The sequence below is a fragment of the Taudactylus pleione genome, unplaced genomic scaffold, assembly GCF_031769625.1.
Source record: "Taudactylus pleione unplaced genomic scaffold, aTauple2 ptg000004l, whole genome shotgun sequence".
NCBI lineage: Eukaryota > Metazoa > Chordata > Amphibia > Anura > Myobatrachidae > Taudactylus > Taudactylus pleione.
Window position 1 is genome coordinate 3,994,828 of NW_028284407.1, and position 138,117 is coordinate 4,132,944.

General features: G+C 45.8%; 1 protein-coding gene across 2 annotated transcripts; it reads left to right on the forward strand.

Annotated features, from left to right (window-relative positions):
* The first annotated feature begins 6,119 nt into the window (after window positions 1-6,119).
* On the forward strand, window positions 6,120-115,468 carry ITGA6 (integrin subunit alpha 6). Of its 2 annotated transcripts, XM_088471094.1 has the most exons (26): window positions 6,120-6,615; window positions 61,022-61,146; window positions 63,384-63,463; window positions 66,332-66,587; window positions 68,637-68,768; window positions 72,365-72,578; window positions 76,204-76,400; window positions 79,113-79,204; window positions 80,072-80,199; window positions 80,301-80,396; window positions 80,510-80,571; window positions 83,590-83,738; window positions 85,263-85,409; window positions 91,842-91,954; window positions 94,046-94,235; window positions 94,347-94,427; window positions 94,906-94,985; window positions 97,378-97,455; window positions 97,959-98,061; window positions 100,716-100,889; window positions 101,008-101,109; window positions 106,663-106,773; window positions 106,863-106,961; window positions 108,062-108,187; window positions 109,813-109,944; window positions 113,081-113,166. In XM_088471094.1, exons 1-25 carry the CDS (start codon window positions 6,437-6,439, stop codon window positions 109,918-109,920), a joined length of 3,222 nt encoding a protein of 1,073 aa, XP_088327220.1. In that variant the 5' UTR covers window positions 6,120-6,436; the 3' UTR covers window positions 109,921-109,944; window positions 113,081-113,166. The 2 variants fall into 2 exon arrangements, with proteins under 2 accessions (XP_088327220.1, XP_088327280.1); XM_088471154.1 differs by lacking the exon at window positions 109,813-109,944 and having other exon boundaries at window positions 113,081-115,468.
* Window positions 115,469-138,117: the final 22,649 nt, after the last annotated feature.

Below are 138,117 nucleotides of genomic sequence, written 5' to 3' on the forward strand. Positions count from 1 at the left end.
GCATTACTCAGGGGGCACTCCTACTGGGGGCATTACACAGAGGGCATTACTACTGGGGGCATTACTACTGGGGGCATTCCACAGGTCGCACTACTACTGGTGGAATTACTTAGGGGCCATTACTACTGGGGGCATTACATAGGGGTAGGGGGCATTACTACTGGGGGCATTACACAGGGGGCACTCCTACTGTGGGCATTACTACTGGGGGAATTACACAAGGGGCATTACTACTAGGGGCATTACACAGGGGGTATTACTACTGGGGGAAATACACAGGAGGCATTACTACTGGGGGCATTAGACAGGGGGTATTACTACTGGGATCATTACACAGGGGTCATTACTACTGGAGACACTACTACTGGGGGCATTGCACAGAGGGCATTACTACTGGGGGTATTACACAGGGGGCATTACACAGGGGGCATTACTGGAGGCATTACACAGGGGGCATTACTACTGGGGGCAATACACAGGAGGCATTACTACTGGGGGCACTCCTACTGGGGACATTACTACTGGGGGCACTCCTACTGGGGGCATTACACAGGGCACATTACTACAGGGGGCATTACACAGGGGGTATTTCTACTGGGGGCATTACACGGGGAGCACTCCTACTGGGGGCATTACACAGGGGGCACTACTACTGGGGGGCATTACTACAAGGGCCATTAATACTGGGGGCATTACACAGGGGGTATTACTACTGGGGGGCATTACATAGGGGGCACTCCTACTGGGGGCATTACACAGAGGGCATTACGACTGGGGGCATTACTACTGGGGGCATTCCACAGGTCGCACTACTACTGGTGGAATTACTTAGGGGCCATTACTACTGGGGGCATTACATAGGGGTAGGGGGCATTACTACTGGGGGCACTCCTACTGTGGGCATTACTACTGGGGGCATTACTACTGGGGAAATTACACAAGGGGCATTACTACTGGGGGCATTACACAGGGGGTATTACTACTGGGGGAAATACACAGGAGGCATTACTACTGGGGGCATTAGACAGGGGGTATTACTACTGGGATCATTACACAGGGGTCATTACTACTGGAGACACTACTACTGGGGGCATTGCACAGAGGGCATTACTACTGGGGGTATTACACAGGGGGCATTACACAGGGGGCATTACTGGAGGCATTACACAGGGGGCATTACTACTGGGGGCAATACACAGGAGGCATTACTACTGGGGGCACTCCTACTGGGGACATTACTACTGGGGGCATTACACAGGGGGCACTCCTACTGGGGGCATTACACAGGGCACATTACTACAGGGGGCATTACTACTGGGGGCATTACACAGGGGGTATTTCTACTGGGGGCATTACACGGGGAGCACTCCTACTGGGGGCATTTCTACTGGGGGCATTACACAGGGGGCATTACTACTGGGGGCATTACACAGGAGGTGCTACTACTAAGGGCATTGCTACTGGGGGCATTACTACTGGGGGCATTACACAGGGGCATTACTATTGGGGACACTACTACTGGAGGCACTACTAGTACTGGGGGCATTACACAGGGGGCACTACTACTAAGGGCATTACACAGGGGGCACTACTACAGGGGGCACTACTACTGGGGGGCATTACTACAGGGGGGCACTACTACAGGGGGCATTACTACAGGGGGCATTAATACTGGGGCAAAACACAGGGGGCACTACTACTACTGGGGGCATTACTACAGGGGGCCTTACTATGGGGGCATTACTACAAGGGGTACCACTCCCAGGGGCACTGAATAAAGGGCACTACCACTACTGTGGGCTCTGCATAAAGGGCACCACTACTGGAGGCACTTAATAAGGGGTACTGCATAAGGGCCACCACTACTAGGAGCACTGCATAAGAGGCACCACTACTGGGGGCACTGCATAAGGAGCACCACTATTGGGGGCACTGAATAAGGGGCATTATCACTGTGGGCACTGTATAAGGGTCACTACCACTACTGGGGGCACTGCATAAGGGGCACTACCAGGGGCAGAACTATGGAAGGCAATGGAGGCGCCTGCAGCCGGGCTCCAGCTCTGAAGGGGCACCTCCTCCATTGTCCACAACATATTCACCCCACTTAGGACTGTAATTATATACCCAGAGTATACCGTCATAGCCGCCCAATACATGGCACCCCATCTCGGCACCTGAGAAGCCACCATACACTAGTAGAGAGCTCCATGTTAGACCATTAGCTGCCGCCTTCCTCTATCTATAGCCTGTCTGCAAGCGAATTGTCAGCAGCGGTGACGGGGGTGCACATAAAATTATAACTTGCCTCCAGGCATCTGGGATGAACTTACGCCACTGGGCACTACCACTGACGGCACTGCATAAGGGGAACTACCACTACTGGGGCTACTGCAAAAGGGGCACTACCACTACTGGGAGCACTGCATAAGGGACACCACTACTGTGGGCACTGCATAATGGGCACCACTACTGGGGGCACTGCATCAGGAGCACTACTACAATGGGCATTGCATTTGCATAAGGGGCACTACTACTGTGGGCATTGTGTATAAGGGGCACAAATGTGGGCATTGTGGAAAAGGGGCACTGCTGTGTGTCATACATGAATAAGGGACACTACTATGTGGTGTAATGTGAATCGTGAGAATCAAGATTGTGCTACTGTGTGGTGTAATTTGAATTGGGAATACTATTGTGTGACCACGCCCCTTTATTTTAAGACCACGCCCCCTTTTTCCTACGTCGCGCACTGTCATTTTTTTAGAAGGTGGAGGGTGAGTTCCCCCACTTCTCTAGGACCACTTTAAGCACTGGTCATATCCAAGAAATGTATGAGAACATTGGTACCATCGGGCGACATTGAACCAGCACGCAGTGCTTTGAGGTAAACAATAGCCTACCGCAAGCACTGCGACTGCTGCTGTCTTTATTTCGCTCGTATGACGTGTATTCTGACGCTTCGTCTTAGTTATGCACGCCCTTATAATGGTGTAAAAATGCACTGACACTCCTACATTCGCACATCCACACCCCCGTTTCCTTTGTCCTTCCCTGTCACCACCCACAAACGGCCTGTTCTGTCACTCAAACTAGCGGGCTGGCTGTATGCTGAGAGCGATCGTCTCCCGATCGCTGTGACTGGTTTGCGCACTGTGTCTTTTACGCATGCGCAGTTTGCAACAATCGGCCGGCTATGAGTGAACGCAGCCCAGCGAGCGGCTCTGAATCGCCCCTACAGTACTTGGTCTCCCAGTCAGGCTAAAATCTATGGAGCTAGTACCTATTCCTCCCCCACTAAAGAACCTAATACACACAGCAGCCCCCTTCCCAGTAATGCTGAAGTCTGTAGTGCTAGAAACTGCTGCTGAATCCAGTTAATTAGTATTCACTCTTTCAGAAGCTACCCCATTGTATCTGTGGGGTTAGAATGTGCTACAGGTTTGCATACTGATATTTCTGTAGTGATAAATCAGGGACAAACACAAGAATTGCTCCTATAGGGTTTTTTGTTGGCAATGATCTGATTCTAATTTGCATCCCCTGAAAAGGGCTTGTTCCCTTTTTCTGTTGTCCATGATGATCTTTTGTGTTCGGTTTAAAACTGTTTAAGCATCTGTAAGCACCCAAATGTCCTCCCATGTCCACCTTCTAGGAGAAACAGGTTAAAGTTGCATTATGTAAGGGGATGATCCAAACCTGATAGTAAAAAGAAACATCTATGTTTTCGTGGGCATGTGCATTAACATCTAAAGCTACAACCCAGCGAATGATCATACAGAACATAAGCAGTTGGGCCCATATATATTTACTAATGTGCGGGTTTTTAGAAGTGGAGTTGTTGACCATAGCAACCAATCAGATTCTACCTTTCATTTATCTAGCACCTTCTAGAAGATATCTAGAATCTGATTGGTTGCTATGGGCAACACCTCCTTTCTATAAACCCGCACTTCAGTAAATATACCCCTTAGTGAGCTCCTTGTTATCAATTGTGGATTATAATAGTACTGGGCCCTCTGAGGACACAAAGGGGTCTATTTACTAAGCCTTGGATGGAGATAAAGTGAATTGAGATAAAGAACCAGCCAATCAGCTCCTAACTGCCATGTCAAAAGGCTGTGTTTGAAAAATGACAGTTAGGATCTGGTTGGCTGGTACTTTATCTCTGTCCACTTTGTCTCAACCAAGGCTTAGTAAATAGAACCCTGGCACCTAGCTACCTGCCTTATGTTTGGGTATATAGTTTTTCTGTATCTTTTTTACTATACTAGGATACTGCATGATTATTTTTCCCCCTGTGCTCTAAATCTGCTTTAAATCTAGTGTGTCTAAATGTGGTAAGGGAATATAGATTTTCTGATGTATGATATGTAAGGGGGAGAAGTGCATGCATCAGGACCAAGATGGTGCATGGCATTCTGTTTTCTTGACATGGACATGGAACACATGTGGCTCGCTTAAAGCCAGGTGACCCTGACTGTCTTAATCCGTCACTGCTTGTTATGCATTTGTTGATGAAACAGGCGCAATTGCACATAAGTGAAGGTGCTGCATGCCCGCATATTCTGCAGTTAGTGAATAACCATTAAAGTACTCTAAACTGCAGACTATATCCCAGGGGTACCAAGAGACAGTACCTTATAAATACATAGAGCCTGATGCTAAATACTATGCCAGTTGGCATAGCGTTACTTGCATGGCATCCCTGAGCACATACCCAGAAAAGAGGCTGCATTATTTGTGGGTGGTCGGTTAATTGCTTATCGTGGATGATGGTGGTACTCAGCACTTGTGAATTGCTTGCGAATGGCTGTTTGCCAATTCTCACTTGATGCTGACTGGTGATATTGTCATAATAAAGCATCCATGCCTGGTCTGTTTGTCTCTTTACAACACAGAGAAGAAGTGGAGATATTGAGAAGTTTCCAACATAGAGAATAAGATAGATTTGCTTGGGAGAGTCCTTGTATAAATATCTACTATTATTATCATTTATTTATATGGCGCCACAAGTGTTCCGCAGCGCCTTACATAGTACATAAACAAATAGGTGACCAGTGACTTACAGTACAATACAATACAATACAGGATGAGGACAAGGATAATATACATTGCTACATTAGCGACCATTACACCCAGATAAGCAGCCGAGCATAAGCAACCAAGTGTTAGGTGACCTAATGGGGAGTAAGAAGTAGATAAAAGTAGAGCGCAAGAGGGTAGAGGGCCCTGCTCATAAGAGCTTACATTCTAAAGGGGAGGGGCAAACAAACAGGTGTGACACAGATGGTGTAGAACAGGAGGAAGGAGTATGTAGCAGCAAGTTAAGATTACATTCTATACCAGTGGTTCTCACTTGGGGTGCTAGCGTACCCACAGGGGTAATTGCTCTGACATTCAGCTGTACTTACATTCTTTTTTGTAATGGTGGGATGGGGTGAAAATTGGACACACATAGAAATCAGGGTCCTAGGGATCTCTAGCCGGCACAGCAGGAGATGGGTGAGTGGCGCAGTATACTGGGTGTGGCGGGGACTTGATGCGGCATTGGGCGCGGAGCAGGGAAGTGACCGTATGTTTGCGTCATCGTGGCCCCGCTACACAATGCCGAGATTACCGGGCGGCCGGAAGGCCACACGATTTTTGGGTGCCTCCCAGCCTTTCCGGGACAGTAGGCATGTATTTTTATATAAAGGCACCATAACATTTTATCTAATAACAATTACATTTATTGCAAATCGCTGCCAGTCGGTATCCAGGTTAAGATTAAGAACCACAGCTATAAACTATAAAAGACAAATATATTCACTTTTATAAGTAGCAATACAAACATTCATGTACTGAGCTGATTCCCTAGATGTCCCTGGCTCCTAGTGCTGCTCCTGAGACAGGGAAGACACCAGAACACCTCTCTAGCTGATTCAGCAGAGCTGTGGGCACACAAGCACACCCTGGATTTGTGCTACCTGAGGCACACGGACATGACTAAGGTAACACAGCTGGATCCCTGCCCAGCTCTGCTGCTGCTGCCTGTGCATTGTGTGTGAGCCCCTCCCTAGCAATGTACAGTATAATAAAGTACTATCAGTGAGTGCTCCCACAGCCAAGCACCTGCTGCTGCACAGCCCGGAAGCCGAGGAGAGTCTCTGAGAGCAGTGGGCAGGGTAGGGAAGCCCTTCAGGAGAGAGAAGAAGACCTGCTGCTGAGCCCCCAGGCTCCAGACAAGACTTGGGCAGCCAGGCGTGGTCTGCCTGCTGCTGCTGCGCTCCATATAAAAGCCCGATCTCTACTGAGAACAAGGGTGGCATTGAGGAACTGCGGCACAGCAGTGGGACGGGTGCAAGGGAAAGGGCACAGGGAGGGGGGCAGCAAGATCAGGGGCAGCGGTGCAGAGACATCAGGGAATAAGGGCAGATCACACCAGAGGACCTGTATGCACACGGGAAGGATGTCCTGGCTGTACTTCTTCTGCTCTGGGCTGCTCTCCGGCACTTTGGTCGCTGCTTTTAACCTGGATACTAACAATGTGATCAAGAAGGGAGGAGAAGCCGGGAGTTTGTTCGGCTTCTCACTGGCCATGCACCGGCAGCTGCACCCGAACGATAAGCGCCTGTAAGTTTGTAGCAATTCCCCCTCTTGACAACTTTCATTCTTGTCTGTGATGTGAATTGTTTGTGCAGAGTTCCTGCAGATGTCCCCGGGGTCTGGTGGTTTCCCTTACCTGAGCTAGACCATTGCACTAGGAGACGACTGATAATAATACTATTAATAGCATGGGGTGATGCCATCCAGAATCACTGATCAGTGATGATTGACAGCTTTGTTTAGCATGTGGTTCTACAGCATCCCACAGGTTAATTACAGTGCATCAGAGAGGTGCAACCCCTTCATCAGTGGTGCATGGTATCATGTCTTCTCCATGTTGTTAAGGTGCATACACACTAGACGATCCAGTGCCCTACCGCCAATATGTCCGCCCCTGCTGCATCCCGCTGCATGGGGTCATCAGCCGCAAGTCGTCAAGTTGGCCCTACATGCAGGCCAACCTGACGATGCGCCTGACGGACCCCACGGGAGCGCGCACCGGACAACATAGAGCATACACACTAGACAATTTTGAACGATATGTCATTACGATGCCTTAGAATCGGGCATATCGTTCCAAAAATCGCCTAGTGTGTGCGCACCTTAAGCTGGGTACACACTAAATGATGTGTGTACCCTGCGATATTGTCAGTGGCGGGGGGTGCCAGATTCGGTAAGCGCATACACACTTGCTGATGCCGGCAACAACGAACGGTTGGGGGAAGAGGAGCGGGGCAATGCTGCATTTGACAGCATGGCATCGCTAACGATATCCCTAGATCGTACTGCAAGTACAGATGACTATTGATATCGTTAACGACCCGCAGGAGCGCGCATTGCTAACGATTTACTGCGTACACACTAGAGGGTCTATGCAGTGTTAGGAGACAAAGTGAAAAGTGATAAGGTGCCAGCCTATCAGCTCCTAACTGCCATCTCACAGGCTGTGTTTGAAAAATGACAGTTGGGAGCTGATTGGCTGGCACCTTATCACTTTTCACTTTGTCTCCTAACACTGCTTAGTAAATAGACCCCTAGACAAAATTTAACAAAATTGTCGTAACGTTGTGTAATTATCTGCAATATCGTTTAAAAAATCGTCTAGTGTATACACACCTCTACTGTTGGTGTAACAGGTTCCATGCATTTACATAGGTGGCAGCGTTACCTGTTGAGTGAGTGCAGTGATTATACTCCATGTGCTGGATAGTCTTGCCTGTATAGTGTATTGTCATTATTGTCTTTGTACATTTGTCTTAGATCAGAGTGGACTTTGTGACTGTAGAGTAAATGATTAATCTACTGAATAATACATTGCAATTCTGCCCTATTTCCTTCTGGGCTCATTTCATGTTGGTAGGAAGACTGGCACATTCTGTGTGAGTGTGGGGTACTATAGAGTCCTAGGTGCACACTATGCATTGAACAGGCAAGTTGGTCTATTGTATAAAAATTGAGCAATATTATTATTGAGCAGAGGCAGTCAGGAAGGTGTCCCCCAGCTGTTCAGAAACTTCCAAGTCGGTATGATTCCTGTGACTTGTAGTTCCACAACAGCTGGGGTGCTACAGGTACCCATAGCAATTACTGAGGATCAGAGTGGATGGGGCAGGAAAACTACTTATTGTGAGAACTGCTGCATTAGTTCCAGGTTTTATAGTAGTATTCTGTTAGACAAGTGTTTTTATATGGTGATTAATTATGATCACTCTAGATTGGTTAATTACTCTCCATAACCCCTGCCCCCACATCAGTTTGTCCCTGTGGGAATTCGTTAGAGAGTGCCTCTCCCCCATCTACTAATGTTTGCATTGTTCCCTGCTAGCATTTCTCTTTCACACCCCAGTGACTTCTGTGTGCTGACTGTCCGCTCCCTAATAAAACTTCACTGGAGCACTGGAATAAAGAGGGGTGTGAGCTGTCCGGAAGCCACAGAAACTATTTTGTGCACATGTAACGCAGACATCGCTGATACATGTTGTATTTACACTTTTTTGTTTGTTGTTAGATTTTTAAGTTGTTTTTTTTTTTTTTTTGTAACAGGGACTGTTTACCTAACGTACATTTTTGAATGCACTGTATCATTAATTTGAATGTGTCAAGAACTGTTGTACAGTAATGGTTATACATATTCATGACCAGATCCTGAAAGTAGTGAGTGTGTGTTTAGTGTTAATACTGAGAGCTACTGTATATAGCCTCTTATTTAAAAAAAAAAAGGTGAATTGCTCACTTGTCTGTCTTTAGTTCTGTGGACATAATATAAATACGGTTTACCTTTGGTTACATAAATAAAATGTTATTTGTAGCTGCCAGGCTGTCCATAATGTACAACTGTAATTCACCTATATTAGTGACTAAAGAGATCATGTTATACTGAGCATTGCACTCAAGCCTGAATTACAATTACTCCAGAAGGTAGGTAACCATTTCTTGCTGGCAGAGCATGCTGTTGCTTGTAGTTCCACAGCATTAGGAAAGCCACAGGTTGCTAAGTACAGTACTCTGAGATGAAAAAATGCTTAGGATTATCAGGAAAATGTGTCCAATTTCCATCATAAAAACGCTTTAGAGAACAAAAAAATCTAGTGGTAGCTTGGGGGGCGGTTTAGCAAAGGACGGAATGTACTGTTACATTTAAAAATGTGATTGTTTTTGTCGGCTTTAAACGGCTTTTTAGTGGGTAAAAAAGGGGGCTACAGACTGATATGTTACTCTTATAATTTGGAATCTGTTTCGCTATGAAAGTTGATTATCACTCAGCTGACACAGAGATAAAATAATGTTAAATATATACACTTTAGTCGGATTTCACTACTTCAAAGACTTTCAGCTCTCATTTTAACCTGCTGCTTACATGCTTCTTCCTCACTGTTTACCCTCTCTGTGTCACCCCTATCTGTATGCCCCTCCCCTTTTAGAATGTAAGCTCTCACGAGCAGGGCCCTCTTCTCTCATGTGTTTTCCTTCCCTCACTCATACGATCATATACTCCAAACTCCCTACAAGGGCACCAAATACTTGGTAGCTGACGCCCTGCTGCTTATTCTGGGTGTTATGATCGCTATTGCAGCAATGTATATAATCTATGTTCTTATCCTGTATTGTTTTGTACTGTAAGTTGCTGTTTTCGTGTTTGCTCATTTGTTTATGTACTTTGTAAGGCGATGCGGAACCCTTGTGGCGCCATAATAATATTTCTATTGTGGCCATAAGTATTCAAAAGTTTAAATTAAAATATTTAAGGAGCTGAAAGTATATGAAACATGCAGAACCGACAATGTATTTTAAAAGTTTAAACTTGTGAGGCCGCGAATAGTAAAAGCTGCCCTGACAATCTACTGTACAGGGTAACCCTGCACAATTGATGTTACTTCATACATTTATTCTAAATTTCTAAAGCTGGCCACACACTAGACCAACTTACATTCAACCAGCCAACTTGTTGTTTGGTTGGAATGAAAATCTGGTAACATATGGGAGTAACTGATGATCAGCAATTTGCTCCTAAATGCCAGAAAACAGATGAAAATGGTCGTTCAGACAAGTTTGAACAAATTGTTTAGATCAAATATTTAACAAACAATAATTTTTGGTCATTTTACGGCATTTGGGAGCAAATTGCTGATTGTCATTTGCTTTCATACCTTACCAGATTTTCATTCCAACCAATCAACTAGTTGGATGGTTGGACAGATAATCTTTAGATGTGTGGCCTGCTTAAGCCTAGAGCAGTGATTCCCAACTTTGGTCCTCAAGGCACTCTAAAGCTGGCCACACATCTAAAGATTATCTGTCCAACCAGTTGCTTGGTTGGAATGAAAATCTAGTAATGTATGGGAGTAAATGATGATCAGCAATTTGCTCCTAAATGCCAGAAAACAGATTAAAATGGACGTTCAGACAAGTTTGTTAAATGTTTGATCTAAACAATTTGTTCAAACAATAGTTTTTGACCATTTTCCGACGTTTGGGAGCAAATTGCTGATTGTCATTTACTCCCATACCTTACCAGATTTTCATTCCAACCAATCAACTAGTTGGCTAGATAATCTTTAGGTGTGTGGCCATCTTTAGTCCTGGTTTTAGTGATATCCATGATTGTGCACAGATGGTGAAATCAATATAACTGAGGTACTAATTAAGTCAATTGTGCTCAAGTATGGCTATCCCTAAAACCTGGACTGTAAAGCTGGATACACACTGGCCAATATATTGGCCCATCAATAGATCGGCCAATATATCATGCCCCCGTTGGCCAGTGTGTACAGACGATATGTCTGTGAACAGCGTCGTTCACAGACATATCGTGTTGGCTGTGCTGCTCTGCAGTCATATCTGTCCATAGGCAAGTGTGTAAGGGCGATCAGCCGATCGCCCGTACACAGGGGTGCAGATAGGGGGACAGGAGCCACGAGGGGGTATTCTTACCTGGGTCTGGCACAGCTCCCCATCCACAGCAGCCCAGCACACGCTGCTGTGTGCTGGGCTGCAGTGGGAGACTGTCCAAGGCTGCTAAAGCAGCAGCCCGAGCAGTCTCTTATGCCATGTGCACCGGGCTGAGGGGCACACAGCGCCCCCCTCCCCAGCACCGCAAATGGGTTTTTTTTTTTCCCGAAGGGGACGTGGCCACCACGGGAACAATTAGTCCACGCCCCCTACCAGCCCCCCGGCTGCCGGGAACCGCTGCAGCATGCAGATGATGGTCATTCAGTGTGTATGAACGACCATCATCTGCAGATATATCGCTATAGTGTGTATCCACTCTTAGTGTGCCTTGAGGACCGTGGTTGGGAACCCCTTGCCTAGAGGTAAATGTGTCAGTTTGAATCTTGAAGGTAATGGGGCAAGCTCACACATTCCTTCGGTATTATAAGTGGTGCTCAAACCTAGGGCTTGTTAATCATATGTCTTTATGTAGCTAATAAGGTTGTACTGTCTGAAGTGCTTTTATCTTGTGTGTTTGGTTTTCTTATCATGTAAGATATAAAAAGTGAGAGGCTGCAGAAGTTGATATACTAATACACTAGACAACAGAGACATGCCTGCTTCCCATCTAGCACTGGCTGTGTTCTGCAATCCTGTAGGTGCACTGTCAGATGAGCAGTTTAGAATGCTGAGAGTTTCTGTCCTGGTGTCTTTGACAGCAGAGTCAATGGTGTAACAGAGGGGAACAGCGATTCCCATTCACTTGAATGTTACACAGAGGTAGCGTGCACCTGGGTGTGAAATTGCAGCATTCCTAAATTTCCAGGTTAACCTGCCCTTAAGCTGGGATCAATTATACCCCTCTTACACCCTAGCTAAAACCTGGGTTATTACAGGGTTAACCTGGGTTGCTGCTGGGTGAAATATAGGCCAGGGTTGGATTCCCAGGTCAAGTGACCCGGCAATCCAACCCGGGTAGCTTGCAGGGTTTAACACAAGAACGACCTGTGCAACCCTGTATTGTAAACTGGTAACCTGGGTTGTGCGATGCAGGACTTTCGGGTTTCTCGGCGCTTGGAGATGATGTAATCTCCAAGAGCCGGTAGAAGTGTTCCACTGCACCCATGTGGAAAAGGGGTTGTCCCGCGTCTGACCCGTTTTGGAAATGTATTCCAAATCTTGGGTCAAACCCAGGACTTTGCTAGTAAAGTGGTATTAGTGAACTTCTATGAAGTAACTCTATGTCCAGTCATTAACTGAGCCCATGTTTGTTCAAAATTTGGTTGTAGACAGATATTTTTGGGATGCAATGAGTCAGTTGACAACAATTAGATGAATGTAGCATGTTAAACTCCAGAGTACCGTTATTTTGTTTGCGCTGCTCTCTATAAGAAAACTATCCTCATCCCCACATTCACTTCAGTTTCCATGTGTTAATAGGCCCTCAGAAGCAGTGTAATGAGCACTTCCCAGAGTATTAATCCCTGTGACTTGTTCTGTGCTGTCAGGGACAGTCATGCCTGCTTACGTGTACAAAGGACCTCCTCCATTGGGTAGCAGGGAATTCCAGGACAACAAAAGATTAGCGATATGAATGACTTGGCCTAGGATTTTAGCCGGCAGCTTTTTGTTATTCAAAGGGCTTAAATTGGAGAAGAAATGCAGCCTATTGGGCTGAAATAGTTATTCCCTCACCCCCCCTCCTCTCTCCATGCCAGCCAATAACATAATAGGACTGAATCGTTCTAAAAAGGTTGCAACCCCTCTTTTACTAGGAAACATATACAACAATTTTATAATCATAATGACATCATTTCTTTCATTAAGCTATGATGGGCTTACAAGGATTTGTATGTAATGGTTTTTTATTTGAGTTTATAATAATTTAAAGGATACGGAAACTGCCAGCTGAATCACAGTAGTTATCACGATGGGCTAGGAGGCTTGGCAGCAGGGGCATAACTAGTGGACGAGAAAGTGCCAGGATTCATGTGGGCGTCACGTGAGTGGCTCCTAGGAAAATCATGGGATGCACTTTTCCGTCAGGTGCATGTGACCCTTTTCACCGGTTACGAATTGCTGTAATTCAGCCCTTACAACTTAATTAACTGTTGCACCTTACCTGGTTTGAATGACTTAATTGCTATTTTCAACAAATCATTGAATGAATGTACTTCTGCTACTGCGATGGAGACAAAGCAGGATGGACCATGCGACCACCAAGTTTATATTTGGACCCTTTCTTTCTGTAGCTCGGTCAGATAGGGCCATACAGTCTGGACGCTGTGCACCTTTTGCTAATATTTTCCTGTATTTCATATGTTTTTCACTTTATTACCTAAGTTGTACAGCAATACTGTCCTTTCTAATACCTAAAGAGGGGTGATTATATATTCACTTTGAAATAATAAACAATCAATCACAATGCAAATTTTACAAGTATAGATCGTTTCTATTAATAGACGTAGAATAAATTGTGTTATTGAGTGTGCGATTAATCTTTCAGGATACACTGACACGGACACACTCCCTACTCAGCACCAACCTGCTGTAAATTCTCCTGCTTTGCAATCTCACATTCCATCTGACAGAGCTGGATGACATATATAGGCTTTAAGGCAGTGATTGGTGGGGAAGTAATTCTGCATTCCTCATTGCTTAGTGATTTATTATCTAATGTACAATACTATCTTTATTGCTTATCTACTACTTTATAGATCTAATGTTCCCAGTGGCCACTATTGTGACCTGGTCATGTTGAGAAATTAAGTGCGGAATTAGGTTTGATAGGAAAAGTGGCTTTGGTCACATATGAAGTATATTTTAAGATCTGTTGTGTCTCTATGAAAACAAAAATAATCTTGGGACAGGAAACCTGTCGTTTTGATAGTAGGGCCGGTGTAATCAGTGGATTGTTTATGTTTGAGTGCATGGTGGGTAGGAAGATATTTTAAATATTGGATGTAGGAGCTCAATTGGTTGATGTTGCCAGGGAATGGTGGGCTCTGTTAAACATTACACGTAATTGTATCAATACCCCAGACATGATGCAATTAACACTTGATCCTGATAAGAGCAGAGATCTTTTGGCCAATGTATCTTCCAGATGATGTATTACCTTTGTGGGAGAAAGGCCTACAAATGGTTTTCCTATGGGGGATTTGGTAATTGTACATTGGGACGTTTGATACCCACCACATTCTTTACAGATGGGAATCAAGTTATACCAAGCAGATTCCACATCATTTGTTAACCAAGAGAACAGTGCGGCCTTTAAAACAGTATTATGAGGAAAGGTGATTACGGTGGTTCAACCCTGTTCAGAAATAGGGGGTTGGTTCACTGGTTTACTGCATATGCTTATTTATGGAATTATGATCATAATATGTATGTATCTTGGGATCAAGGTATTATTTCTTTGTGTAGGGAAATGTTGTAACACACTGGATTCTGCTGAATTGATGCTGATTAGCAGGAAAGATTCCTATGAGAACATGATATACATGTCTTCCACACCATAAGCCCAAGGGTGGATTGTATTGGGATAGCAAAATGGCTACTGACAGCCATTTCTATTCATGGTTCTTATGTGTGTATCAGACATGAAGTGGTATCAGGCATGAAATGGTACAGGAATGTGGAAGCAGACAAGCCATAAATCCACAAGGCGCTGTCTACTGCGATGTACGCTTGCGTTAAGTTTTAGAAGTCCTTATCAGTAGTTAACCAATAAAGTAGTTTGAAGTAGGGTTATGCCCATATTAGTAAGAGTTAGATGGGTATGACAAGTAGGATACTATATAAACGAAGAACAAAGGAGATTCCGGTGGCCTGCCCTATGCCTGGACCAGAGACTGCAGCTGGTGGCTAGGATATTGTTCGTTCCAGCTCTATTCTGAGAGGAGGCTCCTGGATCGTGTAACCATCTTATATTCCGAAGCTAAGTAACTATTATTCTTCCATATCTTGTCATTTGTTGTAATAAATTATATCTTTTTTCAAGATACTGGTTTGTGTGGCTTAATTAACCTTCTGTATCCAAGAACCTTATCTCGTTCCACCAGGAACAGCCGGGTACACATTAGAATGACGGCCAATCGTGCAGATGGTTGGGGCGATTTCTCTTTGCTCCAGACCATCACAGATTGGCCGTACATACTACATGATTTAATGAACGTCAGAACGATACTTTGTTCCGTCCTTCTTTAAAATGCACAACCTGATACATGATATCGTCTGATTGGCCGCACAGCATGGTCAAACAAATGATCTGGTATGTCGTCCGTTGAGAGCACTCATTTGTGTATACACATTAGACGATATGCATGATTTGTCGTTCCGATATGGCAAAGTTGTAATGTGTGCCCGGCCTAGTTTTACAGATTAAAGATGTTGACCACAGATGGCTAACTTATTGTCTAGTACAGGCCCTTGTGAGACTTTAACTAAATGCTCTCTTCTGCCTGTCTGTGTCCTCTTGTGTGCATTTTTGTTTTGTTTTAATTACAACTATATTTATTATTTATTTATTAACAGTTTCTTAAATAGCGCAGAATATTCCGTTGCGCTTTACAATTGCATTTGTCTCTAATGCAGAGAGAATAGAATCCAATATCCACTTGACTAAAAAACAAAATTATTCTACCTAACACAGGGCGTAAGTGTACAGAGTGCAGTGAAAATGATAAAGCAATGTATTTAGTCAAAGTTGATAGGTGGCTTGCACAAACCATTGAGATGTCTGGGGCAATACAGATGGTGTAATGGTTAGCATTACTGCCTCACAGCACTGAGGTCGTGGGTTCAATTCCCACTGTGGCCCTAACTGTGTGGAGTTTGTATATTCTCCCTGTGCTTGCGCGGGTTTCCTCTAGGTGCTCTGGTTTCCTCCCACATTCCAAAAATATACTGATATATTTTAATTATTGGCTTACTCTGTTTTACTCGGATATGTTCAGATCTCAAAAATGGCATTATATTGGCTATCGGCTATCACATGTTTTGTATAGCCAATAAAATAAATCCAAACCAATCTGAACTTGTGATAATTTTGGCGAAAAGAACCGAGTAAATCCGAGTAAAACCGAACTAGTCTAGAGATGTGCGGGTTCGGTTTTACTCAGTTCTTTTTGCCAAAATTATCACAAGTTTGGATTTATTTTATTGGCTATCCAGAACATGTGATAGCCGATAGCCAATAAAATGCAGTTTTTGAGATCCGAACATAACCGAGTAAAACCGAACCCGCACGTCTCTACTCTAGTCTTAGCTGTGTGTAAAATGACACAAGGATTTGCTTACCATAAAATTTGGGCTTGGGCCGTCCCTGGTAGAGTGTGAGCTCCACTGGAGGAATGGGTATGAAGTCCCGGCGGCTAAATAGCTGCTGGGATCAAATCCCGATGCCGGCAGCCCGAAGGGAGAAGATCCCGACAGGGCAGGTAAGTACTCTATCCCTACCCCTCTCCCTCCCTTATCCCTAACCATCCCTTAGTGGTGCCTAACCCTAACCCCCCCCCCTAGTGCCTAACCCTAAACTCTCCCCGGGGGTATCTAATCCTAACCCTCCCTTACCGCTCCCTAAACCTAACCATTCCAAGGGGGTGCCTAACCCTAACCCTCTCCCCTAGGGGTGCCTAACCCTCACCTATCCCCCCCCAAACCTAACCCTAACTCTGCTACGCTCCCTAAACCTATCCCCCCACAGCGGCTTACGCTAATGGCGCCCTGGACTTACCTCTTTCAGGCTGGTGTCCTTCAGTGTTACGGCATCGGGATTAAGATAGGTGTCAGTATTTTTACGCCTATCTTAACTCCCTTGTCGGGATTTCTTCCGGCCGACGGTCTCATAACTACATCCCCCACTGGGGCAGGAACTGATGTGAATGGCCAAATACTGTATTCTCTGTAAAGTGCTGCTATCCCACACGTGGACTGGCAACAGACTGGCATTGGGGCTGGTAGCAGACTGTCATTGAGTGAAAGTCTGCTGCTGTTTGTGGGTGGGGAGGGAGCGGTGATGTCCACTGTTTCCCGAAGCGGAGGCGCGTTGCCGCCATTGGGGGGGAGGGAGAGGGTAGGATTTCTGTCGGGTGCCGGATATTTTCTGTCTTCTTCCTTTCATCTGCTACGGCCGGCTACGTGACCTTAGCCGGCTGATGTCCCGCAGATAATCCGATGCTGCGTTGGACAATGCAGCTTGGATAAGTAATACCGCAGGAGGCGTGGTGCCTCCTGCTGCATTACCATATCCGCACAGACGGAATAGCTAAGCTGCATGCGAGCAGCTTTGCAATTCCGTACGAAGCTGAATAAGGCCCTATGTGCGGTCTATAAATAACTGGTAATAACTACATTTATCTGAGGATGGGAAACTCCTTAAAAGGCAATACATTTGTATCCGTGTAGTTTGCATTTTTTTCCTAATTTATTTCATAACTGAGGAGAAGTTGTTTATTTTGTACAGTTCTGAGATTGAATCTAATTGGATGCTCCATAAAACCATTATCGTGTATCTCTGTCATTACGCCACTAGAGAGTTGCCATGGTAACAGGCACACTGACGCTGATAAGGGGCCTTTTTATCAGCAAGGTCTGCTTAAATAAATAGGAAAGATTAATACTGTCTCTTAGCACATGCATTTGATGTGTCTAGTCTTGTCTGCACATGTTTAACAAACATTCCAGATGAGTAGATGTAAAGAAAATAATTGGCTTTTACTTTTTTTTTTACACCCAAATATGAAACATTCACTTTTATGGAAGAAGAAGAATTTTTTTTAGCTATGGCCTCCATACTGTTTAACGTGCTCTGACTGGGCAGGGACACCCAGTACAGGGAGACCTGCGGCAGGAAGCTGGGGCCTGGCACGCGCCTCACCTGTGCAGCCTTGTTCCCTTGGCAGTGGTAATGGTGGCACAGCCCTCACTATGACCCTGGCATAAAGTCTGCTCCAATGACTCTTTAACATGAGAACGATGACCATTTTATAAAAAGCAGAGGTGCAGAGGTTTTCCTTATCTTACACCCATTGGCCGGGATGTACTAAGGTTGCGGTGACAATTCCGCCAGTCACCACTACCTTACTAATCACATATGTACTAGTATCACAAAGGACAGCTCTTGCATACCTCTCCAGGAGGGACACAATGCTCTGGTCCTGGACTTCCCTGGTAATTTATGATTGGTGACGGCTCCAGGGGAGGGGCTGCATTACAGTCCAAAATTCACATAGGGGAGTTACACCAACTGAGTCCCAGCCAGTGATGTTTGGCAGCGTGTGAAATTACAGTTGGTGTGGCTCCCCTATTTGACTTTTGGACTGCGCTGCAGCCCCACCTCTTACCAGGGAAGTCCAGGACCAGAGCATTGTGTCCCTCCTGGAGAGGGTCATGTTGGGAGGTATGCACTTGCGATAAGACCTGCCCTTTGCAAAGCAGCCGAAGCCGGGTGAGGGGATCTCCATGGGACACCGCCCCCTCCAAGCCCCGGGAGTCTTCTGCTGGTGATTGGGGTTTTCGATCCCGAATGTAGCCACATTACAACGCTTGATTTTGTGCTGAAACACAAAATCAATATTTGGTAAAATGAAGTGTACTGGAGGGCTCTGGACTATTATAGATTTGTACATTTACTAGTACTTAGGTGTGTATCTGAAATGAGTGTGACCTTTGAAAACTGTTATTTGGGGTCTTTGAGAAGAATCCACCCTCAGGCATCATCCTGTGAGTTCAATTTTACAATCAACGGTTCTAATTATTTTGATCTGCCTGAGTCCCGTTCTGATTTCCCTGCATTAGATGATTGGGAGATGCGATAAGACAGTAGCACTTGGGAATCATTAAGCCTTATGAGGGAGCAGAGAAGTGTACACAGTACACACGGAGCATAGACAATAAGTAGTCTTACTTTTCTCCATTATGTTTCTCATTCTTTTTTCATTGATTCCTATGCGCTTCTGCTCCATGTTCCCTCTTCATTAAGTGCCTCAAAACCAGTTAGAAACGTGGATGGATCAAAAACACCACATGTGCACATTACCCCATACAGACAAAGGTTTCCTCTCATCCAGTTTATGGAGGGAACACAATGGGTCTGGCTGGTATAGAGTTAGTAATCCGGTGCAATCATGGCTCGTCTCTACCTTGTGTTGCTGTGCAGGAATTTCATTGCATGCAGCAAAAATAAAATGACATTAGCGAGAATTGGGGCCTGACTGAGTGGCGTTTGCCAGCCCAGATGCAGCTGTGACTTTGTACGTAGCGGTACTGAGAAATTATGCTAATTCCTCACCCGCTGTAACATGTACGGGGACGTTGCTTCTTTAATCCACCGCTTGTGTACAAAGACGCACCATCGGGCGCACATCCAACCCTATGGCTGCTCAGAATGTCCGTCGGAAGTAACTGGGGCCAGTGAAGTTGCATATAAAGACGCAGTCGCTGGCTGCGACATGCCCACAAAACACTCGTGACATGTCTGCGTTTGACTAGCCACCACCCCAAACCACACACTGACTGTTAATCACTTTGTGTCCAAATACTCACTACTGCCACCATTGGTGAACCATTGTGACTCAGTGCAGCTCAGATGCATGAGCACAACAAAAACACTGGCCAGCTGCGCAAGTTTCTGCATCGGAATAAGGCCCTTTGGGGCCCATTTATCAAAGTGCATTTGAGGTAAATTCCCCGAAAACACCTGTTTTCGGAGGTTTACCTCAAATACTTAGTATCCCCCGGATGTATGAAGGAGGGACCTGCTGCGGATCGCATTGCTGCATTGCCATTGCATTGCCGCTGGCAGCCGCCTCCCCCATAGGTTTCTATGGGCTCCCCCATAGGTTTCTATGGGGGATGCGATGCTGCCAAATGTATCAATATCGGGAATGCTTCGCATTCCTGATATTGACCCCAGCAGCTAACGCCATCTGAAGATAGCGTTAGCCGCTGTAGCCTATGGGCACTTACCCGCATTTCAGCCGGCGGAGGGATCTCCCAGATCCCTCCGCCGGCAATGGGCGGCGCTCATGTGCAGTCCGCGAGACTGCGCATGCGCAGCAGCACGGAATGCGCTCCGGCCACATCGCAGGGACGGGCTCTTTTCGGAGCCCGTCTCCCTGCATGTGCAGGGTCATACATTCGGCCGCTATGATCGCATTTTGTAATGCGATCATGGGCGGTACTGCATGCCCTGATCGCATTGCAAAATGCGATCCTTAATAAATGGGCCCCTTGGTCACAGAGCGCTTTGTACATGTGCCGATCTGCGCCATTCAGCTGAGTTTGCTCCAGATTGTAAATGAGACACAGTGTGAGAACAACTCTGCACAACCTGCAGGTAAAGTGATCATTGGTCTAGGTGTCTGCAGCCATCTGCACAGGATTACAAATAACGGGCCAGGTTCTAAGCCGGAGGTAAGTGGAGATGCCGATGTATGTCTGGGATTTTGCTGCACATGCACCAAAGAAAGAAACCGTCAACGGCGAATGTGTGGGAGCAGATATACCCACATGGAAGGGGATCACTAGTGCGTATGGAATGACATGTCCGCTGATGGATCACATGTTCCGTGATATTGGCTTTTTGGGGGGTAACCGTGAGAACGCACTGCACTGTGCCGTCTCATGGAAGTGTCATGGGAGTGCTGGGTGTGTAAGCCGACGCCCTTGTTCGCAGTGTGCGGATAGAGATGGGACGCCCGTTTCTGGATGGATGCAAGACTATGGCCCTCATTTATCAATGATCACTTTTGCAATGCGATCAGAGCATGCCAGTACCGCCCATGATCGCATTGCAAAATGCAATCATAGCGGCCACATGTATCATCCGGGACATGCAGGGACACGGGCACCGAAAGGAGCCCGTCCCTGCGATGTCTCCGGAGAGCTGCCGGCCAGTGCAGGGGCTGCTAACTATGCGTGGTGTAGCCCATAGGCTACAGCGGCTAATGTCATCTACAGATGGCGTTAGCTGCGCGGGCCAATATCAGGAATGCATCGCATTCCGGATATTGGTAAATTTGGCAGCATCGCATCACCTATAGAAACCTATGGGGGATGCGGCTGCCTGCGGTAATGGAGGGATCACAGCAGTATCGGAGGTACCTGCTGCGGATCCTCCTTAATACATCCGGGGGATACTTAATATTTGAGGTAAACCCCCGAAAACGGGAGTTTTCAGGGATTATACCTCAAATACACTTTGATAAATGGGCCCCCTAATATTAATGATGTTAGTTGTGGACAGAAATACAGCCGGCGGGATAGGCTGCCACGCACAGGCGCACAGGTTTTCTGCATTCACCGGTGGATTCTTGCATTAGTATAAGGAAGGACGGACTTAGCCTGTAAATAGCCTGTCACAGCCATACGGAAAATCATCCGCAGATACATCCAATTCAGAATTGAGCCCATCGTCTGGTTATTATTCTAATGTCCAGACATCTAATAATAATTAAATCCCACAGTAGCTGTTAATAAATAAATTCTCAATGTCTCTTATCTTAATCTATTTAGCTGTTCAAAGCATACAATGGATTATATTACATTTTTGAGGAGATGTGTCATTGGTTTGCATTAAGCAGTATTGATCAGTTTGTCACCCATTCTGCTATATTTAATGAAGGTTGTAAACTTGGAAGTCCCCGGAGGCGGCTGTGCTTAGATTCAGGTACGTCAGCCTAGACCAGACACATATGTAACTTTAATATGATTAGTATGCAGATAATGCATTCTGGTGACACCAGTGACTTCACGCAGCCACTCTGCAATTTGTAATGATATTTTTGGCACATTGTGGTACTGCACAATTTCAGTTCATCATTATTTGTTATATCATGGATGAGACATAAATATGTTGGTAATCAAATTAACATATACATATAACCAATGCACTGTTTAACTTATGCTTGTGTCATACCTCCCAACTTGCCGCTTCAGGTGGAACAGTTCGGATTACAGAGACTTTTGTTATGCTTGCAGTATTTTTGGGAGATGCCTTCCGCTATCAGGAGCTGCATGTAACTAATGCAGGTTCCCGTGCCATTGACACAGTCTTTTAGGGATCATTCAGAAGTGCTGGACTCCTGGGGCGACGATGATGGCACAAAGGGGTCTGTACCACGCTATGATGGGGGTGTGACTACACACCTACTTCTAAAGTGCTTGGCTGCTCCTTACCTCCCCTCCCTTTTCCCAAAATACCTATTAAATGCCTTCTGAGCGTCTCTTCACGCCACACTGAATGACAAGTGCCCCCCAACCTTCCGACCCACGGGGCAAAAGTCTCTGCATGTGGGATGGTGGAATACAAATCAAACCGGTTTGTTCTACCTATGGGACAGATGTACTAAGCCTTGAGATACTTTGGAGAGAGATAAAGTGCCTCCTAACTGTCAGTTTTCAAACAGCCTGTAAAGTGAAAGTTAGGAGCTGATTGGTTGGTACTTTATCTCCATCCACTACATCTCCCCCCATAACAGATGTGAAACAAATCAACATTATTGATATTAGAATATTGTTAGAATTGAAAACATCTCATAACAAAGAGAATATAATTTATTTCTGATATTCATTATTTGTTTGGCTCTATGTTGATTGTTTATTGATTATTTAATAAATTAGTTTATATGCATAACTGATAGAGTTGCCGGTGTACTCTGTGCTTCTGGCAGCTGGCTACATTGCTATAGATATAACTGGCCACAAATTGCAGCTCGTCTGGGCCGAATATGACAGCCAGTCCCATCATATATCACAGCACTAATGATGTCCAGTAAGATCAGCCCTATGTGTGTGGCCATATTGTACAGATCCTCTTGGTGCCTGGGCTGAGAGAAGTGACGGTAAGAAATGTGGGCGCCTTGGTGTTCTGTGATATGACGCGTTGCAGATGTTCTGAAGTGGTTCTTTATAGTAATGATTTATTTCGTAGTTATTTATATAGAGCACACATATCACATAGTCCTAGATAGAGAATACAGTATGTAGTCATTGGCATCAGGCCCTGCCCCTGTGGCCCTTACATACATACACACTAAGGTTTGTTTTTCATCTGAAGTCATAATGAATTAATTTGCCTTTGTTGTCCCCTGTCTGAAGAATAAGATACTAATATATAAGGAAATGGAAACAGCGATTTATCTGACCAGGGCCGTAACTAGGGGTGTGCGCAGGGCTCTGACCAGGGCCGTAACTAGGGGTGTGCGCAGGGCTCTGACCAGGGCTGTAACTAGGGGTGTGCGCAGGGCTCTGACCAGGGCCGTAACTAAGGGTGTGCGCAGGGCTCTGACCAGGGTCGTAACTAGGGGTGTGCGCAGGGCTCTGAGCAGGGCCGTAACTAGGGGTGTGCGCAGGGCTCTGACCAGGGCCGTAACTAGGGGTGTGCGCAGGGCTCTGACCAGGGCCGTAACTAAGGGTGTGCGCAGGGCTCTGACCAGGGTCGTAACTAGGGGTGTGCGCAGGGCTCTGACCAGGGCCGTAACTAAGGGTGTGCGCAGGGCTCTGACCAGGGTCGTAACTAGGGGTGTGCGCAGGGCTCTGACCAGGGCCGTAACTAGGGGTGTGCGCAGGGCTCTGACCAGGGCCGTAACTAGGGGTGTGCGCAGGGCTCTGACCAGGGCCGTAACTAAGGGTGTGCGCAGGGCTCTGACCAGGGTCGTAACTAGGGGTGTGCGCAGGGCTCTGAGCAGGGCCGTAACTAGGGGTGTGCGCAGGGCTCTGACCAGGGCCGTAACTAGGGATGTGCGCAGGGCTCTGACCAGGGCCGTAACTAAGGGTGTGCGCAGGGCTCTGACCAGGGTCGTAACTAGGGGTGTGCGCAGGGCTCTGACCAGGGCCGTAACTAAGGGTGTGCGCAGGGCTCTGACCAGGGTCGTAACTAGGGGTGTGCGCAGGGCTCTGACCAGGGCCGTAACTAAGGTTGTGCGCAGGGCTCTGACCAGGGCCGTAACTAGGGGTGTGCGCAGGGCTCTGACCAGGGTCGTAACTAGGGGTGTGCGCAGGGCTCTGACCAGGGCTGTAACTATGGGTGTGCGCAGGCTCTGAGTTGGGCCGTAACTAGGGGTGTGCGCAGGGCTCTGACCAGGGCCGTAACTAGGGGTGTGCGCAGGGCTCAGATCAGGGCCGTAACTAGGGGTGTGCGCAGGGCTCTGAGCAGGGCCGTAACTAAGGTTGTGCGCAGGGCTCTGACCAGGGCCGTAACTAGGAGTGTGTGCAGGGCTCTGACCAGGGCTGTAACTAGGGGTGTGTGCAGGGCTCTGAGCAGGGCCGTAATTAGGGGTGTGCGCAGGGCTCTGACCAGGGCCGTAACTAGGGGTGTGCGCAGGGCTCTGAGCACGGCCGTAACTAAGGTTGTGCGCAGGGCTCTGACCAGGGCCGTAACTAGGGGTGTGCGCAGGGCTCTGAGCAGGGCCGTAACTAGGGGTGTGCGCAGGGCTCTGAGCAGGGCCGTAATTAGGGGTGTGCGCAGGGCTCTGACCAGGGCCGTAACTAGGGGTGTGCGCAGGGCTCTGAGCAGGGCCGTAACTAGGGGTGTGTGCAGGGCTCTGAGCAGGGCCGTAACTAGGGGTGTGTGCAGGGCTCTGAGCAGGGCCGTAACTAGGGGTGTGTGCAGGGCTCTGAGCAGGGCCGTAACTAGGGGTGTGTGCAGGGCTCTGACCAGGGATGTAACTAGGGGTGTGCGCAGGGCTCTGAGCAGGGCCGTAATTAGGGGTGTGCGCAGGGCTCTGACCAGGGCCGTAACTAGGGGTGTGCGCAGGGCTCTGAGCAGGGCCGTAACTAGGGGTGTGTGCAGGGCTCTGAGCAGGGCCGTAACTAGGGGTGTGGGCAGGGCTCTGACCAGGGCCGTAACTAGGGGTGTGCGCAGGGCTCAGATCAGGGCTGTAACTAGGGGTGTGCGCAGGGCTCTGAGCAGGGCCGTAACTAAGGTTGTGCGCAGGGCTCTGACCAAGGCCGTAACTAGGAGTGTGTGCAGGGCTCTGACCAGGGCTGTAACTAGGGGTGTGCGCAGGGCTCTGAGCAGGGCCGTAATTAGGGGGTGTGCGCAGGGCTCTGACCAGGGCCGTAACTAGGGGTGTGCGCAGGGTTCTGAGCACGGCCGTAACTAAGGTTGTGCGCAGGGCTCTGACCAGGGCCGTAACTAGGGGTGTGTGCAGGGCTCTGACCAGGGCTGTAACTAGGGGTGTGCGCAGGGCTCTGAGCAGGGCCGTAATTAGGGGTGTGCGCAGGGCTCTGACCAGGGCCGTAACTAGGGGTGTGTGCAGGGCTCTGAGCAGGGCCGTAACTAGGGGTGTGTGCAGGGCTCTGAGCAGGGCCGTAACTAGGGGTGTGCGCAGGGCACTGTGGGCAGCACTGATGCTGCCCCAAGGTCACTTCATCTGGCTAGCAGGGTGCCTGGAACCAGGGCCATAACTAGGGTAGTGCGGCCGGTGCCATGGCAGTCATCGATGCCACGACATCGTAATCGTACCGTCGTTCCCCATCCCCTGCAGTGCCTACACTGTCGTTCAGTGTAGGCACCCTCCATTATCCCCGAACATGGTCAATCTGTTGTTATCGGCACATCGACCGACATGTTCGGGGGATGATTGATGTCGGAAACGACCAGCGGGAGTGCACATCACTGGTCGTTTCCGACATTTGCATGCCCGATTTGTGCAAGATTAACAAGCGATTGAACGAAAACGATGTTGTTATCATTCAATCGCTCTGTGTAATTGGGTAGTGCATTTTTGGTGTGCTGGAGAGGAAGTAGAAAAAGATGGAGCACATCATTTTGTCACTCTAGATGTTGGCCCTGCAAGTCTGGCTGGGATACATGCATTATGTTGGCGGTCAGAATATCGACATACAGTTGATTTGTAACATGCCGTCTGTACGATGTTGACTTGAAGTACGTCGACATTACCATATATCAACATGTCTACAATGTCGACATCTAGCTCTAATGCTAACCCTAAACCTAACCCTAATGGTAATGTCGACAAGTTTCACTATCGACATACCAAATATTGACATTTAGTCGATGTTGACATGTTAGCTATTGACATTTTTACCCGTGTCGACAACGTAAGATTCGACATAGTGAATGTTTACTTACTGAATGCATACAGATGTATCAACATACATCTAGCCTCAATACGCCACACAGTGCTACTTACCTGTGAGTGAGCCGTCGTCTTTTTTTTGTAAGGGGCAATGCGATGCGACTAGGACGTACAAGCTAACTGCTGATTAATTTGATACTTGACACTTGTATATCTATGTGCGACTCAATCTGTATATGAACCATACTTGTCTACACTCTCGGAAGTTGCGTGAGGCTCCTGATTTTTCTGGTAGCCCCCCACACCTCAGAAAGTGTAGGCAGATCTCCCGTGTCACCCTTACTTCCTAGTGAAGTGGGCAGGATAGGGAGACTTTGCTAGAAATTCACAGGTCCGTCGGGAGGGGAGGGGCTAAAATGATGTGAATTTAGCCCCGCCCCCTCCTCTCGGACCTGTGTATCGCTGTCTTTTCCTGTGGTGGGGAGGGGCCTAACTAGAATCTCCTCTCTGGGCTGCTCCCGAGGAGGAGTTCTGCAAAGACGGCAAGTATGATATGAACCACAACGGAACGTGGGATGAAAAAAGCTTTGTATACAGATTCAGTGACTCATTCACACACAGATATACAAGTGTCACATATCAAATTAATCAGCACAGTCTGCTGGTGCGTCCTAGCCGCATCACACTGAGACTCATTTTCACCCAAAGAATGACACAAAAAAAGACGCCCGCCGTTAACAGAGTCTTATGGGGATTTTTGGCACGACTGCAGCAACGTAAGGACACGTGTACCCTCGGGCCACCACTCTGCACTCTCACAATTAGACTTGCTGAACTAATGCCAAATGAGGCCCAATATGTGGAACTGTCCAGATTTCCCATGGTGCATTGCAGTCCCCATCATGATATGTTTTCTGAACTTGCATTTTAAATTCTCACTTCCAATAAATATTAAGGTACAGTACACAGCGTATAAAATAAGAATAGTCAGAATTATATTCAATATAAAGATTAAGAATGAATGCATACTTTTAATCAATGTTTAAATATAGGGACAATGCAGTGATAAATCTTGGAAACTGCTAATACAAATTAGGGATGGTTGGAAACTATTTAGGTTTATTATAGGTTAAAGCAAAGAGGAATCGGTTGTATGGCTGTGTTTTATGTTAAAATGGAAAAAGAAACAGAAGCTTACATACATTCCTTCAAGACCACATTTCATACTGTACATGGCCATAGAATACACCAAAGGATACGTACCTTCTCCTAAGGGAGATCTTGAAGGTGATCTCCAGGCCGGTGGGGTTGGGGGTGGGGTGATATGCACCATCATGGCCAGTCAGGGCCGTAACTAGGGTGGTGCGACCAGTGCCATGGCACAGGGCACCGCAGGGCAGGGGGCGCTGTTCAGGCCTGTCAGTGTTCTCTTTATTATCATTCTCTCTTGTAGCTTCCTCTTCTTTTATCCCCAGCATCTCCTGGCCTCCTCTATCTCTTCCCTGACCCTTCCCCATGAGGCCATGGCCCTTTTTCAGGTGCATGCAATGTAAGAGGTGGGAGGGGGGGTCACCCTGAACTGTGTGTGTGAAACCTCGGCTGCGGTGCCGGTGGACTCGGACACTTACCTCCTGACTCCCAGACTCTCACCTTCAGGCCACCGAGGGCGCTCCCGTCGACGGTCCTGGAACGCAGGTCGGACGCGGACAGTCGCGAACTGGGTTTCCACTCCTGGCCCTGGAAAAGAACAAGGTGCTGAGGCGGGGTGACCTCCACTGGGACACACAACACAAACAGCACACAAAACAATTACGCTCACCGAAAATAATCTTGTCCCTTTGCTGGATGAGTCCTGATCTCAGCACCTGTAGATGAACACAACAGCAAGAGCCCGCACAGGACCCAATACAATAACAGATGCCTTACCACTGCCTACCTTTAATGGGGGCCTGACTGTGGGGGATACAGCGACTTACCAACAGCCTACCTTTAATGGGGGCCTGACTGAGGGGGATAATGTCCTGGTCCCAGCCCGGTCTACCTTTGATGGGGGCCTGACCGTCTGGCCAATATCCGAACAATGCCTCTGGGGCCTTATCACCCTTGCCTACCTGCGGCCTAGCCTGACTGTTCCTTGTCCAAGGCCTAGCGCCGCATTTCAATGATCACGGCCTATCGCCGACAGCAACAACTCCTTCGGCCTAGTGCCAAATTAACATGACCCATGGCCTAGCGCCGAATTACAATGAGACACGGCCTAGCGCCGAATTACTGTGAGACACGGCCTAGCCCGAATTACAGTACCCATGGCCTAGCGCCAAATTACAATGAGACACGGCCTAGCGCCGAATTACAGTACCCACGGCCTAGCGCCGAATTACAATGAGACACGGCCTAGCGCCGAATTACTATGACCCACGGCCTAGCGCCGAATTACAATGAGACACGGCCTAGCACCGAATTACTATGAGACACGGCCTAGCGCCGAATTACAGTACCCACGGCATAGCGCCGAATTACAATGAGACACGGCCTAGCGCCGAACCCTGGTGGTCTATGGAGGTGTGAGGGACTTACCAGTCCCGGGGCCTTTGGCGGAGCCGAGCCTGGCCCAGCCTCCGCGTGGTCTTCACCGGAGGTGGAACAACGTCCGCCACCTCCGGGCTTCCTGCAGTCTTCACCTGGGCAGCAGTGGCGGGGGCTAGCTCTTTTGCGTCGCACACTGCTGCCCCAGGGCCTTGTCCGTCTTCACTCCTGGTGGGCGCCGGTCTGCAGCTCTTGGCCCGGCGGGCGGCGGCCTGGGTGAGCTCTTTTTCGATGGCCGCCGCCCTGCGAGACTTCCGTCGTCTTCGTTCTCCTATCTTCGGGAGCTCTTCACCGCTCCGTCCCAGCCGTCGCACTTCCCGTCCTCTCCTCGCGCCAGCTAATTCAAGCCGATGCCAGGAGGCAGGGTGATGACGCGGCGAGCTACGATTGGCTCGCCGTGGCCATCCCCTGCTGGCTGCCGATCTGTGAGCCCTGATTGGTTCACAGTCGGCGCCACATTCAAAGGGGCACGTGCTGATTGGCTGAGTCTGAATCCACCAGGATTCAGACTTGCCATCATGCACGTGGAGTAGCGGCGGCAATCCGCCGCTACCTCCACGCCCGCTGCGCCGGATGGGGGGGTGGGATCACGACCGATCCTGAGCCGCCGGCCAGCTTGCGGATGGGCCCCGCCACACGCTCGAACGGGGCTGGGATCTCTCCGGATCCCACCCCACTCTGATGCCTGGGGCTCCCGCTGCCCCAAGGCACCCCCACCATCCAGGCGTGGAGGGTGAGGATGCCTAGTAGCAGGGTGAGTGACCGCACTGGTACACTCAGCCCTGCTACACATGCTTATGTCTCTACTTAAAAAATGGAGGAGTGGGCACCAAGGCTCTCTCTGGCACAGGTCTAGTTACGGCTAGTTACGGCTCTGTGGCCAGTCCTCAACTACAAAATGGCACAGTTTGCAGCATCACAAAGGTGGGGGTCAGAATCATGACGCCGGCATCCCGATTGGGTCACAATGTCAACAGATGAAGATAAGTATATTACCCTTACCTACCTTTAACCCTCCCTCCCTCCCAGCAGCCTATACCTAACCCTCCCTAGTGCCTAACCCTAACCCTCCCTCCATAGTGCCTAACCCTAACCCTCCCCCCTAGTGCCTAACCCTAACCCTCCCTAGTGCCTAACCCTAACCCTCCCTCCCTAGTGCCTAACCCTCCCTCCCTAGTGCCTAACCCTTCCTCCATAGTGCCTAACCCTCGCCCCCAGTGCATAACCCTAACCTTCCCTCCCTAGTGCCTAACCATAACCCACCCTCCCTAGTGCCTAACCTTAACCCTCCCTCCATAGTGCCTAACCCTAACCCCCCTAACCCTAACCCCCCCTCCCTAGTGCCTAACCCTAACCCTCCCTAGTGCCTCACCCTCCCTCCCTAGTGCCTAACCCTAACCCTTTCCCTAGTGCCTAACCCTAACCTTCCCTCCCTAGTGCCTAAGTACCTTTAACCCTCCCTCCCAGCAGCCTATACCTAACCCTCCTTAGTGCCTAACCCTAACCCTCCCTCCATAGTGCCTAACCCTAACCCTCCCCCCTAGTGCCTAACCCTAACCCTCCCTAGTGCCTAACCCTCCCTCCCTAGTGCCTAACCCTAACCCTCCCCCCTAGTGCCTAACCCTCCTTCCCTAGTGCCTAACCCTAACCTTCCCTCCCTAGTGCCTAACCCTCCCTCCCTAGTGCCTAACCCTTTCTTCATAGTGCCTAACCCTCGCCCCCAGTGCATAACCCTAACCTTCCCTCCCTAGTGCCTAACCATAACCCACCCTCCCTAGTGCCTAACCTTAACCCTCCCTCCATAGTGCCTAACCCTAACCCTAACCCCCCCTCCCAAGTGCCTAACCCTCCCCCCTAGTGCCTAACCCTAACCCTCCCTCCCTAGTGCCTAACTCTCCCTCCCTAGTGCCTAACCCTAACCCTTCCCCTAGTGCCTAACCCTAACCTTCCCTCCCTAGTGCCTAACCCTCCCTCCCTGGTGCCTTACCCTAACCCCCCCTCCCTAGTGCCTGACCCTAACCCTTCCCCTAGTGCCTAACTCTAACCTTCCCTCCCTAGTGCCTAACCCTAACCCTCCCTCCCTGGTGCCTAACCCTCCCTCCATAGTGCCTAACCCTAACCCCCCCTGCCTAGTGCCTAACCCTCCCTCCCTAGTGCCTTACCCTAACCCCACCTCCATAGTGCCTAACCCTCCCCCCTAGTGCCTAACCCTCCCTCCATAGTGCCTAACCCCCCCTCCCTAGTGCCTAACCCTAACCCTCCCTCCCTAGTGCCTTACCCTAACCCTCCCTCCATAGTGCCTAACCCTCCCTCCATAGTGCCTAACCCTAACCCCCCCCTCCCTAGTGCCTAACCCTTCCTCCATAGTGACTAACCTTAACCCTCCCCCCAGTGCATAACCCTATCCCTACCCTCTCATAGTGCCTAACCCTCCCCACCAGTGCCTAACCCTCCGCCAAAGTGCATAACCCTAACCCACTCCCCTAGTGCCTAACTCTACCCCCTCATAGTGCCTAACCATAACCCTCCCTCCATAGTGCCTAACGCTTCCCCCTCATAGTGCCTAACCCTCCCCCCTAGTGCCTAACCCTTCCCCCCAGTGCATAACCCTAACCCTCCCCCCCTAGTGCCTAACCCTCCCCCCTCATAGTGCCTAACCCTAACCCCCCCATAGTGCCTAACCCTCCCCCCCAGTGCCTAACCCTCCCCCCTAGTGCCTATCCCTAACTCTCCCTCCATAGTGCCTAACCCTAACCCTCCCCTCTCATAGTGCCTAACTCTCCCCCCCCAGTGCCTAACCCTCCCCCCCAGTGCATAACACTAACCCCCTCCCCTAGTGCCTAACTCTACCCCCTCGTAGTGCCTAACCATAACCCTCCCTCCATAGTGCCTAACCCTAACCCTCCCCAGTGCCTAACCCTAACCCTCCCCCCCTAGTGCCTAAACCTACCCCCTCATAGTGCCTAACCCTCCCTCCATAGTGCCTAACCCTCCCCTCTAGTGCATAACCCTAACCCTCCCCCCCAGTACCTAACCCTAACCCCTCATAGTGCCTAACCCTACCCCCCCATAGTGCCTAACACTCCCCCCCAGTGCCTAACCCTCCCCCTAGTGCCTATCCCTAACTCTCCCTCCATAGTGCCTGACCCTCCCCCCTAGTGCCTAACCCTCCCTCCATAGTGCCTAATCCTAACCTTCCCCCCCTAGTGCCTAACCCTCCCGCCTCATAGTGCCTAACCCTCCCCCCTCATAGTGCCTAACCCTCCCCCCCTCATAGTGCCTAACCCTCCCCCTCAGTGCCTAACCCTCCCTCCCTAGTACACAACCCTAACCCTCACTCCATAGTGCCTAATCTTAACACACACCCCTCCCCCCATGCCTATCCATCCCCCTAGTGCCTAACCCTCCCCCTAACCCCAATACTTACTGTCGGGATGCCGGTGCCGAGATTCTGACTGGTGTCTGCGCCGGCATCAGAACAGCCTGGATAATGACCACATCCCCACATAATAAAGGTGGTATATAACAAACAAGTATTGCAAAGGGCATGCGAGAGGCATGATACAAAGACGCACAGGTGGTTGGGGTGATAGTACAACCAATAATTGTAGCACTGTAGTGAGGGTTGCCTGAGCAATGTGTGACCTAATTATGTCCTGGCAAACTGTACTAAGAGTGGCTGCTGGAAAACACATGAACACATGAGTCTGTGTGATGGAAAACAATGGCAACAAGTCAGTTATGCAGGAGGAAACGTGTGTTAATCTGTTAGCAGACAGGGCCTGGAATGTTTCTACAAGAGATACAACCACATATACTATTTTCTACCTGTTATATTCGCTCTCCTTTGAGTCGCTAGAACGCTGTTTGTGGAGCAGTGGGATGAAGTCTCTGCAAGTGGACTGACAATTTCTTGTTTTGCATAGTTGTAATTCTTGCTAGTAAAATGCCACCATTTATGGAATACTATGGAGAATAGTAATTAACAGCTCGTGTAACATTCCCATTGTTTAACTGTAGCTATAAATGTTTCATATACTTTTCCTCCATACAAAAAAAAAAAAAGTTTCAAGTCTTGGTGCTAAACTACACAGTGCAATGCCAGAAATGAGGAATGCCTAACATTGTGTATAACAGAGCATGGAGTATGCCCCCATTCACACTGGTGATCCCCCTGTGCTGTCCCAGTATCTGTGTACGCTATTCTGGCTACAGTTGTTAATTTGTACGCAGCTCCTGTGCAAAAATATGCAAATGTCGCAGTCGCTGGGATTTGTATTGAGACGCTCACTGGCAGCTTCGCAAATCCAAGCGACTGCGTACAAAGACGATTATCGGACTTCTTAGTAACCTTATGGTCTTGCAAAATATCCGCCACCACTGAGACGCCAGAGCCATTTTCACTGCGCACGGGATCGCAGTCGCAGGCAGAGACAGGCCCCGAAAACGGTTGTGATACGCCTGCATTTGAGTCGCCACCTCCCCATTGCCGCCCACAAACGGTCCCCGCGTGTCAATCAATGAAACTCAGACGCATGAGCAGACCACCGTCCAACTGCGCAAATATCTGCATTGCGTCCATCCTTGAAACGGGCCCATTGTTTCTAAGGTGCATTCTCTCTCTCTCAATCCTAATGAGAACATAATGCACCCTACAATAGTAGAGCAACATCATCCTATAGATTGTAAGCTTGCGAGCAGGGCCCTCTTACCTTTATATCTGTCTCTTACATCCCAGCTTTGTTCTATTAATGTTGTTTAAAATTGTAAAGCACAACGGAACATGCTGTGCTATATAAGAAACTGTTAATAAATAAATAATAATCAATGCTGTTCACTCTCTATAGGGATCGATGATCCCTATTTCAGGAACTGTTGAAACACCCGCCCAGAGAAGCCTAGGGGGTAAATTTACTAAGATTCGTGTTGGGCCCGATCTGCATTTTCGGGTGATGATATCACTTTTTTTCAAATCGTGAATTTACTATCATTAAAGTCGGTGATTTGTTCATTTTTTCAGGTTGAAATCGAGTGGTTTAATGCCGCAAATTCGGCCATTTTGAACAATAGAAATGATCTCACCATCGGCTCAATTCGGAAGTACTTTTCACTTATTTCTGCTTAAATCGGGAATTTACCATTATTCGTTTTGCTAAAGTCGGTCGTTTTACGTTTCAAATCGGGGACTTAATAGAAGTTTTAAATGCACCACCTCCTGAGCTGCGAGTTGTCATTCAACATACACAAATCCGAGTGATTTTTGTATGTTTATTAATGGAAAGTGTGTTGTAAGCTTTAATTTAAAAACAAAATTGACCTGGGGTCCCCCACCCCAAAAGCATAACCAGCCTCGGACTTTTCATAGCCAGTCCTGGTTGTCTAAGTACAGGGGAAAAAATGCGTAGGGTTCCACTGTACTTAGTACAACCAGCACTGGGCTCTGGGAACCAGTTCTGGTTCTGGAATTACAGGGAAAATAAATTGAATTCCCAGAACCAGCACCGGACCCTTTCTAGCGCGGGGCTGATGCCACAGTCAGGGGAACCCTATCACTGGGCCCCCCAGCCGCAGCATCAGCCCTGACTGCTAGTCAGCCCAGGCCAGGGATCCCTGGGGAGTTGGGGACCCCCCAATAAAGGGATTCCTCTCTCCAGGGCAACCCGCCACCCCTGGGCAGTGGGTGGCGGGTTGATAGTGTATGTGTTGTGTAACAACAGAGAAGTATCAACATTGGCCCTCATTCAGAGCCGGACGCTCTGAGCAGAGCGCTCGCTCTGAATGAGGGCCGTCCTCCATAAAAATGGAGCGTCCTCCTGGACGCTCGTATAGCTGTGGGTCACCACCCACAGCTCATACGAGCGTGCAGGGTGATGGTCGCGATGGTCTTGACCATCGCGACCATCGCCAGTGCAACCAGAGCCAAAATCACTCCCAATGACATCACTAGTGATGTCAGTGGGCCGGCTTCTGACGGTAGGCGTTCCCTTGGGAACGCCCCCGTCTGGGAGGCACGCCCCCGGCACGCCCACCAAAGGGGGCGTGCTGTCAATCAACATCGACAGCACGCCCCCTTTGATCAGACACAACGAGCGAAGGAAAGTCCTTCGCTCGTCGCGTCTCGCGCATGCGCACGACGGAGCATGCGCAGTGCACACCATCGACCCACTTGCGAGCGGACAGCCGCTCGCGAGTGGGTCTGAATCAGGCCCTTAGTTCTTAGTGGTGCTGATCCTACTCCATCACCAGTCCTTACCAGTCTGCACAGTTAGTTCTTAGTGGTGCTGATCCTACTCCAACACCAGTCATTACCGGTCTGCACAGTTAGGCCCTGATTCAGAGCCGGACGCTCTGACCAGAGCGCTCGCTCTGAATCAGGGCCCACCTCCATTAAAATGGAGCGTCCTCCTGGACGCTCGTATAGCTGTGGGTCACCACCCACAGCATATACGAGCGTCCAACAAGATGGACAGCCGCTCACGAGTGGGTCTGAATCAGGCCCATTGTCTTTACAGTAGAACTGCAGGTCTCAGCAAGCCTCCCCCCCACATGCTGGTACTTGGAGAACCACAAGTACCAGCATGCGGGACATTAAGGGCCCGCTGGTACATGTTCACCTGTAAAGAAGTGTCTAAAAAAAACACAAGACACACACACCGTGAAAGTAAAGTTTTACTACATACATACATACACACACACACACATACTCACCTACATTACCCAGAGCCCAGTGCTGGTTGTACTAAGTACAGTGGAACCCTACGCATTTTTTTCTCTGTACTTAGACAACCAGAACTGGCTATGAAAAGTCCGGGGCTGGTTCTGTTTTAGGGGGGCACCCCATGACATTTTTTTGCAAAAATTAACCCTGAAAATATAAAAAAATAAACAAGCAGACTGCACATATTTCACTGATATGTGCAGGCTGCTTGTTCGGGAGAGAAATTCGGGCGGTGAAATCGGGACTTCAGGATCGACTAAATACATCATCAATTAAAGCGATCCTGTCAAAACCGGGAGCTTGGTAAATTCCTGATTTTTTAAGTGAAAAAAAAAACGCCCGTTTTTGATCGATCCCATCCGAGTTGAAAAACTGGACAAATCGGGACTAAATCGAATCTTAGTAAATTTACCCCCTAGTCTCCTATTTTCAAGAAGTTTCCAGGGAAAGATACGTACAGTGTTTGGTGACATAAGTATAGTACTTCTGTCTGTTGGTAAAACTCATTAGACCATGGGAGGTATTGTTACAATTAGGAAATCCATTTGAAATCACCGGGAGCCATGACAATAGTTTGCTGTGAAGAGGATGTATGGCTGTTACATGACTCGCCATCTGTTTTCTGCTCGGCAGATAGTGACTTGTGCTACCAACAGCTGTTCCAGAGGTTAATGAAAGAAACTTTATCTCCAGCATGTGTCTATTCATATATTCAACATATTATCATTTATTCTCAATAACACAAAAAATAGTAGTATTTAGCAGGTTTAAAGGGACCCCCCCACTAAAATTGTATAACATTTGCAGAAATGTTTCACATAACTTTACGTAGGTTACAGTTATCTGTTATATTCATTTGTTTTCCTTTTAACAAAAAAACAACGTAATTTGTGGGGCTGCTATTATCACTATACTTCTTCCCGGGGTCCGGTTGGAAGGTCGACAGTAAAAAGGTCGACAGTGTATAGGTCGACACCAAGTGGTCGACAGTCAATTGATCGCCATGTACAAAAGGTCGAAACACAAGGTCACCATGGGTTTAGGCCAGGGGCGGGGAACCTTTTATCTGCCGAGGGCCATTTTGATATATATAACATTATTTGCGGGTCCGGTGCAGGCCATAGCCCCCTCTGTGTGATGTCACACGGGGACGGGCCACAATCGCCAGTGAGTACTGTAATGCCTGGAGCATCCTGAGGATGCTCCGGGGAGCTGTAAGGGCAGCAATGTGACGTCTGAAGCATCCTAAGGATGCTCCAGTGCTTCTGGCTGCAGGGTTCCATTATAGGCACCCTGCTAGCAAGGGCTTTTCTAGAGAGGAGGGGGCTCGTGGCCGCCATTTTCCATCCATTTTTACAGGCGCAGACACCGGAGCCGACGTGGACTCCGGAAAGGTAAGTTTTATGGGTGTGTGGTGCGGGCACCCCCTTGAACCAAGGGTCCGTGTGCACCACACGCCCTGCTCCCATTATAAATGCGCCCCTGCCTGCTAGTCTGATGAGGCTAGCAGAAAAAAGCGCCGAGGGCCAGACCAAATGATTCCGGGGACCTTGTATGGCCCCCGGGCCTGAGATTCCCCATCCCTGGTTTAGGCCGTCAGGTACAAAAGGTCGACATGGGGATGGTCGACACCAAAAAAATGTTCTGCACATGTTGTTTATTGCTCTTTAGGGTTTCTTAGTGTATCAGGGGCCTATTCATCAGCAAAGGCCGTATGGCCTCCGATGATGAAGTTTAGAACTCGCTGCGAGGGATTCTTTAGTATCCAACTCGCAGCAGGGGAAGCCTGACACAGGAGCAATTCATCATTGCTCCGGTGAGGGGCAACTGCTCCGAAAAGCAGTTGTCCGCTTGGAAAGTATCGCAGCTACAGATGTAGCTGTGTTACTTACCTGCTTCCCGTCGTCCCGGCAACGCATGAGTGACCTCGGGTTACGCATGTGCAAAGCCGCCGGGAGGCAGTGAGGAGGCGGCGGAGGGATCCGCTCGGATCCCCCTTCTCATCCCCGGAACTCCTTCCCATAGGAAGGAGTGGGTATCCGAGAACAAGCGCAGTCTGAAGATGACGCTTGTTCTCGGCCGTCTGAAGATGACGCTTGTTCTCGGCAGCAATCTCTGAAAACTTTCAGTGTTCGGAGTTTGCTGAATACCGGGGGCCTAAAGATGAATGGCCTGGTAACTTAAAAATGTGGAAACTAGCGTTTCCATTAGCAAAGTTTTAATAGGGCTGTATATGTAGCGTTCACTGTCTGTGAATAATTGAAGATATGTAGAGGACATTGAGGGTCATTTATAAAAATCCCAGTAGCGGCATGTCGGGCAGCTGTTACTAAAAATAGAGGTAAATATTTGGAACAAAATTATTAAAATAGGTCCAATTAGTTTTTAGTTCACATCGAGCATGTCTAAGGTGTTGCTAATGTAGTGAAGTATTTATTTAGAAAGTTTAAAATTTCCTTTCTAAAACCACTGGGGTGACAGGCAGAGGATAGTGTATTACTGATAGCGTCGTTTGGTTTGCAAAGTGTTTGTGTCTTGTTCAAAGGAGAATGTAAAAATATTAATGGCAAGTTGCATGACAATTTCCTACATTACTTGCAATTTTCACTGGTTCAGTGCAATAGTTTATATCCACTCTTTACTGCCATAAATTTACATTTATTTTATAACAGGATGGCACAGTAAGAGAGTAGGCAGCATTGCCGGACTTTGAGCTTGTTTAGGAATATATGCCTAGAGGTTATGGGGCTGCTGCGAAACCACTCAAGATACGCTCTGCAAATGTAATAGCATTCAACGCTGCACCAGTCCTATATATTCTCCTTATGTTTTGGCAGGGCTGTAACTTGGATAGCGCGGCCTGTGCCATGGCACAGGGCACTGCAGAGCAGGGGGCACTGTTCGGGCCTGTCAATTTTCTGTTTATTATCAATCTCACCTGTAGCTTCCTCTATCCCCAGCATCTCCTGGCCTCCCCATCTCTTCCCTGGCCCTTCCCCATGAGGCCATGGCCCTTTTTAGAGTGTGTTATCTTTCTATTTAAAAAATAGGGGGGGGCGCCAATGCTCATCCTGGCACAGGGCACAAAAGAAGTCCTATGTGCTCAGAGTGTGATTGGATTCCTGCACATGCACGGCCTACAGACATTGCTGAGAGGGGTTCCGGAGAAACCCTCTGCCAGTAATATTTGCGTTGTGTAGCCTGTAGGCTACAGCAGCACAACGCCATCTTCAGATGGCGTAAGCTGCGTGGTCCAAAACTTCCGGAGCTTGATAAATCTGACAGCATCGCATCCCCCATAGTTGTGGCTGCTGCATACTTGCCGACTTTCTGGCTGTTCCTTCCGGGAGGGATCAGCCAGATTGGCAGGACGGGGGCGTGGCCGGGACAAGGGGGAGTGGCCAGATGGGTGATGGGCATTTGTGTGTGTGGTGGGGGCGGGCCTCACAATCGCGTCATTTTGTCCCCGTCCCCGCTACACAATGCTGATAATATGGGCATTGTGGAGCAGGGGGCGGGGCCAAAATGACGTGATTCAGTGTGAATCGCATCACCGGCCCCCTCCGCTGCGGGGGTTTAACTATTAATCGCTGGGGGGGGGGTCGGAGGGATCGGCGGCTGCCGGGAGGCTTGCCTGCCTTTCCGGGGGGCCGGGAATTGCACCCGATTTTCGGGAGGGTCCCGGCAAAATCGGGAGGGTAGGCAAGCCTGGGCTGCTGTCAGAAATGGAGGGACTGCTTTCTGCTGTGTTCCCTCCTTAGTACATCGGGGGGATACTAAATATTTGTGCGTGTCCCCCCCGAAAATAGATGTGTTTGGGAAATATGCCACAAATATTTAATGATAAATAGGCCCCTAATTCATGTACTGCTATGCAATCCGTGCATTCACTTTTTTTAACAGTTGACTATAACAGTGTGAACCATAGTCGGTTCATGGTGTCAGAGATGTGGCTGTTTGCATCACAATAGGCCAGACAATGTATTGTGTGTATTTTGGTGCTTTCGTGCTTGAAAAAAATATAAAAAACCGTCACTATAGTTTTACTATGTAACAGCTTTAAAGCTAAAATAATATAGGGAGGATGTGGTATTTTAAAGGAAGTCTGGGTATAGAGACATTGCTAAGGTTTAAAAATATAGTCATGTATGAAATATTTTTTGGTGTTAAAACTAGAATTTAGGCCATAGGGGGATGTAGTTAGCAGACCAGTGGACGGGATACCGTCAGTCTGAATCTCGACGCTGGAAGTCCGACACGGGACTTGAGATAGATGTCGAAACACCGACGACTATCCTAATCCCGACGCTGAAACACAGACAGACGCCAGCCCAAAACCAGGTAAGTCCAGGGCATCTTATCTGTTAGCCATGGGGGTGCTAGGGTTAGGTTTAGGTAGCATAGCGGGGTAGCAATAGGTTTTGGGGGGGTGGTTAGGGTTAGGCACCCCTAGGGGGGGAGGTTAGGGTTAGACACTGAGGGGGAAGGTTAGGTTTAGGCATGAAGGAGGGAGACTTAGGTTTAGGCACTGACAGGGAGGGTTAGGGGTGCGGGGTGGGGAGGGTTAGGGTTAGACTACAAGAAGGGAGGGTTAGGGGGAGGGGATGCAATCGGGAAACTGGCTGTCTTAATCCCGACAGCCGGCTTCCCGACTGCTTTATCCCGGCGAGGGCGAAATGCCCGGCGTTTAGATGTAGACGCCGCTCATTTCCCCGACGCCGGGAGACCGGCGCCCGCATTCCCGATCGAAGGGATGCCGGGCGCCACAAGCGGACAGTCGCGGAGGGGGGAGGATTAGGTTTACGGCACCCGGGGGGGACTTAGGGTTAGGCACCCCCCTGGGAGGGTTAGGGTTAGGCTAGGGGGAGGGGAGGATTAGGGTTAGGCACCCCCGGGGGGGACTTAGGTTTAGGCACCCCCCCCGGGGGACTTAGGTTTAGGCAGCGGGGAAGGGCGGGGTTAGGGTTAGGCACTTAGAGAGGGGATTAGGGTTAGGCACTTGGGGGGAAGTTAGAGTTAGGCACCCCTAAGGAGGGTTAGGGTTAGGGGGTTAGGCTAGGTTAGTTTTTACTTACCTTAGGGACGATCAGGATTTTCAGCGCTGTCTAGCTTCCGCTGCTGGGATCTCTGCTTCTGTCGGCCTGCCGCTGCCGGGAATCGAACTGCCGGCCAGAGGGACGGCGGTATTTCATACTGATTCCAGGGGGATGGTAAGTATACTTACTCGTTGGTATTTTGACAAGAGGCATCCCGACAGCCGGCATATCATACCGATTCCGGCCATAGGTATTATTTCTTCCTGCCACAACTGCACATTCTGATAGCAACAAGGTCAAAGAGGAACGGCCAAAATGCGGTTATGTACTCCCAGATGTTGCATGACTGCATACTGGGTGTAAGCAGCAAGTGTACCGTATGGACCGTTTCATGGGTTCCGTACAATGAGTACATTTTATTTTATTTATTTTTTGTTTTTAATAACATAATGTATCTCCTTATCATTTCCGTGTGCCTAAGCAGCAGAGCTGGATCCTTAAAATGTGCGTTCTGGAAATGGAATGACTCGCTGAAGAGTCTTACAGGAAACAATTACCTTATTGATAATTTACATCTTAAGTAAATTTGAAGGACACATTCTTGCAGATCGCGTTTTATGGCGAAAGAAGTAACTTTTCACTGGGGAGCAAACAGTAGTAAACAGAAACGTCCTTGCTGCATCTGAGATCACCATCGCAACGGATGGTCACAATAGTTGCTCCTTTGGCCAGGCTGCAGAAGCTGAAGCCCCTGGTCTTGTCCCTCCCAGAAAATGGGATCAACACCCCCCCGTTTCCGGGAAAAATGGCCAGCCACGCCCCCGCTCCGTCCCCCCAAACGCTGTGGCATGTCAATCATCGGGTTAGCATACTTGTCTGAATCAGACCCTGTATTTATAAAATCACATTATACTGGTTACATAGTCTACAGATAGAGCTAGAACTACAACAATTAACTAATTGTGCTATGTGGAGGGTGTGGAGTAGGATCAGCACCACTAAGAACTAAGGGGGTCATTCAGACCCACTCGCGAGCGGCAGTCCGCTCGCAAGTGGGTCGATGTTCCCCACTGCGCATGCGCACGACGGAGGGAGCTCCGTCGTGCGCATGCGCGAGACCCGGCGAGCGAAGGACTTTCCATTGCTCCGGGGTCTCGCACCAAAGGGGGCGTGCTGTCGATGTTGATTGACAGCACGCCCCCTTTGGTGGGCATTCCGGGGGCGTGCCTGCCAGACGGAGGCGTTCCTATGGGAACGCCTACCGTCTGAAGCCGGCCCCACTGACATCACTAGTGATGTCAGTGGGAGTGATTTGGGCTCTGATAGAGCCAAAATCACTCCTGGCCTTGCGGTTGAGAAACCCGACCACAGGGTTTCTCTCGCAAGTCCGATGGTCTTGACCATCGCGACCATCTTGTTGGACGCTCGTATATGCTGTGGGTGGTGACCCACAGCTATACGAGCGTCCAGGAGGACGCTCCATTTTAATGGAGGTGGGCCCTGATTCAGAGCGAGCGCTCTGGTCAGAGTGTCCGGCTCTGAATCAGGGCCTAACTGTGCAGACCGGTAATGACTGGTGTTGGAGTAGGATCAGCACCACTAAGAACTAACTGTGCAGACTGGTAAGGACTGGTGATGGAGTAGGATCAGCACCACTAAGAACTAAGGGGCCTGATTCAGACCCACTCGCGAGCGGCTGTCCGCTCGCAAGTGGGTCGATGGTGTGCACTGCGCATGCTCCGTCGTGCGCATGCGCGAGACGCGACGAGCGAAGGACTTTCCTTCGCTCGTTGTGTCTGATCAAAGGGGGCGTGCTGTCGATGTTGATTGACAGCACGCCCCCTTTGGTGGGCGGTGCCGGGGGCGTGCCTGCCAGACCGAGGCGTTCCCAAGGGAACGTCTACCGTCAGAAGCCGGCCCCACTGACATCACTAGTGATGTCAGTGGGAGTGATTTTGGCTCTGATAGAGCCAAAATCACTCCGGGCCTTGCGGTTGAGAAACTCAACCGCAGGCTTCGGCTCGCAGTGGCGATGGTCGAGATGGTCAAGACCATCGCGACCATCAACCTGCACGCTCGTATAGGCTGTGGGTGGTGACCCACAGCTATACGAGCGTCCAGGAGGACGCTCCATAATTATGGAGGGTGGGTCCTGATTCAGAGCGAGCGCTCTGAATCAGGGCCTAACTGTGCAGACTGGTAAGGACTGGTGTTGGAGTAGGATCAGCACCACTAAGAATTAACTGTGCAGACTGGTAAGGACTGGTGTTGGAGTAGGATCAGCACCACTAAGAACTAACTGTGCAAACTGGTAAGGACTGGTGTCAGAGTAGGATCAGCCCCACTAAGAACTAACTGTGCAGACTGGTAAGGACTGGTGTTGGAGTAGGATTAGCACCACTAAGAACTAACCGTGCAGACTGGTAAGGACTGGTGTTGGGGTAGGATCAGCACCACTAAGAACTAACCGTGCAGACTGGTAAGGACTGGTGTTGGGGTAGGATCAGCACCACTAAGAACTAACCGTGCAGACTGGTAAGGACTGGTGTTGGAGTAGGATTAGCACCACTAAGAACTAACCGTGCAGACTGGTAAGGACTGGTGTTGGGGTAGGATCAGCCCCACTAAGAACTAACCGTGCAGACTGGTAAGGACTGGTGTTGGGGTAGGATCAGCCCCACTAAGAACTAACTGTGCAGACTGGTAAGGACTGGTGTTGGGGTAGGATCAGCCCCACTAAGAACTAACTGTGCAGACTGGTAAGGACTGGTGTTGGGGTAGGATCAGCCCCACTAAGAACTAACTGTGCAGACTGGTAAGGACTGGTGTTGGGGTAGGATCAGCCCCACTAAGAACTAAATGTGCAGACTGGTAAGGACTGGTGTTGGGGTAGGATCAGCACCACTAAGAACTAACCGTGCAGACTGGTAAGGACTGGTGTTGGGGTAGGATCAGCCCCACTAAGAACTAACTGTGCAGACTGGTAAGGACTGGTGTTGGGGTAGAATCAGCCCCACTAAGAACTAACTGTGCAGACTGGTAAGGACTGGTGTTGGGGTAGGATCAGCCCCACTAAGAACTAACTGTGCAGACTGGTAAGGACTGGTGTTGGGGTAGGATCAGCCCCACTAAGAACTAACTGTGCAGACTGGTAAGGACTGGTGTTGGGGTAGGATCAGCCCCACTAAGAACTAACTGTGCAGACTGGTAAGGACTGGTGTTGGGGTAGGATCAGCCCCACTAAGAACTAACTGTGCAGACTGGTAAGGACTGGTGTTGGGGTAGGATCAGCCCCACTAAGAACTAACTGTGCAGACTGGTAAGGACTGGTGTTGGGGTAGGATCAGCCCCACTAAGAACTAACTGTGCAGACTGGTAAGGACTGGTGTTGGGGTAGGATCAGCACCACTAAGAACTAACCGTGCAGACTGGTAAGGACTGGTGTTGGGGTAGGATCAGCCCCACTAAGAACTAACTGTGCAGACTGGTAAGGACTGGTGTTGGGGTAGGATCAGCCCCACTAAGAACTAACTGTGCAGACTGGTAAGGACTGGTGTTGGGGTAGGATCAGCCCCACTAAGAACTAACTGTGCAGACTGGTAAGGACTGGTGTTGGGGTAGGATCAGCCCCACTAAGAACTAACTGTGCAGACTGGTAAGGACTGGTGTTGGGGTAGGATCAGCCCCACTAAGAACTAACTGTGCAGACTGGTAAGGACTGGTGTTGGGGTAGGATCAGCCCCACTAAGAACTAACTGTGCAGACTGGTAAGGACTGCACAAGTTTGTGGCTAAATGACAAATCAATATTTTGCCTAAATATTTATTAAATTTGGACTAAACAGATTATATGAAACATGCTTTCCAGTGGTGACAACCAATAATACATACGTTTCCAAATTCAGTTGATTTTAATGTCATCATGATATGCAGTCGGGATGCTGGCGGACCTAATCCCGACAGCTGGCTTCCCGACTGCTTAATCCCGGCGAGGGTTAAATGACAGGCGTCTAAATCTAGACGCCTGTCATTTTACCGGCGCCGGTAGACCGGTGCCCGGCATCCCGATCGAAGAGTTGCCGGGCATCGAGCGCGGATAGCCGCGGGGGGGGGGGGGTTAGGTTTAGGGTTCCCGGAGGGGACTCAGGGTTTGGCACCCCCTGGGAGGTTAGGGTTAGCTAGGGGAAGGGGTGGTTAGGGTTAGGCACCCTCCGGGGGGACTTAGGGTTAGGCATCTCTTCGGTGGACTTAGGTTTAGGCGGCGGGGAAGGTAAGGTTAGGTTTAGGCACTTAGAGGGGGGATTAGGGTTAGGCACTGGGGGGAAGGTTAGGGTTAGGCACCCCTAAGGGAGGGTTAGGGTTAGGGGAGGGAATTAGGTTAGTAAATACTTACCTTAGGGACGATCAGGGTTTTCACCCATGTCGGGCAGCCGCGATTCCGTCATCATTACCCTGACCCCAATGTTTAACACAAAATACGTGGCTTTGTGCAACAGCCAGTGTGGCCATGGTGCAGCGATTCACTTCAGGTCATGTCACCATAAGCCCCCAGTCTGCCTACATCACTAGGGAAGAGGTCGGGCTCCGGGAGGCTGGTCTGCTTCTGCGGGAATGTGGGAGTACTCTTCAAAATTCGTGAGTTTTCTGGACATTCTAGGATATTAGGGAAGTGTGGTTGGATGCAGTGAGCAGTGAAGAATGATTAAGTGCAGAATCTGGGCAATATTGTGAAAATAAAGAAACTAATTTGTTTAGTCTTACTATGATATCCCTGGCACACTCCGCTTGTTTCAGTGAGAGAAGCACCTCGCTCCAAGGGCCTAGTTCAGAGCCGCTCGCAAGCGCACAGCGCTGGCAAGTGGCTCGATGATTGGGCACTGCGCATGCGCCGCGTCCGGCGTGCGTGAGGCCCGACAAGCGACTGAGCTTCAGTCGCTGCGGGGATCACTACAAGACGGGGCGGCTGTCGATGGTGAGTGACAGCTTGCCCTGTTTTGTAGGTTGGTAGGGGGGGGTGACTGCACAAACGCAGGCGTTCCCTGTGGGAGGACCTACTGACATCACTAGTGACTTCCTACTCTATTAGAGCAGGGAGTCCACTCAGGCTTGCGGCAGCCGAGACCCTACCCCAGGGTCAAGTCGCAAGCCCCATGGTCGCGATAATCATGACGGTCTCCAGCCCGCTTGCACAAGTTGTGGGTGGACACCCACAGCTTTGCGAGCGGCCTGGAAAAAAAAAACGCCCACAGACCCTGCGTGCTGCCTACGGCAGCGAGCGGGTCTGAATCAGGGCCCAAGACCAGATTAACAATGGAGCAGATGGGACTGCAGCTTTAGGCCTCCACATAAAAATAGACCCATCACCATGACAGCATGATGATGACCAGCCGACAAGCTGGTCACAAGGTCATTCATAAATCATCACTCTGAGGGCATGCCCAGTGCTCCTGGATATGCCAGGCTGCCCCCAGAGACTCTCTCTGCACTGCTGGCTCCTCAGTGACTGGGAGCTGGGCCCTGCACTGTGATGTTAGTGTGCAGCGTCCGGCAGGGCTGTAACTAGGGTAGTGCAACCAGTGTCTGGGCACAGGGCACCACAGGGCAGGGGGCCTGTCAATTTCCCTGTTTACTATAATTCTCACTTGTAGCTTCCTCTTCTTTTATCCCCAGCATCTCCTGGCCTGGCGCTTTTTCAGGTGCACTATCTTATGTCCCTATTTAAAAATGGGGGGCGCCAACGCTCTCTCTGGCACAGGGCACCAAAAAGTCTAGTTATGGCTCTGGCGTTCAGCTCCCTGTCACTGAGGAGGAGTCAATTTTGCGGGTGACACCCAATGTGATCCGCACCCCCCTAGTGAAGCTACTGATTTGCACCGGTCAATATGACACTTTTTTTTTACATAATTGCATATCTGGCTCTACTTGTTTATATAATATATACTAATTACAGAGTACTGTACCCACCAGTAAGTAACACATTTATATTTGCCACACTAATCCATAAAGACTGTGTTTTCATCTCATTAGTCAGTGCCTTGCCCAGCCCCAATCTTCTTGACAGATGGAACTAAATGACTGTTTGAGTCCAAATTCTTTTCTACTTTTGGCAAGTCTGAACTTTCCATCACTTATCTCTTACTTTCCCTGAGTGAATAAATCACTTCAAGCATTGAGCGCAGAGTCAATACCTTGTTTTGATGTAATCCAACACCTGCACGCCGAGACGCCAACTGTGATCTGTGCACTTTGCAGTGTTTGTTTTCCAGAAGTATGAAATCTTCTCTGTCCACTGGTGAGAGAAAATATAGCACTGTATCAGTATGTTTTACAGGTATGTCTATGTTTCATGCAACATGTTAATAAGAGTCTAATAAACCTTACATAAAAGTACAAAACAGGGTTGTTGTGTTTTGCAATATAACAGGTGCAGTGTTTTGTATGGTCCTTATTAGTTGTTAGCTATAAGCAGTCTTGAAGTGGGAGATGTACTAAGCCTTGAAGAGTGATAAAGTGAAGGGTGATAAAGTACCAACCAATCAGCCCCTAACTATCACGTTACAGGCTGTGTTTGAAAAATGACATTTAGGAGCTGATTGGTTGGTACTTTATCACTCTCCGACATCCAGTTCTTGCATGAAGCAGCTGGATCACTTCTGGCTGGGGCCTGCCGGCGTGGTTGGAATCTCTCCATCTTTCAACCACATTTACAGGCTTGCCAAATAATTATACCATTTTGTCAGTCATCATGTTCGTTTTTGAGCCACGCACATTGTATTAAGCTGCGTACACACAGGACGACTTTTGTCAACGATATGAACAATAACGATATCGTTTATCGTTAGATTGTTCATATCGTTGACTTTTTTGCACTGAACGACCAACGATGGACATGGCCGTATGGACGATAACGATATCTGAGGTCAACCGTACAGTCTGGCGAACTTGCTCGATATCTATGAATCATTCATCGTTCATAAAATCGTTCATGATCAATGATGAAATCGTTCAACTAAATCGTTCAAGTTTAAAATAGGAAAAATTGTTCAACGATATCAATGATCGAGCAAGTCGTCCCGTGTGTACGCAGCATTAGAAGGATAACTGACCATTATTGTCACTGACTAGTGATTTACACTAAACTATGGAAATCTGCTCGGTACACAACTAGTTAAATCATATTTAGTCCCGTCGTTTGGGCTGTTGAGTTCTGCTGGGACGTGTGTGAGGTCATCACTCAATCATTAAGTGATGGAGAGCACAAATTATTTCCTATGCAATTAGACAAGATTTCTTTGCGCAATATAACTTTGATCTTTGCAAGTTGGACTCAGCAAATAGTGCACAGATTTCAAAGGTTTGCAGTTATCCATTCAGATGGGGTGGTAACAAATGCAGCCAGCATTAAGGCGCCTAAATACTGCAATTTTGACAGCCAATAAGTTAACTTTAAACCTAATTGGACGTGAATATGCATTGTCCCAAAATACTCTAAGGGCCTGATTCAGAGGCGCTCTCTATTTGCGAGCGCTTGCTCTGAATCAGAGTGGATTTTTTGTTTTAAAAATCCGCCTCCAGGCCGCTTGCATAGCTGTGGGTGACCACTCACAGCTTTTGCGAACGGCCTGGCGATGGTCGCGATTATCGCGACCATCGGACTTGCGAGGAGACCCTTATGGTAGGGTCTCTGTTCCCGTAAGCCAGAGTGAACTTCCTGCTCTAATAGAGCAGGAAGTTCACTACTGACATCACGAATGATGTCAGTAGGGCCGCCCACAAACGGCAGGTGTTCCTTCGGGAACGCCTCTGTTTTCCTAGCCACCCCCCCTCCCCGCCTACAAAACGGGGCGAGCTGCTCGATCAACATCGACAGCCACCCTGTTTTGTAGCGAGCCCCGGAGCGAGTGATTTATCACTCGCTACAGGGCTTGCTACAAAACAGGGCGGCTGTCGATGCACTGGCCGACCATCGACCCGCTTGCGAGCGCTATGCGCTCACGAGCGGGTCTGAATCAGGCCCTATATTCGAGTCAATATCTGATTTGGAGCCATCAAATGGTGGTTGGGATGACCTCATCTTACAGTGTATACTGTTATCATGTGCTAATGGTACCTTACATATCAAACTATGGGCCTGATTCAGAGCCGCTCGTAAGCGGCCGCTCGTTCGCTCCGAGCGATGTTTGCCCAACTACGCATGCGTACGGATCATTATACGCATGCGCGAACCAGTCAGTGCGGTCGAAATTCATGTGCTCGCAAAATAGCGAATGCCTGATAACTTGAGTGACAGGAGTAGGCGTATGTGGGTGGTAACGGGGGAAGGTGCTTGAAAACGGGGAGTGGAGATCCGAACGCAGGCGTGCTTAAAGGTCAAAACGGGCGTTTTATGGGTGTGCATAATTAAAACAGCAGCGTCATTGACCACGTCACTGGGTTATTTTATAGCCAGAACTGCTCGCAAAATTGTGGTAGCAAAAACCAACCCCAAGAATAGCGAGCAGTTCATACCCTGGTCGATGTACTCGATTAATCTAATAAATAGCAGACATGACGTAGGATGCGAGCGGCCAGGGGGCGTATTTTTTAAAAAAATGACCGCAAGTTTTGTTCGCTCGTTCAGACCTAGAGATGTGAACAGACCGCAAAGAGCGAACGGTTGATTTGAATAGCCACCCCTATTTTCTGGACGAGCGAGCGCTAATTGCGTCCGGCTCTGAATCAGGCCCTATATGCATGGCCAAATCTTACAGAGATCCAGCTGCTCGTTATACTGTATGACCAGCTTTCTCAGAGCAGAAGATGCATGGCATTTATCTTTGCTGAATGCAACAACTCACTTAGGGGTGTATGAACTAAGGCCCTCATTCAGAGCCGTACGCTCTGAGCAGAGCGCACGCTCTGAATGAGGGCCGCCCTCCATGAAAATGGAGCGTCCTCCTGGACGCTCGTATAGCTGTGGGTCACCACCCACAGCCTATACGAGCGTGCATTTTGATGGCCGCGATGGTCGTGACCATCGCGACCATCGAAACTGCGAGCCGGAGCCTGCGGTTGAGGTTTTCAACCGCAAGCTCCGGAGTGATTTTGGCTCTATCAGAGCCAAAATCACTCCCACTGACATCACTAGTGATGTCAGTGGGCCGGCTTCTGACGGGAGGCGTTCCCGTGGGAATGCCACCGTCAGGGAGGCACGCCCCCGGCACGCCCACCAAAGGGGGCGTGCTGTCAATCAACATCGACAGCAAGCCCCCTTTGATCAGACACAACGAGCGAAGGACTTTCCTTCGCTCGTCGCGTCTGGCGCATGCGCACGACGGAGCTCCCTCCGTCGTGCGCATGCTCAGTGCATAACATCGACCCACTTGCGAGCGGACAGCCGCTCGCGAGTGGGTCTGAATCAGGCCCTAAGGCCCTGATTCAGAGCCGGACGCTCTGACCAGAGCGCTCGCTCTGAATCAGGGCCCACCTCCATTAATATGGAGCGTCCTCCTGGACGCTCGTATAGCTGTGGGTCACCACCCACAGCATATATGAGCGTGCAGGATGATGGTCGCGATGGTCTTGACCATCGCAACCATCGAAACTGCGAGCAAAAGCCTGCGGTTGAGTTTTTCAACCGCAAGGCCAGGAGTGATTTTGGCTCTATCAGAGCCAAAATCACTCCCACTGACATCACTAGTGATGTCAGTGGGGCCGGCTTCAGACGGTAGGCGTTCCTTTGGGAACGCCTCCGTCTGGCAGGCACGCCCCCGGCACGCCCACCAAAGGGGGCGTGCTGTCAGTCACCATCGACAGCACCCCCCCTTTGATGAGACACTCCGAGCGAAGGAAAGTCCTTCGCTCGTCGGGCCTCGCGCATGCTCACGACGGAGTTCCCTCCGTCGTGCGCATGCGCAGTGGGGACCATCGACCCACTTGCGAGCGGACAGCTGCTCGCGAGTGGGTCTGAATGAGGGCCTAAGCCTAAAGTGGACGTAGATAAAGTACTAACCAATCGGCTCCTAACGGTCATTTTTCAAACACAGCCTGGAAAGTGACAGTTAGGAGCTAATTGGTTGGTACATTATCTCTGCCAAAGCTTAGAACATAGATGCCTTTAGCCTACATGGTACCAAATTACAGAAGACAAAAGCTTACACTTAAATAGCTTACAATGGGCCTGATTCACTACTGATCGCAAGTGGGTCGATGGTCCCACCTTGAGTAAGGTCAGACCTTGTGCAAGTGTGCGTGAGGCTGCGATGGTACTCGATGTTACCGATGGTTTCGCAGTATTGCTAAGTATTACGGATGTGTGTAAGGTAAGGGGGTTCCTTATGTTAGGCTGGGACGGCATTGCGATTACATTCATTAGCATATCTTCGCAGTGAGACTGCGAGCGTAATCGCTATTGAGATCGCAATATCGATCATTACTGAATCATGCCCAATATCACATATAGTTTCATCCTTTATATAATGAATTAATGATCCAGAGCAGAAATGGAATATATATTTGACCTTCTCCTAGCAAGAGATCATATCTATTGGGGAATATATAAAAGAAGTAGCTGTGTGATATTTGGGAACAACACATGGACAGACAGAAAAGCTTTTTATAATTTTTGCAATCTAAGTATATTATGTAAGTTTGTTGCACAATAATAACACAAAGCAGCTGCTTCATAATTTGCCATCTGTGCCAACATGAAATGTGTATCACCGCTGCAGTTAAGCAAATGTAACTTGTTGATTTGGTAAAATGTGATTACATTTATAACATGTCTTAAAGGAGCAGTCCCCTATTTCTATAACAATCTCCCTGGGTTCCCAAAAAAAAAAAATTGCTTAGAGTTGGATGCGAATTGTGGGCCTGATTCAGAGCCGGACGCTCTGACCAGAGCAATCGCTCTGAATCAGGGCCCTCCTACCTCAACTTGGAGCGGCCTCTTGGACGCTTGCATAGCTGTGGGTTATCACCCACAGCTATAGCGAGCGTCCATGATGATGGTCGCGATGGTCAAGACCATCGCGACCATCGGGCTTGCGACGATACCCTGCGGTAGGGTCTCGCTGCCACAAGCCCTGGAGTGATTTTGGCACTATCAGAGCCAAAATCACTCTCACTGACATCACTAGTGATGTCAGTGGGGCCGGATCCAGACGGTAGGCGTTCTCATGGGAACACCTCCGTCTGGCAGCCCCCCCCCTGTCACTCACCATCGAAAGCACGCCCCCTTTGGTGCGAGACCCCGAGCGACGGCTACTCGCCGGGTCTCACGCATGCGCACGACGGAGCTCCCTCCGTTGTGCGCATGCGCATTTGGGTACCATCGACCCGCTTGCGAGCATCCTGCGCTCGCGAGCGGGTCTGAATGAGACCCAGTGCCCCTAACATAAGCAAGAAAGGACGCAAGTGTGCAGTACATCATTATCATATGCAACACATTCACCATATAAAATATAATTCAATATAAACACATATACAAATGAAACTCAATTTAATTAAACACAAACAGCCATTATCCCTTATTATTATTATCCTTTATTTATATGGTGCCACAAGGATTCCGCTGCGCCTTCCAAAGTACATGAACAAATGAGCAAACAAGAAAACAGCGACACACTATGAGACAATGCAGGACAAGAACATGGTTTATAAACATTGCTGCATAGCGATCATAACCCTCAGCAAGCAGCAGGGAGTCAGCTACCAGGTGTCAGGTGCAGGGGCGTTTCTACAGAGGAGGGGGCCTGTGTGCAGTCTCCGACACGGGCCCCCTCCTCTCCAGCCAGCAGCGCACTGAGCTGTGCGCGGCCAGCGCCGGAGCTATAGACTCTGGGCACTAGAGTGTGCCCAGAGTCTATAGTGTATGCACAGGTCACCGGGAAAATGGCCGCCGCGGCCATTTTCCAGTAATTTTACAGCGCCGGACGCCAGCGCCGACGTGGGACTCCGGAGAGGTAAGTATTATTATGGGTGCAGGGTGTGTGGTACGGGACCCCCCTGGACCCATGGGCCCGTGTTCCCCACATACCCTGCACCCATTATAGATACGCCCCTGGTCAGGTGCCCTTTTGGGGAGTTAGGAGTAGATTATAGTATGTGTAAATAAGGGAAGTAGAAGCACGTGAGGGATGAGGGCCCTGCATGTGAGAGCTTACATTCTAAAGGGGAAGGGGCAGATAGACAGGGGTGACACAGATGGGGAGACAGTGAGGAAGGAGTAAATAGTCGCTCTATAGCTGTTAGTGTATTACACCGTGACCTTATCCTTGTTTGTCTGTGTATAGTCACATAATAAGATGTAAGTATAGTGCAATATAGTCACATAATAAGATGTAAGTATAGTGCAATATAGTCACATAATAAGATGTAAGTATAGTGCAATATAGTCACATAATAAGCTGCAATTGCAAGTGGAAACTACCACAGATACTGAAAGGGAACCTACGAAAGTAAAACCTGTGCTAAGACTTCCATATAACTGATATCACAATACATTTATAAATATCAGCTTTAAGAAAGACATTAGTAATTATCTGTTGGAGACAATAAAGGATGGAAATACAGGTGGACAATTGATTTTATTCTATTTTTATTTCACATCTTCTAATCTAATATCACTACTGTATTTTATATTTCACTGCTAACTACTATGGAATTAAAATGATATTTTAAGGATTATAACAAATAGAAGTTGTTTTAAATTATCCAATGAACACTCACGGCCTTATACTCTTGTTGCATGTAAAAGAGGAGAACGTGCACTAAAGAAACCACTCCTGGCCCATGGCAGGATTGGAATCATAATAACAGGAATTGGACACAAATATATGAATTTTTTCAAATGCTCCTAAATGTCACCTAATGAATTTAATTTAAAGTGACTAGTTTCAGTGCGGGAACTCGCCCCTTTTGTCTCTAGGAGACTCTTCCTGCCTGTTGTAGGTATTATCAGCTGGAGGGGCCAGACCCAACTGGGCAAACAGAAGCGTCCAGCTAGTTCTGCTGATCATCATTATACCTCTCATAGGGGCCTATTCATCATACCTAAACTTTCTCTGGAGGTAATTAGGTTTAGAACTCGCATGGAGTTCTACCTAATTACCGGAGGAATTGATCATTCCTCCTCTCCATAACTATCTATTTCGAAATGCTGTCATTTTTGGATGACAGCTTTTCATTAAATAGATAGTTATCACTCACTACTCTAACTTACCGCAGGTGGAATCCGTGCTGCGCATGCGCTGTTACATTCGTAAAGCCAGCGCATGTGCAGCACTGCCTACAGCGGCGGTAGTTTTGTATGTCCTCCCCCCCCTCCCCCCTATGCTCACCTGCCCCCCCCTCCCCCCTCCGCTCACCTCCCCCCCGTCCCCGACTTACCTGCCTCAGGCTCCGTCTGCTATGCTGTCATGTGGTCTCCCAGCAGAGCACAGTACTGTTTAGAAGGGAAAAAAAACTTTTTTTTTTTTCTAAACTTTATTGTGCTCTACTGGGGAGAACACATGACAGCATAGCAGACGGAGCCTGAGGAGAGTCCAGAGCGACGGAGGAAGATGCCGGGGGACCTGCCCAGCTGAAAGCAGGTAAGTGTTACCTACTATACGCCACCTCACAGTGGCGAATAGTAACACCATCAAATTCCGAAAATACATAATTTTCGGAATTTGATGAATACCATAATTTCCATATCCCCATACTAATGTATGGGGAGTGTGGAAATTAACGCAGGGGGACTTAGCAAGGAGATATCAGTGATATCTCCTGTGTTAAGTCTCTACATGAATACTAAAATAACGTTATTTAAGGAAAATGTCCTTAAAAACGTTATTTTAGTGTTGATGAATAGGCCCCATGCTCTTGTTACATCACTCGCCAGCACCTGCTGGAGTCCTGACATATGTATGAGTCTGTGCTCAGGTCTACTTCAGTCACAATTAAGTGAACCCTTCGCTTTCCCAGCGTATGCCAGGGACGAACTAAGAGAGGAAGGGGCCTGTGTGAAGTCTCAGTGTGGGCCCCCTCCTCTAGTTTCTCTCAGTTGAGTAGACTCCAGCTGATTGTTTTATTCACTTTTCATTTAAGTTGTGACATAAGCTACTATTAATGATTCACAGTTTGATTACTGGAATGCGATTATCGCAGAGTGCAAATTGCTTATTTGCAAATGAACAAATGAATTACAGGAGACATTCCTGACCGGCTGCTTTTTGTTACGAAGTTATAAAACTTTTGGTTTCAAAAGAAATAAGGATCCCATTGATGATGATGATGATGACTGGTGTATCTTGATGCAGCTGCTTTCATGTATCATATTTTCAGGTGCACAGATCTCTGGTTACACAAGAATAGCACCATAGTGCATACTACGTAATGAGGCCCATATAGTGTATTAGTAAACCAAGAACAAACTTCTTTTGTGTTACAGATGTCACTATTGTTTGTTGGAAAGGTTTTTAATACATAGATAAAAGTGTGGCTAGAAATGTTCTTACCCACAAATGAGCAAACTGCATTCCCTTTAAATGATATCTGTTCTCGGTCAGATCCTGAAAAATAGTCCTTTTGTGCAGGCAAAAGCTTTTGCAATCTACTGCACACCATAGAATGACATTGTAAATGTTCTCTTTAAATCCGTTGCAATTCAGTTGTTTTTTTTAAAATGGCTAAACCCGTCTAAAGTCCTGGTTAGGGCACCCAAACAACAGTTTGGGCACACAAATCCAGGTTTTATTGCAGATTTCTTCTCGCTACGTCAGGAGGCTGCGAGCAGAACTGTCGGCGCTGGCGGGTATTGCGCCCAAATGGAGGAACAGTTGAATTGCTCTATCGGGCGCACATTAGTTAGAGCCATCGGTGTGAACAATTGACTTTCCCCCAGTCAAATCCTGCCGTCTATCCAATAATTCACTAAGAAATAGTGCCTCATACCTCAGTGATGTGGCTTGTTCATAGTGAATTCAATTGCTGAATATTAGTCTACCTTCTAATACTATGTATTGCGACATGTACCTTCGAAATCGGGATGTAGTCAATATACCTCTGATCGGGAAGCTGGCGGTCGAAATCCTGGCGCCGGAATCCTGACCCGCAGGCAAAACACCAGCGCCGGAATCCCGACATCAGTTGAGATGCTGACGCCGGAATCCCAACAGCCAGCATCCCGATAGTAAGTATAGCGGGCCAGATTGGCTGTTAGCTGCAGGGGGGGGAGGGTTAGGTTTAGGCACCACGGGGGGGGGGGGTTACGCTGCTGGAGGGGGGAGGTTATGGTTAGGCTACGAACAGGGGGGGTTATGGATAGGCACCACCGGGGGCAGAGGTAGGGTAGGGTTAGGCACTTAGGGGGGAGAGTTAAGTTTAAGCACTAAAGGGGGAGGATTAGGTTTAGGCACTAACCGGGAGGATTAGGATGCAGGAAGGGAGGGTTAGGTGGTGAAGGGGGAGGGATTAGGATACTTAACTAGCCCCTGTCGGGATTGCACATGTGCGAACTAGTCCATGCGATCGCGAAGCGTTAACACCCTGTACATAGACGCCTCACTAGAATGAGTGACAGAACAAGCCATTTGTGGGTGGTCGATGGAAACAGAGGTGTGGTGGTGCGAACGCAGGCGTGTCTGTGCGTCTGAACGCCGTTTCACAGGCGTGCATAATTAAGACGCATCGTCAGCATACACGTCACATGGCTGAATTACACACTGCAGCAGTCGCAGTACTTGCGGTGGGGTATGGTCAGCTACAAGTGCTGCGTATGGGTCCGATGTTACTGATTGTTTAATACACTTCCTGGAGATGACTTGTGTTACTAAGGGAGAGTGGGCGTCTTGTGTCAGGCTGCTGGGCATCTAAATGCATAACGCAATCGCACGGCAAGACATAGTGGGCCTGCTAATGTCTTGCTGTGCGATCGCAGGATTTGCTTACTTTGGCAGCTGACTGCTGTGTGCGAATGCATCCTAGCGAGCGGGTCTGAATCAGGCCCAAAGCACAAACTGTATTTAATGATGTAGTAACTGATAATCTGTCTGTATTGTGTGACAGGTGGGAGATATGACAGATTGAATGACTGAATTAGAGCCAATTAAGCCATAAAAAGAACTATGCATGTAGTCAGTATCATTAAATATTTATTGATATTTACAGAATATCTTCCTTGATATGTTTCATAAATACAGACACTGGTTATTATTATGTACAGCCTGCAATCAATTTACTAATATGAGGAGAATGAACCTTCAAGTTGGCATTTTGGCTGTAGTAAAAATGTAATAACCCGGTCCTGCCCCCAGCACTGCCCATCTGCGTCTCCTCTCCAGGCCTCTCCCGGAGGACATGTCAGAAGTAGGTAAGTATGCCTGGACACACTGGTTGATGTACTTGTGGCCAAGTCATTTTGTGGCCCTCAGCGGGTTGCTGGGCATTTGGAAAAAGAGGCTTTGCAAATAGTTCATAAATATTGTCCTTCACTTTGACACAGCAATGCTATTATCTTTCTAAAGCTGGCCATACACGTTGCAATTATCGGGGCGATCCGCCTGATATCCGCGGATCGCCCCGATAATTGTAGCGTGTGGGGGGGCGACCGAGGGTTAAATATTGCTCAGTCGGGCATGCCAGATTGTCCAGCATGATGCGATATTTATGGGGAAAACTGTCGGCCGCATCAGGCAGTGTATGCCCGGCCGCGGCCGATAGACAGACATTTCCCATGGAAGGAACAGGGAAATGTCTCCTCCCCCGGAGCACAGATGTCGGGCTAATACACTATGAGATATCTCACAGTGTATGACGCGGACATCTGCAGCTGGCAGGGTGCCAGATAAAATGTCTTGTCGGTCTGACAGACATTTTATCTGGCCGTGTATGCCCAGCTTAAGCCAAGTTCATATGTTCAGCTTCTGATTGTTTGTAAATAGGTATTATAGTTATGTTATGGCGATCTCGCAACGTGCCAATTATCTTGGGCAGAAAATTCCAATGACCAGTTATTTAATTCTGCCTCTGGCGGAATTTCTGCACTTTTTCGGGTCCTTTCATCTCCTTGTGTTAATTAATTCCTTGTAGTTAATCACATTTGCAGGGACAAAAGCAACTATGTGTGAAGGGCAAATTATTAACCTGTCCTTGAGATTCAAATATATTTATAAATCGTTATGCTGGGTACACTGGCCGATATATTGGCCGATCAATTGATAGTGCCCCCATCGGCCAGTGTGTACAGACGATATGTCTGTCAACAACGTCGTTCACAGACATATCGCACAGCCAATGAACAGATATGTCTGCAGACATATCTGTCCATCGGCAAGTGTGTACAGGCGATCAGCCGATCGCCTGTACACAGGGGCGCCGAGAGAGGGGGTGGACCCGCGAGCCGGTACTAATTACCCGGGTCCAGCACCGCTCCCCATCCCTCTTAGGTCACAGCAGCCCAGCACACGCTGGGCTGCACTGGGAGACTGTCTGAGGCTGCTAAAGCAGCAGCCAGAGAGTCTCCTAAGCCAAAGGGGGGAGCGATCACGCTGATCGCTTCCCCATTGGCTGTGCACTGGGCTGAGGGGCACACAGCGCACCCCTCCCGAGCGCGCAGCGCCGCGACCCGAATGTTTTTGTTTCTGGTTTTATTCTCTCAAGGAGGTGTGGCCACGAGTTCCGCTATTAGGCCACGCCCCTACCCGCCCCCAGGCCGGCCCGATCCGCAGATGTATCTGTCAGGTGTGTACCCACCTTAAGAAGAGTGAGCTCTAGTTATCAGTCTAGAGGCGAAAACTTTATGCAATTCATCCAACATGACAACTAGGGTAATGGTGGGTACACACTATACAGATATATCTGCAGATGATGGTTGTTCGTACACACTAAACAACCATCATCTGTGTCTGCCCGCAGATGTCGGCAGCCAGGGGGCATGTCGGGGGCGTGTCCTGCCCCCCTCCCCCAGCTGCCGCTGTGTGTGTGTACGGGCGATCTGCATACCGCCCGTACACACTTGCCGATGGACAGATATGTATGCAGACTTATCTGTCCATCGGCTGTGCAGCACAGCCAATGCGATATTTCGCCGACATTCACCGACATATCGCGGCTACACACTGGCCGACGGCCAGCAGATATATTGGCAGATCAATTGATCGGCCAATGTATCTGTCAGTGTGTACCCAGCTTAAGATGTACTAAGCCTTGGAGAGAGATAAAGGGGAGAGAGATAAAGTACCAACCAGTCAGCTCCTATCACTTTACAGGCTAAGTTTGAAAAATTACAGGAGCTGATTGGTTGGTACTTTATCTCTCTCCAAGGCTTAGTACATCTCCCCCATATGCCAAGTTGGAGCACTATGGAGCTCATCCTGAGTCGGAGGCAGTTGCAGCCGTCCTTGCAGCTTTTGCCGCAATCGCAGCTGTGACTTTATGCTGCAGGAGGCTCGCGATTTTTGGGGTTATTCCCCGTACCCCAGTAAGAGTAGGCACTTCTCCCGCATCCTGCCCACTTCCTAGTGAGGAGAATCTTCCCGGTGGGATCGGTGGTCAGAGAATAGGAGGCGGAGCCTAATGACGTAATTCTATGTGTCATAAAACTGACATATCCAAATGTAACCAAGACCCAGAGCAGTTAGTAAGATCTATTTGTTGATGAAAACACACTAATACTCTTCAGGGCTTGCTCATGTATTGTGTTTTACAAGGGGTTCCACATAAATGGCCAAGGGAAACCCTATATGAAAATGCATGTAGCCATAGGGATCATTGGGGATGATTCAGCAGCTTTAGGGTTTATACAGATGTACAAGTTGTTTTCAGCATACCATTGTTGTACTTAGTCTGCATAATGTTAAATCTTACACCAGTCAACCTGATAGCTAATCAGCCAGATCCAATTTGCTCACACACGTCATGACCTGTACATTTGCCATTAACTGTGCCAGATGTACGTACACTTTAGCAAGACTCACTTGACACACTTGAAGGTGGATCCAATTTCAGTAACTATACCACTCTTGAGCCTTGGATGTTATTTATATGCCTATTGCTTGTGTTTTTAATGCTACGCTACCTTAATGCATGTGAATGAATTTGACACTGAAGTTATTGTTCGAACGGAGTCCATACACATTGGTAGTTATTTTTTTACGTGTTCCATTTTATCGAGTTTGCCGTGTTTCAGTGCATTTAAAACTAAGCAGTTAACTCTAAATTTTTGAGGTATTTTTTCTACAATGTTTTAATACCATTTAAAAAAAAAAAAAAATCTCGTGCCCCAACAAGTATATGGCCTAAGTTGTGTACTGTCTGTATAATTATTTCCATTCATTCACTTTCAGAAATACCAAGTGAAATTTTAATTCACTGTCATTTTCTGTAATGATTCCAACATTGTTATGTTTCACCACTTAGCTCTATTACTTTCAGTCGTCAGTGCTGTCCTATAGCTGTGATCAGACCTTCACGTCAAAACACACATCGTAGATGTCATTTGCATTACTGGGAGGTTTCTTGTACCACGCTCAGCTTCAATTACTCTATAGTTGCTACCTTGTCCATTAATCATCAGGGTCCAGAGCCATAACTAGACTTTCTGGTGCCCATTGCCAGAGAGAGCTTTGGAGCCCCCCCCCCCCCCCCCCATTTTTTAAATAGGGACACAAGATAGCGCACCTGAAAAAGAGCCATGGCCTCATGGGGAAGGGCCAGGGAAGAGATAGGGGAGGTCAGGAGTTGCTGGGGATAAAAGAAGAGGAAGCTACTAGTGAGAATGATAATAAACAGAAAATGTACAGGCCCAAACAGCGCCCCCTGCCCTGCGGTGCCCTGTTACAGCCCTGTCAGTAGCTAATATAGAATGAAGATTAATATCAGTATGTTGTAGTGACAATGTTCTTGTTTTAATCTAGTTTTAAAAAGGATGTAATACAACTGTGTGCATGTTATGTGTTTGCGGTATTAGCGTGGTCTGTGTGTATTACAGGGCTATTCAACTTAAACTCCAAATTTGATTTTAAAGGAATTTGAAAGAAAATAATAATAATAATGTTGTGACAATGCAAAAAACATATACGCAACAGTTGTTATAACCTGATATTTAATATAATTGTTAGAACATTTTTGTCTGTCTTATTGTAGGTTATTCTCTGTTATCAGTCATATTTGGGTCAGATAATCTGATACCGATGGTCTTAAAATGCCTGGTTATTTTCACAATAAATTTGTGTTAGGATTAAAGCCGGACAGACGTAACATGGACATCCCTGAGTGCCAGCACCAATTCATATGTTGCCAGTGCAAAAAGGCCGATCCTGGGGCCGAATTGCCAGTGACGTTTACTGGGGCCTTATTGCGCAATCTGAAGATGACCGCACCCACAGGCAGATAGTGATCATCTTTTGAACGCATGCTCTAACAAGCTCGATAATACAGAACCACAATTTCACATCATGATTGGGCATTCTAGTGTTTGGGGGCTGCATACACTGCGAAACCTCTTATGATGAAAATCTCACCTTAAATATCTACTGGTAAACTCCAAATCGTCATGCACTTGTGAATGTTTCTAGTAACTCTTTGATATAAAGCAACTTGTAGTGTGAACTATATAGAATGTTCAAAATAAAATTTGGATTGTCTTTCTTTTTATAGATTGTTGGTTGGTGCACCTAGAACAAAAGCTCTTTCCGCTCAGAAAGCCAACGTAACAGGTGGTTTATTTTCCTGTGATATTACATCCACTGCTGCGTGCACACAGGTGGTGTTCGATAATACAGGTGAGCTTATAACTTATGCTTCCATTCATATAATAATCTATACCAATTATAACACTATTGTCTTTTGTGCAGATGGTTTAGAAGTATAGGGGGGTTTCCAATTAGCAGCTCTAAAGTAGCGCTGCTAATTGATCGCGGCGGGGCTATACTATTAGCCCAGAAGTGCCACCCGACGCCGGCACTTATCGTGTATATTTTTCAGGACCTGATGTGTCCAGAAAAATAATCCACGATAAGTGCCGTTCTTCCACCCCAAAAAAGGCAAAAACACTTATCGCAGAACCTATTTTTTTCGTGAGATATATCCTATTATTTTGTTCAAAATTATAGGATAGAGTGAAAAAAAAAAACATCGGTGAAAAACGGGGATAATCTGCAAAAAATCTCAGTTTTTTGGCAATTTCAGGGACCCATTAGCGCCCGAACAATGTCCGGGGCTAATTGGATACCGCCCTTAGTATACCTGAAACTATTATAAAATTTATAAATATTGTATTGCTAGCTAAAATGTACCCCTGACAGTAAATTAAAAGATTCGTTGAAAGCTAGGATTTATTTAATCTTATTAAAGTAACAGACCAAGTCAAAGATTCCATCATTATTGACCTGTGATATCCTTACTATCTACAGTCAGAATATGTTATTGCTGTAATAAAAGCAAATTTGCTAACTCACTCAGAGGGGAAGTCCAGGTGGGATGTTTACTGCACAGCAGGATCCAAATGGGATGCCCACTGCACAGTAGGGGCGGTGCCACAATGACTCAATTTGTGTCATCAAACCCATGTGCCACTCACTTAACTCTAATAGTCATCTACTCTCCCAGTAGTCTGAGAGAACTTTGTGGAGTTCTTAGAATCGCTATGTGATTATAAGAAATTACATTATTACTATAAAATTACAAGTACAATATGTGCTGCAAATTATAACAGTATTAACATTTCATGTGTTTGTTTCTGTATAGAAGATACTCCTAAATTGATTATAGAGCTGTTTTTGGATCCACCAGAATATGCGTTTAGTGGATAGACCGAAACTTCACTTTACAGCTCATCCTAGTAATACTTTAAGGCCACTTACTTTATTTAATATCTTCAGTTCGTCTCCTAAAATACTGTTCTGAGTACAGCTTCAGTTAATCATGGTAGTGTGTTGGGCCATTGAGACTGTTTTTATTAAAAGTGTCACTTTTGTACTTTTTTATGTTTTTATTATGTGGGTTAACAGCATCCAGCTACTAAAAGTCATGGGACGAGATCCAATCTGTTGTGTTTTATAGGTAGTAAAATAAAGTTATTTTGCGGGTGAAAAAAAGTTGTGCACCCTTCAGTAAAATAGGGCTCACTGTCCGTAATCTGCACCTTCCGCCCCTTTATCTACCCTAACCAATCCTGCAGAAAATATTTTTTTTTATGTGGGTGCAAAATTTTTGTTGCAAAGTGTTTGGTACAATGGCTCCTAATCTGCACTCAAGACCACCCCCGATCTTCCTAACTCCTCCTTTCAGGCGGTGGTAACTTTTAACCCCCTATTGGCCAGCAAATCCATGTGCTTCACTGTATAACACAAGGAGGATCAGGTACATTCTGTTGCAATGTACCTTTATGTCTTATATAAGACACCTTGACGTCATACCGTATATATATGTCTCGTGCAATTATTCCTCAAATTTTCACATCCAAAATAGATCTTAGTGGGAATCCCCTTTAATTAATTAATGAAACCTTGTGGTTATTGAAGTATGGGTGGTCATCGATCATAGATGGTTAGCAGCCATTGATGGTCTGATGGTGATTGTGAATGTTTTCACAATCGATGGGATCGGTGATCCATGATGGTGAGCGCCGGCCCCGCTATACGCATGCATGGGCCTGTCTGTGCATGTGCATAGCCTAACAATTGATGGCCATTCACCATAGATGGTTAGTTACCGATGGTGAAAAACCATTGATCATCAAGAGCAGAGCCGGCGATGGTCATCACTATATTGATGTACAACAATTGTACGTATAGGATAAACCATACCTCCCAACAGTCTCTATTATGGCAGGAGTGCCCAGGTTCGTGGAACCAGAAAAGTGTAGGGTTTAGACTGAATTGGGCAGGGTTTGGGTGGCACTGGATGTGGTGTGGACAGAATTGGTGGCATTGTTCATTTGTGTCTCGATTGTGCTTTTTAATCTGTTGGGACTTATGGATAAGAATATATCTAACAAAGATACTACCCTTTTCTTCAGTTGACTTATCAGTTGAGAATAAAGAAAACCAATGGATGGGTGTTAGTGTCCAAAGTCAAGGACCAGGAGGCAAAGTTGTGGTACGTATTTATTAAAAAAGCAAACATCTACAAGATCCCCCAATTACCTACGCTTAAAGACAGTGATGGCCTTGGGCCTGGGCGTGCATAGCTCATTTCTTCTTTCCCTCTTACCCCCATTTCTCTTCTTTTTCTTTTCTCTTCCCTCTCACCCTTTTTTTATCTCTCTATTTCCTTAGTTACGATTGAATTTATTTTCTTTGTTTTTTTTTCATTATTCCTATACTGGTTGGAAAAAGAGAAAATAGTGGTGAAGTCTTTGTCTCAATGCCACAAGCTGATGATATATGGCTGTTTATTGGTTGGTGTTAATGGACCAAGATGACCGTCTATTTTGCACGTGATTTCTGTTGATTCTTGTCCATTTCACTGATGCCTTGATGCTGTGAATATAATATACTTTTGTGGCATATGTGTGTTAGTCTGTACTGCACTCTTTCTGTTGACTTCAATTGAAAAAAAAAAATTTGGGGGAAAAAATAAAACAAATAAAAAATAAAACACCTTCATTTTGAGTGTTGAGGGGAAACTACAATTTATATGCCAGCTGCTCCGATAGAAAAATGTGTCTTGTAATGTTGACATTTCCATATATTTGCACTAATTCTTACTTACAAAGGCTAAATATTGCTTTGAACAGTAACAAAGAAGCAACCACACTCACTCCAATCAAAGGAAGCTGCAGTTGTTCATCAAAACCCCGCCTAGGAGACTAAAGGTGCATACACACTAGACGATATGCTCCCTGAGCGATATCGTCTAGTGTGTCCCCGGCAGGCTGTGCTCAATGTCGTTCATGACATTGAGCACAGCCGCTGAACAATATCATTAGCGATATCGTTCAGCGCCGGGCTCTCTCACCCATTCCCTGACATGCAGCAACCTGACGAGGTCGTCAGGTTGGCCTGCATGTCAGCCCGATGAACGAGGATGACGAACGACCCGCGGGAACGCGCGTCGTCGTCATCGTTCATCTTTTTTGTGTTAAAAATGGACGATAAAGTGGACGACTGAACGATAACGATATCGTTATCGTTCAGTCGTCCACTTTAATCGCCCAGTGTGTACGCACCATTAGCGATACTCAGCTGGTCATGCTGGCCCATAGTGGTAAAAGTTAATTTAACTATGCGCCAGGCCAGTTTGCCTAGTTATGTGCATGCATGAGTCAAGGGCTTTCGGTTCTACTTGGTAAAAATAAAAGTACAGTTAAGGAATTGTAAAAAAAAAAAAGAACATTTATGCTTTAAAAAATAACTGTGAAATAGGATTTCCCATGCAAGTAAATAATGCTGTTGCTTTCGGTAACCCCTATAAATTGGCCCATGAGGTTTCACTGGCAATATGGCCACGGCCTCAAAGTGACATTTAAAATATGAAGGTAATGAAAAATATAGTAAATCTAAAGGATCTCCATGCATTTTCAATCTGCATCCACTGGCAGTAAACATTGGGACGCATGCACAAGGCGTCTCGGACCCATGCATAGAGGGAAAATATCGGGCACCCAATGTTTAACCTGCATCTGACTAAAAGTATCACCCCCACTGTCCTAATTGGACCTGAAGACACCAAAATGATATGACACCAGTCCATGCTTGCCGACATTCTGACTGAGGGAGCAGCCAGGTCGGCATAACAGGGGGCGTGGCCTTGCCCCCGCTACATGAGATTACCGGCATTGTGAAGCAGGTGGCGGGGTCATGATGATGCAATTTGGCTGCGGTGGGTTCTATTGTAACCGTGGGGGAGGTCCGTAGGGGTTGGCAGCCGCGCGGAGGTTTGCCTGCCTTTCCGGGTGGGGGCTGCACTCGATTTTCAGGAGGTTCCTGGCTGAATCGGGAGGGTAGGCAAGTATGCTCCAGTCCTTTAGGCTGCTGTGACATCACTGGCCCAGCCCTTGCATAGGTTTTCTCTGCAGCGCATTACTCTGTCTGCTCAGTTACAGAAGCACCTGTCTCATTGCATGACATCCTGCTGTAAAGAAAGTATGACTGACATTTTGCCAGCTATAAACATGTCAGCTAGTAATATACATTAAGTAACCTTGTAATATACAGACTTTAATTTATATATCAAATAGTGACTTTCCTTGCTTTTTAAGATCACCATTTAAGAAATCAACTTCTAGATAATCAATAAAGCACTTTTGTGTGCTTAGAAAGAATAAAAGGCACCTGAATTGAGTTTCTGTGCATTTAAATCAGCACTACTAGGTAGGATGATAAAATCACTCTACTCAGGACGCCCCTTAAACTGCAGAGAAGGGTGTGACTGCACAGAACAGGAAGAAGCCGCAGTTACAGCTTATTAGAGATAAACCACATATAAATGCTGCTTTTCACATAGCTGGTGTGCTGTGAATTTCAACCAACCTGATTTGATTGTATTCATTCACACCTATTCATTGTCTATGTGCTTTTTAGCCACTAACTATTGTCTCAAAACCACATTAAAAAGCAACTGAACGGAGCCTGTGACCACCATTGAGTTCTAGAATTTTAGTGGCGCAATCAATTTCTTATGAGCTGCAAATGATAGGACCACTGTCCTGATGTGAGGAGGGCGAGTGGGGAAAGCAGGAAGCCTCCGGCATAGTTGATGAGGATGTAGTTACGTGAGACTCCTGTAAAACTTATGAATGAAGCTTATGGCGCCAAACGCACCTCTCTAATAAAAGAAGTTCATATCAATGTTTTATTTTTTTTCACATTTCAACGAACATGAATTTAAAAAAATGGAAATGTAATTGAATTTTTTAATTTCTTTGCCTGATTATATATACAATATATATATATATGTATATATAGTCACACAATTCAACGGTAACATTGTACTGACCATAATATTTTCCCATTTTAACACTAGACCTGTGCTCACCGGTATGAGAGGAGGAGGTTTGTGAATTCATCCCAAGAGTCCCGTGACATCACTGGCAGGTGCTATGTTCTGAGTCAGGACCTCACTATTTCAGATGAAATGGACGGAGGAGAGTGGAATTTTTGTGATGGGCGACTGAGGGGTCATGAGAAATTTGGGTCTTGTCAGCAAGGTGTAGCAGCAACATTTACAAAAGACTATCATTATGTTGTGTTTGGTGCCCCAGGGACGTACAACTGGAAAGGTATGCCACTTTACCACATTTCATTTCTGGGTACGCCACTCAGGGCCAGGCTTCATTTGGCTGGAATCAGGGATTTTTTTGCTCTACAAGCACTGAAATCAAAAGTATCCATTGGAGTGAATAGCTGTGCTCCATTTATGATAGTGCACGTATACTAGCGACACCTATGTTTTGTGCAGACCTAATAACCTGTCAACATTCCTGTTGGGTCAGTTTGGCTGTGATGTCTTATGCTGGGCATACATTGCTAGATAAAATGCCTGTCAGACCGACAGACATTTTATCTGCCAGCCTGACGATATCGCGGGTATACGCTGTGAGATATCTCACAGTGTATTGGCCCCGATATCTGAGCTCCGCCCCCAGGGAGGAGACATTTCCCTGTGAAGGAATAGGGGACATGTCTGTCAGTCGGCTGCAGCTGGGCATATACAGTACCCGATGCGGCCAACATTTAACTTTCAGAATATCGCATCGGACGAGCATGCTGGGCGAACCCGGAATGCCCGACCAATAAATATTTTAACATTGGTCAGCCGCACACACAGTGCAACTATCGGGGCGATCCGCTGATATCGAGAGGTTCGGCCCGATATTTGTATAGTGTATGCCCAGCATTAGATGTTATCCAGGTGTATTCTTTGGGTAAAATTCTACAAAGAATCCAAAATATGTAAGTGACTATGTATTTGGTCTCTGACAGCTATCACCACCCTGTGCAGGATTCTTTCCTAGTCATTAATACCTACCCACAAGGATTTTTCCAGAGTTGTGGTATGTCCAACCTGAGGTTCATTTACATCATCCAAATTGGCATTCGGCATTGGTACATTAATACTCATGGGTTCACTCACTCGAATAGAGATGAATAGATTACTGTAAGATCAGGATGCTCCATAGTCAAGGCATTGACTTTAAAACCCTGGCCTGACTGTGGACCCATCTTGAGGCATTTTTGGTCTGTTTACCAAACATCTCATATGGGGGCAGATATATCAAACCTTGGACAGAGGACAAATGGAGAAGTTGCACATATCAACCAATCAGCTTCTAGTTAACATTTATCTAGTACATTCTAATCTATAACATAATAGGTACAATGTTATTGGTTGCTATGGGCAACTTCTCCACTTGTCCCATAGTGATAAACAATCATGTAAGTCAAGACGCATTTATATTTAAAATAAATTTTAAAAAAATATATAAAATCAGATATATTTAGAAGTGATTTCAAGACTGTCTGAGAGACCGAAGATGACAGGACAGTGCAATGTTAGTTATTATTAGCGATTGTTATGTGGGGCGTTTTGCCTTGGATCTTCTGTGTGCTAAGCATGTCCAACTGATTCGGCAGGCGCTGTTTAAGATATTGTTTTTGTGCGGTTGTTTAGATGGCAGATGTACATCAAGTCACACGTCTAATTAAGTCACATTTAAAGTATTTTAATGGATTTATTTTATAATTTTCACACTACATTTTAATAATTTTATGACTTTTATATTTTTTAAGCATTTTGATAGTTAAATTGTTAGGAAACTGAATATTTTCTTAAATTATTAATTTCAATTAAAACGAAAGCTATAGCCAAAACACACATTACCTAAATACAAACAGTTTTAAATCTACACAAATATTGATATTCACAAATATTTATATATACAAAATGATATGTACGGTTAATAAATAAATAATTATGATAACAATAATCATTTTCCTTTGCTTCTTTCTCAAGCACTTCCTGCAACATCTCATGTACAACACAATTTATGCAGGAATTTCTATGAAAATTTTGAAATATTTCTGTAGATTTTAAAATTCTAAACCTGAAATAACTGGTACGGCTTTCCTTTTAATTTGCCCCTTTTACATCATATTTTTTAGATTTATACAGTTGAATTTTTTTTCTATCCAAACATGCATATCTAATTGCCATTAGCCATTTTATTGTACATTTACTAAATGAATTTGACTTTTTTTTGGTCATAATTTTTATTTGTCATGTTCATTTGTCACAGTTTTTATTTTCATTTCCCATTTCATTCATTCAGGGTTTGTCCGTGCAGAACACAAAAATAGTACATTGGAGGACATGTTGATTTTTGACGATGGCCCTTATGAAACTGGTGGTGAAACAAGACGTAACCCAGATTTAATACCTGTTCCAGCTAACAGTTACTTAGGTAACCATGACCTCACTTCTGGTTTTGTCCAAGTAAACAGATAATAATAACAAAAGGGTCTATCACCTACGCTAATTGGAGGCACTCATTATTGTGTGACCTGAATCAATATTCATGACAAAGCAGCCTATCAATGCAGTAGGAATAAATGACATTGATGAGCCATGATGATCTGTGTGCCTTATGCCTCAACTATCATTTGTTCCTAAATGATTTACAGTATTGCAAATAAATACCTGTTGTAAGTTATATGCTTTTATATATTTTCATAAAAGATCAAAATAATTCCCTTAAAAACTTGAAACAAGAAAAGGTTTGGACTTTCTGCTTTGTATATTGCAATATTTACGGTATGTTTTCTTTTTTTTTTAAATATTGTTATCGTCCATTTGTCTTTTTCTCTATCTTATTGTTATTTTGAATACATACAGGTCTCCTATTTATGACAACAATGTCCAATACTGATCCTGATCAGTTTCTTTATAAATCCGAGCCCCCCAAAGCAAGGGGGAAGAAATCCATTGATGTGGCGACTAATAGCTACTTAGGTTTGTGGTTTCTGCTGGAATGTGCCATGCTTTGGTGAAATCACTTGTGTGACATCATCATCCATTGCCTCATTCAGTGGTACAGAGATCACCAAATCATTACTACACTGAATTCACCAACATTTGCATGATATGGAATTCACACGTACCATAGTCTTCCATATGCATTCCATGGGCAGCCTTATGGCATTATGGTGCACAGTTTGCTAAAATGCAGCCTTATGGCATTATGGTGCACAGCTTGCTAATATGCAGCCATATGGCATTATAGTGCACAGTTTGCTAAAATGCATCCTTATGGCATTATGGTGCACAGTTTGCTAAAATGCAGCCTTATGGCATTATAGTGCACAGTTTGCTAAAATGTAGTATGGAGTATTAGGATTTGGGGCCTGATTCAGAGATGCTCGTAAGCGGCCGCTCGCTCGCTCCGAGCGATGTTTGCCCAACTGCGCATGTGTACGGATCGTTATACGCATGCGCGAACCAGTCAGTGCGGCCGAAAATCGTTTGTTCGCTAAATAGTGAATGCCTGCTAATATGAGTGACAGGAGGAGGCATATGTGGGTGGTAACAGAGGAAGGTGCTTGAAAACGGGGAGTGGAAATCAGAACGCAGGCATGCTTAAAGGTCAAAACGGGCGTTTTAAGGGTGTGCATAATTAATACTGAAGCGTCATTGACCACGTCACTGGGTTATTTTATAGCCAGAACTGCTCGCAAATTTGTGGTAGCAAACACCAGCCCCAAGAATAGCGAGCAGTTCATACGCTGGTCGACGGACATGACGTATGGTGCGAGCGGCCAGGGGTCGTCTTTTTCAAAATTACAACCGCAAGTTTTGTTCGCTCGTTCAGACATAGAGGCGTCAACAGACCGCAAAGAGCGAACGGTTCATTTGAATAGCCACCACTTTTTGTTGAACGAACGACCGCAAATAGCGACCGGCTCTGAATCAGGCCCTTAGTGTTTCTCATTTATATGACAAATTGTGGCACAGTTAGTAAGGTGGCATAATAAACCAGATACAATAATTGACATTGCTGACTGTGGGCCTGTTGCAGAGATGTACTCTAATGCTGCCGCAGCTGCTGCGTCTTTGCATGCAGCGGCTGTGTGAAAATATGCAAATGTTGCAGCCACCGGGATTTGTATGGAGATGCCCACAGGCAGAATTGTAAATCCAAGCGACTACATACAAAGACGAAACTTCGGTCGCAGATCCTTCGATAATTGAACTTCTGAGTAACCCAATGGTGGCGCAGATTGGCCGTGTTTACTGAGACGCCGGGGCCATTTGTATTGTGTACGCGATAACAGATGCAGGCTTGAGACTCCCTGAACATGGTTGCGACACGCCTACGTATTTGCCGCCACTCCCACTACCTTCCCCATATAGGGCCTCATTCAGAGGCGGTCGGAGGATGCAAGCGGTCGCTCAGAAACTGGGCGGCCACTTGCATCCTGACCGCCCACCTCTGTTGCGGTCGTTAGGCTGTGGGTTAACACCCACAGCTCTAACGACCGCTCGGGTGATGGTCGCGATGGTTAGAGACCATCGCGACCATCGGGGCTTACGACGAGACCCTAGGGTAGGGTCTCACTTGTCGTAAGCCCCGGAGAGCTTCTGGCTCTGTCAGAGCCGGAAGCTCTCCACTGACATCACTAGTGATGTCAGTGGGGCCTCCCCCAAACGGCAGGCGTTCCCATGGGAACGCCTCCGTTTGGGCTGCCACCCCCCCGGCCTGCCTTCCAAACGGGGCGAGCTGTCAATCAACATCGACAGCTCGCCCCCTTTGGAAAGAGACCCGCTACGACCAGCGCTGTCGGTCGTAGCGGGTCTCACGCATGCGCACGAGGGAGCCGGCTTGCTCGTGCGCATGCGCACTGTCAAAACATTGAGGCGGCCGTGCAGTCGTAGACCGTACGGCCGCCTCTGAATAAGGTCCATAGTCCCTGACTGTCAATCACACTGTGGGTAAAAAGTTGCTGCGAGTGACTACAATAATGTACCTGGACACATGCACAGTTTACAGATGAATGGTCAAAGGTGTAAATATCTGCTTTGAGTACGTCTCTGAATCTGGCCCTGTGACTACAAGGGTCGTGTTTGTAGTGTAACCAGACATGAGTTCAGTTTTGTGACCTGAATCCTTCTGAGTACATTACCTTACATGAAATCCTGCAATTGCTTCAGACTTGGCACATGTTTGGCTCCTGCTGTCCTGATTTTGTAGTATCATAATTAAGTTCTTTGTTCTTGAAACAACATTGTGCCCATACAGAACCGTAACTAGACTTTTTGGTGCCCTGTGCCAGAGAGCGCATTAGCGCGCCCCCCCCATCCATTTTTTAAATAGAAACATAAGATAGTGCACCTGAGAAAGGGCCATGGCCTCATGGGGAAGGGCCAGGGAAGAGATAGGGGAGGCCAGGAGATGCTGGGGATAAAAGAAGAGGAAGCTACAAGTGAGAATGATAATAAACAGGAAAATTGAGAGGCCCAAACAGCACCCCCTGCCCTGCGGTGCCCTGTGCCATGGCACAGGTCACACTACCCTAGTAACGGCCCTGTGCCCATATATTAGTGTTTGTTTATTGTATGTAACATGAAAATCAAATAGTTTTTCATCACAATTAGAAGTGCATTTTATTAAATTTAACACATTGCATCACACTCATAAAGGAAAGTGTTCGTATACCTAATTATATGTAAACAGCGGATCAGCATTTAGTGGGAATATCACTGATGTCTGCTGTAATAGCATACATTACCATTAATGCAGCAATGCATTGATCCAAGTTACCAGGGATGTGGGATGTACTGTCACAGAAATATGGCAGCATTCGTTAGTACTTTTTGACAACACTTCTGCTCCTGACATAGAAGGAGCGATAAGAGGGAATGTTTCAATCACCTTTTCCACACAGCAATGTCATATATTTATAAATAATATTTTGTCAAATAAACCATGCACCATAACGCGGTTATGCTCCTAGATTTTTAGTTACTTGTTTATTTACAGTGTTTTGATTTTGCTGTTCTCAGGGTTTTCATTAGACACAGGTAAAGGAATTACCTCCCAAGAAGAAATGACATTTGTATCAGGGGCCCCTAGAGCCAATCACAGCGGAGCTGTTGTCCTCCTGAAGAAGTATCCACCCAATGAAAGGATGCTGTCTCCGGAGTTTATCTTTGAAGGCGAGGGGCTGGCCTCCTCTTTTGGTTATGATGTAGCAGTGGTGGATCTGAACAGTGACAAGTAAGATGTTATTTTGGTTACCGGGTTGTCCCTAATTATTTAATGGGTATCTTTCCAAAACGAGCAATACACTCATCTGCTAGTGCCATCATGTCACTGGCCTTCCGGAGATTGGATTAGGTTATGATTTACTGCATTCCATAATACAGATTACCATATTCTCCCTTGTGACCATTTTCCAGGGCTGGATTAGTGTTAGAATAGAGGTCAGGCATTTAGAGGGAAATACACCTTAATATTGAATATACATTTCTGTCTAATTGCTGGTTACTTCCCAACTTCAGGGCTTTAGAGGTTTATGTGTCAAGCAGTGAAAAGTGTGGAGAAGTGGAGCAGTTGCCCATAGCAACCAATCAGTTTTGAAGTAGCATTTACCAAGTACAGTCTATGAAATAATAGGTAGGAGCTGATTGGTTGCTATGAGCAACTTCTCCACTGGTCCACTTCTCCTCGCTTTTCACTGCTTGATACATAAACCCCTAATTTCTCCAGTTTCTGAGCCTTCTTCTCTCCAGATTAAGCATATTTCTTCTTCCTCCCTAGCTCCAGAGCCTTTCCTCCTTCTCTGTCTCTAAAGTCTATATATTCCTTGCTTCCCATCTCCAGAGCCTTTCACGTCCCCGGCGCTTGATTATACCCCAGGGGCCCTGTGCAATGTACTAGTATAGATACGCTTCTTCCTCTCCATTTGTCAAATAAATACACATAAAAAATGGTTACAGTAATCCAGGCCCTAGACAGTGGCTTAGTTTGCCTAATGGATGACCCAGCCCGGCATTTCTCCCCCCAGCTCCACAACCTAACCTCATGCGTTTTACTAAAACTAAATATGTATATGTCTGCAAGCTCCAGAGTTGTTTCGTTCTCTCTTCTTCCTCGGCTCCTTAATGTCATTTCCAGTGTTTTCAACTCTCCTTCATTTAATTCAGGAGCTTTTTCCCACTGTCTGCTTAGCTACAACGTCCTATTTATCTCTCATCCACAGCTCCTGTGCTTCCCTTTCCTAGCTAGTTCCTGTTTGGCTTACACACACAGAGCTAAAGATAACATAATGTATCTCTAATTTTACACTACACAAATGGGGATAAATCTGATTTTATATATATATATATATATATATATATATATATAAGTATTTTTCTTCAAATACAAAATAGAAAGTCAATGCAAGCCCTGCTTAAGAAATGGCGAATATTCTTCATTTAAACGTTACAGAAGTGAAGAAATAACACACGAATATGTTGTCCTTTTTTAAATAATGCAACATAGGAGAATGAAATTGCAAAAATCATGGGTCAGTACTAGGGCCAGTGACCACTTGATTAACATGTCAACTGTCATCTTGACTGTATTTTAATACATTAATACCCAAACTCGGTCCTCAAGGTACCCTAACAATCCAGGTTTTAAGGATATCCATGCTTGACCACAGGTGACTTAATTAGTACCCCAGTCAATTTGATTTATCACATGTGCTCAACCATGGATATTTCTAAAACCTGGACCATTGGGAAGCCTTGAGGACCGGGTTTGGGAACCTCTGCTGTAATCTAATCCTGTTCCATTTTGGAGACTCCCAGTTTCAGTGTGATTGTTACCTGAAACCAGTAGTACACTACACAGATATCATCCATGTGGGTATTGTACTTTGTCAGGACACAGGACCTCATAAAAAACTGGTTTCCTCCAGTGGAGCCCCTGTATTTGTTTTATATTTTTAAAGTAGGGTAATTACAATCTTAGCAATATTACTAAGCCACAGGGAGTCTATAGCTGCTTCCACTATTGCTAATGTGCCACACACTGATGTCAACAGCAGATAAGATAGTTGGCAGACGATAACAGAACCAATGCCTAATAGTGTGCTGGACTTTTGCTAATATTGTAACCAGTAGATCTGGACCTCGCATCCTTCCTTTTATGTCAGTCTCTTTCCATAGTTGTGTGCACATGATATTGGAGTTTCTGCAGCCTGGAAACTGTTTATTTTGCACACTGAGGCACAATTATATTATAAGGGTTCTAAATCCCCCGAAAATGTTGATTAATTTTACACTCTTTATTAACAGTTATTTATATAGCATCTCTATGTCACTTGGGTACACACATAATAGCACTGGCATCACTAGGGGGGTGCGGGCTGCACAGAGAGTCACCATCTGAGGGGGTGACACCAAAATAGCAGAGATGGTGTCACCGAGCAGCCACACTGCACTGAGAGGCTGGGGGCTGCCCAGCAGCTGCTGCTGCACTGAGTTAGTCGGCTTACACCGTGGAGCAGCAGCTACTGGCAGGGCCGTAGCTAGGGTAGTGCGGCCGGTGCCATGGCACAGGGCACCACAGGTCAGGGGGTGCTGTTTGGGCCTATCAAATTTCTGTTTATTATCATTCTTGCTTGTAGCTTCCTCTTATTTCATCCCCAGCATCTCCTGGCCTCTCCTATCTCTTCCCTGGCCCTTCCCCATGAGGCCATGGCCCTTTTTTGGGTGCATTATGTCCCTTTGAAAAATGGGGTGGGGGGGTGCCAATGCTCTTTATGGCACATGGCACCAAAAAGTCTAGTTACGGCAGCCCCCAGCCTCTCCCCTACCTCTAAAGACTCATACACACTAGACGATGTGCAGTATGAACGATATTGGTGAAAGATCTCCCTTGAACTTTCTGTAGTGCAGGACAAACGATATTGGGTGTACACACTGAATGATATCTTTAAAGATATCTTTCAGTGAAGTCATCCTGTCACATCTCTGAACAGGCAATTCTTGATGATATCGTCAGATTGGCCTGCATGTACAGACTACAAAAGACATCGCTAACGACCCGTGGTAGCGCGCATCTTTGGACGTTCACTGCATACACACGATATGAACGATAAATCGTTGACCGATATCGCTATCGTCCATACCAGTCATAAAAGTCGTATAGTGTGTATGCGGCTTAGGCCACTTTGAGTGCTGTGAACGGCACACTTGAGTGGGCATGGCTTCGCTGAACGAGGCCACGGCCTCTTGTGTGTGTGCCTTCGGTGCACGATTGGATCCTTGACCCCCGCGCCGGGAGTCAGAAACGTTAGTGACGTCGCTGCATAATAGCGTTAATTTTATCAGAAGCCACTTACCGTACCAGTGTGTTTTTGGGCTGTTGGAAGACACTGGAGCACCCAGGGGAAAGTGACGGAAACACTGGAGAACATACAAACTCCACACAGATAGGGCCCATTTGGACTTGAACCCATGACCCCAGCACACTGTGAGGCAATAAATGGTGGTACAGCCCCTAGGACTATATTCTTCTCATTAAACCCCAAATTTGTTTTGAGAATGCAAAAAAGTGTTCCATTGCCATGTAACTGTGGGCAGGAGGTGACGTCATGCACTTTGCTATTTATAGACTGTATTTCCAGTTGCAAAACTTCACTGCATAGACAGTATGTTTATTTGGGGTTACAATAAGAAATAATGATCCATACAGTTATCTATATCCTCTATGCATATTGCATCCATCAACCACCCTTCCATAAAACATAAATGTATGATCACAAAATCTGATGTGGATGTAGCGTCAGACAAATAAAAGTGATACACTTATTTACCATGGTGGTGACCTGAATTTGCTTTCTCTGCAGGTGGCAGGATATAGTAGTTGGTGCTCCACAATATTTTGATAAGAATGACAAAGAAATAGGAGGTGCGATTTATGTGTACATGAATGAGGCTGGAAAATGGGAAAACGTTCGTCCAATTCGCATTGTAGGAACCAAAGACTCCATGTTTGGTATTTCTGTGAAGAACATAGGAGACTTAAATCAAGATGGATATCCTGGTAAGAGCTTCCAGTACAAAGTAGTGTTGTTTTAAAGAGTAACACAGTTGGGGCCATACGGCCTCCGATGGTGAATAGGCCCCCCAATCTTATTTGCTGAATTAGATAGGTTTGTTTCCTGCTTTCTCATTAGGGTACAGTGGCCTACAGAATGTTTCAAACTTACAACAAAAATGATTGCATGTGCAAGTATGAAGATGATTAGGTATGCCAGCAGAAGATAGTTAGATTTATCCAAGCAAATATTCTTGTTGCATAACTTAAACACTTAGGGACCTATTTATCAAGCTTTGTTTTCATAAATTTATAAAGAAACTGCAGTTTCTGCATAATTGTATGAATTGTCGCTATGTACTAATAGCACAATGCAGGAGATTTCTGCTAATAATTAGCACTGCAGATCACAGTCCCCAATATTATCAAAGGGGACTACGATCTCAGTCCTATAAAACAAACTCCAAAATGCAAAGCTTTTCTGAGTTTTCTCCTATAGGTTTATGCTATCTTTAGATGGCGTAAACTACTTGGAGACTTACAAGCATAAGAGAGATCTTCCGATCTCTCTCCCACAGCCTCCGGCCGGCGGCGTTAGCTGACGCTGTGCACATGCGCAGTGTCAGCTTCCTCCGAAGAAGTCTTTCACAAATGTGAAAGACTCCTACAAAATGCCGGGGATTTGACTCGCAGGGACAGCGATTACCGCAACTGCAGTCCCTGCAAGCATCCCTTAGTACATAGCGGGGATATTTTTACAATGTAAATATCTGCCGCGATATGGATACTTAATAATTTGCGCAGTTCTGCGATTATTAACACATAGGCCCCTAATATTACATAGATATTGATGTAATCATATTACTACAAAATGGGCCTGATTCAGCAGAGGACACATGGTAGCAGCTGCGACAGCTCTAATATGGGAATACAGCTGGAGGTGTCATGCCTACTGCATGCATTACTGATCCGAGTTGCATTCTGGAAAGCAAAATCGGAGCATCTGCGTGACCATCGGCCGGCTAAGTGACCAGTGGGGTCACGCAAGCTGGTTGCTGCAGTTACTACAAAGGCCAGGAAATGTCCATTAGCTGACGGTGATCCTGGACTCGTCACTCCCCCACAACGGTGGCGACACTCCTCCATTTTGGGAAATGGAGCCCGTCGCTACCCCCTCCCCTCCCCGAAATGACAGCAGATTATCAATCACTGACAGGCTGCTGTCAAACTGCGAGCGATATCGCAGTCCCTTACTGCGTGTGCGCAGTACAGGTCCATTGCATGCGCAGATTCACGAACATCAGGAATCTGTGCACAAAGCTTTCCTGCGTACTCTGCTGAATGAGGCCCAGTGTGAGCTATTAAATTGGCAGTGTGTAATAACAGAGATCTTTTATTTCATACCACACAACTAGATATTGCTTGACATAGCAATTAAGTCCATTTCATATCAGTGTGTGAGCATTAGTACCACAGTATGTCAGTGATGAGCCTGTCTCACCCTCTACTCACTGTAACTCTCCTCCCTACTCTAAGCTTCAGTCTCCATTGATTCTTCTACCTGCATCATTGTATTATTTCTTGCTGCTGCTGCTGCTGACTAAGCTCAGATTCTGACAGGTGTCAGGATTCCGGCGCCAGTATTCTAAGCATTCTCTATGCTGGGATACTGAACGTATCCCCCATTGAATACCCGCAATTCTATGGAAAAAGTACTTCCATCAGATCGGTAGCATGTATGGCTGCTAACCATCGGCTTTTGATGTCTATCCCTAAGCCAAAGAAGAAAACGGGGCAGATGATGCCCTCCCTGAGGCATCTACCTCAGCATGTGCCTCACTGAGCCAACACCCCAATCCAGAGCCAGAGCCGGATTGCAATAATGGTTTCAGTCAGGGTTGGGATCAACACTTGCTGACTGTAGATATATATAACACGGGTTATATGGAAAGGATAAATTTTCTTGCTGTTGTTTGCACTCCATGGAGGCGAGCCGAGCAAGGTTCCCCTCCGGTAATTATCTGCAATATGTGCAGTGTGAGGATCTGAAGTAACCTCATGCTTAGTTGAATATGCCCCTTTGATTATTCTGTGAGTCCTAGGGCCTAAATGCACATGTGCAGATCTCGTTCTGTGAGATCACCCGCAGTGCCCCTTAAGCCACAGCACAATTGACATGCTGCGGGCCGTTTGGAGGCGTGGGTTAGGTGGCGACGGACAGCGCTCCAGAAAACTGAGGCGTGTTGGCCCCATTTTCTAGACGTGCCAAGGCCTGAGTCTGCGCAGCTTCACTTGCCCCAGCAGCGTGAAAACACTGGCTATCCTGAGTAACCTCAGAGTTACTCAGGGTGGGCGATGTTCATGCAGAATAATCCGATGCTATCTCTTTTTAGACAGCCTTTGAATCTGTGATGCCGACAGTAGGCGTATTATTACACTAGACGCCTCCTGCTGCATTAGCATAATTTTCGCACAGTGCAAAGACACAGCGGCTCTGCAATTGTGTACATCTATGAATCAGTCCGTTAGCCATGCTATCTGTAGCTGCATATAGTAAGCTCTTGTTTGTGTACAGGGCTGATGCCTGTCTATGAAAGCAAATGGAAGCGTGTTTATGATGTAATTTATTGTGGGGTTGCATGTCATTAGTCATTGTAAACCTGTACCATGCCAGTTACAGCCATAGTAGTAATGGCAATCTTTCTTTTCTATGCTCAGACATTGCAGTTGGCGCTCCATATGATGAGGGCTTTGGGAAAGTCTATGTGTATCATGGGTCCAAAAATGGGATTATTGAAAAACCTGCACAGGTAAGAGCATCTCTGTCTTAACACACTGTAACCCTGGCCAGGAAATGTGTTGTATTATACCATAGTGTAATATGGGTGAAATACTTTCATGCAATATTGTGTACAGCCTGTAATAAATAAGACCCCATTCTTGCTTGAAGCCAGGATGTCAAGTGGCTCAAACAGCTGTAGGGCTAAATCTGTCTAGTTCACTTCAATAGTCCTCCATAAAGGAGGAGAGGGTAGATTTTAATAGCCCAGAAAGTGCTTGGGTGCAGGACTGTAACTAAGGGTGTGTGACTGGTGGAGGGCGTGCACCATAGCTGCCCCAGGGGCTCCTGTCAGTGACTTGTGGGGTGCCTGGAATGGCAGAGCCGTAACTAGACTTTTTGGTGCCCTGTGCCAGAAAGAGCATTGGCGCCCCCCTCATTTTTCAAAGGGACATAGCTTCGTGGGGAAGGGCCAGGGAAGAGATAGGATAGGTCAGAAGGTGCTGGGGATGAAATAAGAGGAAGCTACAAGCAAGAATGATAATAAACAGAAATTTGACAGGCCCAAACAGCGCCCCCTGACCTGTGGTGCCATGTGCGATGGCACCGGCCGCACTACCCTAGCTACGGCCCTGTGGAATGGCACCCTGCAGTCTAGAGACCTGCCAGACTCATCAAAAGGATGTGCCTGTCGCTCAGCCACCCAATTACATCTTCTGTGACTGAGGGGCAGCAGAGCGCTGCTGGGGTGTCACTGTAAAATGGGCAACCAAGGGAGCTTCCACTTTTATTCTGAGGAGGAGGGGGATTGTGCCAACAGGTGGTACATTTATAAGTGGACAATCTTTTTTTTACTATTCGTCTTTTTTATTTTTATTATTTTTCTCCTTTCATAAAGATTATTGATGGAAAGAGCACAAACACCCAGTCGTTCGGTTACTCCATCGCTGGAAATATGGACTTAGATAGAAATTATTACCCAGATATTGCAGTTGGATCTTTATCAGACTCTATAAATGTGTTCAGGTAAGTAATACAGCCTTAACCAAATCCTCTATAAAAAACAAAACAAAAACATAAACAAAATGTAAAATGTTTTTTTTTTTTTTCAACTTTTCTCAATGAAGATCACGTCCAGTTGTCAGCATCAAAAAGGCAATTAAAGTGACGCCAGACAAGTTAGACCTTAACAAGAGGAACTGCGAGGCACCGAGCGGAATCTGGTACGACCTACTGGGGTCTTCAGAATATCCATCTAGAAATAAATCGTTTGTGGGTTGATCACAATAACGAATGTTCTTAGAAATGTTTTTTTCTTTTGTTTGTATTCTTTTAGTTTGACAGTTGAGGTCTGTTTGTCGTACACAGCTGTGCCCAGCGACTACAATCCAGTCTTAAGTAAGCGCATTTATTTGATTTTTTTATCATTAATGTCTAAATAATTATAGATTATTGTACTATGCAGGATGTTGGCTGCAATATAGACACCAATATCAGTGGGTGACCCCAAGGTGAACACTATTGAACGTAAATGACTGCAAAAAAGAACCCTAGTGAAGACGGAAGAGACCCAGCACAGTTGTGACTACATGCGTGGCTAAATTGTACACTCATCCTGTTGAGCGCCGCGCAGTGGGGATAGGTTTAAACATCTGATAGATATTTCTGTTAATTAAGATAAAAATACAATCATCCAATCAATAGAGCTTTACTTAAAAATATTTGGAAGTAAAAAAAAGTTCATATAGTCGGTAAAATAGAAAGTGCTAGAGTGTCCATCTGTAGGAGGTTACAGAGATTACAGAAGACATTTAGGGCCTGATTCAGAGCCGCTCGTAAGCGGCCGCTCGTTCGTTCCGAGCGATGTTAGCCCAACTGCGCATGCGTACGGATCGTTATACGCATGCGCTAACCAGTCAGTGCGGCCGAAATTCATGTGCTCGCAAAATAGCGAATGCCTGCTATTTTGAGTGACAGAAAGAGGCGTATGTGGGTGGTAACAGGGGAAGGTGCTTGAAAACGGGGAGTGGAGATCCGAACACAGGCGTGCTTAAAGGTCAAAACGGGCGTTTTATGGGTGTGCATATTTAAAACAGCAGCGTCATTGACCACGTCACTGGGTTATTTTAGAGTCAGAACTGCTCGCAAAATTGTGGTAGCAAACACCAACCACAAGAATAGCGAGCAGTTCATACCCTTGTCGATGTACTCGATTAATCTAATAAATAGCGGACATGACGTAGGATGCGAGCGGCCAGGGGGCGTATTTTTCCAAAAAACGAACGCAAGTTTTGCTCGCTCGTTCAGACATAGAGGCGTGAACAGATCGCAAACAGCGAACGGTTCATTTGAATAGCCACCCCTTGTTTTAGAACGAATGACCGCAAATAGCGAGTGGCTCTGAATGAGGGCCTTAGGCCCTGATTCAGACCCACTCGCAAGCGGCTGTCCGCTCGCAAGTGGGTCGATGGTCTGCACTGAGCATGCGCACGACGGAGGGAGCTCCGTCGTGCGCATGCGCCAGACGCGACGAGCGAAGGAAAGTCCTTCGCTCGTTGTGTCTGATCAAAGGGGGCGTGCTGTCGATGTTGATTGACAGCACGCCCCCTTTGGTGGGCGTGCCGGGGGCGTGCCTCCCTGACGGGGGCGTTCCCACGGGAACGCCTCCCGTCAGAAGCCGGCCCACTGACATCACTAGTGATGTCAGTGGGAGTGATTTTGGCTCTGATAGAGCCAAAATCACTCCGGGGCTTGCGGTTGAAAACCTCAACCGCAGGCTCCGGCTCGCAGTTTCGATGGTCGCGATGGTCACGACCATCGCGGCCATCAAACTGCACGCTCGTATAGGCTGTGGGTGGTGACCCACAGCTATACGAGCGTCCAGGAGGACGCTCCATTTTTATGGAGGGCGGCCCTCATTCAGAGCGTGCGCTCTGCTCAGAGCGTACGGCTCTGAATGAGGGCCTTAATTGGCTCACTATAGTACATGTACATAATTAATTCTGACATTGTATAGAAATCATTACATGTAACATTTGTAAATGTTATAAGACTTGAGCTCCCATAGGGCATCAATGGATGTTTGGTTCACAAAACCCACCTCTAAGATCTAAGGTGTTGGACTTATAGTGTAAGGATGAAGGTGAGCTACGTTGGGACCTTGGTAGGAGTACCAATACATTCTAGTTATGTTTTTGCTTCCATTATGTAGTCCATTTACTTTCAAAGATAATGTCATTTCATAAATAAATGGTATCCGGTCTAAAGATCTACAGTAACAAGGTAGAAATTGTCTAGATAGTCACCAGATGTTACACAGTCAATAGGTCGACAGGGACAAAAGGTCAACAGGGACAAAGGTAGACACACTAAAGTTCGACCTGTAAGAAGGTTGACAGGGTCAAAATGTTGACACAAAAATGGTCGACACATGTTTTTTTTATATATTTTTTAGAGTTAGGGTTAGGCACCAGGTTAGGGTTAGGTGAAGATCAGGGTTAGAAAAAAAAAATATGTGTCATCTATTTTTGTGTCAACATTTTGACCCTGTCGACCATTGTACCTGTCGACTTTCTTACATGTCTACCTTTAGTGTGTCGACCTTTTGTCCCTGTCTACCTTAGGTCCCTGTCAACCTATTGACTGTCTAACATCTGGTGTCTATCTAGACATTGTCTACCTTTTTACTGTAGATAATTCTGTAGATAATTCAATCCACACCCAAATTAATGAGGATATTGGGGCTAATTCAGAGGACGGAATTGCAAAGCTGCACACAGGCAGTTTTGCAGTTCCGTCCTTGCAAATATGCAAATACAGCAGGAGGTGTCTGACACCCCCTGCGGAATTTGTGATCAAGCACTGCGACTGAGGTCGCAGGCTGGGCCTGGGATAACCATTCGGACCATCGTTTGCAATTCTGTACAGCGGCAGCCAGCTGAGTAAGCCCCAGCTTACTCAAGCTGGCCGGCTTGCGAGGTCAGGAAACTGCGTCCATGGACTTAGCACCCTAGCCTTGCCATCCCCGCCCACCCGTGCCTCCCCTTAAATGCCTCTGCCTGTCAATCACATTTGCAGAACGGGTCATACACATGCTCAGATTACTGAAACTCGGGAAACTGCGCTCAGCATTGCATGCTGAATTAATCCCATAGAGCAATATGCTTTACATAAATATGATCGCAATGGATTGTGGAGTGTAACTCAGTTAATTTATTCAATAAGAATCCATCATTTCAGGGTAAATGTAATCAGGGACTGATAATTAATGCAATATCCTAAAAAATTGTACTTTCCAAATATTTAGTAGCGCAATCTTTCTAACGCTTCATGAATTAGTGGCTCTTGTTCAATATAAAATCTTCCCTTGTTCAATATAGAATCTTTCCTTAACATCTTGCTGAATGTCTTTCCTAGCTCTCACCTACACACTTGAAGTCGAAAGCCAAAGACAGAACCTGGGGTTGTCATCAAGGATTGCCAGTAGCCAAGGGCCATTGTCAAGCACGATTGACCTCAGAGCCCAAAATCAAGTTAAATGTTTCCAAAACACCCTCAGTCTTCAGGTACGTCGCAAACTGGACAGAATACAGGGAATGGGGGGCCCTAGAGGTAACCACAATGACTGCCCACGAGATAGTTGTTTCAGTCATGTTCAGCGGACCATCTGTAAACATGTATAGAATGGGAAAAGGAACTGTGCAGTTGGTCTGGATAGATAAACAGGGGACTGACCATATAAATTAGAGACAATTGGCAACTGTGCTGTAATGTCTATTATTTCCTGAGTAAACTTCCCCAGGTGCGCCTGGCACCTACACTGAGTGGAGGCAGCCATTTTCAGGCCTGAAACCAAATTCATGAAAATACAGCCTTATCTATTCATTGAGAATTCAACTTATGAGAATTTCATTGATAAACACCCAAGAGGTGTTAGTTCGAGGGACGTCCAGGCAGGGGAGGCTGAGCCTCCCCTGTCATACTCCTGAGATTTGTTATAAAGATAATTTGAATAATACAAAGAAGATATTTATAACTTATGAACATCTTCTTTGTTTATTGTAATCATTATTATAGTTAACACTCAACAGCTTTGTGGAGCTCCCTGGGTCTACAGGGAGACAAGAGATGAGGCAGCAACAGCTCTGCCTCGCTTCTGAGTTGGAGGCGGGGCCACACCACGGACAGTAAGCTGGACAGAAAGAGAGCATATACGTGCATGTCTCTGAGTATGAGGGGTGTGCCTTGAGCACTGATGGACACGTTGGATGTGTTATGTGATCAGGAAGGCCACTACAGTGTTTAGAGATCAGAGCTCAAGCAGCAGCAGCAGCAGCAAAAGAAAACAGTGATGCAGGTAGGAGAATCAATGGACATTGAAGCTTAGTGTAGTGAGAGGAGAGTTACAGTGAGTAGGGGGGTGAGACAGGCTCCCAGCACTCAGACCTATCTCCATCTGTGCCTCCCCAGCCATTGACCTCACCGCACGATAAATATTGGTTCAACTTCAAGGACAAAATGGCAGCCACTACTTCAATTCTGTAGTTTGATGAACTAATTAAAGTCATGATATGACTTTTGTTTGTATTGATGTTATATATTGTTCATTAGGTCTTAATAATTTATTTCTGAAAATTTAAATTTGTTAGATTTTCTAAACATACAGATTTAGAGCTCCTGTGATTCTTTTTATAGGATATACAAACCATGTACCATGGGGGGCAGTATCCATGTAGGTGTTTGTCCTCCCTGTTGGGATTTAATGAATACACGTAAGGCCAGAGAAATAATCAGGCGATGTCTCTGACAGCAGGATTTGTGTTGTAGAATATTTTAAGGAGTCTTAATAATAAGTTTTTGTTTCTCAATTGGTTGCGTTAATGGTAAATTATATCTCTTAGTGATAGATCCAGTAGTACTAACTATATATTACCCCCTTACATCTTCTAATTTTATAAAAATAATTTTGGTTTATGTAATTTATTTAACATCACTTTCTGTCGGAAAAAAAGGTAAATTAAATATTATAAGGTTATGGTTTACTCATATATCATGTGTAATATTAACTATACGATTATATAATCTCTTAGGAAAATATTAAGGATAAACTGCGGCAGATTCCCGTGTCGGTCACTGTAGATATTAAGAGTGCACGTCGGCAGAAGAGGCAAAGCAGCTCACTGCCAGAACTGTTGCCAATCCAGAATGCAAATGAGCCCAAAACAGCTACGGCAGAGGTACATTATTCACCAACTATTTGTTTCTACTGTGAAAATAAACACCTACATATATTATCATTACCATATATTTATAAATCTACAACATATGACTCATTAGGGGATCTTAATACAAAACAATGTACGAGGACACGAAACAGAAGGTAAAGATGGTCCTACCCAAATAAATGTACAATCTAGAATGTGTGGAATAAATGATTTGTAAAGTAGCGGAATAAGAATGATTGCTTCTGGTGGGGAATGTGTGTGCGGTTACCGTAAGGTAGCGGAATAAGAATGATTGCTTCTGGTGGGGAATGTGTGTGTGGTTACCGTAAGGTAGCGGAATCATAATAATTGCTTCTGGTGGGGAATGTGTGTGGTGACTATACGGTAGCGGAATAAGAATGATTGCTTCTGGTGGGGAATGTGTGTGGGGTTACCGTAAGGTAGTGGAATCATAATAATTGCTCTGGTGGGGAATGTGTGTGTGGTGACTGTAAGGTAGTGGAATAAGAATTATTGCTTCTGGTGGAGAATGTGTGTGTGGGTACTGTAAGGTAGCGGAATAAGAATGATTGCTTCTGGTGGGGAATGTGTGTATGGTTACTGTAAGGTAGCGGAATAAGAATGATTGCTTCTGGTGAGGAATGTGTGTGTGGTTACCGTAAGGTAGCGGAATAAGAATGATTGCTTCTGGTGGGGAATGTGTGTGTGGTGACTGTAAGGTAGCGGAATAAGAATGATTTCTTCTGGTGGGGAATGTGTGTGTGGTTACTGTAAGGTAGCGGAATAAAAATGATTGCTTCTGGTGGGGAATGTGTGTGTGGTTACCATAAGGTAGCGGAATAAGAATGATTGCTTCTGGTGGGGAATGTGTGTGTGTGGTTACTGTAAGGTAGAGGAATAAGAATGATTGCTTCTGGTGAGGAATGTGTGTGTGGAGACTGTAAGGTAGCGGAATAAGAGTGATTGCTTCTGGTGGGGAATGTGTGTGTGGTGACTGTAAGGTAGCGGAATAAGAGTGATTGCTTCTGGTGGGGGATGTGTGTGTGGTGACTGTAAGGTAGCGGAATAATAATGATTGCTTCTGGTGGGGAATGTGTGTGTGGTGACCGTAAGGTAGCGGAATAAGAATGATTGCTTCTGGTGAGGAATGTGTGTGTGGTTGCCGTAAGGTAGCGGAATAAGGATGATTGCTTCTGGTGGGAAATGTGTGTGTGGTGACTGTAAGGTAGCGGAATCATAATAATTGCTTCTGGTAGGAATGTGTGTGTGGTGACTGTAAGGTATCAGAATATGAATGATTGCTTCTGGTGAGGAATGTGTGTGTGGTTACCGCAAGGTAGCGGAATAAGAATGATTGCTTCTGGTGGGGAATGTGTTTGTGGTGACTGTAAAGTAGTGGAATAAGAATGATTGCTTCTGGTGGGGAATGTGTGTGTGGTGACTGTAAGGTAGCGGAATAATAATGATTGCTTCTGGTGGGGAATGTGTGTGTGGTGACTGTAAGGTAGCGGAATAAGAATGATTGCTTCTGGTGGGGAATGTGTTTGTGGTGACTGTAAGGTAGCGGAATAAGAATGATTGCTTCTGGTGGGGAATGTGTGTGTGGTGACTGTAAGGTAGCGGAATAATAATGATTGCTTCTGGTGGGGAATGTGTGTATGGTGACTGTAAGGTAGCGGAATAAGAATGATTGCTTCTGGTGGAGAATGTGTGTGTGGTTACTGTAAGGTAGCGGAATAAGAATGATTGCTTCTGGTGGGGAATGTGTGTGTGTGGTGACTGTAAGGTAGTGGAATAAGAATGATTGCTTCTGGCGGGGAATGTGTGTATGGTTACTGTAAGGTAGCGGAATAAGAATGATTGCTTCTGGTGGGGAATGTGTGTGTGGTGACTGTAAGGTAGTGGAATAAGAATGATTGCTTCTGGTGGGGAATGTGTGTGTGGTTACTGTAAGGTACCGGAATAAGAATGATTGCTTCTGGTGGAGAATGTGTGTGTGGTTACTGTAAGGTAGCGGAATAAGAGTGATTGCTTCTGGTGGAGAATGTGTGTGTGGGTACTGTAAGGTAGCGGAATAAGAATGATTGCTTCTGGTGGTGAATGTGTGTGTGGTGACCGTAAGGTAGTGGAATAAGAGTGATTGCTTCTGGTGGGGAATGTGTGTGTGGTTACCGTAAGGTAGCGGAATAAGAATGATTGCTTCTGGTGGAGAATGTGTGTGTGGGTACTGTAAGGTAGCGGAATAAGAATGATTGCTTCTGGCGGGGAATGTGTGTATGGCTACTGTAAGGTAGCGGAATAAGAATGATTGCTTCTGGTGGGGAATGTGTGTGTGGTTACCGTAAGGTAGCGGAATAAGAATGATTGCTTCTGGTGGGGAATGTGTGTATGGTTACTGTAAGGTAGCGGAATTAGAATGATTGCTTCTGGTGGGAAATGTGTGTGTGGTTACCGTAAGGTAGCAGAATAATAATGATTGCTTCTGGTGGAGAATGTGTGTATGGTGACTGTTAGGTAGCGGAATAAGAGTGATTGCTTCTGGTGGGGAATGTGTATGTGTGGTGACTGTAAGGTAGCGGAATAACAATGATTGCTTCTGGTGGGGAATGTGTGTGTGGTTACTGTAAGGTAGCTGAATAAGAGTGATTACTTCTGGTGGGGAATGTGTGTGTGGTTACTGTAAGGTAGCGGAATAAGAGTGATTGCTTTTGGTGGGGAATGTGTGTGTGGTTACTGTAAGGTAGCGGAATAAGAATGATTGCTTCTGGTGGGGAATGTGTGTATGGTGATTGTTAGGTAGCGGAATAAGAGTGATTGCTTCTGGTGGGGAATGTGTGTGTGGTTACTGTAAGGTAGCGGAATAAGAGTGATTGCTTCTGGTGGGGAATGTGTGTGTGGTTACTGTAAGGTGGCGGAATAACAATGATTGCTTCTGGTGGGGAATGTGTGTATGGCTACTGTAAGGTAGCGGAATAAGAATGATTGCTTCTGGTGGGGAATGTGTGTGTGGTTACCGTAAGGTAGCGGAATAAGAATGATTGCTTCTGGTGGGGAATGTGTGTGTGGTGACTGTAAGGTAGCGGAATAAGAATTATTGCTTCTGGTGGAGAATGTGTGTGTGGTTACCATAAGGTAGCGGAATAAGAATGATTGCTTCTGGTGGGGAATGTGTGTGTGGTTACCGTAAGGTAGCGGAATAAGAATGATTGCTTCTGGTGGGGAATGTGTGTGTGGTGACTGTAAGGTAGCGGAATAAGAATGATTGCTTCTGGTGGGGAATGTGTGTGTGGTTACTGTAAGGTAGCGGAATAAGAATGATTGCTTCTGGTGGGGAATGTGTGTGTGTGGTGACTGTAAGGTAGTGGAATAAGAATGATTGCTTCTGGCGGGGAATGTGTGTATGGTTACTGTAAGGTAGCGGAATAAGAATGATTGCTTCTGGTGGGGAATGTGTGTGTGGTTACTGTAAGGTAGTGGAATAAGAGTGATTACTTCTGGTGGGGAATGTGTGTGTGGTTACTGTAAGGTAGCGGAATAAGTGTGATTGCTTCTGGTGGAGAATGTGTGTGTGGGTACTGTGAGGTAGCGGAATAAGAATGATTGCTTCTGGTGGTGAATGTGTGTGTGGTGACTGTAAGGTAGTGGAATAAGAGTGATTGCTTCTGGTGGGGAATGTGTGTGTGGTTACCGTAAGGTAGCGGAATAAGAATGATTGCTTCTGGTGGAGAATGTGTGTGTGGGTACTGTAAGGTAGCGGAATAAGAATGATTGCTTCTGGTGGGGAATGTGTGTATGGCTACTGTAAGGTAGCGGAATAAGAATGATTGCTTCTGGTGGGGAATGTGTGTGTGGTTACCGTAAGGTAGCGGAATAAGAATGATTGCTTCTGGTGGGGAATGTGTGTATGGTTACTGTAAGGTAGCGGAATTAGAATGATTGCTTCTGGTGGGAAATGTGTGTGTGGTTACCGTAAGGTAGCAGAATAATAATGATTGCTTCTGGTGGAGAATGTGTGTATGGTGACTGTTAGGTAGCGGAATAACAATGATTGCTTCTGGTGGGGAATGTGTGTGTGGTTACTGTAAGGTAGCGGAATAAGAGTGATTACTTCTGGTGGGGAATGTGTGTGTGGTTACTTTAAGGTAGCGGAATAAGAGTGATTGCTTTTGGTGGGGAATGTATGTGTGGTTACTGTAAGGTAGCGGAATAAGAATGATTGCTTCTGGTGGGGAATGTGTGTATGGTGATTGTTAGGTAGCGGAATAAGAGTGATTGCTTCTGGTGGGGAATGTGTGTGGTTACTGTAAGGTAGCGGAATAAGAGTGATTGCTTCTGGTGGGGAATGTGTGTGTGGTTACTGTAAGGTGGCGGAATAACAATGATTGCTTCTGGTGGGGAATGTGTGTATGGCTACTGTAAGGTAGCAGAATAAGAATGATTGCTTCTGGTGGGGAATGTGTTTGTGGTTACCGTAAGGTAGCGGAATAAGAATGATTGCTTCTGGTGGGGAATGTGTGTATGGTTACTGTAAGGTAGCGGAATTAGAATGATTGCTTCTGGTGGGAAATGTGTGTGTGGTTACCGTAAGGTAGCAGAATAATAATGATTGCTTCTGGTGGAGAATGTGTGTATGGTGACTGTTAGGTAGCGGAATAAGAGTGATTGCTTCTGGTGGGGAATGTGTATGTGTGGTGACTGTAAGGTAGCGGAATAACAATGATTGCTTCTGGTGGGGAATGTGTGTGTGGTTACTGTAAGGTAGCGGAATAAGAGTGATTACTTCTGGTGGGGAATGTGTGTGTGGTTACTGTAAGGTAGCGGAATAAGAGTGATTGCTTTTGGTGGGGAATGTGTGTGTGGTTACTGTAAGGTAGCGGAATAAGAATGATTGCTTCTGGTGGGGAATGTGTGTATGGTGATTGTTAGGTAGCGGAATAAGAGTGATTGCTTCTGGTGGGGAATGTGTGTGTGGTTACTGTAAGGTAGCGGAATAAGAGTGATTGCTTCTGGTGGGGAATGTGTGTGTGGTTACTGTAAGGTGGCGGAATAACAATGATTGCTTCTGGTGGGGAATGTGTGTGGTTACTATAAGGTAGCGGAATAAGAGTGATTGCTTCTGGTGGGGAATGTGTGTGTGGTTACTGTAAGGTAGCGGAATAAGAGTGATTGCTTCTGGTGGGGAATGTGTGTATGGTGATTGTTAGGTAGCGGAATAAGAGTGATTGCTTCTGGTGGGGAATGTGTGTATGGTGATTGTTAGGTAGCGGAATAAGAGTGATTGCTTCTGGTGGGGAATGTGTGTGTGGTTACTGTAAGGTAGCGGAATAAGAGTGATTGCTTCTGGTGGGGAATGTGTGTATGGTGATTGTTAGGTAGCGGAATAAGAGTGATTGCTTCTGGTGGGGAATGTGTGTGTGGTTACTGTAAGGTTTCAGCATTTTCAGCCACCAATAGTGAAGCAGACTATGGTGACTGGCATGTGAAAATAAAAATGACAGACATACCTGAATGGAACATTGTACATTTTGAATGGGGCAATAATATAGTGATCCAAGCTTTACTTCAGTCAGTCAGTTATTTATTTATTTCTTTGTGAAACAATACTTTTATGAAGTTGTTTATATGTACATGTGTATCCTGTTCTCAACTCATGTTTTATATACACAGATATGAGTGCCCTTATTTTACACTACAAGAAACCTACAAAACATAAGGGGAGGTGAACTTAGCCTTGGTGAGGGATAACATACCAACCAATCAGCTTCTAACTGTTACTTTACAGGCTCTGTTTGGAAAAAGACAGCTAGGAGCTGATTTGATAGTACTTTATCTCTCTCCAAGACTTAGTACATCTACCCCATATCTTTTCCAATTGCCATTAAAATACAAATAATCAGGTCACCAGATTTCCTGCAGTGTATGCTTTTATCCTTTTGTGTTTTACAAAAATATTTTTCACCATTTACAAAATGAAAGGACTGTAAACTGGGAATGCTACAGTACTGTATGTACGTTTGTCCCATTGACAAATTAGTTTGTATGAGAGGGTGAGGCCGAATGCTAAAACCTAGGGTGGAGCAGGTTTGTTTCTGTAACACTCAGTGCTCTGAATTTATACCAAAATGCCTCTGATAGACTTGTGAGCAGCATCATATATTTAACTCACTGGAGAATAACAACCAATTTATAACTCAGGCAGGTGATCAGCCTTATGGAGTTGGGTGCATCACAGCAAACCAGTTAGACTGTCAGCTAATCTCCAATTTATCTGTCATCAGCTGATCAGTGTATCTAGTCAGACCATTCCATATCTAATAGGGGTTTAATTAAGTAAAATGATTGTTTTGGCTCCTCACATGGAGCCGTTTTGTTTGTAAGCAACCAAAGAAACTTATCAACCAGATCTATTTGTGTGTGGTTAATTTTAAATATAAATTCTTTTAGGCGCAGTTTTTGAAAGAAGGATGCGGTGACGATAACATCTGTAACAGTAACATGAAGATCTCTTACAAATTCTTCAGTAAAGACGGACCAGACACCTACAGCCAACTAAAGATGTACGCTGTGTTCTTGTGGTCTTCATATTAAAGTCTATATTATATGTAGAAGCTACAACTCAATGCACAAGGAAGCTCCAAGTAACAAGCTTTAGTGAAGTCTATCAAAAAATAGTATTTTTGATATGTCAGATCCATCCACACAAGCCGCTCTGTATTAGAGTAGGCATGTCAAACTCAAGGTCACCTTAGACTTCCCTTGGTCTGCATGACACTACCCTCTCCAGGCTCTCCTCCACCTCTCTGGCCGATCTTTCGCTGTCTTTTCTCATAACTCCACTTCTCTCCCTCTTCCACTATCAGAAGGTGTCCCCCAATGTTCTGTTCTTGGTCCCCTTCTGTCCTCCCTTTATACTCCCTCCTTAGGAGAGCTTAACAGCTCTTTTAGCATCCAATATTATCTCTATCCGGCAAGACCATTGTCTTGGAGCTTTCCTCGACTCAGGCCTCTCCTTCAAACCCCAAATTCAGCCCCCTCCCAGTTTTGCCACTCCCATCTTCTAAGATCACACCCTGTTTCACCTCAGAGACAACGGACACCCTCATCCACTCACTGGTCATCTCTCGATTGGACTATTGCAATCTCCTCTTATCTGGCCTCCCTGACTCCCACCTCTCTCCACCCCAATCTGTCCTCAGAACTGCTGCTTGGCTCATCTCCATTTCCAAACAAACTCTTTCTGCCTTCCCTCTCCACCAGGCCCAACACTGGCTCCTCTTCCCCTTCAGAATACAATTCAAACTCCTCACCTCCTGCATGTAGGTCTGACGGGCAATATCATCAGCGGGAGTCATGCTACCAAATGGCCCCCGCTGTCGCTCTCGGCATCGGCAAGTGTGTGTGCACCTGCCGATGCCGGGACCCACCACGGACGACATCGGCTAGGTACACATCGGTATCGTCAGCGACATGTCAGGTACACACTGCCCGATGTGGACGATATGGACAACATATCGTATATTGTGTACCCGGCTTTACATCTCTAACTGCATCTCCCTCCTCACACCTGCCTAATCACTTTGCTTAGTTAATGACTGACACTTCTCCTCCCAACCGATACCTCTTCTTACTCCCGCCTCCAACATTTTGCCTGTGCTGTTTCTCTTCATCTTCCTATCAGACTCTCCACCCCTCTTCAAAGATTAAAATGGGCTCTCAAAACCCACTTCTTTACTAAAGCCTTCCTGCTCTCACTCTAACCCACTGATCTATCCTCCTCACTCAGTCTTTCCCTTTTACGTCTGTCCCTCCCTTTAGATTGTTATTTTTCGGGAGCAGGGCCCTCTTCCCTCTTGTGCTTTTCCCTCCCTCAATTATACCACCATCTCTTCGTCGCTGCCAACAATTTCACTGAACCTTTAAGTTCAGCCGACACTGCTTTTGTGGGTATTATGAGTACCTATGTAACAGTGGGTCCATAGCTTGTATCCCATGTTCTGCACTGTGTTCTTGTGTTTGCATTGTCTATGCTTATGTACTCTGCAAGGCGCTGCGGACCCCTTGTGGCGCCATTCAAATAAAGGCTAATGAAAATTAGACTAGACAGCCGATTATGTGATTGACGGTGTGGCTCATATAATGGCTGCGCCTGTAAGCGGTGTGCTAAAATTACTTTTCAATATTTTCAATAAATTAATCATATTAGGGCTGATGCAGAGATGAACTTTCTCCCATTCGCCGAGCGAATCTTGAGTTTTTTCGAACTGCGCATGGTCAGGAAACCAATGGGTCTATTTACTAAGCAGTGTTAGGAGACAGAGTGAAAAGTGATAAGGTGCCAGCCAATCAGCTCCCAACTGTCATCTCACAGGCTGTGTTTGAAAAATGACAGTTGGGAGCTGATTGGCTGGCACCTTATCACTTTCTTATCACTTTTCACTCTGTCTCCTAACACTGCTTAGTAAATAGACCCCTGAGAGCGACTGACAGCACTGAGGCCTTGTGCCTCATGTTTCAATGATGTCACACTAGACTGGATATTGGCTCAGTACACAAATTGCTGCCTCCAACACAGGTGATAGGTAAACTTGAAATGTATTGGTGCCCTTTCTGTCCAAAACTTACTGTTACTATCTTGTTTGACTCCCCAGGGAGAACGGCGTTCCGGTACTGGCTCTTCAAAATCAGAGAGAGGTCGCTCTCGAAATTACAGTAACAAATAATCCATCGGATCCAAACAATCCCAAAAATGACGGTGACGATGCCCATGAAGCTAGAATTATTGCAAATTTACCAAACACCTTGTCTTTTTCATCATCCAAGAACCTGACTAAAACGTCTGTAAGTAATAAAAAGCACTACTCTGTGAGCAGGAAAAAAAGGGGTGTTCTGCGGATAACCGGTTTCTTTTTTTTTTTCTTATTATTTTTGCTTTCAAATAAAAAAATACAGGAACGATATTTGTGCACATCTAACCAAAACGGTTCAAAAGTTGAGTGTGATCTTGGAAATCCTTTCAAAAGAAATGCCAATGTAAGTGATTATTTGATTCATTTATTTATGTTTAATACAATAGCCTTTCTGAGTAAACTCTATTCATAGGCCGATAGAGTAGCTTGTAAAGCTGAAATGGCAAATTACAGGCAGAACTTTACCTAAATGTGTCTTCCACCTTTTGGAGGCGCGTTTTACACAACCTCTACCATCCATCGTTGGCAGCAGACTTCCATGGGGCCACTGCTACCCCGTACCTAACTAACTAATACAATAGTCCCGGTACTCCGCCAATAGAAGTAAACAACTTTGCCTGATGCATATAATAAGCCAGAATTACAAATCAATGTTTCTAGTAAATTGCTGGAGGTATGTACAAAGTACAAACCAATGTATTAAAGTCATCTGAAGGTAGACGAACCATTGAATTGAACTATAAAAAATATTTTAATAAAGGACCATTTCTACAAACGCACAATAGTTGAACTAACATCAGTATGTTTTTATTTTCCTCCAGATATCTTTCCTTCTGATTCTGAGCGCTAACGAAATATCAGTTGACACGAAGGAGCTGCAGATTCCTCTGACGTTAGAAACGTACGTGTGTTTTATTTGCTGATGTGATATTTGCTGATGTTCTATACTTCTTGTGCTAGAAGGTGCGGTGATACCAATTAGGTATTTTACAGTGTAATAGATTAAGGTTTACTGAAAGTACGATTGATGTAGCATTGGCATCTGTAGTTAGTCTCCACTGCTTAGTTTCCGCTGAATACAGGACAGTATTACAGGTAGCTACAATTATTGTGCTTACATCATAGCTGACAACTGTCTGCACTGTCCCAGTTTATAGATCAGGACAAATTAGTACAGTTTGGCCAATTATACCCAAAGCACATCAATTTCAGATGATGCCGCCCTACTTTCCCAACAGGCCCCCTTGAGTCAAACATCAGAACTGCTGGCAGGTGTGCCTTCACATAGTTGGTATATCAGTGATTCCCACACTAACAGTCCTAGTTTCAGTGATATCCAGGCTTCAGCACAGATGGTTAAATCAAAATAACTAAGGTACTAATAATAAAATACCTGTGCTCAACTATGGCTATCCATAAAACCTGGACTGTTAGTGTGCCTTGAGGACCGTAGTTGGGAACCCCTGTGGTATATGTTCAGAATGTCGACACCATGTTGACATTGTCTGAATGTCTACATTTAGAATGTCGACATGGACAGAATGACAATAGTTGATTTTCCTGATTTTAGGGTTAGGGGGCTAGGTTTAGGGATAGGTCTATGGAAAAACTGCATGGTCGACATGGCAACTGTCTACATTCTGGCAGTGTCGACATTTTGAATGTCAACATTTGACACGTCGACATTCGCAACATGTCGACATTCAGAACATGTCAACATTCTGAGCGTCAATTTTTTATACCAAACCCCATATAGTCATTTTAAAGGGATTATTATTGTCTATAAAGGAATTCTAACCTCATGCTTTATGTATTTATACTTACTGTAGAATAGTAAGTGAGAAAATGCTATCAGGATTTGTTTTATTAATATAAAAAGATATGCTGGTGAGAAACAATGTACGTGTTCAGACGCTGACAGTGACTTGTCCTTATCCCCCTCTCTGCAGCTGTGGACTAGGGGCCTGATTCAGCAAGGGTCACAACTGTGATTGCGGCTGAGATTACACACGCGGTCTCAGGGCCTGATTCAGCAAGGGTCGCAACTGTGATTGCGGCTGAGATTACACATGCGGTCTCAGGGCCTGATTCAGCAAGGGTCGCAACTGTGATTGCGGCTGAGATTACACATGCGGTCTCAGGGCCTGATTCAGCAAGGGTCGCAACTGTGATTGCGGCTGAGATTACACACGCGGTCTCAGGGCCTGATTCAGCAAGGATTGCTATTGTGATCGCGTATGCAGATGGGCGATTATTGCGTACTGTGCATGCGTACGCATCACAGTGTGCATACGCAAATGCTTCACTGCTATCATGGAGATCACGCAGATTGATTGACAGAACAAAAGCGTTTGGGGGTGGTGACGGGAGGGTGGTCAGATAAACGCAGGCGTGCCAGTGCATTTGAACGCTGTTACAGGGCCATGCATAATCAGCCACTACGGTGGCATACGCAGCTTCAGTGCTACCTGCGTACAGGAAAGTTTGCAATTTATAAGTGAGGTCTGACCTGCTGTAAGTGTGCGAGCGGCTCTGATGTACTTTGATGTTACCGATGTTTTGGATGGATTGCAAGGTATTACGGATGTGAGAGAGGGGAAGTGGGCGTCTGCATGCGGTCCGTGCGAGTGATTTGCAATTGCAAATATTAGCATACTCTCAGCAGCAGAACTGCTTACACGCTTGCTGCCGCGATCGCATGAGCAATCCTTGCTGAATCAGGCCCTCACTGCGATGATATGTTAACCCACCTTACCTTACACACATCTGTAATACTTAGCAAGACTGCGACACCATCGGAAACATCGAGTACCATCGCAGCCTCACGCACACTTGCACAAGGTCAGACCTTACTCAGGAATTGCTAACCTCATCGCACGCTGTGAGTACACAAGCTGCATACTGAGTGGAGCGTTTTTGCACTGCGATGCATACGCATGCGCAGAATGCAACAGTGAGCCGATGGCGTGCGCAATGGCAGTTGCAATCCTTGCTGAATCAGGCCCTAGGGGCTACTGTATGGTACATTTGTGCAGTGCACTATTATAATAAGTGCTGTATCCAGGTCCATCTATTTTGTAGCTCTCCAGTAAATGGTTAACTCCTGGTTCTGCAAAGAAGTCTTGATACCAGCCATACGCCCTTGTTCCTATTGATGTGAATCATCAATATTTTAATTTAAATTATTAATATGTTTAGTGCGTCAGACTAAATTATTGCTGAATTTAGAATACATTGATAATATAGAGAAAATGTATGTGTTTGTGACTGTAAATTGTTTTTCACCTATGCAGGACCAGTTCTCAAGCTGACCTAGGACCCGTAGTTGCTAAGGCTCGAGTGGTAGTTGAACTGCTACTTTCTGTATCTGGGTAAGTTTATTCTTTAAAGCAGAAGTTTGAATCCTCCGGTTATGCCTGACGTCCTGATTTACGTGTACAAGGCGGACCGTTTGCACAGGGCATGTCCTGACTGTTCTCCCCAGTTTAGTAACATCACTGAGCTCCTGCTCTCTGAATGCGAGCTCTGTGCTCTCACTAATGACGGTGCTGGAACAGCCTCACTGTCAGGGAAGATGATATAAAAGTTCCTCCTCCTGCAGTGCACCTCATGCGCCAGGTGTGTCCCGATAAGATGTCTGTGCCTGTCATGTGAAGATTGTGTGCAGCTGTGCTTCACGGTTTTGTCCCTGTTTTGATTTAAAAAAATGTGGTCATCCTATTGTCAGAAAAAAACCCTTATGTAACCACTGGCAATGCTTCTTCTTACACTTAAAATGGTAACTGGCGCAGAAGGGCTGTTGTACGGCACAACCTGTTAAACTACAATACTGTCTATTTCCATGTGCACTATACTAATCCTTTGCCATCACCAGGGTTGCCAATCCCTCTCAGGTGTACTTTGGAGGACAAGTTGCTGGAGAAAGCGCTATGAAGACAGAGGACGAAATTGGAAGTTTAGTTAATTTTGAGTTCAGAGTGAGTATTATAGTGTAGTCTTCTGAGGTACAGAGCTTCATTTCACTTATGACCTTAGAGCTCCCCCTGCTGACTGCTTTGCATAGGAAAACATGAGAAAACAGTGGGCATGATTCATTACCGATTGCAACTGCAATTACACATGCAATCGGCCGATTGTTGCGTTCTATACATGTGTATGCACCGCAGTGCGTGTGCGCGAATAGTCCACTCCGATCGGGACTGCGATCACAGTGACTACGCAGACCCATGCGTGCATAAATACTGCTATGCAATACGCAGCTTGGACTTTCACTGCGTGCGATGAGGTTAGCAATTCCTGAGTAAGGTCAGACCTTGTGCAAGTGTGCGTGTGACTCCGATGGTGTTCGATGTTACTGATGGTTTTGCAGTCTTGCTAAGGATTACGGATGTGTGTAAGGTAAAGGGAGCGTCCTTATGTTAGGCTGTATATGGCATTGCGATTGCAATCATTAGCATATCTACACAGTGAGACTGTGTGCGTAATCACTATTGCGATCCTTACTGAGTCAGGCCCAGAGTCCCAACCTATAAGAAACAATAGTAAATTTTAAAAAAGAGCACTGAAAAGTTACTATATTATTCTAAAACAATTTTAAATCTGCAAAATTTAAGAAGAAACTACAATGAGAATTGGCGTGTTTAAAAAATAAATGTATTTGTAAAACCGGAAACAATTCACATAAAAACACAGATAGTTTCATATCATATTTATCTTTCAGCAGAAATTTGCATTAATATCAGATGCAGGAAACATAAACATACAGATAGCATTGAGCAAAGTAAATATATGAGCCTTTTTGTTGTCGTCTCAGGATATATATGACCGTATGAAGTCACAGTTCCTGGCCTGGAGTATTTCTTGTACATAAATCAACTATAAAGATAATACATAGAAACATTTCACCTATATACCAGGGTAAAAATACACATACTGGGCTATATGTGATAGGAAGTTAGGGATCCTGTTATCCTGTCTCAGGAGCAGCATGTTGTCTCATACACGGATCCTTTTTGCATCCTCTTACACTGGTCCTTTTTGCGTCATATGGTGTAAAATGCATGGCTCGACTTAAATGTTCTGGTAGCGGTTTTTGGACTTTCGTACTTCTTCCTAAATGTAGCATCTTATATGCATTGTAGCCGCATACAAGGTCGCTTATAGGGGCATATTCAATTGTGTGTGAGAATCGCAAAAAACCCGTACCTGCGAGGTTCTTCCTTATTTATCGCGCCGGGAGAATTAAAATCACTAACCTACAGAGCAAGTGTGATTTTTCTAAAATCGATAATTTTAGGAAAAATCAGCGGGACTTGCTCTGGCACCCCGGCGGAACCCCCCCTTTGGACTAATTAAGCAATTTGAAGTTTCCAATTTGCTTAATTAGTCAGTAATTACTCACCTTCCGAAGTGCTGTCTTCTTCATCCATCGTCGGATCCTGGACTACTGCAGCAGCGGTGAGTATGTCATTGTGTATGAGTGATTGTCTGTGCATAAGTGTGTATATCCATGTGTATGTGTGTCCCCCCCAGTGTCAGTGTGGCCCCCCGGAATGGGTGCTGGGAGAACTACATCTCCCAGCAGCCCTTGCCCATCCCACCAGCCCCTGGAGCCTCTCAGCAGCCCCTGGAACGCCCAGCAGCCCCCTCTCCAGTGAGAAAAGAGAGGAGGCCACCGGGAGCCGTGAAGATTCTTTTTTTTAATTTCTTTTACGCAGCGTGGGGTTTTCAGAGCTGAAAACCCCGCGACCACTTTTTTAAGATTGGAATTTTTACCTTGCTTAACTTCGCGCCCAATTGAATATGCCCCATAGTGTATTAGGCACTCAGGAGTAGTATATTGGTCAGAAAGATATTGGATCTAAGTGGCAGATTAAGCCCAATGATGAGTGGCGTGGTAGCATGGCGTGGCTGACTCGTATCGAACCTTCGACTTTTGCTTTTTTTTTTTACACAGCTTAGCGTCAGAGTTGCACACAGCAGCTTCACACGATGCCGGCACCAGCGCCCAGGGTACCCGTGCATTGTCATTTTGTCACAATAGCAACGCAACTGAGGCACATAATTTATGGTAAAAATCGTTGGTGAGGGGCATGGCGTGGCTTAGTCGCAAAATCTGTGGTGCGCCAAACTAGGCTATCTGGCGCAATTTGAGAATAGGTGTTTGTGGACACATCTGTAAGGGGAAATAATATTAGCAGTTGCCATTTGTGCGCCCAATATTTTTTCTTCTTCTCTAATTTCAATTTATGGTTTATATATCACTTTTTTTTTAATATATATATATTTTTTAAATTTAACCTCTAAGAAAAGGTTTCACATAGTTGGCGCTTTACTTAAATGTAATTATTCTTAAAAGCTTCTATGGCTACAAATAGCCCTGGTAACCTTCCCCTTAGCCATCAGAAGAGTCTAGTTACCACATAAAAATAAGCATATATTAGCAATACCCACTATATATATTATACAAGACAACCATATATTGCCCTAAGGCACATTTTCTGCATCTGTATGTCAGAACCGGTACACTGTCACCCCCTAACACACACACACACAGTTATATGCCTATTTTTGTTATATGTTGGTTTTTATCTTTCTAAAAGATTTTTATTATTTTTCAATTACATTACAGGTCACAAATTTTGGACGCCCTCTTAAAGCACTCGGTACAGCATTTTTAGACATTCAATGGCCAAAAGAAATCAACAACGGAAAATGGCTGCTTTACATTGTACATATAGATACCAAAGGAATGGACAAGGTCACGTGTCAACCAGCAAATGAAATTAACCGACTGAAAGTGCTGGTATGTTGCCGCTGACCTTTGTGTGAGATTGAAATGTACATATGATATGAGTAAAAGAATGATAATGTTCACTTTGAGACATCATGGAAGTTTATATAGTGTTTTTACTTCCTGACAGGAATCTGGTAAAAGTCGGAACAGGCGTGAGTTAGCGGAAAAGCAGACAGATGTGGACGGCAGGCCGTTTTCTCTATTCTCTGACAGGAAATACCTGACACTGGTGAGATTTAGTAATACGTTCTTATTGCTGCAGAAGTGTAATTCCGCCGTGCACACGCTGTTTTGTGCTATCATGACACTGGTTTTGTGCGAATGTCCGTGAGTTACAGACAAGTAAAAATGGATTTGTATGGGCGACATGGCGGTAGATGAATTTGGCGAATCAGGGACATAAGGCCTGATTCAGACCCGGTCGCTATGAGCGTACGTTCGCATGATGTGTATGCAAATATTTGAAAGTGATGCGGCTGGGAGCGATCGCTCGCCAAGGCATAAGCACGCCCATCGTACCTGTACGAGCGTTCACTTTGTGTATGCCGACTCCCCTTAGCGTATGCAGAGACGCCCACTGCCCCACGTCATCTCCTGGTACATCGACCACTGTCGGATGTGAACACAGTGCTTGTGGTAGCTTTTTTTTACCGCAAGCATTGCGAGGAAAACTGAGGAAAAAAATGGCTGGTGACGTGTACTCTGACGCTGCCTGTTAATTATGCACGCCTCTAAAACGGTGTTGAAACACTCGGGCATGCCTGCGTTCGCATCTCCAACCCCCCGTTTTTACTGGACTGCCCCTGTCACCACCCACAAACGGCCTCTCCTGTCACTCACTCTGCTGGGCTGGTTTTGCTGGGCGAGCGAGGGATCTGTGTAGTTTGCGCATGCCCACTGCAATGCATAGGCATGCGCAGATTAGCAACCATTGGCAATTGCGAACGGACTACAGATACCGTCCAGGTCTGAATCAGGCCCATTGTGTGCTCAGCGCAGATTAAGTTCATGAGATAACATTATTTAAATTATTATTATTATTATTATCATTTATTTATATGGCGCCACAAGTGTTCCGCAGCGCCTTACAAAGTACATAGACAAAAAAGTAACCATTGACTTACAATACAATACAGGACAGGACATGGATAAACATTGCTATATTAGTGACATTAACGCCCGCATAAGCAGCCAAGTGTTAGTTGCCCTAGTGGCTAGTAAGAGATAAATTAAATTACAGTAGGGAGAAGCACAAGAGAGTAGAGGGCCCTGCTCGAAAGAGCTTACATTCTTTAAGGGAGGGGAAGACAAACAGGAGTGACACAGAATGGGGTGGGCCGGGAGAAAGGAAGATGTAGCAGCAAGTTAGGATGAGAGCTGGAAGACTTTAATGAAGTAGTGGGTCTTAAGAGCTCGTTTGAAAGATGGTAGAGAGGTGCAGAGTCTGATAGGGAGAGGGAGGGCGTTCCAAAGGTGAGGAGCAGCACGGGGCAAAGTCTTGGAGGCGGGAGTGGGAGGAAGTAATCAATTGGCATGAAAGGCGGCGTGTATTAAGTGAGCGAAGAGGGCGGACAGAAGAGTGAAGGGAGATGAGATCAGAGATGTAAATGGGAGAGGAAGGGGTGAGGGCTTTGTAAGTGAGTGTGAGAGCCTTGAATGATAATGAAAGGTTGGAGAGGGTAGATTTGCACCTTTAAGTTGCACTTGTATTGCAGGAGGGCATATATTTAGGCATACCTTGGCCAGTCAGTGTTATAAAAACCATCAGATTCACAAATGTGACACCTGTAATAAAGGGGGCGATTCAATTAAGCGTGAGTTGAATAGCGCTGGGAAGTTGGTCCGGGAGTTATTCAATTCAGCGCGCTGTTTAGTCCAACTGTTACAACCTAAGCCTGAGAATGCCGGTTCTTGCGACTTAACCTGGGTGTATAGTCATGTGAACCGGCATTCTCCGACTACAGTACCGGCCGTGAGGCTGTCAGCGCCGTGTTAAGCCGGAAAACAGCCTTGCAGCTTAGAAGAAATCCTAACAACGTGCTGAATAGCTGCGGGAACCCCTTCCCAGGGTTATCAACAGTGTGTTATTTGAATCTCCCCAAAACTAATGTTTAATGAAATGAAGGTGTTGAAGTAGTAGTATTTTGGACTTTGATGGGTCATTTTTACTAATTCCATTATGCGCAAACCCTCAAATGTAGTCGCAGGTTGATTTTATGCTCATGAAGCTGGCGGGCACCGTGAATTCCTCTAGGCAGACCTGTAAGCGCACTTGTACACATAAAGAAGGGTAGTGAGGCCATACTGATTGCCGTTTATAGTGTTTGCGCCTGATTCAGGGTTGTGACTCATTCCCATCTGTGGATGGATCTCGCGATATTTAGCAAACTGCCCCATGTGTCATTTCCTGCATACGCAACTGCGGGCAATTATGGGTAATTCGGAATCATACCGATCCCAGTCATAGCGGGTGTAACTGGATGGCAACGGGGCTTTCTCAAGTAGAATAAGTGTTCTGTGGGAGAGTTGATGGTATGCGGTCTATTCATAAGTGAGCGTATGAACTGATCAGTCTAACTGCAGCCAGATCTCCTGCACCACAGATATGACTGGTGCAAATACGCTGATATATTGGGTCACTGCAGTCACATAGATGCGGGCAACTTTGACTACAGGTGGAAATTCGCATTTATTATGGAAGTGGCAAAGTGACCACAGTTGATCTTGTTTTAGTTCCCTCAAGGTATTTACAGGCTGTTTTTGTCACTATAGTCCTACTTAGCATTTGGCTAATATGATAAACTGCACCAGTTGCCTACACCCTATTGGTCTCAGCTAAGTCATGGTCTGAACTGGTATTCACTAGAATATAGCTTATTAATTCAGCTTGTGGGTATGGGTGTCAGTAATGTCACTGGTTCCTGGTGAGGGTACTCTCGCGGATATTAATTCAGCCCAAATACGTCAGCGTCTACGCTATGCACCTGATTCTGAGTATGTTTGAATCCAGCTCTATCTAGCGATTTTAGCAAACTGCGCGCAATGTCGCGATGCTGCATACGCAGCTAATAACTTTTAAGGGCTTAGCTGGTACCATGACGGCGTGTTACAGAACACTTATTTAAAGTTCCATTCTTGTTAATGGATGTGACTTTAAATCAGTGCTCTTATATTACTTTTGGGTCTGTTTACTAAGCAGTGTTAGGAGACAGAGTGAAAAGTGATAAGGTGCCAGCCAGGGCCGGCCCTAGCCCAAATTTTTTGGTAAGCAAGTATATTTTTTGGCGCCCCCCTATGCAGTGCCCCTTTTACAGTGCCACCGGTAGTGGTCCCCCCTGTGCAGTGCCCCTTGTGCCCCCAGTAGTATTCCCCTTATATAGTGCCCCCAGTAGTAGTCCCCCTATGCAGTGCCCCCAGTAGTGGTATCCCCTATGCAGTGCCCCTTTTACAGTGCCCCCGGTAGTGGTCCCTCCTGTGCAGTGCCCCTTGTGCCCCCAGTAGTATTCCCCTTATATAGTGCCCCAGTAGTACTCCCCTCCATGCAGTGCCCCCAGTAGTGGTACCCCCTATGCAGTGCCCTGTATATAGTGCCCCCAGTAGTGGTCCCCCCCCTTGTAGTGCCCCCAGTAGTATTCCCTCCCTGTAGTGCCCCCAGTAGTAATCTCCCCTTGTAGTGCTCCCAGTAGTATTCCCCCCCCTTGTAGTGCCCCCAGTAGTAGCCACCCCTTGTAGTACCCCCAGTAGTAGCCCCCCCTTGTAGAGACCCCAGTAGTGGTCCCCCCCCTTGTAGTGCCTCCAGTAGTAATCCCCCCCTTGTAGTGCCCCCAGTAGTAATCCCCCCCTTGTAGTGCCCCCAGTAGTAATCCCCCCCTTGTAGTGCCCCCAGTAGTATTCCCCCCCTGTAGTGCCCCCAGTAGTATTACCCCCTGTAATGTCCCCACTAGCAGGGCCGCCATCAGGGGGGGACTACAGGGACTCTAGTACCGGGCCCGGAGACAGAGGGGGCCCGGCTGACAGCGGCAAAGAATGCACACAGCGGCTGGCAGGGGGCAGGGAGAAAGCATCAGCGCTGATGGCTGTGGAATTTCAACTATGCAGTACCCACTGGAGCTGTCCGTGAGCTGTGATTGGCTCGCACAACGGCAGCCAATCAGGAGCAGCAGCTCCTTATCAGCCAATCAGGAGCGGCCGCTCCTGATTGGCTGCCGTTCCGCGAGCTGTGATTGGCTCGCGGCCGGCTGCGTAGTTCAGATGCTGCAGTGGCGCGGATGCTGGTGGACGGCTCCAGTCCGACTCCATAGTTGAATTTCACAGCGCTGATGCTTTCTCCCTGGCACCTGCCAGCCGCCCTGTGCATTCCTCGCCGCAGCTAGCCGGGCACAATCTCTCAGGAGAACGCAGGTATGTTGACCCTGCCCTGTGCCCCCCCCTTCTCTAGTCCAGCCAGCGCTGTTCCCCCCAGTCCAGCCCCCCATTCAGCCAGCCAGCCTTCCCTGCCTTGCTCCTCCCCCAGTCCAGCTAGTCTTTCCTGCGCCCCCCCTCCTAGTCCAGCCAACCAGCCTGTCTACCCTGTGCCTCCTCCCCATGTTCAGCCAGCCTTTCCTGTGCCCCCCCCCCCCCCCATGTCCAGCCAGCCTGCCTTCCCTGTGCCCCCTACCCACATCCAGCCAGCCTTTCCTGCACTCCCCCCAGTTCAGCCAGCCTGCCTTCCCTGTGCCCCCTACCCATAACCAGCCAGCCTTTCCTGTGCCCCCCACTGTTCAGCCAGCCTGTCTTCCCTGTGCCCCCTCCCCATATTCAGGGGCCCTGCCTATTGTGTTGGTACCGGGCCCCAGAATTTCTGATGGCAGCCCTGCCCACTAGTATTCCACCCCTTGTAGTGTCCCCAGTAGTATTCCCCCTAGTAATCCCCCCCTTGTAGTGCCCCCAGTAGTATTCCCCCCCTTGTAGTGCCCCCAGTAGTATTCCACCTTCCCCCGCCCCCCGCAGTAGAGACGTAAAAAAACCTGGAACCCGCTCCTGGTCCCGCCGCCGATATCAGCTCCTCCGTCCGCCGCTTTGCATTATGGGAGTGACGTCATGACATCACTCCCATTACCCACTGCGGGAACCGGAAGATGTCCGGCTCTGGCAGTGGGAGCAGCAGCCGATGAGAGTCTGTCTGACTCTCATCAGCTGCTAAAGCAAACACAGTCTGCCCGCGGCCCGCATGGTAAGCAGCTGAGGCGCCCTTCACTATGTGGCACCTTACGCAGCTGCATACCATGCGTAATGGAAGAACCGGCCCTGGTGCCAGCCAATCAGCTCCCAACTGTCATTTTTCAAATACAGCCTGTGAGTTGGCAGTTGGGAGCTGATTGGCTGGCACCTTATCACTTTTCACTCTGTCTCCTAACACTGCTTAGTAAATAGACCCATTGGTTTCCTGACCATGCGCAGTTCGAAAAAACTCAAGATTCGCTCGGCGAATGGGAGAAAGTTCATCTCTGCATCAGCCCTAATATGATTAATTTATTGAAAAATCACTTTTCACTCTGTCATCTAAAACTACTTAGTAAATAGACCCCTTTATACTCTGGGGCACTGTCTGTGGTGTCATTCCAAGCATAGATAATATAATTAGCTGTAACAGTTCAGCTTTTTTTCCCGTATCACGTGCCCTTTGTGTGCTGTGGGGTGGCTATAGATGTTGATAATGGACTGGAGTGTAATACTACATTTAAAGTTTAATTTCTCATTTAACTGAGGATTACAAGTTAATTTTGTCTGTTATTGTTTCCAGGACTGCGAGAACCATGCCAAGTGCGTGTTAATTAGGTGCCCTCTACAGGGTCTGGACAGTAATGCAGTCATTAATGTTCGATCCAGGCTATGGAACAGCACTTTCCTTGAGGTAACATTGCGGCAATATATTTTATTTGTCCCACTTCTGTAGAATGTACTGAGTTCCATTTGCTAATTGTCTTTTCCCTTCGGTAACAGGAATATTCAAAGATGAACTATCTAGATATCCTTGTGAAAGCCTCAATCAGTATTGATACAACAGCTGAGAATGTTAAGTTGTCAAATGAAGGTTACCAGGTAAGGTAATGTATAGTATATATGAGTAGGAACATTATACTGATTCATTACTCTATATCGGGGATGGGGAACTTCAGGCCCGGGGGCCGTATAAGGCCCCCAGAATCATTTGGTATGGTCTCTGAGCTTTTCTCTGCTTGCCTCATCTGGCTAGCAGGGTGCCTAGAGTGGCACCCTGCAGCCAGAATCTATGCAGTAGTGCCACCTGGAGCGTCCTTAGGACGCTTCAGAAGATCACACCGCTGCCCTTACACCTCCCCGGATCATCCTCAGGATGCTCCGGGCAATGCTGTAATACCTGCCGATTGTGGTCTCGCCACTGTTTAACATCACTTGGAGGGGCATGGCCTCCACCAGGCCCTCGAATAATGTTATATATATCAAAATGGCCCTCTGCAGAAAAAAGGTTCCCCACCCCTGCTCTATATACATACTGAATGTGAATAAACTTCTTATTTGTAGGAGCATTTACTTGGGAATGTTATTAATATGTAAGCTCATTCTGAATGATTTACCCCCTATTGCTTAGTCTAGTGATGATACAGAAACGCACCTATAGACAGACTGTAGCACCCTTTTGGGGCTCATCAGTGTATAATAGGGTGCTCTGCATGTTAGAGACTGCCTCATTGTTACAAAGAAATCAGTTAAGCCGCGTATCCACTAGACGATATAATGAACGATAACGATATCGTTCAATCGTTCATTATATTGTGCAGTCAATATGCCGTCAACGACCAGCGATGCACGCTCCCGCTGGCCATTTACGACATCGCTCATCGCCCGAACCTGCTATCCAACCTGACGATATCGTCAGGTTGTGCAGGTCCGGGGATGAGGGAGGGTGCCGGCACTAAACGATATATCGTTCAGTGTGTGCTCAATGTCGTTAGGGACATTGAGCACATCACTGCCGGGGACACATTACACGATATCGCTCATGGTATCTTTTGATATCTTCAAAAATATTTACTGTCTAATGTGTGGAACAATAATACTTTGGGGGCTTTACTGCACAATAAGTGGATGTCTTTTAAATGTGCTTGTAAAGTAGTAGCAGGATTTACATCTGTACAGTTACCGTGTTTATCTGTGTATAGGTGCGTGTAACGGTATTCCCTGAGAAGACGCAGACACAGTATACTGGGGTGCCATGGTGGATTGTCCTCGTTGCTATATTAGCAGGAATTTTAATGCTTGCACTACTAGTGTTTTTATTATGGAAGGTGAGTACAATTATGGCTGTCATATTTCCCACACACCACAGGAATTGCATTCTAAGAACCTAGAATATCAGGTGCCTCTCTTAAGGGTATGCTCACAAAGTCCCTCAGTTAAGTGAAATGATTTTCAGGTAATTGTAAGTAGCTTGTCCTCTGCCTTCCGCTACAAGAATAAGTTGTTTCCACTCTACTTGTGATCTGGATGGAACGCCCTCGCTGTATTGCCATGTGTATTGGCAGAGGCACTCGCCAGAAGTGCGACATGCCTAATTGCAGAGGGCAATGCCAGATTTAGATAGGAGCACTCTGCTATTATTTCACACCCTACTCTAGCATGCCATCTCCAACAAGGTACACCCATCTGCGGCCATGCCCTCCGCCCATAAATATTGCAATGCAACAAGGATTTTCCATTCTCTTTAAATAGTGCATTGTGCAGGGACAATGCATTGTATTTTAACACCTGTTACATTTTTAATAGGCAGCATGTGTTGCCATAGTGATCGCCGATCCCGAAGCCTTGTGCCGTCTCAGTACACTGTGATAACACAGGCGCTGTGTACTTCAGTATTATTGTGTATTTATCTTCTAACACTGCTGCAGGTTTCTGCAAAACACAAACTTTGGTTCTACAGCGAAGACAATACATCGTTGTTTTTTATCCATAAAAAAACAACAAAAAATTGGATAAAGTATTTTGCAGTTAGGGGCCATTTCCTTTTGGGTAAAAGGCTGAAGGTTCTTGCCACTCTATCCCACATTTCCACCACAACCCATCCATAACTAAAGCTTCATTTTCCCTGAATTTGCCACCATCTGTAATCATATACACATGACAGTAACCACAACCATAATATCTCACTTTCACCCTCTCATCCATGTTCCCTTTAAGCTCAGTGATATGGAAATTACAGTTAAAACCTGAAGGAGAGCATTGAGAATCCGCTGTACAGCACAACTATAGACAACGGATTTTCCTGACAAGTAATTCTTTTATAATCACTCTAATTTTCAGATTGCTCGGCTTAGAGATAACCGTACCCATTGTCAGGATTTTATTTTTCTGAGGGGAACATACAATGACTCCTGCAATCATATCAAGCCCTATCTGTGCAATGATCTCCCGTTCCAGTGTCGTAAAAGCTTCCTCTAATTTCCGGGTATTGATCGACTACACTTCCTGCTGATTATAATTATAAAGAGCTGATGGAAGCCTACCCTTATTCTAAGTGGTTTTCTGAATCTCTTCTTGGTCAATTTCAGTTACCTCTTGAAGCGTATTTTATAGTGCACCGGCCGCCTACACAAAGGGGGAGATTCAATTACTGCTCGGTGGCACATCGCCTTTTTGATTGACTTTACCCTACAGTGTAGGCAGCCATTTTGTTCAGGTAATTTAATTTTCATGAGCTTATCAAGTCCCTAGGAAAGGGTAACCTCTTTGAGTGATATAAGTAGTGAATTGATGGGCTGGTTACGGCTTAGCCCATAATATGGATACTGTGGGTGCGACAGATACTCAGTTTTATTCATGCACTGTGACTGATGTTATTTTGCTTTTCTGTTAAATTCCCTCCGCAAATCAGTACAAAACTTTAAATGTATCTAATAACCTTGATTCTTTGTAGTGTGGCTTCTTCAAGAGAAATAAGAAAGATCAGTTTGATGCCACATATCACAAGGCTGAAATCCACGCTCAGCCATCTGATAAAGAGAGGCTGACGTCTGACGCATAGTATTGATCAGCGTTCTGTGATTTGGTAATTGATTGTTGTTTAAATTGCTGCTTGAGGGTGTTGGATTGGCTGCAAGATTTCCTAAAAATCTAACACCACAATGGCTTTTGCTGCAGGGGTCTTTCATTAATCATTGGGTTCTGCATCTTTTATCTTGTTTTTCCTGGGATGCTAATCTTGAAAAGACTTATTTAATCTTTTATCATCTACTCATGCATGTAATACTACTAAACATAAAACTTCCACAATGTACTACCCCTCTGTCCCGCAATCTGTCGCTGTTTATATCTCTGAAAGTACTGTACTGCCCGAGTCACTGCCCAGGAACACCGAGCACTCTCCAAGACGTTGCTGATACCGGGCTTCTTAATTGGCTGGTACTTTATCTATGCTCACTTTACCTCGATCCAAGGCTTAGTAAATGGAGCCCTGTGTTTGAAAAATGACAATTAGGAGCTGATTGGTTGGTACTTTATATCGGTCCACGTTATCTCCCTCCAAGGCTTAGTACATAGACCCCATAGTCTGTTTATAAAATTGCAATAAGCTACTTAGGGATGTAATACTGAAATAACATTTATATATGTCAGATCATTTATTTTCTCTAGGATTTGTGTGTTGTCACAAAATTATCATTATGACCTTTATATATATCTGGGTGAGCTTTCCTGCTCATTCAGTGCCTGCTTTTACAACACAATTATTAAGAAATGGCACAAACTGGGCACAGAGTCAGATCAAGGGGCATAGAGAGGTGGGGGGTACTGCTTTCCCAATCTGGTTGGAGGAACCCAGAAGGGTTCCAACTGCCCACTACCACTGGCCACTCCTATATAGTAGCAAAGCCACAGCGGCACATCAGGCAGTGAGAGAGCGTTTCCTCTCACTATTCCCACCCCCTTCCCAGTACCTGGGCCCGTCAGAGCTCTCGACAGCCCTGGCCAGATCTGGTTGATTGGTCTAAAAATGAACAACCAGATCTGTGGGCAGTATGGCTGCATATGTATGTAGTTTGTAATATTTTAAAATTATTTCTGTTGGGAGCTGGGCAGGGTCATACAAGCATATGGGGGAGATTTATCACACCATCTAAAGAGTACAAGCTAAGATGTTACCCAGACAACCAATCGGATTCTAGCTATCATTTATCTCCGTGAGAGGCAACCTGTTACACTACTGGGGCCTAATTAGGTGGTGCACTTACCTTCAAATGTGCCGCAGATTTCTTTTAATCACGATTATAAATTAAATAAATACATTTGCTCAATCACCTATCTGGTAACAAATAAGTAAGCCTTTAATACGAACGTTACAAGCTACAACGAAATATGACAATAAATTAATAACAACTAGAATCTGGGCAATACCTCCACTTTGATCAGACATAGGTGCAATACACAGTCAGTCGAGACATGTTCACTATGCTTAGTTAGAAAATGTTTTGCCTTTGTAAATGTTTAAAAATCTTTAAAAGGTCATTTACAAAAGTCTTAAAAAACAAAAACAAATGTGTCCTGATTTGGAGTTGGAAGGAATTCCATTTGGGCCACGTAAAGATGAGCTATATGTAAAACTTATCATACTGCACACAAAACTCACGCCCATATTTTTAATTGTGTGTATACTTTTATTGCACCCAATTGCCCTTGGAGAGGCAGGTCAGGGGCATTTACGTGTAGGATTGTGGAGACACATCCAGTTTTGATTTGCCTGTATCTATAACTTGCGCCTTTTAGAATGCATTGTAGTTTTACTTATAAATCTTAATCAGTGAGAAATTGTAAACTGTAAAAAATAGGGGACATTTCCAGGGAAGAGAACCTCTAGGAACCTGGCACTTTCTCTGAAATTACTTCCCAACTATTTACATAGTCAACCCAATTGGAACCTCTGATCTGGGACACAGGAGCCCCTATACAGTGCAGTCACCCAGTGCCAATACAGATATCTCGCTGCTGTCATAGTCCAAAAGAATTTAAGAACTGTTGGAGTCTCCACACACACGATTGGCCATCTCAGCCAAAAACTACCAACTTACCTATCTTTTCAAGACAGTTCAGCAATTGTCTGATCATGTAAACTTACAAAAAACAGGAAAGATGATCTTAATACTCTAGCTCTAGGCATGGGGATGAAACAATGATTATAAACTTTAGTTTTAGCCTAAAGCTTATTTGATGTTTTAACAATACTAGTGATTTTTTTTATTGTATTATAAAGACATGTCCACATTCATGCATAAGTTAGGCACTTTCTTTCACTTAAGCATAGAAGTAGGACCATGACATGTTACTCCGAAATAGTCAGCGATATATAGAAAATCAGTGCAGAAGGTAACTGATTGACATAACAACTTATCGAATTATAAGATTTCTAATACAGTTTAGAAAATGAGTTATAGCACCTCTGTTACTCAATTACCTGTGCGTAGATTTTCATGCATGTCCGACAGTATTTCCAAGTGCTTCATGGGACATAGGACCAAAGGCGCCAAGGTGGTGTCCTGACTTGAAGGCCCTGCCCGTTTCCCCACGTTCTCCGGCATCAGTATTGAGAGAGGCAATAACTAGGCGCTAGGTTTGATTTGTAGGTGGGGTAAGAGGCAACATAGAATTGCGCACATGCTAGGTATGCTTCCAAAGTAGCGTAGCCATGGCTCCATAATGGTTTGACCAGGCACCCAACACGGTGTGGCCATGCCTCCTTTTTCTCGGTGCCCTAAGTATCTAAGGAGGGAGCCCCAAGAAGCTGCAGTAACAGACTTGTAATACCTCTTGGCGGCTATACATACTACTTGGTCTAAGCACTAGTATACAAAGTTGAACACTTTTGGAAACTTGTTCCAGGCTTAATGGCACTCTAGATACAGAACAATAGTGAGTATCATGAAGAGCATCTTACATCATAGAGATTTCTATTATTTATTGTATATGTCTATGTCTCCACTGGAATGGCCTTGCTATTTTACCAAGTGTTTCTAACATTTGAGAACTATTCTAAACACTTTCATTATTTAGCTTATAAGATGCTTCTGTGCTGCCTTTTTCCACAGCTGGGCCTGGCAATGCGCTTTTCTGCCAAAGTCTTCTTGTAAAGTTGCCTGTCATTACCATGAATGATACTTCTATAATGCTCTAATAAAACCTGTCTCCCGTTGCAGTGTGGATTCTTTAAACGTTCCAGGTACGATGACAGTGTCCCACAATACCATGCTGTACGAATTCCCAAAGAGGAACGCCAGTTCAAAGATGGAAAATTGAAGCAGAACAGTGAAAAAAAGCAATGGGTCACCAATTGGAATGAAAATGAAAGTTATTCCTAGGAATATTTATAATTGTATATTTTTTTTTATAACGGTTACTAATAATTGAAAGAGCACCACGGTTGTTGAATTGGGTATGTTCTAAGCCATAGGCGTTATCGTGAATTGTCTTTGGGTGCTACTTCCTGGCTAGTTGGGAAAATGAGGCTTGCCGGGGGAATATGGAACTTAAGTATTAGGCTGCCCGATACGTGATAGTTATCATCAGCAAAGGATTTGGTTTATAGGTGCACAAAATGTCAGGAAGGGGTGCTAAGTTTTATTTAATGCTGATCTACTGTCATTATGCAATAAAGGAGAAAGCAGTCACTGAACTGCTTTTAGTGCATTAAAGTCTCTAAAAAGGCGTTTACAGTCACTATAGAACCCTTTTTCTGGACAGATTTCTATTTGCCTTAAACTCATCTTTGTGCCATTATCAATCTTAGCATGTAATAAATTGTGAAATAGTTTGGTCATATTTCCTATGCAAAAAATTCATTTCTTTACACAGCCATCACCAATTGCTTTTTTTCATATGTAGCCATGATAGACCCTACTGGGTCTGCCTTGAAATCCCTTCATTGCAAGGAGAGCCTTCAAATGTTGCATAGTGCTGAACGTCGTGTCTTACGGGCTCCATACATCGGCAACGGTTTGTCGCAATTCCCTGATCGCCAGACGCTGGGACATCGGTGAAATCCAACATGTTTGATTACCTTAAATTTGCCAATCCCGACCAAAATATGATCAGGATCGGCAAATCGGGGATTTCAACACAAATCATTTCTCCGATTCCCCGACATATTGGCTATCATTGATCTGTCAGCGTTTCCGACCGGCTGATCGGAACGGTGAATCGGAGCCTTTAAATTACACTACGTACAACTAACACTCACCTGGTTTAAATATACATTCCTTTTGCTTTCGAGGCTGCAAATTGACTTATGTGTAAAAAAATCCTGAAAATGTGCAATATGTCATTCAACACATAGTAACATTTGCAATTGTTTTCAGATTTATAACCTAACAACTATGTTTCAATGTTATTTCTGTAAATAGCATAACTTGTGGGGTATTTATTACTTCCCGTTACCTTTTACATTTAACTTTAAAGTGTACAGGTTGCCTACACACAGTGCACAGTATCAATGGGAGCGTGCAGAGTATCAATGGGAGCGTGGAGAGTAACAATGGGAGCGTGCAGAGTATCAGTGGGAGCACGGCCTGTCCGTTCAGTGTCATTACTGGGGCTGACTGTATTTCTGTGCCTTGGTCACGTCACATTTTTCTATTGCAGTGACGCAGTGACTGTCTACATTCCCATCATTACTGGTTCAGCTTACAAAATGGCTGCTTACACTGTATGTAGGGGGCTGGTAAACTTTAAGGCCAAAGATTTATTTTCTATTTTTTTTTGGAGGGGGGGTTTGGGTGTAACTAATCTGTCAGCTGTAGGCAATTAATTAATTCCAGTGGAATTCAACTGGTTTCTTTGTGTTTTTATTTTCTGCACAAGCAGCTATTATAATGCAGCGCTCAGTTTTGTATCTTGTTTGTTAATACATCGTCCTGCTTTTTGCCCATGTAATTCCATAACTGCCAGAGGACTCTCGCTGCGTTTTGACAGTGTAACAATTCATGTGCTAAATGTGTAAATACTGTGATGTGTAGATATAAAATGTTATTTCTAATTGTGGGACACGTTCCCCCTACGTCTTGGTTTACTACATGTTTAGTAAGCCTGGATCTTTCAGCCGTAAACTCTATTTCTTTGGGCTATGGGTTACATAGATTTACTAAAGATTTTTAAAAAGGAAAAGTGATGGTGTTGCTATAGCAACCAGTTACAGTTGCTTATAGCTATTCTTGAATGCACTAGATAAATGATAGCTAGCATCTGATTGGTTGCACTTTACCTTTTTTGGAATCTTTATTAGATCTATCCTAAAGAGTGCAAGCTACTGAAACATTATTATGTTGATAAGACATGAGTAGTTATACTCAGCATCACTATGCACTATGCTAGACTAGAGGGGATATATATATTGCACCTGGGGGAGATGTACTAAGCTCTGGTAAGTGATAGAGTGGAGAGTGGTAAATTGCCAGCCACTCAGCTCCTCACTGTTATGTTACAGGCTGTGTTTGAAAAAGGACAGATAGTAGCTGATTGGTTGGCAGTTTATCACTCTCCAATGTATCACTTTCCAGAGTTTAGTACATCTCCCCCTGGATGAGATGTACTAAGCTCTGGAAAGTGATAAATTGGAGAGTGATAAACTACCAACCATTCAGCTCCTGTCATGTTTCAGGCTGTGTTTGAAAAATGACAGTGAGGAGCTGATTGGCTGGTTGTTTATCACTCTCCACTCTATCGCTTTCCAGTGCTTAGTACATCCCATGTGCTGCCATTTTAATAGTGATCTGTAGTGGATGTGTAGTTATAATTCTAGTTTTGCTTTCGTTAAGTAGTAATAGCTGTATTCTTTACTTAGATTGTATGGGGGATAAATTCAGTTATCTGCAATGTGTCTCCAGAATGGCCGTGAAGGTACTCAGTGGCGATTTATCTTCACTCATATTTCCTCTTACCTCGTAGAAGTGCAAAGAAAAGAGAGGGAAACACTTGTTACCACAATAAGCCGTAATGTGCGCAGCCAGACATCAGCTGTACATCGCTGAGAATTGAATTCCCCTCCTATGTACATTGATATAACAGAGAGAAATGTCTGATCCTTTGTTATAATGCTCATATAACATGCACAACACTGTAGAGACAGGAACATAGCGATGTGTAACACACGTGTGCATGTCCTGTGACCTGTAGTCTTTGCTGTCCTTTCATTTATCAGCTGATAGTTCTTAATGTTGCTCAGGAAAAAAATTAAGGATCATTCTGTATAGATAATGCTGCTCCTATGTGAAAGAGCTTTCTGTAACATGTACATACATACTGATGTAAAATGTTTATGACCACAAAATATCATTTGACAGTAAATAAATGTTACATGAGGGAAGTAACTTTCTCTTCATTCCTGAATGCCTTATAAGTTCTTAAAAGTAATTGCAAAACAGTAAATTCAATGGAATAGAAAGTGCTAATGCAGATTATGTTAATGTGTGATAATGCATACTTATGTATATTTATATATTCCAAAAAGTCAGTTTACACACAAACAATGTGTATTTCAGCTGCTTTGGTTTAGGAAAGAGTTCTCGTGACAGCTGTAAGATATTTGTAGAGATAATATCATGCTTATATGGTTCTATAAATGCTCCTCAGATTTTAGTTATGCTGGGGATACACTGTCAGGCCTACAGACATTTTATCTCACAAGCTGAAACCAGCAGATAGCGTGGCCATGCACTGTGTGAGATATGTCACAGTGTATATGGCATTGATATTTGTTCCTTCACTGATCCTTGGATGATAGATATATAAGCTGAAGGAGCATGTACTACAGTTGGAGGTCCTAGCATTTTGTAGGAACTGATGGGGCATTTTGGCCGGGCTTAATAATAAGTGACAAATGAAAGTCAGAAAAACAGACACGTGGAGTGGGACAGAAGCTGCAGGATTTCTCTTAATTGCTCCTCACTTAAACACAAATAGTATAAGAACTTTCATCCTGTCGGTTTCAAAACCTCCAACATGACCTGTTCTGTTCCACCAGGTACACTGGACCTCATTCAGAGCCGGACGCTATTTGCGCTCGCTCGTTCAGAAAAAGGGTCTGGCTATTTAAATTGACCGCTTGCTCTCTGCGGTCTGTTGACGCCTCTATGTCTGAACGAGCGTACAAAACATGCGGTCGTTATTTTGTAAAAAACGCCCCCTGGCCGCTCGCATCATACGTCATCTCCGCTATTTATTAGATTAATCGAGTACATCGAAAGGCGTATGAACTGCTCGCTATTCTTGTGGTTGCATTTTCCTACCGCAAACATGCGAGCAGTTCTGGCTAAAAGACACCCAACTGACGTGGTCGATGACGCTGCTTTGTTAATTATGCACACCCTTAAAACGCCCGTTTTGACTGTTTGGCACGCCTGCGTTTGGATCTCCACTCCCCGTTTTCAAGCACCTTCCCCTGTTACCACCCACAAACGCCTCATCCTGTCACTCAAATTAGCAGGCATTCGCTATTTAGCGAGCACACGATTTTCGACCGCACTGACTGGTTCGCGCATGCGTACTAAAACGCATGCGCAGATGTGCGAACATTGCTCGGAGCGAATGAGCGGCCGCTTACGAGCGGCTCTGAATCAGGCCCACAGTGCTCTGCTCCTAGACTTCCCACTTCATGTAGGATTGCAGTCAGCTGTGTTGAAACATCTTCCTCATCAATTTGCTCGTTCATTACAGCTGATGGCAATCATAAATTAAGCGGGAAGTCCAGGAGCAGAGCATTTTGTACCCTCGTGTTGGAGGGCCTGTAAATAAGTTGTCTCTCCTCCCCACATATGTAACTAGGCAAAATGCTACATTTAATTTAAGGTTTTAAATAGCTTCATAATAAATATAACAGTCCATTGATGGAGTTTGTAACCATTATTAATGCTGTACTATATTGTTGGCAACTTGTCCTGTTAATCTAATAGTATTGTTTAATTCAGAGGTTCCCAAACGCGGACCTCAAGGCTCCCCAACAGTTCAGGTTTTAAGGTGCGTACACACACAACGATGTTAGTAATGAACGATTTTCGTTGAACGATTTTTGTTCAGTTTTTCCCTTGAAAAAGTGAACGAAAATCGTTTTACAAAGTAGTTGGTTTTACATTACATAATAAACGATTTTCTGTGTGTTGAAGGAAAAATGTTGCAACTTCTATTGAAAATCGTTCAGTTGGCCACAAACTACAATCGACAAACACGCATGAATGATAATCGTTCATCGTTTTACACTGAATGATTTTTTTTAACGATTGAACGATAACGACGTCATTATAGTTAAATCGGTAAAAAAATCGTTGTGTGTGTGTACGCACCTTTAGAGATATCCATGGTTGACCACAGGTGACTTAATTAGTACCTCAGTCAATTTGATTTAACAACCTGTGTTCAACCATGGATATCTCTAAAACCTGAACTGTTGGGGAGCTTTGAGGACCATGTTTGGGAAACTCTGGCTTAATTAAAAGTGTAACACTGGGGTAGGCTACCTGTGGCACTTCCGCTGCTGTGGAACTACACATAATAGCATGCCCTTCCACACTTTTAACATGATTTTACAGCAAAATCGTAGCAGGGCATGATGGGATATAAAGTTCCACAGCAGCCGGAGTGCCACAGGTTGCATACCCATGGTGCAACACAGGGCCGTAAGGAGGTCGGTGCAGTTAGTGTCACTACACAGGGCGGACTCCACCATGTTCACCGGCCGCCACAAACTTCCCGGCTCGGAAGTGTTTGTGGAAAGAGCTGCATAGCTCTCCGCCCACCCGCTGGTGGTAATGGTATGCACTCAGGCGGAGGGAGCGGAGCAGGGAAGGGGCGCAGGGTTTAGGGAGGTGGGGGCAGTGCAGCACAGGGCGCACTGCCGCCATGATACACCGCTGGTGTAATGTACCCATTTATGTTTGTTGTGGAAATAAATGCTCTTTATTATGAATCAATTAATCCTAAATCAAATTGTGGATTTAATAGAAATGCGCATACAGCTACCCGGCAGGTTTTAGCTTTCGTCAGTCTCAGCGGTGTGCAACTTTTTGTTAGTAGCGTCCCCAAGTGTCAGTTTGCCATTGGTCTAGGATCCCACATGTGTGGTTCTCAAGAGAGCGCTTTCCATATTTGATGATAGGAGACCCCAAAAAGAGGCTCTAGGACCCGCAGGTTACGCACCTATTGTTTAACATACACTTCAGCCTAAACAAAGCTAATATCTTGTTGAATGCTATGGGTTAAAGCATATACTTGCAATTGTTTAGTTTTATTAAAGTGATCCTCTTATTTATGCTTGCTGAAGGTAGCCAATTTGCTGGGAATGTGACCAATTGGCTAGGAACCTGTGACATCACAGAGTATAGCGCATACACCATAGTCAGTAGCATCTCTATAGGCTGCATACACGCAAAGGGCCTGAATATTGTGAGGTGACGGGGCCTAGTCTAGTCAATACTCCGCTCTCAAAATGGGTGCCTCCACTCTGTGTAGCTGACAGATGCACTTTCATTAGGGTTTAATGATATATAGTCACTTAAAAACAACTGGAAAAACACCACAGACTAAAGAAGAAATATAAACATTATTCTTATTTTTTTATGAAAAATCAGGAATTGGAGCTTTCCTGGAGATGGAATACAGGATATCACCTTTCTGAGTACTTGCATTACATTGTATAAGATATTGGTGCCATAGAGCTGTGTAGATATATAGGGGTATATTTACTAAAGTGCTGGTTTTTAGAAGTGGAATTGTTGCCCATAGCAACCAATCAGATTCTAGCTATTATCTTCTAGAAGGTGCTAGATAAATGATAAATAGAATCTGATTGGTTGCTATGGGCAACATCTCCCCTTTTATAAACCCGCACTTTAGTAAATATACTCCATAGTCTAATTTTACTGCTACTTTGAGGCGCTGAGGAAACACTGGACATATTTGAATTATCTTATCATGTATGTGTGAGATCTTGAAGACCATATAACCCTTTGTCCCAGGGGGTCATACTTCTGAGACACGAGTAAACAATATCTCTAATATGTTATGATTCAACATAAATTTCTGTAAACGTTTCCCTATTAATACAGAATTTGCCATGTTGTTTTATTATCTGTGCTCCTTCCCTTGCTGCACAGAATAGATACTGACCTTTCACATTTTAAATGGCCATAGATTTTAGTTGCAAAAAAACCCACTTATTATTATAGATCATTAACATAAACGTGAAGAACCTATGAGCACATAGGGAGTAGATTTACTAAGTGTGTTATTCTAATCTGACTATCATCGGCTACTTTCACCTATAGCTATAACATGGTAACAGGAATCCATGCTAAACAAGCCTGACCTAGCATTGATCCCTGTTGCCGTTCTAAAGCTATCGGTCAAAGCCACCGATGTTGATAGGCAGCTTTGAAAAAACGATATTTAGTAAATCTCCCCCCACAGGGGCTGATGCAGAGTTGAGCATAAATTGGTGGCTTACAAAGACGCAACCATCGGTCGATCATCGAACATCTGAGTAACCCTATGATTATTTTGGGGAAAGGGGGCCTGGACTGCACACCCTAGCTCTTTCTAATGGGATGTGCTACCTAGCTGAGACTTATTACAACATAGAAAAAAAGATGAAACCAGATGCACCATACAACCATTAATAATTATGCATAATATGCAAGGTTTTTGGCCTAGATTTGGTTGTATGGTGCATCTGGTTTCTCCTTTAACCCTATGATTACTCAGAATGGCCGTCAGAGCTGAGACGCCGGAGCCTTTGCAACTGCATTCGAGATCGCAGTCGCCACAAAAACGGTCATGACACGCCTGCATTTCAGTTGCCACCCACAAACGGTCCCTGTCTGTCAATCACTTTGTGAATAAATCCTCATTGCGACCGCTGTCGCAGGAAATTGGTGGCACCTACGCAGTGTGACGTGCATGCGCTGAAGTAAAAAAGTCGCCCGTTTGTGAAAACATTGGTATCGCTTCCATCTCTGAATCAGGCCCTGAGAACTGTGAATGCAAAGCTGATACAATCACGGCCAGCTGGCATTCAGCTCTATAATATACGTATATAATATACACACACAGTAGGGAGGGAGGGTTCAGAAGTGAACCAAGTCCATGAGAGTCAATCTGGAGAAAAGTTGTAGAACTGTAATAAATTAACCAGTAATTGTTTTTACTGCTTCAATAATGTAGAAGCATGTTTAATTTATACTATTTTATTGGTATTTTCATACCACATATAGCTTTTATTATCATATCACAGAGAATTTGAGTGTATAATGGACTTGGGACATGATTCATAGATCTACGCTGGATCGATATTTTCGCAGTTGGCCAATTTTTTCTCATCTGCCCATGTGCAGGGTGATTGACACGCTGCTGGCATTTGGGGAGGCCATGGGCAGCGTTCCAGAAAACGGGCATCAGCCCGTTTTCTGAGTGTGACAAAGCCAGTGGCTGCGTCCTCACAGCGTTAACTAGCCCCGGCTGCGTGATTTCACCTGAGTTACCTGACGTGTTCGCGCAGTTGATCCTCGGACGCGGCTGTCGATTAGAGAAGTCGTCAGGAGGAGTCTATTTACACAGGACACATCACAGTTCTGTACAACCCTTGGGTCACTGATAATCCATGTTATACACTTTCAATTTTGACACTTGAAAGGATATAATGTAAAAAACATTTCAAGCATTGGAAACGCATATTCATGGCTAGAAATGTAGGTATAACACCCATTTAGCCTTCTAAGTAAAGAAAACACTAGATGACTAGGGACAGTTTATGTTTAATTTGTTGTTGTTGGTGAGGTTAATCTTTAGGGAGCTTTGCAGTTTATGATCATTCAGTAAATACATGTATAACACTGCTCACACAAATATGCTTATTGTACACCAGAACAAATCAGCAATAAGAGCAATTTATGGCTCCTGGTAATTACACGTGTATGAATGGTTCCACCATTAGGAATTTCGGAGGTAGGTCAGCAAATCAGGGACCATATACTTGTCACCTGACTTATCTGTATCGAAGAGTGAAAATGGTATTTATGATAATTGTCTTTCAAAGTGCAAATATAAAAAGCTAACGCCCATCATCCTTTCCTGTATATTGTACAATATTTAATTGTATCTTTGTACCTAAATGGAAGTCAGCCTACAAGTTACTTAAACAATGGGGGTGATTCAGATTGGGACGGAATTGCAAAGCTGCACACAGACAGTTTTGCAATTCCATCCTTGTATATATGCAAATGAAGCAGGAGGTGTATGACACCCCCTGTATGACACCCCCTGCTGCATTTGCGATCCCAGCACTGCAACTGCGAGGCCAGGAAACTACATCCATGGATGCATCCCGTGGCCTTGCCACTCCCGGAAAACGGGCAGCCCCCACACCGCCCCTTAAACGCTGATTGACACAGTGGAAACAGGTGGCATAATTACTGACCCAGCAAAATAGATCAACGCATCTGTGCATGATTAAAGAAATCCAGAAAACATAACCTGCTGGGGGTACTTGAAGACTGGAATTGAGAACCACTGGTCTAGAGGTCTATTCAAATGCAACACAAATAGTTCTACACTATGCAAAGCTTTAGGCAGGAAGGGGCTGATGCAGAGTGGGTACCTTGCCAGTTGGCCACTGACGCCTACCTGTTCATAGGTGGGTGGAATGGGGGCATTCTTACATAGGCAGCAAGAGTACTTGTAAACACATACAGACATACATATACCTGGAAAAACCATATGGTAATCATGGGCAGGTGCAAATAGCAGATGTGATTGGCTGTTTGCTTTTTGTGAACGTGTTTAAGCAAATATTTTGAGGGGAGTTTGTTCTGCTGCATTACAGGAGTTCTTGTAGTTTACTTGATGCTTATTAGCAAATGTGTTTGTTGTCTATATAATAAATGGTTTGCAACATGGATAGAACTTGTGTGCCTGTCTTAAACCACATGCCTGTAATCACCTGTAATGCAGGCGCTTTTGTACCTAAATTCCGGGTCTGACCCGGAGGTTGGAACAGGGTTCCAAACTGGATCAGACCCGGAATTTAGCTGGCGCCGACCCAGGATATTCCCGAGTATTTTTACAAGCGACTTTTCATTAGTAGATGACACTAATTTTGTTACCAAATCGGTTTAGGTCCCAAAGCATTGTATGTCTGAGGTGCAAATCTACATTAATCCTTTAGAAACCAGTCAAACATTAACTTTTATCTGTCAAGTGCAGGTTAAACAAATATCTGATTGGTTGATATGATTTTATTTCGGAATTGAATATTTGGACAATATTGGTAAATAACCCAAATTGCTTATTTATCTATTTACTATAGAAAAACAGTGTCAACGCAGGGAATATACATTACATGACTTTAACTATTTAATGTACTTAAACCAAGTTGGAGATTTTTACAATTTTGAACATTGTATTTCCTTCAATAGTTGCTGTTTATTTTTACATTAGCAACAAGAAATCCAAATGTTACATTTGTTTGAGCTAATTGATTGAGATTGTGCAGTGTTAAATACAAGCTTTTGTCACATTGCCTCCTATGTTTGCAATTCATTTTGTACTAACTAGAAATGTTAAGCAGCTCTAGTCTATATAGTGAATATTCCTGTGGATATTTGTAAGATAAAGTGTGAAATAAAGTTTTTTTTTTTTTTTTTTCTTAAACAAAGTGATACTTTATTCAAATGAAAAAGTGACACGTGGATTGGTGCACATGAGGGGGGTCTGGCAGGAAAGCAGAGGTGATAAAGATCTCATCATTTCATATAGCTCCTTATTAGGTTTTATAAACTCTGTTTTTAGTAATATCCCTTTTATACCTAAGTCCTGTGTCTGACCCGGGATTTGGAACATGGTTCCAAACTGGTTCAGACCCAAGACAGACCCCTTTCACACTGTGGACCCGGGTTATTCCCATGTCGGCAGCGTTCACACTGCACCTGTGTGCAGTGGTACTCTTCTGATGTCATCTTCAAGCGCCGTAAAAAATCCGGGTCTCCACATGATGTAACCGGGACCCGGGTCAGAAGACTCGGGTGACCCGTTTACACTGCTGGGTTACATGGGTCGTTCCCGTGTTAAACCCTGCAAGTTACCTGGGAGGGATTGACAGGTAACTCGACCTAGGAATCCAACCCTGGCTTCCTTTTACACTGAGCAGCAACCCGGGATATAAGAATCTGAAACAATTATACCCCTTTTCCACCTAAATTCCGGGTCTGACACGGAGTTGGAACAAAGTTCCTATTCGGATCAGACCCGGAATTTTGCCGGCGCCGACTCGGGATATTCCAGAGTCAGCGCCGCTCAAACCGCAGTCGGGTCTGCATAGACCTGGCTTTTGTGGAGTGAAAGTGGTCGCTTGGTGATGATGTCATCTCCAAGTGCCACTGAAGCCGGACCAATCGGCCGGCTAGCAGCGCACTCCAGGTCATCGTGACCCGGAGTACGCTGTTCTCACAGCAGGGTTTCACGGGCTACGCCCGTTTTAAACCCTGCTAGTTACCTGGGTTGGATTGCCGGGTCACTCGACCCGGCGATCCAACTCTCTCCCCTTTTACACCAGGGAGCTGCCCAGGTTAACCCTTCAAAAACCCGGGTTTTAGCTCCGGTGTAAAAGGGGTATTACATGACAAAACACCACACAATAATAAATGGGAAGAGGCCAGATAATATTGCTGATAAGTCTGTAACTGCTATAGTCTTTCCAAAAACACTAGGGGGAATGTCTTTTTATCAATTGTCAGTGAGCATTAAAAAGGCTGTTATAAGAAAAAAAAATGTCAGGTAGTAAATTAAATAACAGCTCGTGATATAATTAAGTAAAAACAGGCATAACGAGGCATTGGGAAAGTGGTAGAGAATACATGTTGTTTTTTGAAAAAATTATATTACCCTCTTTGCTGTGTTGCAACCAAGATTGTAATAAAGTTTGTAATACCTCTTTTCCACCAAAAAACCGGGTCCGACTTGGGTTTTGAGACATGGGCCCTCATTCAGAGCCGCTCGCTAGCGGCAGTACGCTCGTTCCGAGCAATGTTCGCACATCTGCGCATGCGTACGGTTTTTAGTACGCATGCGCGAACCAGTCAGTGCGGCCGAAAATCGTTGGTACGCAATATAGCGAGGGCCTGCTATTTTGAGTGACAGAATGAGGCATATGTGGGTGGTAACAGGGGAAGGTGCTTGAAAACGGGGAGTGGAGATCCGAACGCAGGCGTGCTTAAAGGTCAAAACGGGCGTTTTAAGGGAGTGCATAATTAATACAGCCGCGTCATTGACCACGTCACTTGGTTTTTTTTAACTCAGAACTGCTCGCAAAATAGCGGTTGAAAACACCAACCACAAGAATAGCGAGCAGTTCATACGCTGTACGATGTACTCGATTAATCTAATAAATAGCGGACATGACGTATGGTGCGTGCGGCCAGGGGGCGTTTTTATCAAATAAACGAGCGTATGTTTTGCTCGCTCGTTCAGACTTAGAGGTGGGAACAGACTGCAATTTGCGAACGGATCATTTGAATAGCCACCCCTTGTTTTTGAACGAACGACCACAAATAGCGAACGGCTCTGAATCAGGCCCATGATTCCAACCCAGGTCAGACACCGTTTACACAGCACCATCGATCTGGGTTATTTTCAGGTTGCCCCGTTCACACAGAACCTGGGTCTGTCCTGCTAAACTTGTGAGGTCATAATTAGTGGGAGGTGACTTCTTCACAACCACCAATCAGCTCATTTTAGGCATGACTCAGGTCGGATAACTCGGGTTGCGCCGTTTACACTGCACTATTACCCTGGTAGCTACCTGGGTTGGATTGCCCGGTCACTTGACCCGGGTTATTTTTCAGGGACCCTTTTACACTGAGCTGTGACCCAGGTTTTTGCTCTGGTGTAAAAGGGGTATAACAATGCAAAGGTACGGTTCCATCAAGTTTAAGGAGCCTAAAGCCGCATACACACTAGACGATATTTATGAACGATAAGGACGTATGATCGTTCAACGATACATCGTTCATAGTGTATGCAGTGAACGACCAACAATGCGCTCTCCTGCGTGTCATTAACGATGTCTTTGACATCCATACGTGTAGGCCAACTAGGTCAATCTGACGATACCATCAAGAATTGCCTGTTCAGAGATGTTGCAGGACTTCACTGAAAGATATCTTTAAAGATATCATTCAGTGTGTACACCCAATATCGTTTGTCCTGCACTACAGAAAGTTCAAGGTAAATCTTTCACCAATATTGTTCATACAGCACATCGTCTAGTGTGAATGAGTCTATAAGGTGTATACACACGATTTTTTAAACGCTTATAGATAACGATATCGTTCAATCGTTGAAAAAATTGTTCACTTTCTGACTTAAAACGATGAATGATTATCGTTCATGCGCGTTCACGTTTGTAGTTCAGTCAGACTGACCAACTCAACGATTTTCAGTAAGGGAATATGCAAAAATCATTAGTAGTTCAAAAAAATCGTTTATTACATTTAGTAAATGAATGATTTTAGTAAACGATTTTCGTTCATTTTTCCCTTGAAAAAATGAAAAATCGTTTACTAAAATCGTTCAATTACTAAATCGTTGTGTGTGTGCAGCTTAATCGCAGTAGTGCCGTGATTATTAACACTTTGTATTGCGGCGGATATTTTCATTTTGAATGAAAATATCCCCGCTAAATACAAAACTAAATTTCTTGGGCGTGCATAAATTAGCCACTCGCATTCGCTGCTTGTGTACGATGACAGCGGCAATTTCAGAGTCACGTCAGACCTGCTGTAATTCTGCGTGAGGGTCCGATGTTACTCAATGTTACCGATGTATATGCAGGATTGCGAGGTCTTACGGATGTGAGAAAGCGGTAGTGGGCGTATGAATGCCGGGTGAGCAGTTGCAGACATTAGCATTTTCGCAGCAGAACTGCGTGCGTAATCGCAGCTGCCATCGCAACAGCCATATTAATACAAACGGTATAAATGAAAAACAATAATCATACAAAACAGATCAGTATCGATATATAAACACACTGCAGGTGTTTAAAAAAGCCACTTCAAAGAAATACTCAAGAAACTAATGGGCATATTTATCAATATTTATCATTATTATTTTTACTAAAATATTGTGAAAATTGGTAGTTTTACACCCTTTTCACATTATTTTAGTTTCCCCAAAATGTACTCAAGGGCAATTGTAGGAGAATTTGCAAAATTCTCCTCCAAGCCCTAATTATCTATCACATTTATTTTAGAAAGCAGATTGCATTTTCCATAATTGCAATGAGTTTTACTAAATTTGCATAGTAAAAAGATAACGGGGGAAGATTTGTGATAATAATGCAACCTGGAGACGGCATTAGGGCCTTTCCCTGTTTCACTGCCAGGAAGCGGTGATCTCTCTAGTCAGCTGATCGCCGGGCTCATGCACAGGCATCCGATGTATGTTGTAAACCGACATCTCAGTTTACAGCACACATCAGCTGACCAGGGGCCTGATTCACTACGTACGCAACAGCAATTACGCACGCAATTGACCGGTTGCGTACTGCGCATTCATCGCTGTGCGCGTGCTAACCATTGCGGTCGCAGTGTCTATGCAGACCTATTGCAGAGTGAGTGAGAGGAAGTGCCGTTTGTGGGTGTTAACAGGAGGTGGTTGGGTGAATGCAGGCGTGCCAGTGTGTTTGAACGCCGTTGCAGGGGCATGCATAAATTATCCACTGCGATTCCCTACGCAGCCTGAGGCCTGATAGCGCGCGTGATTGTTAACAATTCCTGAGTAAGGTCAAGGCTTGTGCAAGTGTGCGTGAGGCTGCGATGGTACTCTATGTTAGCGAAGTTTTCGCATTCTTGCTAAACATTACGGATGTGTGGTAAATAAAGTGGGCGTCCTTATGTTATGCTGCGAGGGCATAGCGATCGCAGTGGATTAGCATACTTTCGCAGTTGAATTGCGTGCGTAATCGCTACTGGATTCACAGTTGCGTATGGTAGAGAATTAGGCCCCAGGGTCTCAGAGTAGGAGCCCGTCGATCAACTGACCAGAGTCACAGGGGAGCTCACTGGATCAAGCGGAGCGGCAGCAAGGGTTGGGGGGCAGCGGTAGCAGTCAGTGGCGCATGTGCAGTCTCAGGGTATTTTTTGCAAAAGATACGGAGAACTGTGCAGAGAGAATTGGCAGAAACGGTGCTTTCTCGCAAGCTCTGTCGCTGGGTGTGATACATCCTTGTCATGTATTCAAATATCGAATGCGCATTTGGAGGAATTTATCACATCCCATCTGTACCTGAGATGCGGATTGTGATATATATATATATGTATTACTAGATGATTCTCCGGCTATGTAACAGTTCCCAGGTCCGACACATGCGCACTGATGGTCACCCGGCTCGGGAATTCCCAATGCTGCTCCGGATAAGATGAACCACACCAGCAACGTCGTCTACAGACAAGACACCCCGGTACCGATGATGAAAGTAATCTGCCAGTAAACTTCTGTAGAGATATGAATGTAGAATAGCGCTGGAGTGGCCCAGAGTCACTGACGCATTTCGCCTCTAACCATGGAGGCTTTTGCAGAGGTTCTGGGCACCCCGGTGCTCAATTCAGACCCGCTCGCTAGATGCGTTTGCACTCAGCGAAAGTATGCAAATCCGCAATCGCACGGCAAGGCTTTAGCACGCCCAATGTCTTGGCGTGCGATCGTGGTGTGTATGCAAACGCCCACCAGCCTGTCTTAAGATGCCCACTTATGCACGTCATCTCCAGGATGTGTATGCAACCATCGGTAACATCGAGTACCATTGGAAGCGAACGCAGCACTTGTGGTTGACCATACTCTACCGCAAGCACCGCGAGTGCTTCAGTGTGTAAAACAACCATGTGACGTGTACTATGACACTGCAGCTTAATTATGCACGCCTCTGAAACGGCGTTAAGACTCTCAGGCAGGTCTGTGTTCGCACCTCCACTCCCCCATTTCCTTCGACCATCCCGTCTCCACCCATAAACGGCATGTTCTGTCCCTCCGTCTAGCGAGCTGACTATGCACAGCGAGTGAACACTTCCCGATCGCATGGACTAGGTTGCGCACCCGCACTGTGATGCATACTTCAAACATCGGCAGGCTGCGTGCGTCTGATTCAGGCCCACAGTTCCTCTTCAGTTATAATTCTGTTCTTGGAAGTCTTTAAAGGACACATCAATTTAGAGCTTCATTTATTGTTTTTTTTTTACTTTTTTAAGTCATTTTTTAAAGCATTACTCATATATATGTTATGATATTTGTGTGTAACCAGTATTTCAGCTGCTTATTACAAGTAAGCAGTATAAACGTCACACTTTTCCAGCTATAAAAAATAGTCACAAGAACTTCTGAAGCCATAAAACGCCTGTGTGGCACTACCCTAATAACGTTTTTGCCTGTAAACTGCACAGTTTCTCTTCTATTCATAAAGACCTGTATGCAAAACCACACCTGACATTTAGGGTGTTATCTAAATACTCGTAATTACTTTGAAATTAGTAAAACTATGTCTCATGCCTGGTAGGATTTTATTAGTGTCAGGCAGCCATTGTAAGAGCTGGTACTTACTGTAGCTTGTTGCATGATCATATGTATTCTAAATCCTTACTATCTCTGATTTTCCGCACTTCCATCCTATTTAATGTTTGTGCAGCATATTTGCTACTGTGTGCCAGATTCATTACAAGCTTCTTTTATTGTCATTGAAACTTGTGCCAATTCCCTGCTCAGCTCGGCGTGATGTCCAAATATTTCTTAAGCGACTATTCCTGCTCTGTGCTGACAACCTTACATAGTTTGGTCAAACTCTACTAACAGGTGTATCTAGTTTTTAGTGGTGACAGATTAACATTACCTCTGGTCCCTGGGCAGTAAGCATTGCTGGGCCCTCAACATGACCATACCTCACAGCCATCCAAAATGACAGAGGAATACGGAAGTTAGGAAGGAAGGAAGCTAGCTAGCTACCTCTACAGGGGCACTTAGGTCCTGATTCATAGACAGACGTACATACACAACTGCACACTCTTGCAGATCGCATTTGCTGTAATATGCTAATGCAGCAGGTGGCAGATTTTCTATTGAGACGCCCACCGGAGCCTTCGTAGCTACCCGCCACTGCATACACAAATGCAGTATTGTACGCAGATCCTCAAAAGATCGACACCTCGAGTAAGTCTACGGTCACTCAGAATGGATGTTGTAGTTGAGACGCCAGAGCTTTGTTCTCTGCATGCGCGATCACAGATGCTGGCTAGTACACGCCCAGGAAACGGCCCGACACGTCTGCGTTTTGGCCTGTAACCAACCATAAAACGGTCTCTTCCTGTCAATCAATTGTGAGTGAATCATCGCAGCGACAGCAACTGCAATTCATTAGCAGCATGTGCGCAATGCGGCTGTGATGATGCGCAAACCATCGATAACTGCATAAATATCGGAATAGGGTTCAACTCTGAATCAGGCCCTTAGTACAGAGGGCCTGATTCAGAGCCGGACGCTCTTTGAGAGCGCTCGTTCTGAATCAGGGCGTCCCTTTTTTTTTTTAAAGACGGCCTCCTGGCCGCTCGCATAGCTGTGGGTGACCACCCACAGCTTATGCGAGCGGCCAGGTGATGGTCGCGATGGTCAAGGGTCTCGTGGCCGCAAGCCCCAGTGGACTTCCAGCTCCATTAGAGCAGGAAGTCCACCTACCGACATCGCGATGTCAGTAGGGCCGCCCATAAACATCAGGCGTTCCTTCGGGGACGCCTGTTTGTGTAGCCGCCCCGCCTACAAAACGGGGCGAGCTGTCGATCAACATCGACAGCCACCCCTTTTGTAGTGAGTCCCCGTGCGAAAGAATTTTTCTCTCGCTCCGTGGCTCGCGCATGCCGGAGCGGGCTCCAGCGTGCGCATGTGCAGTGGGGGACCATCGACCCACTTGCGAGCGGGGTCTGAATCAGGCCCAGTGTACATTGCTCTTTCCTCATTTCCACCACTACCCCTGCTAACTCTTGTAATTATATAACAAAAACATAATTGTTGGCAGATACCCTGGGACAAAGACCTGTGACTGCAGCTACCACAGTAGAGGGCAGAGTTATGTTTGTGGCTGTTGGTGCAATAAAATAGATGGTGTACCACTTTTATACCTACTCTATAACAAGTTGATATAGACAGTTCTGCAATCAGTTACTAGTTATAATTCATTAAATCTTAACAGTTGTATTATGAATATAAGAATAAAATAAATCAACAGGCAACGGTGTACAGAACTGCTTTACCAACTCACGCTTACTAGTCCCTGGTAAGACATGAAATAACATTTGTGTATTGTAACCAAACTGAAGATATTTAGATATTGTAATAAATATTTATGCAAGAGAACAGGAAATAGACTCTTCTGGGTAGGGGCACTCTTCCGCAAATAAATTGTTTATAATAATACTTAACTTTTATTATGGTTTACTGGCAGTCAGGATCCCTGGGGTCAGAATCCTGGCAGGGTTAACATTCCGACAGTTGTTGGTCGATATGCTAACCCTCCCCCTCTCCCTACTCTAACACTCCCTTCCAGGTGCCTATCCCTAACCTCCCCCTTAGTGCCTGAACCTACCCCCCTCCACACCCTAAACCTAACCCCGCACCCTAAACCTCCCCCTAACCCCCGATACTTATCTTCGGGATGCCGACGGTATTCTGGAGAAAGGATCCCAACTGCTGTTGGGATTTCGGCACCAGTATTTAGGCCATCGGTATCCCGCCAGCTGGGATGCTGACTGCATCCCATACAAAACATATAACATAGATTGTGAAAGAGTATTCATGTGCTGAAATGTGTAGTGATAGGTTGTGAAAAAACATGTGCAGCCCAATAAAAGTGTACCGCATGCAATTCACAAACGGCGGAAATATTGGAGAAAATAAATAAAGACATCACAAAAAGGTGAAGAACATTTTAAAATACACCAAAACACATTTAGAGGTCCTAATCCTCAGTATTAATGCTGTATACCGTTCACACAATATGGATTTATAATCTCATCATAAAAAGGGGTACATTGAGCACGTAAACTAATAATAAAGTGGCAAAGAAAGTTAGTAGGATAATTTAGGGTTGTTTTCCGGATTCTGCTGCTCACTGTGTGTCATAAGACAGTAAACAGTGAATGAGAGATAGGTACTAACAAGTATCCTGCGAAAGAAGAGAGAAAACTGTAGTCAGTCTGTCTTTTCACTTCTGCTTTTGGTTGCTTGTCACTAGGGCACTGAACAAGCAATGAGAGACTTTCTGGGACTCGTTATACTGCAGTTAGAAGGAAGTAGACCACTTAAGGTTTTGTTATGTTGTTACAGTATCACATTATAGAAACAGTATATTGGGCCTAGTTCAGACTTGCACGCAAACCCGATGATTTGCGTACAAGTCCGATGGTGTGTTGTCTGCACATGCACTGGAGCCACAGTGCGCAAATACCAAATGTTGTGATGCCACTACGCCCTGGACGCCACAGCCTGGTTGACAGATCTTGATAGAGAATTAAAGACACATTTACTGCAATACATGCTGGTAATTATAGTGTCACATCTGCTGTGTCAAATGAAGCACTTGCCTGTGTTAAAAATGCTGTTGAAGACAAATTCTGCAACAATAATACAACAAAAAGTTGTCACCTGTGTCTGCTGGTAAATATGGGGAATTAAAATAATCAAGCTTCCAGAAGAGGAAGATTGTCTACAATTCTCAATCTGGAGAGTTGTAAATCCAGGACTGGAGTCTAAAGGCTGGATGCAGGGCTGGCCCTGAGCATAGGTGACTTAGGCACTTTCCTAGGATAACCTAGCTCCAGAGGGGGCGCCTAGGGTTACCACCCATCCGGGATTACTCCAGACAGTCCGGTTGGACAGGTGTGGGGATGTGTCCCACTGGACCTGCGTTGGGATCCGGAGGAGCCACTGCAGCTTTTCAAATTTGACGCCGACCATGAGGTAATCGTGGCTCATGGACCGTTAGCCAATCAGGACCAGCTGCGGTGAGCCAATCAGCATGAGTGACATAAAGTCAATATGACGGCGTAGGGGGTGTATATAGGAACTCCCGAATAGGGGGGAGAGACACCGCACAGAAGAGGCGACCCTGCGGGAAGATCGAAGTTGCCAGTATACTGTAATTGGTGGCAGAAGGAAAACAAAACTCTGGGTCAAGCCAGAAGACTACAGGATGCCTAAGTTATGGCGGCAAGGGGGCTCTTGCAAAAGAGTTTATACTGGCTCACTTGCGGTTCAGGTGAAGTCCGGTGAGAGTCAGTAGCCGCCGGAGTCAAGTTAGCGCCGAGAGGCAGGAGAGGATCTGCGTCTGGCAAGCTGAGGACCAGCGCTGGCCCTGCGGGGAAGGGCTGGTACAGAGAGTACTCCTTTCTGCCCGCCAAAATCTGCAGAGCAGCTAACTTTCAGTTTGACCATATGAATAAAATATAACTTGAAAGACTTCTGTATAAATTGGAAGAGATAGTTGGCTTAAATAAATAGCCAGCTGAAAAGAAAATGTTGCATGAGCAAATGGTTGAAAAATTACAGTGAATTATCCTCCTGAAGAATATCATGTAGCCAAGAGGAAGTAAAAAGAGATTGTGAAATTATGTGTCTTAAGCTGTGTACACACTTACTGATGTGTGTACCCAGCGATGCCATGCCTGGCGGGCCTACATATCAAACGAATGGTACACATTACACGATCATGGTGCCTGACCACCCGATATTTCAGGCACCGGCTCCATTCACCTGCTTGGCGTCGGCAGCTGGGTCGTTCCGTCGGCCCTATGTGCAGGCCAACGAAACTACCCCAATGGACGACCTGCTGGAGCATGCATGGTCGTCTATAATGGGTACATATTTGCCGATGTGGACAATATATCGGCCTGATCTGCCGGATCGGGCGACATATTGTCTAACGTGTACACACCTTTAATTGTTGTGCAGAGCCCGAAAGAAAGAGACAGACCTCAAACTGGCAGGTAGGTTAAACTCCTTGAGGAGGCTGAACTAGTAAGAGACAAAGGGGTCTATTTACTAAGCAGTGATAGGAGACAGAGTGAAAAGTGATAAGAAAGTGATAAGGTGCCAGCCAATCAGCTCCCAACTGTCATTTTTCAAACACAGCCTGTGAGATGACAGTTGGGAGCTGATTGGCTGGCACCTTATCACTTTTCACTCTGTCTCCTAACACTGCTTAGTAAATAGACCCCTAATGTAGTACTTCAAAGAAAGAGCAAGAAGTTATTGAATTGAACCAAAAAAGTGAGATACAGTACATCAGCAAGAAGTGGAAGCATTAAAATATAATATATTAATTTGCAGCAGACCCATGCTCAATGGGTAAAATGGATGCAAAAATGATTGGTCTTCAAGCCAACGGTGCCACAGCAGGGGTGCTGTGTGTAGTCCAGTCCCCATATGAAATTATTCAGGCCAGTATGTTGTGTTGTTAGCCTAAAAAGGCAGTATGCATGTCTAATTAATCACCTGTGTCTGCCTGCGCTGGGAAACAACACTCTTGTGTCAGCTTAATAAAAATTACCTTGGTTTCACCTACTACAATTAGTAAACACCACAATTTAACAAGAAAACACAGTCATTCAGTGGTGAAGCTAAGCTTCCTGTCACCCGATGCAATATTCAACTTGGCACCCCCAGGGGCGCCGAGAGGGGGGGAGCTACTAATTACCCAGGCTTGCTAGAGGGGCCCGGTGCTTCCCCCCCCCTCTTACATCAAAGCAGCCCAGCACACGCTGCTGAGTGCTGAGCTGCACTAGGAGACTGCTCGCGGCTGCAGCCACAGCAGTCTCCTATGCCTGTGGGGGGAGCGATCACACTGATCGCAAACCAAACTGGCTATGCAACGGGCTGAGGGGCTCACAGCGCCCCCCCTCCCCAGCGCGGCAAAAATATAATTTTTTCTCTCTAAGGGGGCATGGCCATACATCCCCCAATTAGGTCACACTCCCTTCTTCCCCCGGGCCCGGCGCGGCTGTTGGCGCCCCTGGGCACCCCCTCCAATAGATAGTAGTCATTCTCGGCTTGCTTGATTACAGACATCGTTTTAAGACTGAAATAATTGTAGGGCGAGGGCAAAACCATTTTTAATCCCATTACATAATTTTGCCAGTGCCTACTGCATTTATTCTATTTTTCTGGGGTGTCTTCACTTTATTTGGAGCATGCAGGCTCCACTGTCTCAAGATCCAAAAGTACATTATTGCTCAATGTTACATTGCAGCTCAGTCAAGCAAATGCTTAATTAATATAACTGCTGAATGGGGATGTAGTTATGCGGCCGCCGGTCTCAATCCCGACAGCGGAATCCCGGCAAGGGATTTAACATAGGCGTCGAAATACCGATGCCTATGTTAATCCTAACGACGGAACACCGAGGACGCAGCCCGAATGAAGGTAAGTCCGGGGTGCCCTTAGCGTTAGCCACGCAGGGGGGGGGGGGGTGTTAGGATTAGGGGCTCTAGCAGGGTTAGCATTGTGTTTTGGGGGGAAACTAGAGTTAGGCACTCCTAGGAGCGAGGGTTAGGCACCACCGAGGGGAGGTTATCCACTCCCCCGGGTGGGGTTGTTTAGGGTGCGGGGAAGGGGGGTTAGGTTTAGGCACCCCCGGGGGTGACTTAGGGTTAGGCACCACCCCGGGAGTTTAGGGTTAGGCACCCCTAAGGGAGGGTTACGGTTAGGGGGGTGGAGAGTTAGGTGGAATTGGTATGTATGACCAGCGGACGTCAGGCCGGCGGTTGAAATACCGGCGGCGGCAGCCTGATGGGTGAAGATCCCGACAGCAGAGGTACGTAGGTTATCCCTACCCCTTTACCCCCCCCTTAGGGGTGCCTAACCCTAACCTCCCGCCCTAGTGCCTAACCTTCCCTGGGGAGGGGGTGCCTAACCCTAAGTCCCCCGGGAGTACCTAAACTTACCCCCCCACTGCGGTTAAGAGGTTCTGACGCCCAGCTTACCTTCAGTCGGTATGCCGGGCGTCAGGATTTTGGCGGGTGGATAATGATAGGCGTCGGGATTTCAACGCCTATCATTAGTCCCAGTCGGGAATGCTGACTGCCGGCTTCCTGACTACATACCGGTTAGGTAACTTACCTCACGCTGTCAGGATTTCATCCTCTCGGGCTGACGCTGCCGGCATTTCAATCCCATTCCGCTGACTGCAGTGACCAGTAAACTTTATCCGGCAAAAAGATGCACTACACTAAAAGTGCACTCAGCGGGAAGTGCTGGGGATGGGGGCTGCACTGTTCAATCTACCGATGTGGGCCATGGTACTGCCAGCTTCAGGAAATGCTGATCCCAGTACAATCCGGCCAGGGAGGTTTCTGGGCAACTGAAACCCTCCCCTGAGTTTGCCCCTGAAAGGTGCAGAAATTTTAGGCTCCTGAGAAACAGCGGCACAGCAATTTATCGAACCTGGACAAAAATCAGTGATCGGTCATTTTTTAATTCTACGAGCTGTTCCACCACATTAACATCTTTTGAAGTATATATTGGGATTTTCAACTGTGTGTTGCTGTGGTCTATTGTCCAATTGCACCATTCCTACTGTATTGGATATATTTATAGGTGCAGGATAATGTTATTTGGATTTGCGCAGATTTTTAAATATTACAGAAGTGAACTGAGTAACCACAAGCCTTTGGGAAAAAATATATACAAAATTCAATAAAAGCCAACACCATGCCCACTCTCCTAACAGAGTATAATATGGACAATGAACTTGTTTACCAGCAAAACTGGTAAAACAAGACATCGATATGCTACAACCAATCAGTTGTTAGATGTTATTTCCTGAACTGTGCTATAAAAGTTGAAGGAGCAATCTGATTTGTAGCTACACGTCACAGCTCACTTACGCATGTTGCACCATGTTATATTAACCACTTGGCAACTGTACAATGATATAAAACAGTGCAGGAGTGTCTGGTTAACTCAGTACTGTTGTATTAAAACTTGGGAAATCAGAGAACAGCTAGAAACTGTTTTATTGGATGCTGCCACAAATAAATACATTGCATAGGGGTTGAAGAATTGGAAGAAAATTGAGCATATGCTGCGTATTGTTGTATTTTCTCCTTGTGTAAATAGGAAATCTGTAGCGATGTTCCCCAGCAGATGGCAGCCCCAGCTCAGAGCAGGAGATAATATCAGTTATACCCCTTTCAGACAGAGAAAAGGAGCTGGCAATTTGCTGGGTCCTTTTTCTGTGTGGAAGGGTCAACTCAGGTCGAATTCCCGGGACTTCGACCCTGGTCACTACCAGGGTTATTCCTAGCTGATTGGAGCCCTTGGAGATGACATCATCTTCAAGTGCCCACTGAGAGGCGGAAGACCCGACTCACTAAACGACCTGGGAATAACCTGGGTCCATCCGGTGGTGTGAAAGGGGGTAAGTACTGAAACTCTGACTCACTTTCATTTTCACTGGTTAAGAAACAATTGAGGGATGAGAAAGAGATGTACCAGGGAACATGGAGGTGTGAGAAGGCACCAGTGCCAAAAAGCGTTGGAGAATCAGCACCCCCCACCAACCACCAGAACTCTGACCATTGTACTCATTACCACACCACAAAGAAAGGCTGCAGAGGATCCAGCACCGCGCCGCAAGGCAGACCCTGGGTCCCCCCCACCAGCCTCATCACTGTGCCCAATACCACCCATTGACTCCACGGGACCATGGATCAACCCCACCACTCGGCTCTCCGCATCGCATCACACCACCAAAGAACGTCGACGGGCGCACGGCTGCCAGACACCTCGCGGGCTCGTGGAGCTGTCACGTAGCATCCGGCTAACACCTGGGATCACAGTCAAAGCTGCAAAGAACCACAGGACAATCCAAACCTACTGGTAGCTACAAAGATCCCAGAGACAGAGCAGGACGCCGCTACTGCACTAAGTACCGGACTTTATTCACATCCCACATCCTGGTTCAGTAAGACTGTAGACCATAGGTCCAGCAGGGGAACGTGCAGGAGTAAGGACCGCACGGAAAGGAGCCCCCTGAAAGGGTACACCCACTCCCCAACCGAGGATCACAATACTTATCTGCTAAGCCCCACACCATATAAAGGAACTACCTAGGGTAGCATTGTGCCTTACCCAATAAAAGGTTGGATCCTACACTTATTGTCTGCCT

Bases quoted from the DNA above. Each gene is read 5' to 3' on its own strand.
- ITGA6 (XM_088471154.1), top strand. From the start codon at position 6,437: ATGCACACGGGAAGGATGTCCTGGCTGTACTTCTTCTGCTCTGGGCTG. The intron at 72,579-76,203 runs GTAAGATGTTAT...CTTTCTCTGCAG, and splicing joins GTGGATCTGAACAGTGACAA to GTGGCAGGATATAGTAGTTG. The intron at 80,397-80,509 runs GTACGACCTACT...GTATTCTTTTAG, and splicing joins GAGGCACCGAGCGGAATCTG to TTTGACAGTTGAGGTCTGTT.